Raw genomic sequence first — 121,947 nt, 5'->3', positions numbered from 1 at the left:
CCCTATTCCTATGTAGTACTACTGTTGACCAGGGCCATATTCCTATGTAGTGCACTAATGTTGACTAGGCCATATTCCCTATATAGTGCACTAATGTTGACCAGAGCCCTATTCCCATATAGTGGCACTACTATAGACCAGAGCCCTATTCCCTATATAGTGGTACTACTATAGGCACCAGGGCCCTATTCCCTATGTAGTGCACTACTGTTGACCAGGGCCATATTCCTATGTAGTGCACTAATGTTGACCAGGGCCCTATTCCCTATATAGTGGCACTACTATAGACCAGAGCCCTATTCCCTATATAGTGGTACTACTATAGACCAGGGCCCTATTCCTATATAGTGCACTACTATAGACCAGAGCCCTATTCCCTATATATGGTACTACTATAGACCAGAGCCCTATTCCCTATATAGTGGTACTACTATAGACCAGAACCCTATTCCCTATAGTGGTACTACTATAGACCAGGGCCATATTCCCTATATAGTGGCACTACTTTAGACCAGAGCCCTATGGGGGCTTCTGCCCTTCTGGTCTAAAGTAGTGCACTACAGGGCCCAGTGCAATAAATAGGGAGCCATTTGGTACACATAGACAGAATATAGACAGAGGACTTTACAGGTAGTTTACATATAGACAGGATATAGACAGAGGACTTTACAGGTAGTTTACATATAGACAGAATATAGACAGAGGACTTTACAGGTAGTTTACATATAGACAGAATATAGGACTTTACAGGTAGTCTACATATAGACAGATAGACTTTACAGGTAGTTTACATATAGACAGAGGACTTTACAGGTAGTTTACATATAGACAGAGGACTTTACATAGTTTACATATATAGACAGAATATAGACAGAGGACTTTACAGATAGTCTACATATAGACAGAGGACTTTACAGATAGTTTACATATAGACAGAGGACTTTACAGGTAGTCTACATATAGACAGGATATAGACAGAGGACTTTACAGGTAGTCTACATATAGACAGGATATAGACAGAGGACTTTACAGGTAGTTTACATATAGACAGAAGACTTTACAGATAGTTACATATAGACAGATATAGACAGAGGACTTTACAGGTAGTTTACATATAGACAGAATATAGACAGAGGACTTTACAGGTAGTTTACATATAGACAGAATATAGACAGAGGACTTTACAGATAGTAGAGGACTTTACAGATACATATAGACAGATATAGACAGAGGACTTTACAGGTAGTTTACATATAGACAGAATATAGACAGAGGACTTTACAGGTAGTTTACATATAGACAGGATATAGACAGAGGACTTTACAGGTAGTTTACATATAGACAGATATACAGAGGACTAGACATATAGACAGAGGACTTTACAGGTAGTTTACATATAGACAGAATATAGACAGAGGACTTTACAGGTAGTTTACATATAGACAGAATATAGACAGAGGACTTTACAGGTAGTTTACATATAGACAGAGGACTTTACAGGTAGTTTACATATAGACAGAATATAGACAGAGGACTTTACAGGTAGTTTACATATAGACAGAATATAGACAGAGGACTTTACAGGTAGTTTACATATAGACAGAGGACTTTACAGGTAGTCTACATATAGACAGAATATAGACAGAGGACTTTACAGGTAGTCTACATATAGACAGAATATAGACAGAGGACTTTACAGGTAGTTTACATATAGACAGAATATAGACAGAGGACTTTACAGGTAGTCTACATATAGACAGGATATAGACAGAGGACTTTACAGGTAGTTTACATATAGACAGAAGACTTTACAGGTAGTCTACATATAGACAGGATATAGACAGAGGACTTTACAGGTAGTTTACATATAGACAGCATATAGACAGAGGACTTTACAGGTAGTCTACATATAGACAGAATATAGACAGAGGACTTTACAGGTAGTTTACATATAGACAGAGGACTTTACAGGTAGTTACATATAGACAGAATATAGACAGAGGACTTTACAGGTAGTTTACATATAGACAGAATATAGACAGAGGACTTTACAGGTAGTTTACATATAGACAGAATATAGACAGAGGACTTTACAGATAGTCTACATATAGACAGAATATAGACAGAGGACTTTACAGGTAGTTTACATATAGACAGAATATAGACAGAGGACTTTACAGGTAGTTTACATATAGACAGAACTTTACAGATAGTCTACATATAGACAGAATATAGACAGAGGACTTTACAGGTAGTTTACATATAGACAGAAGACTTTATAGACATATAGACAGAATATAGACAGAGGACTTTACAGATAGTCTACATATAGACAGAATATAGACAGAGGACTTTACAGGTAGTTTACATATAGACAGAGGACTTTACAGGTAGTCTACATATAGACAGAATATAGACAGACTTTACAGATAGTTTACATATAGACAGAATATAGACAGAGGACTTTACAGGTAGTTTACATATAGACAGAATATAGACAGAGGACTTTACAGGTAGTTTACATATAGACAGAAGACTTTACAGGTAGTCTACATATAGACAGAATATAGACAGAGGACTTTACAGATAGTTTACATATAGACAGAATATAGACAGAGGACTTTACAGGTAGTCTACATATAGACAGAATATAGACAGAGGACTTTACAGGTAGTTTACATATAGACAGGATATAGACAGAGGACTTTACAGGTAGTTTACATATAGACAGAATATAGACAGAGGACTTTACAGGTAGTTTACATATAGACAGAGGACTTTACAGGTAGTCTACATATAGACAGAATATAGACAGAGGACTTTACAGGTAGTTTACATATAGACAGGATATAGACAGAGGACTTTACAGGTAGTTTACATATAGACAGAATATAGACAGAGGACTTTACAGGTAGTTTACATATAGACAGAGGATACAGGTAGTCTACAGAGACAGACTTTACAGGTAGTTTACATATAGACAGAGGACTTTACAGGTAGTTTACATATAGACAGAGGACTTTACAGGTAGTTTACATATAGACAGAATATAGACAGAGGACTTTACAGATAGTCTACATATAGACAGAGGACTTTACAGATAGACAGAATATAGACAGAGGACTTTACAGGTAGTCTACATATAGACAGGATATAGACAGAGGACTTTACAGGTAGTCTACATATAGACAGGATATAGACAGAGGACTTTACAGGTAGTTTACATATAGACAGAAGACTTTACAGATAGTTTACATATAGACAGGATATAGACAGAGGACTTTACAGGTAGTTTACATATATAGACAGAATATAGACAGAGGACTTTACAGGTAGTTTACATATAGACAGAATATAGACAGAGGACTTTATAGACATATAGACAGAGGACTTTACAGATAGTCTACATATAGACAGCATATAGACAGAGGACTTTACAGGTAGTTTACATATAGACAGAATATAGACAGAGGACTTTACAGGTAGTTTACATATAGACAGAATATAGACAGAGGACTTTACAGGTAGTTTACATATAGACAGAATATAGACAGAGGACTTTACAGGTAGTTTACATATAGACAGAGGACTTTACAGGTAGTTTACATATAGACAGAATATAGACAGAGGACTTTACAGGTAGTTTACATATAGACAGAATATAGACAGAGGACTTTACAGGTAGTTTACATATAGACAGAGGACTTTACAGGTAGTTTACATATAGACAGAATATAGACAGAGGACTTTACAGGTAGTTTACATATAGACAGAATATAGACAGAGGACTTTACAGGTAGTTTACATATAGACAGAGGACTTTACAGATAGTCTACATATAGACAGAATATAGACAGAGGACTTTACAGGTAGTCTACATATAGACAGAATATAGACAGAGGACTTTACAGGTAGTTTACATATAGACAGAATATAGACAGAGGACTTTACAGGTAGTTTACATATAGACAGGATATAGACAGAGGACTTTACAGGTAGTTTACATATAGACAGAGGACTTTACAGGTAGTTTACATATAGACAGAATATAGACAGAGGACTTTACAGGTAGTCTACATATAGACAGAATATAGACAGAGGACTTTACAGATAGTTTACATATAGACAGGATATAGACAGAGGACTTTACAGGTAGTTTACATATAGACAGAGGACTTTACAGGTAGTTTACATATAGACAGAATATAGACAGAGGACTTTACAGGTAGTTTACATATAGACAGAATATAGACAGAGGACTTTACAGGTAGTTTACATATAGACAGAATATAGACAGAGGACTTTACAGATAGTCTACATATAGACAGAATATAGACAGAGGACTTTACAGGTAGTTTACATATAGACAGAATATAGACAGAGGACTTTACAGGTAGTTTACATATAGACAGAGGACTTTACAGGTAGTTTACATATAGACAGAATATAGACAGAGGACTTTACAGGTAGTTTACATATAGACAGAATATAGAGACTTTACAGATAGTCTACATATAGACAGAATATAGACAGAGGACTTTACAGATAGTCTACATATAGACAGAATATAGACAGAGGACTTTACAGGTAGTTTACATATAGACAGAGGACTTTACAGGTAGTCTACATATAGACAGAATATAGACAGAGGACTTTACAGATAGTCTACATATAGACAGAATATAGACAGAGGACTTTACAGGTAGTTTACATATAGACAGAATATAGACAGAGGACTTTACAGGTAGTTTACATATAGACAGAATATTTACAGATAGTCTACATATAGACAGAATATAGACAGAGGACTTTACAGGTAGTTTACATATAGACAGAAGACTTTACAGGTAGTCTACATATAGACAGAATATAGACAGAGGACTTTACAGATAGTTTACATATAGACAGAATATAGACAGAGGACTTTACAGGTAGTCTACATATAGACAGAATATAGACAGAGGACTTTACAGGTAGTTTACATATAGACAGAATATAGACAGAGGACTTTACAGGTAGTCTACATATAGACAGAATATAGACAGAGGACTTTACAGGTAGTTTACATATAGACAGAATATAGACAGAGGACTTTACAGGTAGTCTACATATAGACAGAATATAGACAGAGGACTTTACAGGTAGTTTACATATAGACAGAATATAGACAGAGGACTTTACAGGTAGTTTACATATAGACAGAGGACTTTACAGGTAGTTTACATATAGACAGAATATAGACAGAGGACTTTACAGGTAGTTTACATATAGACAGAATATAGACAGAGGACTTTACAGATAGTTTACATATAGACAGAATATAGACAGAGGACTTTACAGGTAGTTTACATATAGACAGAGGACTTTACAGGTAGTCTACATATAGACAGAATATAGACAGAGGACTTTACAGGTAGTCTACATATAGACAGAATATAGACAGAGGACTTTACAGGTAGTTTACATATAGACAGAATATAGACAGAGGACTTTACAGGTAGTTTACATATAGACAGAATATAGACAGAGGACTTTACAGGTAGTTTACATATAGACAGAATATAGACAGAGGACTTTACAGGTAGTTTACATATAGACAGGATATAGACAGAGGACTTTACAGGTAGTTTACATATAGACAGAATATAGACAGAGGACTTTACAGATAGTTTACATATAGACAGAATATAGACAGAGGACTTTACAGGTAGTCTACATATAGACAGAATATAGACAGAGGACTTTACAGGTAGTTTACATATAGACAGAATATAGACAGAGGACTTTACAGGTAGTTTACATATAGACAGAATATAGACAGAGGACTTTACAGGTAGTTTACATATAGACAGAGGACTTTACAGATAGTTTACATATAGACAGAATATAGACAGAGGACTTTACAGGTAGTCTACATATAGACAGAATATAGACAGAGGACTTTACAGGTAGTTTACATATAGACAGAATATAGACAGAGGACTTTACAGGTAGTTTACATATAGACAGAATATAGACAGAGGACTTTACAGGTAGTTTACATATAGACAGAATATAGACAGAGGACTTTACAGGTAGTTTACATATAGACAGAATATAGACAGAGGACTTTACAGGTAGTTTACATATAGACAGGATATAGACAGAGGACTTTACAGGTAGTTTACATATAGACAGAATATAGACAGAGGACTTTACAGGTAGTTTACATATAGACAGGATATAGACAGAGGACTTTACAGGTAGTTTACATATAGACAGAATATAGACAGAGGACTTTACAGGTAGTTTACATATAGACAGAGGACTTTACAGGTAGTTTACATATAGACAGAATATAGACAGAGGACTTTACAGGTAGTTTACATATAGACAGAATATAGACAGAGGACTTTACAGGTAGTTTACATATAGACAGAATATAGACAGAGGACTTTACAGGTAGTTTACATATAGACAGAGGACTTTACAGGTAGTCTACATAGACAGAGGACTTTACAGGTAGTTTACATATAGACAGAGGACTATAGTTTACATATAGACAGAGGACTTTACAGGTAGTTTACATATAGACAGAATATAGACAGAGGACTTTACAGGTAGTTTACATATAGACAGAGGACTTTATTTACATATAGACAGAGGACTTTACAGGTAGTCTACATATAGACAGGATATAGACAGAGGACTTTACAGGTAGTCTACATATAGACAGGATATAGACAGAGGACTTTACAGGTAGTTTACATATAGACAGAAGACTTTACAGATAGTTTACATATAGACAGGATATAGACAGAGGACTTTACAGGTAGTTTACATATAGACAGAATATAGACAGAGGACTTTATAGTTTACATATAGACAGAATATAGACAGAGGACTTTACAGGTAGTCTACATATAGACAGAGGACTTTACAGATAGTTTACATATAGACAGAATATAGACAGAGGACTTTACAGGTAGTTTACATATAGACAGAATATAGACAGAGGACTTTACAGGTAGTTTACATATAGACAGAATATAGACAGAGGACTTTACAGGTAGTCTACATATAGACAGAATATAGACAGAGGACTTTACAGGTAGTTTACATATAGACAGAATATAGACAGAGGACTTTACAGGTAGTTTACATATAGACAGAGGACTTTACAGGTAGTTTACATATAGACAGAATATAGACAGAGGACTTTACAGGTAGTTTACATATAGACAGAATATAGACAGAGGACTTTACAGGTAGTTTACATATAGACAGAGGACTTTACAGGTAGTTTACATATAGACAGAATATAGACAGAGGACTTTACAGGTAGTCTACATATAGACAGAATATAGACAGAGGACTTTACAGGTAGTTTACATATAGACAGAGGACTTTACAGGTAGTTTACATATAGACAGAATATAGACAGAGGACTTTACAGGTAGTTTACATATAGACAGAATATAGACAGAGGACTTTACAGGTAGTTTACATATAGACAGAATATAGACAGAGGACTTTACAGGTAGTTTACATATAGACAGAATATAGACAGAGGACTTTACAGGTAGTTTACATATAGACAGAGGACTTTACAGGTAGTCTACATATAGACAGAATATAGACAGAGGACTTTACAGGTAGTTTACATATAGACAGAGGACTTTACAGGTAGTTTACATATAGACAGAATATAGACAGAGGACTTTACAGGTAGTCTACATATAGACAGAGGACTTTACAGATAGTTTACATATAGACAGAGACTTTACAGGTAGTTACATATAGACAGGATATAGACAGAGGACTTTACAGGTAGTCTACATATAGACAGGATATAGACAGAGGACTTTACAGGTAGTTTACATATAGACAGAGGACTTTACAGATAGTCTACATATAGACAGGATATAGACAGAGGACTTTACAGGTAGTTTACATATAGACAGAATATAGACAGAGGACTTTACAGATAGTTTACATATAGACAGAGGACTTTACAGGTAGTTTACAGAATATAGACAGAGGACTTTACAGACATATAGACAGGGACTTTACAGGTAGTTTACATATAGACAGAATATAGACAGAGGACTTTACAGATAGTTTACATATAGACAGAATTTATAGTTTACATATAGACAGAGGACTTTACAGGTAGTTTACATATAGACAGAATATAGACAGAGGACTTTACAGGTAGTTTACATATAGACAGAATATAGACAGAGGACTTTACAGGTAGTTTACATATAGACAGAATATAGACAGAGGACTTTACAGGTAGTTTACATATAGACAGAATATAGACAGAGGACTTTACAGGTAGTTTACATATAGACAGAAGACTTTACAGGTAGTCTACATATAGACAGGATATAGACAGAGGACTTTACAGGTAGTCTACATATAGACAGAATATAGACAGAGGACTTTACAGGTAGTTTACATATAGACAGAGGACTTTACAGGTAGTCTACATATAGACAGAATATAGACAGAGGACTTTACAGGTAGTTTACATATAGACAGAATATAGACAGAGGACTTTACAGATAGTCTACATATAGACAGAGGACTTTACAGGTAGTTTACATATAGACAGAATATAGACAGAGGACTTTACAGGTAGTTTACATATAGACAGAATATAGACAGAGGACTTTACAGGTAGTCTACATATAGACAGAATATAGACAGAGGACTTTACAGGTAGTTTACATATAGACAGAATATAGACAGAGGACTTTACAGGTAGTTTACATATAGACAGAAGACTTTACAGGTAGTCTACATATAGACAGGATATAGACAGAGGACTTTACAGGTAGTCTACATATAGACAGAATATAGACAGAGGACTTTACAGGTAGTTTACATATAGACAGAATATAGACAGAGGACTTTACAGGTAGTTTACATATAGACAGAAGACTTTACAGGTAGTCTACATATAGACAGGATATAGACAGAGGACTTTACAGGTAGTCTACATATAGACAGAATATAGACAGAGGACTTTACAGATAGTTTACATATAGACAGGATATAGACAGAGGACTTTACAGGTAGTCTACATATAGACAGAATATAGACAGAGGACTTTACAGGTAGTTTACATATAGACAGGATATAGACAGAGGACTTTACAGTAGTTTACATATAGACAGGATATAGACAGAGGACTTTACAGGTAGTTTACATATAGACAGAATATAGACAGAGGACTTTACAGGTAGTTTACATATAGACAGAGGACTTTACAGGTAGTCTACATATAGACAGGATATAGACAGAGGACTTTACAGGTAGTTTACATATAGACAGGATATAGACAGAGGACTTTACAGGTAGTTTACATATAGACAGGATATAGACAGAGGACTTTACAAGTAGTTTACATATAGACAGGATATAGACAGAGGACTTTACAGGTAGTTTACATATAGACAGAATATAGACAGAGGACTTTACAGGTAGTTTACATATAGACAGAGGACTTTACAGGTAGTCTACATATAGACAGAATATAGACAGAGGACTTTACAGGTAGTTTACATATAGACAGAATATAGACAGAGGACTTTACAGGTAGTTTACATATAGACAGGATATAGACAGAGGACTTTACATATAGTTTAATATAGACAGAGGACTTTACAGGTAGTTTACATATAGACAGGATATAGACAGAGGACTTTACAGGTAGTTTACATATAGACAGAGGACTTTACAGATAGTCTACATATAGACAGAGGACTTTACAGGTAGTTTACATATAGACAGAATATAGACAGAGGACTTTACAGATAGTTTACATATAGACAGAGGACTTTACAGGTAGTTTACATATAGACAGAATATAGACAGAGGACTTTACAGGTAGTTTACATATAGACAGAGGACTTTACAGGTAGTCTACATATAGACAGAGGACTTTACAGGTAGTTTACATATAGACAGAATATAGACAGAGGACTTTACAGGTAGTTTACATATAGACAGAGGACTTTACAGGTAGTCTACATATAGACAGAATATAGACAGAGGACTTTACAGGTAGTTTACATATAGACAGAATATAGACAGAGGACTTTACAGGTAGTTTACATATAGACAGAATATAGACAGAGGACTTTACAGGTAGTCTACATATAGACAGAATATAGACAGAGGACTTTACAGGTAGTTTACATATAGACAGAATATAGACAGAGGACTTTACAGGTAGTCTACATATAGACAGAGGACTTTACAGGTAGTTTACATATAGACAGCATATAGACAGAGGACTTTACAGGTAGTTTACATATAGACAGAGGACTTTACAGGTAGTCTACATATAGACAGAGGACTTTACAGGTAGTTTACATATAGACAGCATATAGACAGAGGACTTTACAGGTAGTTTACATATAGACAGCATATAGACAGAGGACTTTACAGGTAGTTTACATATAGACAGAATACAGACAGAGGACTTTACAGGTAGTTTACATATAGACAGAATATAGACAGATGACTTTACAGGTAGTTTACATATAGACAGAGGACTTTACAGGTAGTTTACATATAGACAGAATATAGACAGAGGACTTTACAGGTAGTTTACATATAGACAGAGGACTTTACAGGTAGTTTACATATAGACAGAGGACTTTACAGGTAGTTTACATATAGACAGAATATAGACAGAGGACTTTACAGGTAGTTTACATATAGACAGAATATAGACAGAGGACTTTACAGGTAGTTTACATATAGACAGAATATAGACAGAGGACTTTACAGGTAGTTTACATATAGACAGCATATAGACAGAGGACTTTACAGGTAGTTTACATATAGACAGAATATAGACAGAGGACTTTACAGGTAGTTTACATATAGACAGAATATAGACAGAGGACTTTACAGGTAGTTTACATATAGACAGGATATAGACAGAGGACTTTACAGGTAGTCTACATATAGACAGAATATAGACAGAGGACTTTACAGATAGTTTACATATAGACAGAATATAGACAGAGGACTTTACAGGTAGTTTACATATAGACAGAATATAGACAGAGGACTTTACAGGTAGTTTACATATAGACAGAGGACTTTACAGGTAGTTTACATATAGACAGAGGACTTTACAGGTAGTTTACATATAGACAGAATATAGACAGAGGACTTTACAGGTAGTTTACATATAGACAGAATATAGACAGAGGACTTTACAGGTAGTTTACATATAGACAGAGGACTTTACAGATAGTTTACATATAGACAGAGGACTTTACAGATAGTTTACATATAGACAGAATATAGACAGAGGACTTTACAGGTAGTTTACATATAGACAGAATATAGACAGAGGACTTTACAGGTAGTTTACATATAGACAGAATATAGACAGAGGACTTTACAGGTAGTTTACATATAGACAGAGGACTTTACAGGTAGTTTACATATAGACAGAATATAGACAGAATATAGACAGAGGACTTTACAGGTAGTCTACATATAGACAGAGGACTTTACAGGTAGTTTACATATAGACAGAATATAGACAGAATATAGACAGAGGACTTTACAGGTAGTCTACATATAGACAGAGGACTTTACAGGTAGTTTACATATAGACAGAATATAGACAGAGGACTTTACAGGTAGTTTACATATAGACAGGATATAGACAGAGGACTTTACAGGTAGTTTACATATAGACAGAATATAGACAGAGGACTTTACAGGTAGTTTACATATAGACAGAATATAGACAGAGGACTTTACAGGTAGTTTACATATAGACAGAATATAGACAGAGGACTTTACAGATAGTTTACATATAGACAGAATATAGACAGAGGACTTTACAGATAGTTTACATATAGACAGAATATAGACAGAGGACTTTACAGGTAGTTTACATATAGACAGAATATAGACAGAGGACTTTACAGGTAGTTTACATATAGACAGAGGACTTTACAGGTAGTTTACATATAGACAGAGGACTTTACAGGTAGTTTACATATAGACAGAATATAGACAGAGGACTTTACAGGTAGTTTACATATAGACAGAATATAGACAGAGGACTTCACAGGTAGTTTACATATAGACAGAGGACTTTACAGGTAGTTTACATATAGACAGAGGACTTTACAGGTAGTTTACATATAGACAGAATATAGACAGAGGACTTTACAGATAGTTTACATATAGACAGAATATAGACAGAGGACTTTACAGGTAGTCTACATATAGACAGAATATAGACAGAGGACTTTACAGGTAGTTTACATATAGACAGAATATAGACAGAGGACTTTACAGGTAGTTTACATATAGACAGAATATAGACAGAGGACTTTACAGGTAGTCTACATATAGACAGAATATAGACAGAGGACTTTACAGGTAGTCTACATATAGACAGAGGACTTTACAGGTAGTTTACATATAGACAGAATATAGACAGAGGACTTTACAGGTAGTTTACATATAGACAGAATATAGACAGAGGACTTTACAGGTAGTTTACATATAGACAGAATATAGACAGAGGACTTTACAGGTAGTCTACATATAGACAGAATATAGACAGAGGACTTTACAGGTAGTCTACATATAGACAGAGGACTTTACAGGTAGTTTACATATAGACAGAATATAGACAGAGGACTTTACAGGTAGTTTACATATAGACAGAATATAGACAGAGGACTTTACAGGTAGTTTACATATAGACAGAGGACTTTACAGGTAGTTTACATATAGACAGAATATAGACAGAGGACTTTACAGGTAGTCTACATATAGACAGGATATAGACAGAGGACTTTACAGATAGTCTACATATAGACAGAATATAGACAGAGGACTTTACAGGTAGTTTACATATAGACAGCATATAGACAGAGGACTTTACAGGTAGTCTACATATAGACAGGATATAGACAGAGGACTTTACAGGTAGTTTACATATAGACAGAGGACTTTACAGGTAGTCTACATATAGACAGAATATAGACAGAGGACTTTACAGGTAGTTTACATATAGACAGAGGACTTTACAGGTAGTTTACATATAGACAGGATATAGACAGAGGACTTTACAGGTAGTTTACATATAGACAGAATATAGACAGAGGACTTTACAGGTAGTTTACATATAGACAGAATATAGACAGAGGACTTTACAGATAGTCTACATATAGACAGAGGACTTTACAGGTAGTTTACATATAGACAGAATATAGACAGAGGACTTTACAGATAGTTTACATATAGACAGCATATAGACAGAGGACTTTACAGGTAGTTTACATATAGACAGAATATAGACAGAGGACTTTACAGATAGTCTACATATAGACAGAGGACTTTACAGGTAGTTTACATATAGACAGAATATAGACAGAATATAGACAGAGGACTTTACAGGTAGTCTACATATAGACAGAGGACTTTACAGGTAGTTTACATATAGACAGAGGACTTTACAGGTAGTTTACATATAGACAGCATATAGACAGGATATAGACAGAGGACTTTACAGGTAGTTTACATATAGACAGCATATAGACAGAGGACTTTACAGGTAGTTTACATATAGACAGGATATAGACAGAGGACTTTACAGGTAGTCTACATATAGACAGAATATAGACAGAGGACTTTACAGGTAGTTTACATATAGACAGAATATAGACAGAGGACTTTACAGGTAGTTTACATATAGACAGAATATAGACAGAGGACTTTACAGGTAGTCTACATATAGACAGAATATAGACAGAGGACTTTACAGGTAGTTTACATATAGACAGAATATAGACAGAGGACTTTACAGATAGTTTACATATAGACAGGATATAGACCGAGGACTTTACAGGTAGTTTACATATAGACAGAGGACTTTACAGATAGTTTACATATAGACAGAATATAGACAGAGGACTTTACAGGTAGTCTACATATAGACAGAATATAGACAGAAGACTTTACAGGTAGTCTACATATAGACAGGATATAGACAGAGGACTTTACAGGTAGTCTACATATAGACAGAATATAGACAGAGGACTTTACAGGTAGTTTACATATAGACAGAGGACTTTACAGGTAGTCTACATATAGACAGAGGACTTTACAGGTAGTTTACATATAGACAGAATATAGACAGAGGACTTTACAAGTAGTTTACATATAGACAGAATATAGACAGAGGACTTTACAGGTAGTTTACATATAGACAGAGGACTTTACAGATAGTTTACATATAGACAGAATATAGACAGAGGACTTTACAGATAGTTTACATATATACAGAATATAGACAGAGGACTTTACAGGTAGTCTACATATAGACAGAGGACTTTACAGATAGTCTACATATAGACAGAATATAGACAGAGGACTTTACAGGTAGTCTACATATAGACAGAATATAGACAGAGGACTTTACAGGTAGTTTACATATAGACAGAGGACTTTACAGGTAGTTTACATATAGACAGAATATAGACAGAGGACTTTACAGGTAGTTTACATATAGACAGAAGACTTTACAGGTAGTCTACATATAGACAGGATATAGACAGAGGACTTTACAGGTAGTCTACATATAGACAGAATATAGACAGAGGACTTTACAGGTAGTTTACATATAGACAGCATATAGACAGAGGACTTTACAGGTAGTCTACATATAGACAGGATATAGACAGAGGACTTTACAGGTAGTTTACATATAGACAGGATATAGACAGAGGACTTTACAAGTAGTTTACATATAGACAGAATATAGACAGAGGACTTTACAGGTAGTTTACATATAGACAGAAGACTTTACAGATAGTCTACATATAGACAGGATATAGACAGAGGACTTTACAGGTAGTTTACATATAGACAGGATATAGACAGAGGACTTTACAGGTAGTTTACATATAGACAGGATATAGACAGAGGACTTTACAGGTAGTTTACATATAGACAGAATATAGACAGAGGACTTTACAGGTAGTCTACATATAGACAGAATATAGACAGAGGTCTTTACAGGTAGTTTACATATAGACAGAATATAGACAGAGGACTTTACAGGTAGTTTACATATAGACAGAGGACTTTACAGGTAGTCTACATATAGACAGAATATAGACAGAGGACTTTACAGGTAGTTTACATATAGACAGAATATAGACAGAGGACTTTACAGGTAGTTTACATATAGACAGAATATAGACAGAGGACTTTACAGGTAGTCTACATATAGACAGAATATAGACAGAGGACTTTACAGGTAGTTTACATATAGACAGAATATAGACAGAGGACTTTACAGGTAGTTTACATATAGACAGAATATAGACAGAGGACTTTACAGGTAGTTTACATATAGACAGAATATAGACAGAGGACTTTACAGGTAGTCTACATATAGACAGAATATAGACAGAGGACTTTACAGATAGTTTACATATAGACAGAGGACTTTACAGATAGTCTACATATAGACAGAATATAGACAGAGGACTTTACAGATAGTCTACATATAGACAGAATATAGACAGAGGACTTTACAGATAGTCTACATATAGATAGCATATAGACAGAAGACTATGTTGTGTGGAAGAGGACTCACCTAGCCAGGTTAAAAGCATCATCCACAACCTGGGCTCTGTTGATCACTGGAATAGCCTGAATATAAACACAGGGACATTGAAATATGTCTGGGTCCCATATTGGGACAGTCAGCAGGCTTTGTGCTGGTCTTCCTGGGACATAGTAATTTAGCAGGTTAGAAAGCATCATTATCATATGGACTGTTACCTCATGGTCTGTGCTGAGCTGGGTGAGGAGGTCATTATCATATGGACTGATACCTCATGGTCTGTGCTGAGCTGGGTGAGGAGGTCATTATCATATGGACTGTTACCTCATGGTCTGTGCTGAGCTGGGTGAGGAGGTCATTATCATATGGACTGATACCTCATGGTCTGTGCTGAGCTGGGTGAAGAGGTCATTATCATATGGACTGTTACCTCATGGTCTGTGCTGAGCTGGGTGAGGAGGTCATTATCATATGGACTGTTACCTCATGGTCTGTGCTGAGCTGGGTGAGGAGTCATTATCATATGGACTGATACCTCATGGTCTGTGCTGAGCTGGGTGAAGAGGTCATTATCATATGGACTGTTACCTCATGGTCTGTGCTGAGCTGGGTGAGGAGGTCATTATCATATGGACTGTTACCTCTTGGTCTGTGCTGAGCTGGGTGAGGAGGTCATTATCATATGGACTGATACCTCATGGTCTGTGCTGAGCTGGGTGAGGAGGTCATTATCATATGGACTGTTACCTCATGGTCTGTGCTGAGCTGGGTGAGGAGGTCATTATCATATGGACTGATACCTCATGGTCTGTGCTGAGCTGGGTGAAGAGGTCATTATCATATGGACTGTTACCTCATGGTCTGTGCTGAGCTGGGTGAAGAGGTCATTATCATATGGACTGATACCTCATGGTCTGTGCTGAGCTGGGTGAGGAGGTCATTATCATATGGACTGTTACCTCATGGTCTGTGCTGAGCTGGGTGAGGAGGTCATTATCATATGGACTGATACCTCATGGTCTGTGCTGAGCTGGGTGAGGAGGTCATTATCATATGGACTGATACCTAATGGTCTGTGCTGAGCTGGGTGAAGAGGTCATTATCATATGGACTGATACCTCATGGTCTGTGCTGAGCTGCATGAGGAGTCGATCCCAGTTACTACTGTCATAGTTGACCCTGAAGAATCCAGAAACCTTGGTATTGGCCAACATCCAATCAGATCCCAAAGTTTTCATTGGTAGATGGGTGGCTGTATTTGAAAGAATCAGGAAATAAATGATTATCCTTCACATCATAGAGCCAACAGATTTCTTTAATGCGTCCCAATTGGACCCTATACCCTATATAGTGCACTACTATAGACCAGAGCCCTATTCCCTATATAGTGCACTAATGTTGACCAGGGCCATATTCCCTATATAGTGCACTAATGTTGACCAGAGCCCTATTCCCTATATAGTGGCACTACTATAGACCAGAGCCCTATTCCCTATATAGTGGTAGTACTATAGACCAGGGCCCTATTCCCTATGTAGTGCACTACTGTTGACCAGGGCCATATTCCCTATGTAGTGCACTAATGTTGACCAGGGCCCTATTCCCTATATAGTGGCACTACTATAGACCAGAGCCCTATTCCTATATAGTGGTACTACTATAGACCAGGGCCCTATTCCCTATATAGTGCACTACTATAGACCAGAGCCCTATTCCCTATATAGTGGTACTACTATAGACCAGAGCCCTATTCCCTATATAGTGGTACTACTATAGACCAGAACCCTATTCCCTATATAGTGGTACTACTATAGACCAGAACCCTATTCCCTATATAGTGGTACTACTATAGACCAGGGCCATATTCCTATATAGTGGCACTACTTTAGACCAGAGCCCTATGGGGGCTTCTGCCCTTCTGGTCTAAAGTAGTGCACTACAGGGCCCAGTGCAATAAATAGGGAGCCATTTGGTACACATCTTTGTTCTGATCTGATTTGTTAGTCTGTAACCAGTATGGAGTCTGATCTGATGTAATGTTTAAACCTGTTTTAGTCTGTAACCAGTATGGAGTCTGATCTGATGTAATGTTTAAACCTGTTTTAGTCTGTAACCAGTATGGAGTCTGATCTGATGTAATGTTTAAACCCATACCTGTTTTAGTCTGTAACCAGTATGGAGTCTGATCTTTCCCATTCTTCATCCACTTTATAGGAACAATCCATTCATACCTGCAAATAACGCACGCACACACACACACACACACGCACACGCACACGCGCACACACGCACGCACACGCGCACGCGCACACGCACACGCACACACACACACACACACACACACACACACACACACACACACACACACACACACAGGGAGAGAAAAAGGGAACAGACAGTATTATCAGACCATTCCTGTCATTACTGAGTTATCATACAACTGAGAACAGACAGGAAGTACAATCAGACCATTCCTGTCATTACTGAGATATCAGACTACTGAGAACAGACAGGAAGTACAATCAGACCATTCCTGTCATTACTGAGATATCATACTACTGAGAACAGACAGGAAGTACAATCAGACCATTCCTGTCATTACTGAGATATCATACTACTGAGAACAGACAGGAAGTACAATCAGACCATTCCTGTCATTACTGAGATATCATACTACTGAGAACAGACAGGAAGTACAATCAGACCATTCCTGTCATTACTGAGATATCAGACTACTGAGAACAGACAGGAAGTACAATCAGACCATTCCTGTCATTACTGAGATATCATACTACTGAGAACAGACAGGAAGTACAATCAGACCATTCCTGTCATTACTGAGATATCATACTACTGAGAACAGACAGGAAGTACAATCAGACCATTCCTGTCATTACTGAGATATCATACTACTGAGAACAGACAGGAAGTACAATCAGACCATTCCTGTCATTACTGAGATATCATACTACTGAGAACAGACAGGAAGTACAATCAGACCATTCCTGTCATTACTGAGATATCATACTACTGAGAACAGACAGGAAGTACAATCACATTCCTGTCATTACTGAGATATCATACTACTGAGAACAGACAGGAAGTACAATCAGACCATTCCTGTCATTACTGAGATATCATACGACTGAGAACAGACCACCACCACCACCACACACAGGTGGATTGTATTTATCATCATTAGTCATTTAGGTCAACATGGGATCATTCAGAGATCCTCACTGAACTTCTGGAGAGAGTTTGCTGCACTGAAAGTAAAGGGGCTGAATAATTTTGCACGCCCAATTTTTCAGTTTTTGATTTGTTAAAAAAGTTTGAAATATCCAATAAATGTCGTTCCACTTCATGATTGTGTCCCACTTGTTGTTGATTCTTCACAAAAAAATACAGTTTTATATCTTTATGTTTGAAGCCTGAAATGTGGCAAAAGGTGGCAAAGTTCAAGGGGGCCGAATACTTTCGCAAGGCAATGTACTACCACCACTACCACTTCTACTACCACCACTATTACCGCCACAACTACTACCACCACTTCTACCACCACCACTATTACCACCACTTCTACTACCACCACTATTACCGCCACAACTACTACCACCACTTCTACCACCACCACCACCACCACTACTACCACTTCTACCACCACCACTATTACCACACAACTACTACCACCACTACTACCACCACCACCACTACTACCACTTCCCACTTCTACCACCACCACTATTACCGCCACAACTACTACCACCACTACTACCACCACCACCACTACTACCACTTCTACCACTTCTACTACCACCACTATTACCGCCACAACTACTACCACCACTTCTACCACCACCACCACCACCACTACTACCACTTCTACCACCACCACTATTACCGCCACAACTACTACCACCACTACTACCACCACCACCACTACTACCACTTACCACTTCTACCACCACCACTATTACCGCCACAACTACTACCACCACTACTACCACCACCACCACCACCACTACTACCACTTCTACCACCACCACTACCACCACCACTATTACCGCCACAACTACTACCACCACTTCTACCACCACCACTATTACCACACAACTACTACCACAACTACTACCACCACTTCTACCACCACCACTATTACCGCCACCACTACTACCACCACTTCTACCACCACCACTATTACCGCCACAACTACTACCACAACTACTACCACCACTTCTACCACCACCACTATTACCGCCACCACTACTACCACCACTTCTACCACCACCACTATTACCGCCACAACTACTACCACCACTTCTACCACCACCACTATTACCGCCACAACTACTACCACCACTTCTACCACCACCACTATTACATACAACTACTACCACCACTTCTACCACCACCACTATTACCGCCACAACTACTACCACCACTTCTACCACCACCACTATTACCACCACAACTACTACCACCACTTCTACCACCACCACCACTACTACCACTTCTACCACCACCACTATTACCGCCACAACTACTACCACCACTACTACCACCACCACTACTACCACCACCACCACCACCACTACTACCACTTCTACCACCACCACTATTACCGCCACAACTACTACCACCACTACTACCACCACCACCACCACCACCACCACTACTACCACTTCTACCACCACCACTATTACCGCCACAACTATTACCACGACTTCTACCACCACCACTATTACCACGACTTCTACCACCACCACCACCACCACTACTACCACTTCTACCACCACCACTATTACCACCACAACTACTACCACCACTTCTACCACCACCACTATTACCGCCACCACTATTACCGCCACCACTACTACCACCACCACCACCACTACTACCACTATTACCACCACCACCACCACTACTACCACTTCTACCACCACCACTACTACCACTTCTACCACCACCACTATTACCGCCACAACTACTACCACCACTACTACCACCACCACCACCACCACTACTACCACTTCTACCACCACCACTATTACCGCCACAACTACTACCACCACTACTACCACCACCACCACTACTACCACTTCTACCACCACCACTATTACCGCCACCACTATTACCACTTCTACCACCACCACTATTACCGCCACCACTATTACCGCCACCACTATTACGTACAACTACTACCACCACTTCTACCACCACCACTATTACCGCCACCACTATTACCGCCACCACTATTACCGCCACCACTATTACCGCCACCACTACTACCACCACTTCTTCCAGTGCCATGAAGACTGCTAACGCAAGCCTGTTGGGAAAATTAATGCAGTAGTTAGATATGTTACATGAAAGGAGAGGGTCTGTCCACTACAGAGTCAGGGTCCAGCAGGAAGTGTCTCTGGTTGATGCTTCCTGTGGCCGTATCTATGGTAACCACTGGAAAGCCCATCTGGAGGATCCAACGGTTCATGATATCATCTACAGAGGCTGGGAGGTCTAACCCTGGCGTCGAGTCGGCGGCCTAAAAACAACAACAACAACAACAACATCAACAGTTCATCAGCCCACTGGGCTACAGAGTGAATATCAGGACCCATAACAACCACAACATCAACAGTTCATCAGCCCACTGGGCTTCAGAGTGAATATCAGGACCCATAACAACCACAACATCAACAGTTCATCAGCCCACTGGGCTACAGAGTGAATATCAGGACCCATAACAACCACAACATCAACAGTTCATCAGCCCACTGGGCTACAGAGTGAATATCAGGACCCATAACAACCACAACATCAACAGTTCATCAGCCCACTGGGCTACAGAGTGAATATCAGGACCCATGTTCATAAAACAACCACAACATCAACAGTTCATCAGCCCACTGGGCTTCAGAGTGAATATCAGGACCCATGTCCGGAAATGCTATTGTTATTTATGCTATTATTGCTATTTACATTTATAACTGTAGTGTTAGTCTCCTTACATTTATAAGTGTAGTGTTAGTTTCCTTACATTTATAACTGTAGTGTTAGTAGTGTTAGTTTCCTTACATTTATAACTGTAGTGTTAGTTTCACATTTATAACTGTAGTGTTAGTCTCCTTACATTTATAACTGTAGTGTTAGTTTCCTTACATTTATAACTGTAGTGTTAGTTTTACATTTAGAACTGTAGTGTTAGTCTCCTTACATTTATAACTGTAGTGTTAGTAGTGTCCTTACATTTATAACTGTAGTGTTAGTTTCCTTACATTTATAACTGTAGTGTTAGTTTCCTTACATTTATAACTGTAGTGTTAGTTTCCTTACATTTATAACTGTAGTGTTAGTTTCCTTACATTTATAACTGTAGTGTTAGTCTCCTTACATTTATAACTGTAGTGTTAGTTTCCTTACATTTATAACTGTAGTGTTAGTCTCCTTACATTTATAACTGTAGTGTTAGTTTCCTTACATTTATAACTGTAGTGTTAGTTTCCTTACATTTATAACTGTAGTGTTAGTTTCCTTACATTTATAACTGTAGTGTTAGTCTTTATAACTGTAGTGTTAGTCTCCTTACATTTATAACTGTAGTGTTAGTCTCCTTACATTTATAACTGTGTCTTTAGTCTCCTTACATTTATAACTGTAGTGTTAGTCTCCTTACATTTATAACTGTAGTGTTAGTCTCCTTACATTTATAACTGTGTCTTTAGTCTCCTTACATGTATAACTGTAGTGTTAGTCTCCTTACATTTATACCTGTAGTGTTAGTCTCCTTACATTTATAACTGTAGTGTTAGTTTCCTTACATTTATAACTGTAGTGTTAGTAGTGTTAGTTTCCTTACATTTATAACTGTAGTGTTAGTTTCCTTACATTTATAACTGTAGTGTTAGTTTCCTACATTTATAACTGTAGTGTTAGTTTCCTTACATTTATAACTGTAGTGTTAGTTTCCTTACATTTATAACTGTAGTGTTAGTCTCCTTACATTTATAACTGTAGTGTTAGTTTCCTTACATTTATAACTGTAGTGTTAGTCTCCTTACATTTATAACTGTAGTGTTAGTCTCCTTACATTTATAACTGTAGTGTTAGTAGTGTTAGTCTCCTTACATTTATAACTGTAGTGTTAGTCTCCTTACATTTATAACTGTAGTGTTAGTTTCCTTACATTTATAACTGTAGTGTTAGTTTCCTTACATTTATAACTGTAGTGTTAGTTTCCTTACATTTATAACTGTAGTGTTAGTAGTGTTAGTTTCCTTACATTTATAACTGTAGTGTTAGTTTCCTTACATTTATAACTGTAGTGTTAGTTTCCTTACATTTATAACTGTAGTGTTAGTTTCCTTACATTTATAACTGTAGTGTTAGTTTCCTTACATTTATAACTGTAGTGTTAGTCTCCTTACATTTATAACTGTAGTGTTAGTTTCCTTACATTTATAACTGTAGTGTTAGTTTCCTTACATTTATAACTGTAGTGTTAGTTTCCTTACATTTATAACTGTAGTGTTAGTTTCCTTACATTTATAACTGTAGTGTTAGTTTCCTTACATTTATAACTGTAGTGTTAGTTTCCTTACATTTATAACTGTAGTGTTAGTTTCCTTACATTTATAACTGTAGTGTTAGTTTCCTTACATTTATAACTGTAGTGTTAGTCTCCTTACATTTATAACTGTGTGTTAGTTTTCCTTACATTTATAACTGTAGTGTTAGTTTCCTTACATTTATAACTGTAGTGTTAGTCTCCTTACATTTATAACTGTAGTGTTAGTTTCCTTACATTTATAACTGTAGTGTTAGTTTCCTTACATTTATAACTGTAGTGTTAGTTTCCTTACATTTATAACTGTAGTGTTAGTTTCCTTACATTTATAACTGTAGTGTTAGTTTCCTTACATTTATAACTGTAGTGTTAGTCTCCTTACATTTATAACTGTAGTGTTAGTTTCCTTACATTTATAACTGTAGTGTTAGTCTCCTTACATTTATAACTGTAGTGTTAGTCTCCTTACATTTATAACTGTAGTGTTAGTTTCCTTACATTTATAACTGTAGTGTTAGTTTCCTTACATTTATAACTGTAGTGTTAGTCTCCTTACATTTATAACTGTAGTGTTAGTCTCCTTACATTTATAACTGTAGTGTTAGTTTCCTTACATTTATAACTGTAGTGTTAGTTTCCTTACATTTATAACTGTAGTGTTAGTTTCCTTACATTTATAACTGTAGTGTTAGTTTCCTTACATTTATAACTGTAGTGTTAGTTTCCTTACATTTATAACTGTAGTGTTAGTTTCCTTACATTTATAACTGTAGTGTTAGTAGTGTTAGTCTCCTTACATTTATAACTGTAGTGTTAGTTTCCTTACATTTATAACTGTAGTGTTAGTAGTGTTAGTCTCCTTACATTTATAACTGTAGTGTTAGTTTCCTTACATTTATAACTGTAGTGTTAGTTTCCTTACATTTATAACTGTAGTGTTAGTCTCCTTACATTTATAACTGTAGTGTTAGTTTCCTTACATTTATAACTGTAGTGTTAGTTTCCTTACATTTATAACTGTAGTGTTAGTTTCCTTACATTTATAACTGTAGTGTTAGTTTCCTTACATTTATAACTGTAGTGTTAGTCTCCTTACATTTATAACTGTAGTGTTAGTTTCCTTACATTTATAACTGTAGTGTTAGTCTCCTTACATTTATAACTGTAGTGTTAGTTTCCTTACATTTATAACTGTAGTGTTAGTTTCCTTACATTTATAACTGTAGTGTTAGTTTCCTTACATTTATAACTGTAGTGTTAGTCTCCTGTTTATAACTGTAGTGTTAGTCTCCTTACATTTATAACTGTAGTGTTAGTAGTGTTAGTCTCCTTACATTTATAACTGTAGTGTTAGTCTCCTTACATTTATAACTGTAGTGTTAGTTTCCTTACATTTATAACTGTAGTGTTAGTTTCCTTACATTTATAACTGTAGTGTTAGTTTCCTTACATTTATAACTGTAGTGTTAGTCTCCTTACATTTATAACTGTAGTGTTAGTTTCCTTACATTTATAACTGTAGTGTTAGTTTCCTTACATTTATAACTGTAGTGTTAGTTTCCTTACATTTATAACTGTAGTGTTAGTCTCCTTACATTTATAACTGTAGTGTTAGTTTCCTTACATTTATAACTGTAGTGTTAGTCTCCTTACATTTATAACTGTAGTGTTAGTCTCCTTACATTTATAACTGTAGTGTTAGTAGTGTTAGTCTCCTTACATTTATAACTGTAGTGTTAGTCTCCTTACATTTATAACTGTAGTGTTAGTCTCCTTACATTTATAACTGTAGTGTTAGTTTCCTTACATTTATAACTGTAGTGTTAGTTTCCTTACATTTATAACTGTAGTGTTAGTCTCCTTACATGTATAACTGTAGTGTTAGTCTCCTTACATTTATAACTGTGTCTTTAGTCTCCTTACATTTATAACTGTAGTGTTAGTCTCCTTACATTTATAACTGTAGTGTTAGTTTCCTTACATTTATAACTGTAGTGTTAGTTTCCTTACATTTATAACTGTAGTGTTAGTTTCCTTACATTTATAACTGTAGTGTTAGTCTCCTTACATTTATAACTGTAGTGTTAGTCTCCTTACATTTATAACTGTAGTGTTAGTTTCCTTACATTTATAACTGTAGTGTTAGTCTCCTTACATTTATAACTGTAGTGTTAGTCTCCTTACATTTATAACTGTAGTGTTAGTTTCCTTACATTTATAACTGTAGTGTTAGTTTCCTTACATTTATAACTGTAGTGTTAGTAGTGTTAGTCTCCTTACATTTATAACTGTAGTGTTAGTCTCCTTACATTTATAACTGTAGTGTTAGTTTCCTTACATTTATAACTGTAGTGTTAGTCTCCTTACATTTATAACTGTAGTGTTAGTTTCCTTACATTTATAACTGTAGTGTTAGTTTCCTTACATTTATAACTGTAGTGTTAGTTTCCTTACATTTATAACTGTAGTGTTAGTTTCCTTACATTTATAACTGTAGTGTTAGTAGTGTTAGTTTCCTTACATTTATAACTGTAGTGTTAGTTTCCTTACATTTATAACTGTAGTGTTAGTCTCCTTACATTTATAACTGTAGTGTTAGTTTCCTTACATTTATAACTGTAGTGTTAGTCTCCTTACATTTATAACTGTAGTGTTAGTTTCCTTACATTTATAACTGTAGTGTTAGTTTCCTTACATTTATAACTGTAGTGTTAGTCTCCTTACATTTATAACTGTAGTGTTAGTCTCCTTACATTTATAACTGTAGTGTTAGTCTCCTTACATTTATAACTGTAGTGTTAGTCTCCTTACATTTATAACTGTAGTGTTAGTTTCCTTACATTTATAACTGTAGTGTTAGTCTCCTTACATTTATAACTGTAGTGTTAGTCTCCTTACATTTATAACTGTAGTGTTAGTTTCCTTACATTTATAACTGTAGTGTTAGTTTCCTTACATTTATAACTGTAGTGTTAGTCTCCTTACATTTATAACTGTAGTGTTAGTTTCCTTACATTTATAACTGTAGTGTTAGTAGTGTTAGTCTCCTTACATTTATAACTGTAGTGTTAGTCTCCTTACATTTATAACTGTAGTGTTAGTAGTGTTAGTCTCCTTACATTTATAACTGTAGTGTTAGTCTCCTTACATTTATAACTGTAGTGTTAGTCTCCTTACATTTATAACTGTAGTGTTAGTTTCCTTACATTTATAACTGTAGTGTTAGTTTCCTTACATTTATAACTGTAGTGTTAGTTTCCTTACATTTATAACTGTAGTGTTAGTAGTGTTAGTTTCCTTACATTTATAACTGTAGTGTTAGTTTCCTTACATTTATAACTGTAGTGTTAGTTTCCTTACATTTATAACTGTAGTGTTAGTCTCCTTACATTTATAACTGTAGTGTTAGTCTCCTTACATTTATAACTGTAGTGTTAGTCTCCTTACATTTATAACTGTAGTGTTAGTTTCCTTACATTTATAACTGTAGTGTTAGTTTCCTTACATTTATAACTGTAGTGTTAGTCTCCTTACATTTATAACTGTAGTGTTAGTAGTGTTAGTTTCCTTACATTTATAACTGTAGTGTTAGTTTCCTTACATTTATAACTGTAGTGTTAGTAGTGTTAGTTTCCTTACATTTATAACTGTAGTGTTAGTCTCCTTACATTTATAACTGTAGTGTTAGTCTCCTTACATTTATAACCGTAGTGTTAGTTTCTTACATTTATACCTGTAGTGTTAGTCTCCTTACATTTATAACTGTAGTGTTAGTCTCCTTACATTTATAACTGTAGTGTTAGTCTCCTTACATTTATAACTGTAGTGTTAGTCTCCTTACATTTATAACTGTAGTGTTAGTTTCCTTACATTTATAACTGTAGTGTTAGTAGTGTTAGTTTCCTTACATTTATAACTGTAGTGTTAGTTTCCTTACATTTATAACTGTAGTGTTAGTTTCCTTACATTTATAACTGTAGTGTTAGTCTCCTTACATTTATAACTGTAGTGTTAGTTTCCTTACATTTATAACTGTAGTGTTAGTTTCCTTACATTTATAACTGTAGTGTTAGTCTCCTTACATTTATAACTGTAGTGTTAGTTTCCTTACATTTATAACTGTAGTGTTAGTTTCCTTACATTTATAACTGTAGTGTTAGTTTCCTTACATTTATAACTGTAGTGTTAGTTTCCTTACATTTATAACTGTAGTGTTAGTTTCCTTACATTTATAACTGTAGTGTTAGTTTCCTTACATTTATAACTGTAGTGTTAGTTTCCTTACATTTATAACTGTAGTGTTAGTTTCCTTACATTTATAACTGTAGTGTTAGTTTCCTTACATTTATAACTGTAGTGTTAGTCTCCTTACATTTATAACTGTAGTGTTAGTTTCCTTACATTTATAACTGTAGTGTTAGTCTCCTTACATTTATAACTGTAGTGTTAGTAGTGTTAGTCTCCTTACATTTATAACTGTAGTGTTAGTCTCCTTACATTTATAACTGTAGTGTTAGTAGTGTTAGTTTCCTTACATTTATAACTGTAGTGTTAGTCTCCTTACATTTATAACTGTAGTGTTAGTAGTGTTAGTCTCCTTACATTTATAACTGTAGTGTTAGTCTCCTTACATTTATAACTGTAGTGTTAGTTTCCTTACATTTATAACTGTAGTGTTAGTTTCCTTACATTTATAACTGTAGTGTTAGTTTCCTTACATTTATAACTGTAGTGTTAGTTTCCTTACATTTATAACTGTAGTGTTAGTTTCCTTACATTTATAACTGTAGTGTTAGTCTCCTTACATTTATAACTGTAGTGTTAGTTTCCTTACATTTATAACTGTAGTGTTAGTCTCCTTACATTTATAACTGTAGTGTTAGTCTCCTTACATTTATAACTGTAGTGTTAGTTTCCTTACATTTATAACTGTAGTGTTAGTAGTGTTAGTTTCCTTACATTTATAACTGTAGTGTTAGTTTCCTTACATTTATAACTGTAGTGTTAGTCTCCTTACATTTATAACTGTAGTGTTAGTCTCCTTACATTTATAACTGTAGTGTTAGTTTCCTTACATTTATAACTGTAGTGTTAGTAGTGTTAGTTTCCTTACATTTATAACTGTAGTGTTAGTCTCCTTACATTTATAACTGTAGTGTTAGTCTCCTTACATTTATAACTGTAGTGTTAGTTTCCTTACATTTATAACTGTAGTGTTAGTAGTGTTAGTTTCCTTACATTTATAACTGTAGTGTTAGTTTCCTTACATTTATAACTGTAGTGTTAGTAGTGTTAGTTTCCTTACATTTATAACTGTAGTGTTAGTTTCCTTACATTTATAACTGTAGTGTTAGTCTCCTTACATTTATAACTGTAGTGTTAGTTTCCTTACATTTATAACTGTAGTGTTAGTAGTGTTAGTTTCCTTACATTTATAACTGTAGTGTTAGTTTCCTTACATTTATAACTGTAGTGTTAGTTTCCTTACATTTATAACTGTAGTGTTAGTTTCCTTACATTTATAACTGTAGTGTTAGTTTCCTTACATTTATAACTATAGTGTTAGTCTCCTTACATTTATAACTGTAGTGTTAGTCTCCTTACATTTATAACTGTAGTGTTAGTTTCCTTACATTTATAACTGTAGTGTTAGTTTCCTTACATTTATAACTGTAGTGTTAGTCTCCCGTACATTTATAACTGTAGTGTTAGTCTCCTTACATTTATAACTGTAGTGTTAGTTTCCTTACATTTATAACTGTAGTGTTAGTCTCCTTACATTTATAACTGTAGTGTTAGTAGTGTTAGTTTCCTTACATTTATAACTGTAGTGTTAGTTTCCTTACATTTATAACTATAGTGTTAGTCTCCTTACATTTATAACTGTAGTGTTAGTTTCCTTACATTTATAACTGTAGTGTTAGTCTCCTTACATTTATAACTGTAGTGTTAGTCTCCGTACATTTATAACTATAGTGTTAGTTTCCTTACATTTATAACTGTAGTGTTAGTTTCCTTACATTTATAACTATAGTGTTAGTTTCTTACATTTATAACTGTAGTGTTAGTTTCCTTACATTTATAACTGTAGTGTTAGTCTCCTTACATTTATAACTGTAGTGTTAGTCTCCGTACATTTATAACTATAGTGTTAGTTTCCTTACATTTATAACTGTAGTGTTAGTTTCCTACATTTATAACTGTAGTGTTAGTCTCCTTACATTTATAACTGTAGTGTTAGTTTCCTTACATTTATAACTGTAGTGTTAGTTTCCTTACATTTATAACTGTAGTGTTAGTTTCCTTACATTTATAACTGTAGTGTTAGTCTCCTTACATTTATAACTGTAGTGTTAGTTTCCTTACATTTATAACTGTAGTGTTAGTCTCCTTACATTTATAACTGTAGTGTTAGTTTCCTTACATTTATAACTGTAGTGTTAGTCTCCTTACATTTATAACTGTAGTGTTAGTAGTGTTAGTTTCCTTACATTTATAACTGTAGTGTTAGTAGTGTTAGTCTCCTTACATTTATAACTGTAGTGTTAGTAGTGTTAGTTTCCTTACATTTATAACTGTAGTGTTAGTAGTGTTAGTTTCCTTACATTTATAACTGTAGTGTTAGTTTCCTTACATTTATAACTGTAGTGTTAGTCTCCTTACATTTATAACTGTAGTGTTAGTTTCCTTACATTTATAACTGTAGTGTTAGTTTCCTTACATTTATAACTGTAGTGTTAGTCTCCGTACATTTATAACTATAGTGTTAGTTTCCTTACATTTATAACTGTAGTGTTAGTTTCCTTACATTTATAACTATAGTGTTAGTTTCCTTTACATTTATAACTGTAGTGTTAGTTTCTTACATTTTATAACTGTAGTGTTAGTCTCCTTACATTTATAACTATAGTGTTAGTTTCCTTACATTTATAACTGTAGTGTTAGTTTCCTTACATTTATAACTGTAGTGTTAGTCTCCTTACATTTATAACTGTAGTGTTAGTTTCCTTACATTTATAACTGTAGTGTTAGTCTCCCTTACATTTATAACTGTAGTGTTAGTCTCCTTACATTTATAACTGTAGTGTTAGTTTCCTTACATTTATAACTGTAGTGTTAGTTTCCTTACATTTATAACTGTAGTGTTAGTTTCCTTACATTTATAACTGTAGTGTTAGTCTCCTTACATTTATAACTGTAGTGTTAGTCTCCTTACATTTATAACTGTAGTGTTAGTAGTGTTAGTCTCCTTACATTTATAACTGTAGTGTTAGTCTCCTTACATTTATAACTGTAGTGTTAGTTTCCTTACATTTATAACTGTAGTGTTAGTTTCCTTACATTTATAACTGTAGTGTTAGTTTCCTTACATTTATAACTGTAGTGTTAGTCTCCTTACATTTATAACTGTAGTGTTAGTAGTGTTAGTTTCCTTACATTTATAACTGTAGTGTTAGTTTCCTTACATTTATAACTGTAGTGTTAGTCTCCTTACATTTATAACTGTAGTGTTAGTTTCCTTACATTTATAACTGTAGTGTTAGTCTCCTTACATTTATAACTGTAGTGTTAGTCTCCTTACATTTATAACTGTAGTGTTAGTTTCCTTACATTTATAACTGTAGTGTTAGTTTCCTTACATTTATAACTGTAGTGTTAGTTTCCTTACATTTATAACTGTAGTGTTAGTCTCCTTACATTTATAACTGTAGTGTTAGTCTCCTTACATTTATAACTGTAGTGTTAGTTTCCTTACATTTATAACTGTAGTGTTAGTAGTGTTAGTTTCCTTACATTTATAACTGTAGTGTTAGTCTCCTTACATTTATAACTGTAGTGTTAGTTTCCTTACATTTATAACTGTAGTGTTAGTCTCCTTACATTTATAACTGTAGTGTTAGTCTCCTTACATTTATAACTGTAGTGTTAGTTTCCTTACATTTATAACTGTAGTGTTAGTTTCCTTACATTTATAACTGTAGTGTTAGTCTCCTTACATTTATAACTGTAGTGTTAGTCTCCTTACATTTATAACTGTAGTGTTAGTCTCCTTACATTTATAACTGTAGTGTTAGTTTCCTTACATTTATAACTGTAGTGTTAGTTTCCTTACATTTATAACTGTAGTGTTAGTTTCCTTACATTTATAACTGTAGTGTTAGTAGTGTTAGTTTCCTTACATTTATAACTGTAGTGTTAGTTTCCTTACATTTATAACTGTAGTGTTAGTTTCCTTACATTTATAACTGTAGTGTTAGTAGTGTTAGTCTCCTTACATTTATAACTGTAGTGTTAGTAGTGTTAGTCTCCTTACATTTATAACTGTAGTGTTAGTTTCCTTACATTTATAACTGTAGTGTTAGTCTCCTTACATTTATAACTGTAGTGTTAGTAGTGTTAGTCTCCTTACATTTATAACTGTAGTGTTAGTTTCCTTACATTTATAACTGTAGTGTTAGTTTCCTTACATTTATAACTGTAGTGTTAGTTTCCTTACATTTATAACTGTAGTGTTAGTCTCCTTACATTTATAACTGTAGTGTTAGTTTCCTTACATTTATAACTGTAGTGTTAGTTTCCTTACATTTATAACTGTAGTGTTAGTTTCCTTACATGTATAAACTCAATGTCTAATCATTTGGGACATGGATCCTATTTGAATCGTTATGGAAACTCAGACTACAGGTTCACAATGACTGGACCTGTTGAATCATTATGGAAACTCAGACTACAGGTTCACAATGACTGGACCTCTTGAATCATTATGGAAACTCAGACTACAGGTTCACAATGACTGGACCTATTGAATCATTATGGAAACTCAGACTACAGGTTCACAATGACTGGACCTCTTGAATCATTATGGAAACTCAGACTACAGGTTCACAATGACTGGACCTAATGAATCATTATGGAAACTCAGACTACAGGTTCACAATGACTGGACCTGTTGAATCATTATGGAAACTCAGACTACAGGTTCACAATGACTGGACCTCTTGAATCATTATGGAAACTCAGACTACAGGTTCACAATGACTGGACCTAATGAATCATTATGGAAACTCAGACTACAGGTTCACAATGACTGGACCTGTTGAATCATTATGGAAACTCAGACTACAGGTTCACAATGACTGGACCTATTGAGTCATTATGGAAACTCAGACTACAGGTTCACAATGACTGGAATAATGAATCATGGAGCCCAGCGTACGGTTTTGCATGGACCTGAATCATTATGGAAACTCAGATTAGTGAGGATTATTCAGGTTCACAATGACTGGACCTAATGAATCATTATGGAAACTCAGACTATGAGGTTTCAGGATGACTGGACCTAATGAATCAAATATGGAAACTCAGACTATTCTGTTCACAATGGGATGGACCTTGAATGAAATGTATTATGGAAACTCAGACTACAGGTGACAGTGTCATAAGGTATGTCTGAGCCCAGACTACGGTTCAGAATGACTGGACATGCATTTGTCACTGAATTCCTAATGAATAATGGGCCAGGTATATGAAGGTTGACATTATGCTAGTTTTATATGTTGCAGCCCTTCCAGAGGTTGTAAATGTTTTGCTGTACCTGTTAATGAATAATGGGCCAGGTAATTAAGGTTGACATTATGACCAGGATGATTCGTAAATCTTGCTTCCAACCCTAAATAATCAGTGTTGCTGTATTCTGTTAGCCAGAATAATGGGATGTTTTTGCAACAGTTGAATTAAATGTATTCAGCAGCGCTGAAGGGAACCACGCCTGCAATACCCGTTACGCACATTCATAAGGTATGTCTGAACACCAACTATTGAGAAGCGCGTAGGAAAGACATACATTTGCTAAGTCTGAATCGGGGGCCGCTAATGAATAATGGGCCAGGTATATGAAGGTTGACATTATGACCAGGATCATGTATTACCATCTGCAGGTGCTTCCAGAGGTCCTGGTAAACTGTGTTGCTGTACTTGAATGTTAATGAATAATGGGCCAGGTATATGAAGGTTGACATTATGACCAGGACCATGTATTACCATCTGCAGGTGCTTCCAGAGGTCCTGGTAAACTGTGTTGCTGTACTTGAATGTGTTCAGATACGTCTGTGGAGAGATCAGGTCACATTTCAGCTTCAAAATATCAAATCACTTCTCTTTCAGTCGGTCACTCTGTATCATCATTTATTTAACCTTTATTTAACTAGGCAAGTCAGTTATTTTCAATGACGGCCTACGCAGGCCAAACCCGGATGACGCCGGGCCAATTGTACTCCGCCCTATGGTACTCTCAATCACAGCCAGTTGTGATACAGCCTGGATTTGAACCTAGCACTGAGATGCAGTGCCATGGGGCTCCCGAGTGGCGCAGCGGTCTGAGATGACAGGAGTGAACGACCAATCACATTCACCTGAAGAAAACAAAGACAAGCCCAATTGGACAACGAATGCAAAGCCTGCCCTAGGAAGCACACCTTCCTGGCTATAACGTTCATTTCCTCAAGTCTTCGCTCTTCAGCTCGCCTGAAGGAGACCGTGTCACACAATTTACAAAGACTACTGGATTAGGCTCCGACTTATAGCTGTCTGTTAGTGGGGAGAGAGTACCCAGCGAGCAATGAGGAACCTGCCCAGAAGCTAAAAAAAAAAATAAAAAAAATATGCCATTTAGCAGACGCTTTTATCCAAAGCGACTTACAGTCATGTGTGCATACATTCTACGTATGGGTGGTCCCGGGGATCGAACCCACTACCCTGGCGTTACAAGCGCCATGCTCTACCAACTGAGCTACAGAAGGACCATACCATACCATACCAAATATGTGTATGGACCAATAAAATTTCATTTGGATTTGATTTGAAATGATTGCGAGCTCCGGTGTCATAGTCAGGAAGGTGTGGCTTCTGAGGGCGGGCTCTACATTCATTGGCCCATTGGGTGTGTTTTTAGTTTTCTTCAGGTGAATGTGATTGGTCGTTGACTCCCCATAGCATGTTATACCTCGTTCCCTCCTTCAGGGAGCAGTAGTTATATTCTTAACTGTAAGTTCTCACTTTTATATGTGTCACTCATATATATATATATATATATACACTGCTCAAAAAAATAAAGGGAACACTTAAACAACACAATGTAACTCCAAGTCAATCACACTTCTGTGAAATCAAACTGTCCACTTAGGAAGCAACACTGATTGACAAGACATTTCACATGCTGCAAATGGAATAGACAACAGGTGGAAATTATAGGCAATTAGCAAGACACCCCCAATAAAGGAGTGGATCTGCAGGTGGTAACCACAGACCACTTCTCAGTTCCTATGCTTCCTGGCTGATGTTTTGGTCGCTTTTGAATGCTGGCGGTGCTTTCACTCTAGTGGTAGCATGAGATGGAGTCTACAACCCACACAAGTGGCTCAGGTACTGCAGCTCATCCTGGATGGCACATCAATGCGAGCTGTGGCAAGAAGGTTTGCTGTGTCTGTCAGCGTAGTGTCCAGAGCATGGAGGCGCTACCAGGAGAGTACATCAGGAGACGTGGAGGAGGCCGTAGGAGAGCAACAACCCAGCAGCAGGACCGCTACCTCCACCTTTGAGCAAGGAGGAGCAAGAGAAGCACTGCAAGAGCTCTGAAAAATGACCTCCAGCAGGCCACAAATGTGCATGTTTCTGCTCAAAAGGTCAGAAACAGACTCCATGAGGGTGGTATCAGGGCCCGACGTCCACAGGTGGGGGTTGTGCTTACAGCCCAACACCGTGCAGGACGTTTGGCATTTGCCAGAGAACACCAAGATTGGCAAAATTCGCCACTGGCGCCCTGTGCTCTTCACGGATGAAAGCAGGTTCACACTGAGCACATGTGACAGACATGACACAGTCTGGAGACGTCGTGGAGAACGTTCTGCTGCTTGCAACATCCTCCAGCATGACCGGTTTGGCAGTGGGTCAGTCATGGTGTGGGGTGGCATTTCTCTGGGGGGCCGCACAGCCCTCCATGTGCTCGCCAGAGGTAGCTTGACTGCCATTAGGTACCGAGATGAGATCCTCAGACCCCTTGTGAGACCATATGCTGGTGCGGTTGGCCCTGGGTTCCTCCTAATGCAAGACAATGCTAGACCTCATGTGGCTGGAGTGTGTCAGCAGTTCCTGCAAGAGGAAGGCATTGATGCTATGGACTGGCCGGCCCGTTCCCCAGACCTGAATCCAATTGAGCACATCTGGGACATCATTTCTCGCTCCATCCAACAACGCCACGTTTCAGCACAGACTGTCCAGGAGTTGGTGGATGCTTTAGTCCAGGTCTGGGAGGAGATCCCTCAGGAGACCATCCGCCACCTCATCAGGAGCATGCCCGGGCATTGTAGGGAGGTCATACAGGCAGTTGCAGGCCACACACACTACTGAGCCTCGTTTTGACTTGTTTTAAAGACATTACATCAAAGTTGGATCAGCCTGTAGTGTGGTTTTCCATTTTGAGTGTGACTCCAAATCCAGATGATTTCCATTGACAATTTCTACGTGATTTTGTTGTCAGCACATTCAACTATGTAAAAAAAAAATATTTAATAAGAATATTTCATTCATTCAGATCTAGGATGTGTTATTTTAGTGTTCCCTTTATTTCTTTGAGCAGTGTATATAAATCTAAACAAAATGATGTGGAACAAAATATAGTAATTAGACATGTACATAATCATAAACATTACTCACACTAAGTCCTCGGGCAAAGACCGGCTCTGTCAAGAACTCAGACAGCATCCTCAGAACTGCAGCTCCCTAGGAGGAAGAGAACACAGGATATAAGAAATAAAACGTCTGTACTGTCATGGCCCAGTACAGCCTGCCGCTCTCGCCCGAATCAAAATCACTAAGAGAAATGCAGACAGAAAATTATTACATTTCCTTGAGGACATGTGACATTTGCTATTTCAAAGTAATTCCGATAATTTTATTTCAAGTTGACTAAAACCCAGATGATTTTGACCAAGGTGATTCTGACCCAGATGACTTTGACCCAGGTGATTTTGACCCAGATGATTTCGACCCAGATTATTTCCACCCAGATGATTTTGACCCAGGTGATTCTGACCCAGATGACTTTGACCCAGATGACTTTGACCCAGATGACTTTGACCCAGGTGATTCTGACCCAGATGACTTTGACCCAGGTGATTTTGACCCAGATGATTTTGACCCAGGTGATTCTGACCCAGATGACTTTGACCCAGGTGATTTTGACCCAGATGACTTTGACCCAGGTGATTCTGACCCAGATGACTTTGACCCAGGTGATTCTGACCCAGATGACTTTGACCCAGGTGATTTTGACCCAGATGACTTTGACCCAGGTGATTCTGACCCAGATGACTTTGACCCAGGTGATTTTGACCCAGATGACTTTGACCCAGGTGATTCTGACCCAGATGACTTTGACCCAGGTGATTCTGACCCAGATGATTTTGACCCAGGTGAATGTAGCATGCTGGGCTGTGTTGTGAAGCCAGTAGGTTGCCAGTAAGAGGTGTGATTAGAAGCATACCTTGCTGTAGGTGATGGTGTCAAACAGTTCACTGATCTGTGCAGGCCTCATGATGTCTTCCTCTTTGGCAGAGAGAGGGTGAGAGGAGGCCAGCGCATCTACAGACATCGCCCCATGCACCTCCTTCAGCACTATTAGGTCTGTCTGTGGAGACATCAGGCCTTCGCTTTTAACCTTTCACTTGTACCGGCAGATGGAATTTGGAGAGCAGATTTATTTGTGGATTAAATCCCTGAGAAGGGTATATTTGCAGAGCTGTGCAACAGTTCAAGTTGTAATGTACATGTTTTATCTCAAGTCAAGTTAGGCGTCACTCAGATATGATGAAAAGAAAGACTCACTACGTTCCACGTGGGTTCAGCAGAGTTGGCCCCAAGATACGAGACGTAGGAGGCAAAGCCCTCGTTGAGCCACAGGTCATTCCACCACTTCATGGTCACCAGGTTACCAAACCACTGTGGACATATAAACCTTATTCAGCCAGTGGCATAGAGGGACAGGACACGGGGTCAGCCACAGGGTGCAGAGAGGAGAGGGACAGGACACAGGGTGCAGAGAGGAGAGGGACAGGACACAGGGTGCAGAGAGGAGAGGGACAGGACACAGGGTGCAGAGAGGAGAGGGACAGGACGGGGTGCAGAGAGGAGAGGGACAGGACACAGGGTGCAGAGAGGAGAGGGACAGGACACAGGGTGCAGAGAGGAGAGGGACAGGACACAGGGTGCAGAGAGGAGAGGGACAGGACACAGGAGCAGAGAGGAGAGGGACAGGACACAGGGTGCAGAGAGGAGAGGGACAGGACACAGGGTGCAGAGAGGAGAGGGACAGGACGCAGGGTGCAGAGGGAGAGGGACAGGAGGGTGCAGAGAGGAGAGGGACAGGACACAGGGTGCAGAGAGGAGAGGGACAGGACACAGGGTGCAGAGAGGAGAGGGACAGGACACAGGGTGCAGAGGAGAGGGACAGGACACAGAGTGCAGAGAGGAGAGGGACAGGACACAGGGTGCAGAGAGGGAGAGGGACAGGACACAGGGTGCAGAGAGGAGAGGGACAGGACACAGGGTGCAGAGAGGAGAGGGACAGGACACAGGGTGCAGATTATATTATAGTATTGACTGTAATACAGACCAGGGGAGCCAGCTGCAGCCTCTCAGTATATTATAGTATTGACTGTAATACAGACCAGGCAGCCTCTCAGTATATTATAGTATTGACTGTAATACAGCCTCTGAGTATATTATAGTATTGACTGTAATACAGACCAGGCAGCCAGCTGCAGCCTCTCAGTATATTATAGTATTGACTGTAATACAGACCAGGGAGCCAGCTGCAGCCTCTCAGTATATTAGAGTATTGACTGTAATACAGCCTCTCAGTATATTATAGTATTGACTGTAATACAGACCAGGCAGCCAGCTGCAGCCTCTCAGTATATTATAGTATTGACTGTAATACAGACCAGGGGAGCCAGCTGCAGCCTCTCAGTATATTAGAGTATTGACTGTAATACAGACCAGGCAGTCAGCTGCAGCCTCTCAGTATATTATAGTATTGACTGTAATACAGACCAGGCAGCCAGCTGCAGCCTCTCAGTATATTATAGTATTGACTGTAATACAGCCTCTGAGTATATTATAGTATTGACTGTAATACAGACCAGGGGAGCCAGCTGCAGCCTCTCAGTATATTATAGTATTGACTGTAATACAGACTCTCAGTATATTATAGTATTGACTGTAATACAGCCTCTGAGTATATTATAGTATTGACTGTAATACAGACCAGGGGAGCCAGCTGCAGCCTCTCAGTATATTATAGTATTGACTGTAATACAGACCAGGGGAGCCAGCTGCAGCCTCTCAGTATATTATAGTATTGACTGTAATACAGACCAGGCAGCCAGCTGCAGCCTCTCAGTATATTAGAGTATTGACTGTAATACAGACTCTCAGTATATTAGAGTATTGACTGTAATACAGACCATGTGAGCCAGTTCATGAGAGATGACCGTAGCGATCCACTCTTTGTCTCCATTGGACGAGCTGGCAGGGTTGTAGAGCAGGGCTGTCTCTCTGTAGGTGATCAGACCCCAGTTCTCCATGGCTCCAGCACTGAAGTCAGGCAGAGCTATCTGGTCTACAGAGTAAAGGAGCTGAAATATCCATTACAGTCTCAAATGGTGTCCTATTCCCTATATAGTGCACTACTTTAGCCTAGAGGCCTATGGGCCCTGGTCAAAGGTAGGGTCACTACAAAGGGAATATGGTGCCATTTGGGAGCCATTCGGAATCTCTCTTAAACAACAGACGGGGATTCCGAGAGGAAGAGTATTACTCTTTAAGTATTACCTGATTTGGTCAGAGGATAGCTTGAGCTGTAGTAGTTTTCAAAGAACTCCAGGATCGGTCCAGTTTTTTCGAGGGCGTAATCTCCCTGGCCCTCAGCAATGGCCTGTTTACGAGCCCAAATCCTGATCTGGAAAATAGACATGTTTTCCGTCATGAGATCCTGTACCCTGGGCCCTCATTTATAAAACATCCTGTACCCTGGGGCCTCATTTATAAACACCCTGTACCCTGGGGCCTCATTTATAAACACCCTGTACCCTGGGGCCTCATTTATAAAACATCCTGTACCCTGGGGCCTCATTTATAAAACATCCTGTACCCTGGGGCCTCATTTATAAACACCCTGTACCCTGGGCCCTCATTTATAAAACATCCTGTACCCTGGGCCCTCATTTATAAAACATCATGTACCCTGGGGTCTCATTTATAAAACATCCTGTACCCTGGGCCCTCATTTATAAAACATCCTGTACCCTGGGGTCTCATTTATAAACACCCTGTACCCTGGGGCCTCATTTATAAACATCCTGTACCCTGGGACCTCATTTATAAACATCCTGTACCCTGGGGCCTCATTTATAAACATCCTGAACCCTGGGGCCTCATTTATAAAACATCCTGAACCCTGGGGCCTCATTTATAAAAAAATGTTCTTAGATTTATACTTGAACTTAGTCGTAAAATGATTTCCGACAGTGTGCTCACGTTGGATTCATAAAAGATATTGAAATAAAAACAATTGATGACGCAGGTTCTAAGAAGCCCATTTGTAACTTACGGTCTTGTGATCTATACATCTCTAATTAACTTCAAATCACCGATTTCCCCTTATAGAATGCTAGAACATATGAGGGTTTAGACAGGAATAGCCAAAAAGGACCAAAAGAGAAAAGCTAACTTTGTGGAAGACGAGATCACGGCGATGGTAGAGGAGATTGAAGACAGGCAACACGTATTATTCGGTGGACTAAATAGTGGGTTGACAAACAAAGCCAAACAGGGATCTTGGGAGTGTGTCACCACTGCAGTGAACGAGGTGGGGCAGCAAGACAGAACTGTGTCTGATGTGAATAAGGAATGGTCTGACTTTAAACTGTAGGGGAAAGAAATGGTCTGAAAGGGGAAAGAAATGGTCTGGCCTTAAACTGTAGGGGAAAGAAATGGTATGAAAGGGGAAAGAAATGGTCTGAAAGGGGAAAGAAATGGTCTGAAAGGGGAAAGAAATGGTCTGAAAGGGGAAAGAAATGGTCTGGCCTTAAACTGTAGGGGAAAGAAATGGTATGAAAGGGGAAAGACATGGTCTTTTTATTTTATCTTTATTTAACCAGGCAAGTCAGTTAAGAACACATTCTTATTTTCAATGGGTTAACTGCCTTCTGGTTACTAGTCCAACGCTCTAACCACTAGGCTACGCTGCCGCCCCAAACTGACCTTAAACTGCAAGGGGAAAGAATAGCCATGCACAACCAGCAGGACAATCACTGACCATTTCAACGTCAAGTCTCGACTCTGAGTAGAGATATGACCATTTCAACCTCAAAGTAAGGTTTTATAATAACTACTTATACGTGGTTTTCTGAGTCAGTCATACCTAGGATCAGAATTGATCCGGTCCGTTTTATAAATGAGGCCCCTGATCTTTACTATCTGTACTGACCTGTAGAGACCGACAGAGGGCATCACAGAGAAACAAACCAATAATGTCTCCCTCATCCTGAAGTCAGAAGTATGATCTGGGATCAGTTTGCAATGAGGCCCTTTATCTACTTTCCAAGGTCCCCCTGGATCTGACCTGGGATCAGTTTGGCAATGAGGCCCTTTATCTACTTTCCAAGGTCCCCCTGGAGATGCTGACCTGGGATCAGTTTGGCAATGAGGCCCTTTATCTACTTTCCAAGGTCCCCCTGGAGATGCTGACCTGGGATCAGTTTGACAATAAGGCCCTTTATCTACTTTCCAAGGTCCCCCCCCTGGAGATGCTGACCTGGGATCAGTTTGGCAATGAGGCCCTTTATCTACTTTCCAAGGTCCCCTGGAGATGCTGACCTGGGATCAGTTTGGCAATGAGGCCCTTTATCTACCCCCTTTGACCATCAGTTTGTCCCCCTGGGAGATGCTGACCTGGGATCAGTTTGGCAATGAGGCCCTTTATCTACTTTCCAAGGTCCCCCTGGAGATGCTGACCTGGGATCAGTTTGAGGCCCTTTATCTACTTTCCAAGGTCCCCTGGAGATGCAATCAGTTTGACAGGGCCCTTTATCTACTTTCCAGGAGGTCCCCTGGAGATGCTGACCTGGGATCAGTTTGGGTAATCTCTTTCGTGGCAGACCATAGACACCTGACCAAATTATGCAACATTTTAGTTTGGGTCTGGGATAACTGAAAATATGCAAAATTTGGGATAACTGAAGTAAGGTGAGGCCTCATAGATCTGTACCTAGGGGAAACTTCATCCCAGAGCAGCTAATGCAGACAAATAAGAACAAGAGCAGATTAATAAAATAAAAATATGTACCAAAACTTTTTCCCCTTCTGCTGACTGGATGAAACCGAACTCACTGACGACAAAGGCGAGTAGGTAGGTTGACATGAGGGGTGTGGGTTGGAAGCTGGTCCGAGTAACATCCTGGCCGTTGACAGTGACATTGACTGAGGCTACAGGTGCAGAGAGAGAAACAGGTTAGTGAGCGTAGCAGAGACAATACGTTGGTTTCCCCAGCAACAGGAGTTCAGATCCCTACCGTGACAACACGTTGGTTTCCCCAGCAACAGGAGTTCAGAACTTCCCCTTCTGCTGACTCACCTACCGTGACAAACATATTGGTTTCCCCAGCAACAGGAGTTCAGATCCCTACCGTGACAACATATTGGTTTCCCCAGCAACAGGAGTTCAGATCCCTACCATGACAACATATTGGTTTCCCCAGCAACAGGAGTTCAGATCCCTACCATGACAACATGTTGGTTTCCCCAGCAACAGGAGTTCAGATCCCTACCCTGACAACATGTTGGTTTCCCCAGCAACAGGAGTTCAGATCCCTACCGTGACAACATATTGGTTTCCCCAGCAACAGGAGTTCAGATCCCTACCGTGACAACATGTTAGTTTCCCCAGCAACAGGAGTTCAGATCCCTACCGTGACAACACGTTGGTTTCCCCAGCAACAGGAGTTCAGATCCCTACCGTGACAACACGTTGGTTTCCCCAGCAACAGGAGTTCAGATCCCTACCGTGACAACATATTGGTTTCCCCAGCAACAGGAGTTCAGATCCCTACCGTGACAACATATTGGTTTCCCCAGCAACAGGAGTTCAGATCCCTACCGTGACAACATATTGGTTTCCCCAGCAACAGGAGTTCAGATCCCTACCGTGACAACATATTGGTTTCCCCAGCAACAGGAGTTCAGATCCCTACCGTGACAACATGTTGGTTTCCCCAGCAACAGGAGTTCAGATCCCTACCGTGACAACACGTTGGTTTCCCCAGCAACAGGAGTTCAGATCCCTACCGTGACAACACGTTGGTTTCCCCAGCAACAGGAGTTCAGATCCCTACCGTGACAACACGTTGGTTTCCCCAGCAACAGGAGTTCAGATCCCTACCGTGACAACACGTTGGTTTCCCCAGCAACAGGTCAGATCCCTACCGTGACAACACGTTGGTTTCCCCAGCAACAGGTCAGATCCCTACCGTGACAACACGTTGGTTTCCCCAGCAACAGGTCAGATCCCTACCGTGACAACATCAACACTTGGTTTCCCCAGCAACAGGAGTTAGATCCCTAGGTTACAACATGTTGGTTTCCCCAGCAACAGGAGTTCAGATGGATACCGCTATACAACATTTATATGTTTATCTCAGCAACAGAGTGTAGATCCCTACTCTGAAAATGTCCCCCCAGCAACAGGAGTTAAGATCCCTACCTTGACAACACTTGAGTTTCCCAGCAACTTGTTCTCCCTGCGCGAGACAACATGCAGATTGGTTTAAACTCAGCAACATAATTTAGGAAACAGATCACAGATCCCATCACCCTTGGACTTAGAAGCAGCTGTAAACACACATACATAGATTCATACCATTGGCCAGAGATCAGGGTACCATGTTTACCTAGATGCATGCCATTGGCCAGAATCAGGATTCCATGCTTACCTAGATTCATGCCATTGGACAGAGCCAGAATCAGGTTCCATGCTTACCTAGATTCATGCCATTGGACAGAGATCAGGGTTCCATGCTTACCTAGATTCATGCCATTGGCCAGAGATCAGGGTTCCATGCTTACCTAGATTCATGCCATTGGCCAGAGATCAGGGTTCCATGCTTACCTAGATTCATGCCATTGGCCAGAGATCAGGGTTCCATGCTTACCTAGATTCATGCCATTGGCCAGAGATCAGGGATCCATGTTTACCTAGATTCATGCCATTGGCCAGAGCCACTGTTCCGTGTGCGTGGAGGAGGGTCATGTGGAACACGGCCTTCATGGCAGGTTCATCAAAGCAGGGGAAGGCTTTCCTGGCGTCCACAGGCTGCATCTGAGTGGTTGCTACAACTCTACCAACACACACAGCAACTGGTATTACTATAGTACTGAAGACTAAACTGTTACAGTTTAAACATGGTGACTGTAGGTGACACACAATCATACTGCATATTGTAGCTATTATCTATTGTCTTTTATCTATTATATATTATTGAAATATAAATTGTGTTTTTTACTTGTAGTTCTTGAGACTGTTACAGTTAGACATAGTTCTCTGGTGACTGTCTGCAGGAGTCAATACATTCATATTGTAGCTGCTGTCGGATAAGACTCTCGTCAAATCAGCTTTTATTGGTCACATGGTTCAACAGATGTTATTGCGAGTTTAGCGAAATGCTTGTGCAATTTTATTAGCAATTGAAGCGGTTTGAAGTTCACATTGAAAGGTACAGATACCGTGTGTCTTAGTTCAAGGACTATAAGTCTAAAGCTCTGATGGTAAACGGGTCAGAATGTTTAGAACACATTGTACATGGAACATATTGAACAGCTCCCGTTGTATACAACAGGAGGCTGCTGATTGGAGGACGGCTCATCATAATGTCCGGAACGGAGCAAATGGAATGGCATCAAACACCTTGCTTGATGTATTTGTTACCGTTCCACCTATTCCTTCCGGTCATTAGAACGAGCCTGTTCTCCCCAGTGAAGGTGCAACCAATGAATCAACACTCTGTATCACAGGGTCAACGTCAACAAATTACTTCAAGTGATTAAAAGTCAATGACTCAAGTCCCTGTAAAGGCCAAAGTTCAGTTGAGTATGAAATATTACTTCGTGTAAATGCACCTATTTCTTCCATCTTGTTCAGAGTTGAAGTGTAACATTGGGTTTTACCTGTCCATTGTGGTATAAGTAGTTCAATCAATTCCTCGACAAATTACACCGGTTCAATAACATTAAATAATCAGGGATCAATAACATGTTAATACCTAGGCCATTGGCCAGAGATCAAGTGTTCAATAACATTACCTAATTCACTGGTTCAATAACATTAAATAATACACTGGTTCAATAACATTAAATAATACACTGGTTCAATAACATGGAATAATCATGTTCAATACACTGGTTCAATAACATTAAGGCTTAATACACTGGTTCAATAACATTAAATAATACACTGGTTCAATAACATTACATAATACACTGGTTCAATAACATTACATAATACACTGGTTCAATAACATTACATAATACACTGGTTCAATAACATTACATAATACACTGGTTCAATAACATTACATAATACACTGGTTCAATAACATTAAATAATACACTGGTTCAATATTATTAATAATGGTTCAATAACATTACATAATACACTGGTTCAATAACATTACATAATACACTGGTTCAATAACATTACATAATACACTGGTTCAATAACATTAAATAATACACTGGTTCAATAACATTAAATAATACACTGGTTCAATAACATTACATAATACACTGGTTCAATAACATTAAATAATACACTGGTTCAATAACATTAAATAATACACTGGTTCAATAACATTAAATAATACACTGGTTCAATAACATTACATAATACACTGGTTCAATAACATTACATAATACACTGGTTCAATAACATTACATAATACACTGGTTCAATAACATTAAATAATACACTGGTTCAATAACATTACATAATACACTGGTTCAACAACATTAAATAATACACTGGTTCAACAACATTAAATAATACACTGGTTCAATAACATTACATAATACACTGGTTCAATAACATAAAATAATACACTGGTTCAATAACATTAAATAATACACTGGTTCAATAACATTACATAATACACTGGTTCAATAACATTACATAATACACTGGTTCAATAACATTAAATAATACACTGGTTCAATAACATTAAATAATACACTGGTTCAATAACATTAAATAATACACTGGTTCAATAACATTACATAATACACTGGTTCAATAACATTACATAATACACTGGTTCAATAACATTAAATAATACACTGGTTCAATAACATTAAATAATACACTGGTTCAATAACATTACATAATACACTGGTTCAATAACATTAAATAATACAATGGTTCAATAACATTAAATAATACACTGGTTCAATAACATTACATAATACACTGGTTCAATAACATTACATAATACACTGGTTCAATAACATTAATAATACACTGGTTCAATAACATTAAATAATACACTGGTTCAATAACATTACATAATACACTGGTTCAATAACATTACATAATACCTGGTTCAATAACATTACATAATACACTGGTTCAATAACATTAATAATACACTGGTTCAATAACATTACATAATACACTGGTTCAATAACATTAAAATACAATGGTTCAATAACATGGGTTCAAAAACATTACATAATACACTGGTTCAATAACATTAAATAATACACTGGTTCAATAACATTACATAATACACTGGTTCAATAACATTACATAATACACTGGTTCAATAACATTAAATAATACACTGGTTCAATAACATTACATAATACACTGGTTCAATAACATTAAATAATACACTGGTTCAATAACATTACATAATACACTGGTTCAATAACATTACATAATACACTGGTTCAATAACATTACATAATACACTGGTTCAATAACATTAAATAATACACTGGTTCAATAACATTACATAATACACTGGTTCAATAACATTACATAATACACTGGTTCAATAACATTACATAATACACTGGTTCAATAACATTACATAATACACTGGTTCAATAACATTACATAATACACTGGTTCAATAACATTACATAATACACTGGTTCAATAACATTACATAATACACTGGTTCAATAACATTACATAATACACTGGTTCAATAACATTACATAATACACTGGTTCAATAACATTACATAATACACTGGTTCAATAACATTACATAATACACTGGTTCAATAACATTACATAATACACTGGTTCAATAACATTAAATAATACACTGGTTCAATAACATTACATAATACACTGGTTCAATAACATTAAATAATACACTGGTTCAATAACATTACATAATACACTGGTTCAATAACATTAAATAATACACTGGTTCAATAACATTAAATAATACACTGGTTCAATAACATTACATAATACACTGGTTCAATAACATTAAATAATACACTGGTTCAATAACATTAAATAATACACTGGTTCAATAACATTACATAATACACTGGTTCAATAACATTAAATAATACAATGGTTCAATAACATTAAATAATACACTGGTTCAATAACATTACATAATACACTGGTTCAATAACATTACATAACACCCATGTGTTTGTTGTTTTATATGCCATTAGTTTTATATATTAAACTGCTCCGGCTATTCACCAAGTTCTGCTCTCCTGCGTTTGACTTCCCTGCCACCAGTTACGCACCCCTTACACACAATGATCTCCCAAATTCATTGTTTGACTTCAGACAAATAGAACAGGTTGTTCAAACAACCCAAACTTTACCAATCAATAACAGCAGTTCAGATGAACAACAGAAAACATATCAGTCAAGTTTTCACAGTGTATTTTATGTATCATTACAGATTATGGCTGTGTCGGAGATTATGTCAATTGATCAGATTCATTGGAATGACATTCATTCTGATGGGTGTGAAAAAATACCAACCTGAAAGCCATGGCCCCAATCAGCCTCCAACTCTTCTAATAACAACCTGAAAGCCACGTCCCCAATCAGCCTCCAACTCTTCTAATAACAACCTGAAAGCCACGGCCCCAATCAGCCTCCAACTCTTCTAATAACAACCTGAAAGCCACGGCCCCAATCAGCCTCCAACTCTTCTAATAACAACCTGAAAGCCACGGCCCCAATCAGCCTCCAACTCTTCTAATAACAACCTGAAAATAACAACCTGACGCCACGCCCCAATCAGCCTCCAACTCTTCTAATAACAACCTGAAAGCCACGGCCCCAATCAGCCTCCAACTCTTCTAATAACAACCTGAAAGCCACGGCCCCAATCAGCCTCCAACTCTTCTCTAATAACAACCTGAAAGCCACGGCCCCAATCAGCCTCCAACTCTTCTAATAACAACCTGAAAGCCACGGCCCCAATCAGCCTCCAACTCTTCTAATAACAACCTGAAAGCCACGGCCCCAATCAGCCTCCAACTCTTCTAATAACAACCTGAAAGCCACGGCCCCAATCAGCCTCCAACTCTTCTAATAACAACCTGAAAGCCACGGCCCCAATCAGCCTCCAACTCTTCTAATAACAACCTGAAAGCCACGGCCCCAATCAGCCTCCAACTCTTCTAATAACAACCTGAAAGCCACGGCCCCAATCAGCCTCCAACTCTTCTAATAACAACCTGAAAGCCACGTCCCCAATCAGCCTCCAACTCTTCTAATAACAACCTGAAAGCCACGGCCCCAATCAGCCTCCAACTCTTCTAATAACAACCTGAAAGCCACGGCCCCAATCAGCCTCCAACTCTTCTCTAATAACAACCTGAAAGCCACGGCCCCAATCAGCCTCCAACTCTTCTCTAATAACAACCTGAAAGCCACGGCCCCAATCAGCCTCCAACTCTTCTCTAATAACAACCTGAAAGCCACGGCCCCAATCAGCCTCCAACTCTTCTAATAACAACCTGAAAGCCACGGCCCCAATCAGCCTCCAACTCTTCTCTAATAACAACCTGAAAGCCACGGCCCCAATCAGCCTCCAACTCTTCTCTAATAACAACCTGAAAGCCACGGCCCCAATCAGCCTCCAACTCTTCTCTAATAACAACCTGAAAGCCACGGCCCCAATCAGCCTCCAACTCTTCTAATAACAACCTGAAAGCCACGGCCCCAATCAGCCTCCAACTCTTCTAATAACAACCTGAAAGCCACGGCCCCAATCAGCCTCCAACTCTTCTAAGAAGCTGCCGCCACTGCACTACCCTGACACTATTCAATGTGGATACGCATGAGGTGATTAACGCAATTTAGAAGCTTCATTCAGTTAAACAAATGACATTGATCTGTCAAAGATGTTATTTGATTTCAGTCAAATTTAATAGAATATGTTTATTTATTTTACCTTTATTTAACTTAAGTCAGATTTTTACCTCGGAGATTCGATCTTGCAACCAACTGTACAGTGTTAGGCAACATCTGACACTGTTTTTAAACGTGGAAATGATGATTAATGTTTTGCTTACTTTCTCACCGGGGGACTGGTCCCCTCTGTATATTCACTCCTGTAGAAGCCTCCCAGGTCATCAGCCAGTTCTCCTATAAACTCCGTGTACAGCTCATACTGTCTCCCTGCCATCAGATTACTATTCAGCTGGATCACTAAGAACTGAGTAGGAACCTCCAGCCAGTTTTTCTTTATGGTGGGAGCAGTAGCTCCATCCCGGCTAATCAGGCTGAGCAGAGTCAGGTTCAGCTTGTTAGAGTGGATGAGGATCAGATCTGTGTCCTTCTTACACTGGAACACCACAGCTGACTGTCCTGTGAAGATGTAGAGGCCAGTAGAGGCGTTGACAACCAGTCGAGGCCAGAGGGTGATGTTGTAGGAGACAGGAGACAGGGAGTCAGGCAGTCTGTAGTGTTCCCAGGGAGTGGAGGGAGTAGTGGGGGGATTCACTGCCTCATGGATCTTGGCCTTCTCCTGGCTATAGACCACTGACAGGGCGATGATGGTGGCCACCACTCCAGTCCCCACGATCACACCAACTATCCCCAAAGTCTTGCTGATGAAGAACCCTTTCCCCATGTCTGTAACAGACTGATATCTGTCTATCTGAGGGTAGTGTAATGACTGACTGACAGATAGACAGAAAGGCAGAAGGAGAGAGGGGGACCTAGATGGACCCAGAGGGGAATGTGCTTCTTATTTATGCCCTCTGAGGAACTCCCACAATACGCCTGGTTAATAGTTGATCCCCCAGCCCGGGACAACCTGAGAGTTCCAATCAGCTGGGTTAATTAATAGTTGATCCCCCAGCCAACCTGAGAGTTCTAATCAATAGTCATAAAGATGTGTGATTAACAGATTGCTGACAAGCTGTTGTACTTTATCCTTCCTTCCTGTTTCTGGATGGAAGATCTTTCTCTGTATAAAGTGGAAGGGGAACCGCCTCACCCTCCCTGGTGTTTCCTACAGGGCTGAAAGGGGAACCACCCCTCCCTCCCTGGTGTTTCCTACAGGGCTGAAAGGGGAACCACCCCTCCCTCCCTGGTGTTTCCTACAGGGCTGAAAGGGGAACCACCCCTCCCTCCCTGGTGTTTCCTACAGGGCTGAAAGGGGAACCACCCCTCCCTCCCTGGTGTTTCCTACAGGGCTGAAAGGGGAACCACCCCCTGGTGTTTCCTACAGGGCTCCCTCCCTCCCTGGTGTTTCCTACAGGGCTGAAAGGGGAACCACCCCTCCCTCCCAGGGCTGAAAGGGGAACCACCCCTCCCTCCCTGGTGTTTCCTACAGGGCTGAAAGGGGGGCTGAACCACCCCTCCCTCCCTGGTGTTTCCTACAGGGCTGAAAGGGGAACCACCCCACCCCTCCCTGGTGTTTCCTACAGGGCTGAAAGGGGAACCCCTCCCCTCCCTGGTGTTTCCTACAGGGCTGAAGGGGAACCACCCCTCCCTCCCTGGTGTTTCCTACAGGGCTGAAAGGGGAACCGCCCCTCCCTCCCTGGTGTTTCCTACAGGGCTGAAAGGGGAACCGCCCCTCCCTCCCTGGTGTTTCCTACAGGGCTGAAAGGGGAACCGCCTCACCCTCCCTGGTGTTTCCTACGGGGCTGAAAGGGGAACCGCCCCTCCCTCCCTGGTGTTTCCTACAGGGCTGAAAGGGGAACCACCCCTCCCTCCCTGGTGTTTCCTACAGGGCTGAAAGGGGAACCACCCCTCCCTCCCTGGTGTTTCCTACAGGGCTGAAAGGGGAACCGCCCCTCCCTCCCTGGTGTTTCCTACAGGGCTGAAAGGGGAACCCTCCCTGGTGTTTCCCACTGAAAGGGGAACCTCCCTGGTGTTTCCTACAGGGCTGAAAGGGGAACCCCTCCCTCCCTGGTGTTTCCTACAGGGCTGAAAGGGGAACCGCCCCACCCTCCCTGGTGTTTCCTACAGGGCTGAAAGGGGAACCGCCCCTCCCTCCCTGGTGTTTCCTACGGGGCTGAAAGGGGAACCGCCTCACCCCTCCCTGGTGTTTCCTACAGGGCTGAAAGGGGAACCACCCCTCCCTCCCTGGTGTTTCCTGACAGGGCTGAAAGGGGAACCACCCCTCCCTCCCTGGTGTTTCCTCCTGAAAGGGGAACCGCCTGGTGTTTCCTACGGGGCTGAAAGGGGAACCGCCCCTCCCTCCCTGGTGTTTCCTACAGGGCTGAAAGGGGAACCGCCCCTCCCTCCCTGGTGTTTCCTACGGGGCTGAAAGGGGAACCACCCCTCCCTCCCTGGTGTTTCCTACAGGGCTGAAAGGGGAACCACCCCTCCCTCCCTGGTGTTTCCTACGGGGCTGAAAGGGGAACCGCCCCTCCCTCCCTGGTGTTTCCTACAGGGCTGAAAGGGGAACCACCCCTCCCTCCCTGGTGTTTCCTACAGGGCTGAAAGGGGAACCGCCCCTCCCTCCCTGGTGTTTCCTACGGGGCTGAAAGGGGAACCACCCCTCCCTCCCTGGTGTTTCCTACAGGGCTGAAAGGGGAACCACCTTACCCTCCCTGGTGTTTCCTACGGGGCTGAAAGGGGAACCGCCCCTCCCTCCCTGGTGTTTCCTACGGGGCTGAAAGGGGAACCACCCCTCCCTGGTGTTTCCTACAGGGCTGAAAGGGGAACCGCCCCTCCCTCCCTGGTGTTTCCTACAGGGCTGAAAGGGGAACCGCCCCTCCCTCCCTGGTGTTTCCTACGGGGCTGAAAGGGGAACCACCCCTCCCTCCCTGGTGTTTCCTACGGGGCTGAAAGGGGAACCACCCCTCCCTCCCTGGTGTTTCCTACAGGGCTGAAAGGGGAACCGCCTCACCCTCCCTGGTGTTTCCTACAGGGCTGAAAGGGGAACCACCCCTCCCTCCCTGGTGTTTCCTACAGGGCTGAAAGGGGAACCGCCCCTCCCTCCCTGGTGTTTCCTACGGGGCTGAAAGGGGAACCGCCCCTCCCTCCCCGGTGTTTCCTACAGGGCTGAAAGGGGAACCACCCCTCCCTCCCTGGTGTTTCCTACAGGGCTGAAAGGGGAACCGCCTCACCCTCCCTGGTGTTTCCTACGGGGCTGAAAGGGGAACCACCTCACCCTCCCTGGTGTTTCCTACGGGGCTGAAAGGGGAACCACCCCTCCCTGGTGTTTCCTACAGGGCTGAAAGGGGAACCGCCCCTCCCTCCCTGGTGTTTCCTACAGGGCTGAAAGGGGAACCACCCCTCCCTCCCTGGTGTTTCCTACAGGGCTGAAAGGGGAACCACCCCTCCCTCCCTGGTGTTTCCTACGGGGCTGAAAGGGGAACCACCCCTCCCTCCCTGGTGTTTCCTACGGGGCTGAAAGGGGAACCACCCCTCCCTCCCTGGTGTTTCCTACGGGGCTGAAAGGGGAACCACCCCTCCCTCCCTGGTGTTTCCTACGGGGCTGAAAGGGGAACCACCTCACCCTCCCTGGTGTTTCCTACAGGGCTGAAAGGGGAACCGCCCCTCCCTCCCTGGTGTTTCCTACAGGGCTGAAAGGGGAACCACCTCACCCTCCCTGGTGTTTCCTACAGGGCTGAAAGGTGAACCACCTTACCCTCCCTGGTGTTTCCTACGGGGCTGAAAGGGGAACCGCCCCTCCCTCCCTGGTGTTTCCTACAGGGCTGAAAGGGGAACCGCCCCTCCCTCCCTGGTGTTTCCTACAGGGCTGAAAGGGGAACCACCCCTCCCTCCCTGGTGTTTCCTACGGGGCTGAAAGGGGAACCGCCCCTCCCTCCCTGGTGTTTCCTACAGGGCTGAAAGGGGAACCACCCCTCCCTCCCTGGTGTTTCCTACAGGGCTGAAAGGGGAACCGCCCCTCCCTCCCTGGTGTTTCCTACAGGGCTGAAAGGGGAACCACCCCTCCCTCCCTGGTGTTTCCTACAGGGCTGAAAGGGGAACCACCCCTCCCTCCCTGGTGTTTCCTACAGGGCTGAAAGGGGAACCACCCCTCCCTCCCTGGTGTTTCCTACGGGGCTGAAAGGGGAACCACCTCACCCTCCCTGGTGTTTCCTACAGGGCTGAAAGGGGAACCACCCCTCCCTGGTGTTTCCTACAGGGCTGAAAGGGGAACCACCTCACCCTCCCTGGTGTTTCCTACAGGGCTGAAAGGGGAACCGCCCCTCCCTCCCTGGTGTTTCCTACAGGGCTGAGGGGAACCACCCCTCCCTGGTGTTTCCTACAGGGCTGAAAGGGGAACCGCCCCTCCCTCCCTGGTGTTTCCTACGGGGCTGAAAGGGGAACCACCCCTCCCTCCCTGGTGTTTCCTACAGGGCTGAAAGGGGAACCACCTCTCCCTCCCTGGTGTTTCCTACAGGGCTGAAAGGGGAACCACCCCTCCCTCCCTGGTGTTTCCTACAGGGCTGAAAGGGGAACCGCCCCTCCCTCCCTGGTGTTTCCTACAGGGCTGAAAGGGGAACCGCCCCTCCCTCCCTGGTGTTTCCTACAGGGCTGAAAGGGGAACCGCCCCTCCCTCCCTGGTGTTTCCTACAGGGCTGAAAGGGGAACCGCCCCTCCCTCCCTGGTGTTTCCTACAGGGCTGAAAGGGGAACCGCCCCTCCCTCCCTGGTGTTTCCTACAGGGCTGAAAGGGGAACCACCCCTCCCTCCCTGGTGTTTCCTACAGGGCTGAAAGGGGAACCACCCCTCCCTCCCTGGTGTTTCCTACAGGGCTGAAAGGGGAACCGCCCCTCCCTCCCTGGTGTTTCCTACAGGGCTGAAAGGGGAACCACCCTCCCTCCCTGGTGTTTCCTACAGGGCTGAAAGGGGAACCGCCCCTCCCCCTCCCTGGTGTTTCCTGTTTCCTACAGGGCTGAAAGGGGAACCACCCCTCCCTCCCTGGTGTTTCCTGCAAGGGCTGAAAGGGGAACCACCCCTCCCTCCCTGGTGTTTCCTACAGGGCTGAAAGGGGAACCACCTCACCCTCCCTGGTGTTTCCTACAGGGCTGAAAGGGGAACCACCCCTCCCTCCCTGGTGTTTCCTACAGGGCTGAAAGGGGAACCACCCCTCCCTCCCTGGTGTTTCCTACAGGGCTGAAAGGGGAACCGCCTCACCCTCCCTGGTGTTTCCTACAGGGCTGAAAGGGGAACCACCTCCCTCCCTGGTGTTTCCTACAGGGCTGAAAGGGGAACCACCCCTCCCTCCCTGGTGTTTCCTACAGGGCTGAAAGGGGAACCGCCCCTCCCTCCCTGCCCCAGGGCTGAAAGGGGAACCGCCCCTCCCTCCCTGGTGTTTCCTACAGGGCTGAAAGGGGAACCACCCCTCCCTCCCTGGTGTTTCCTACAGGGCTGAAAGGGGAACCGCCCCTCCCTCCCTGGTGTTTCCTACAGGGCTGAAAGGGGAACCGCCCCTCCCTCCCTGGTGTTTCCTACAGGGCTGAAAGGGGAACCACCCCTCCCTCCCTGGTGTTTCCTACGGGGCTGAAAGGGGAACCACCCCTCCCTCCCTGGTGTTTCCTACAGGGCTGAAAGGGGAACCGCCCCACCCTCCCTGGTGTTTCCTACAGGGCTGAAAGGGGAACCACCCCTCCCTCCCTGGTGTTTCCTACAGGGCTGAAAGGGGAACCGCCCCTCCCTCCCTGGTGTTTCCTACGGGGCTGAAAGGGGAACCGCCCCTCCCTCCCTGGTGTTTCCTACAGGGCTGAAAGGGGAACCACCCCTCCCTCCCTGGTGTTTCCTACAGGGCTGAAAGGGGAACCACCCTCACCCTCCCTGGTGTTTCCTACGGGGCTGAAAGGGGAACCGCCCCTCCCTCCCTGGTGTTTCCTACGGGGCTGAAAGGGGAACCACCCCTCCCTGGTGTTTCCTACAGGGCTGAAAGGGGAACCGCCCCTCCCTCCCTGGTGTTTCCTACAGGGCTGAAAGGGGAACCACCTTACCCTCCCTGGTGTTTCCTACAGGGCTGAAAGGGGAACCGCCCCTCCCTCCCTGGTGTTTCCTACAGGGCTGAAAGGGGAACCACCTCACCCTCCCTGGTGTTTCCTACAGGGCTGAAAGGGGAACCACCCTCCCTCCCTGGTGTTTCCTACGGGGCTGAAAGGGGAACCGCCCCTCCCTCCCTGGTGTTTCCTACAGGGCTGAAAGGGGAACCACCCCTCCCTCCCTGGTGTTTCCTACAGGGCTGAAAGGGGAACCGCCCCTCCCTCCCTGGTGTTTCCTACGGGGCTGAAAGGGGAACCACCTCACCCTCCCTGGTGTTTCCTACAGGGCTGAAAGGGGAACCGCCCCTCCCTCCCTGGTGTTTCCTACAGGGCTGAAAGGGGAACCGCCCCTCCCTCCCTGGTGTTTCCTACGGGGCTGAAAGGGGAACCACCCCTCCCTCCCTGGTGTTTCCTACAGGGCTGAAAGGGGAACCGCCCCTCCCTCCCTGGTGTTTCCTACAGGGCTGAAAGGGGAACCGCCCCTCCCTCCCTGGTGTTTCCTACAGGGCTGAAAGGGGAACCACCCCTCCCTCCCTGGTGTTTCCTACAGGGCTGAAAGGGGAACCACCCCTCCCTCCCTGGTGTTTCCTACAGGGCTGAAAGGGGAACCACCCCCCCTCCCTGGTGTTTCCTACAGGGCTGAAAGGGGAACCACCCCTCCCTCCCTGGTGTTTCCTACAGGGCTGAAAGGGGAACCGCCCCTCCCTCCCTGGTGTTTCCTACAGGGCTGAAAGGGGAACCGCCCCTCCCTCCCTGGTGTTTCCTACAGGGCTGAAAGGGGAACCACCCCTCCCTCCCTGGTGTTTCCTACAGGGCTGAAAGGGGAACCGCCCCTCCCTCCCTGGTGTTTCCTACAGGGCTGAAAGGGGAACCACCCCTCCCTCCCTGGTGTTTCCTACAGGGCTGAAAGGGGAACCACCCCTCCCTCCCTGGTGTTTCCTACAGGGCTGAAAGGGGAACCACCCCTCCCTCCCTGGTGTTTCCTACAGGGCTGAAAGGGGAACCACCCCTCCCTCCCTGGTGTTTCCTACAGGGCTGAAAGGGGAACCACCCTCCCCTCCCTGGTGTTTCCTACAGGGCTGAAAGGGGAACCGCCCCTCCCTCCCTGGTGTTTCCTACAGGGCTGAAAGGGGAACCACCTCACCCTCCCTGGTGTTTCCTACAGGGCTGAAAGGGGAACCACCTCACCCTCCCTGGTGTTTCCTACAGGGCTGAAAGGGGAACCGCCCCTCCCTCCCTGGTGTTTCCTACAGGGCTGAAAGGGGAACCACCCCTCCCTCCCTGGTGTTTCCTACAGGGCTGAAAGGGGAACCACCCCTCCCTCCCTGGTGTTTCCTACGGGGCTGAAAGGGGAACCACCCCTCCCTCCCTGGTGTTTCCTACAGGGCTGAAAGGGGAACCACCCCTCCCTCCCTGGTGTTTCCTACAGGGCTGAAAGGGGAACCGCCCCTCCCTCCCTGGTGTTTCCTACAGGGCTGAAAGGGGAACCACCCCTCCCTCCCTGGTGTTTCCTACAGGGCTGAAAGGGGAACCACCCCTCCCTCCCTGGTGTTTCCTACAGGGCTGAAAGGGGAACCACCTCTCCCTCCCTGGTGTTTCCTACAGGGCTGAAAGGGGAACCACCCCTCCCTCCCTGGTGTTTCCTACAGGGCTGAAAGGGGAACCACCTCCCTGGTGTTTCCTACAGGGGCTGAAAGGGGAACCTCCCTCCCTGTGTGTTTCCTACAGGGCTGAAAGGGGAACCGCCCCTCCCTCCCTGGTGTTTCCTACAGGGGCTGAAAGGGGAACCGCCCCTCCCTCCCTGGTGTTTCCTACAGGGCTGAAAGGGGAACCACCCCTCCCTCCCTGGTGTTTCCTACCCTGAAAGGGGAACCACCCCTCCCTCCCTGGTGTTTCCTACAGGGCTGAAAGGGGAACCACCTTACCCTCCCTGGTGTTTCCTACGGGGCTGAAAGGGGAACCGCCCCTCCCTCCCTGGTGTTTCCTACAGGGCTGAAAGGGGAACCACCCCTCCCTGGTGTTTCCTACAGGGCTGAAAGGGAACCGCCCCCCTCCCTGGTGTTTCCCTGGTGTCCCTTCCTACAGGGCTGAAAGGGGAAAGGGGAACCACCTCACCCTCCCTGGTGTTTCCTACAGGGCTGAAAGGTGAACCGCCCCTCCCTCCCTGGTGTTTCCTACAGGGCTGACAAGGGAACCACCTGTACCCTCCCTGGTGTTTCCTACAGGGCTGAAAGGGGAACCACCCCTCCCTCCCTGGTGTTTCCTACAGGGCTGACTCTGGAACCGCCCCTCCCTCCCTGGTGTTTCCTCCACATTGAAAGGGTACCGCCCCTCCCTCCCTGGTGCCTCCACATTGACTCTGTACAGGGCTCTGTACCGGTAAGGTATATAGCCTCCACATTGACTCTGTACCACCCCTGTATATAGCCTCCCATTGACTCTGGTGTGTTAGCCTCCACATTGACTCTGGCTGAAAGGGGAACCGCCCCTCCCTCCCTGGTGTTTCCTCCACCCTGATTGAACCACATTGACTCTGTACTGGTAGCTCTGTACCGTAACCCCTGTATATAGCCTCCATTTGACTCTGTACCGGGCTGAATATAACCTCCACATTGACTCTGTACCCTACCCCTGTATATAGCCTCCATATTGACTCTGTACCGGGAACACCCTGTATATAGCCCCATATTGACTCTGTACCAGTAACACCCTGTATATAGCCTCCATATTGACTCTGTACCGGTACCCCCTGTATATAGCCTCCACATTGACTCTGTACCGGTAGTCCCTGTATATAGCCTCCACATTGACTCTGTACCGGTAGCCCCTGTATATAGCCTCCACATTGACTCTGACTCTGTACCGACTCTGTATCCCCTGTATATAGCCTCCACATTGACTCTGTACCTCCACACTGTACCCCCTGTATATAGCCTCCACATTGACTCTGTACCGGTACCCCCTGTATATAGCCTCCACATTGACTCTGTACCATATAGCCTCCACATTGACTCTGTACCAGTACCCCCTGTATATAACCTCCACATTGACTCTGTATCGGTACCCCCTGTATATAACCTCCACATTGACTCTGTACCAGTACCCCCTGTATATAGCCTCGCTACTGTTATTTTACTGCTGCTCTTTAATTATTATTAATATCAAAATGTGTATCTATTTTTGACTTAACACTTATTTTCCTTAACTGCATTTTTAAGGGCTTGTAAGTCAGCATTTCACTGTAAGGCTGTTGTATTCCGCGCATTTAACAAATAACATTTGATTTAATTTTGATTTAACTAACAACCGTAAGCTGTTTTCTGTAATTGGCTCGCCATTAACTTGTAAATAATGATCGTTGTGAGTTTATTTTACTGTAATAATGAAGACAAATAAGCTAAAATGAAGACGTTTTCAGATATATGGTCATTATTTGAACTGGCTAGCCAGCTAACTTACCATTAGTTATCTAGCCAACTAACTAGAAACCAAAGTTGCCTTTAGTTGCCTGGTTTGCTAGATTGACATCTACAAATTCACGTTTAAACGGGTGGGTTTATGGGTGTTAAAATACACTAGTTATGCTATGTTGGGCCACCAGGCTGCTGATGTCATGGAGCCTGGGGCTATTGGTGTTAAAATACACTAGTTATGCTATGTTGGGCCACCAGGCTGCTTATGTCATGGAGCCTGGGGCTATTGGTGTTAAAATACACTAGTTATGCTGTGTTGGGCCACCAGGCTGCTGATGTCATGGAGCCTGGGGCTACACTAGTTATGCTGTGTTGGGCCACCAGGCTGCTGATGTCATGGAGCCTGGGGCTATTGGTGTTAAAATACACTAGTTATGCTATGTTGGGCCACCAGGCTGCTGATGTCATGGAGCCTGGGGCTATTGGTGTTAAAATACACTAGTTATGCTATGTTGGGCCACCAGGCTGCTTATGTCATGGAGCCTGGGGCTATTGGTGTTAAAATACACTAGTTATGCTGTGTTGGGCCACCAGGCTGCTGATGTCATGGAGCCTGGGGCTATTGGTGTTAAAATACACTAGTTATGCTGTGTTGGGCCACCAGGCTGCTTATGTCATGGAGCCTGGGGCTATTGGTGTTAAAATACACTAGTTATGCTGTGTTGGGCCACCAGGCTGCTGATGTCATGGAGCCTGGGGCTATTGGTGTTAAAATACACTAGTTATGCTGTGTTGGGCCACCAGGCTGCTGATGTCATGGAGCCTGGGGCTATTGGTGTTAAAATACACTAGTTATGCTGTGTTGGGCCACCAGGCTGCTGATGTCATGGAGCCTGGGGCTATTTAAAAATACACTAGTTATGCTGTGTTGGGCCACCAGGCTGCTGATGTCATGGAGCCTGGGGCTATTGTGTTAAAATACACTAGTTATGCTGTGTTGGGCCACCAGGCTGCTGATGTCATGGAGCCTGGGGCTATTGGTGTTAAAATACACTAGTTATGCTATGTTGGGCCACCAGGCTGCTTATGTCATGGAGCCTGGGGCTATTGGTGTTAAAATACACTAGTTATGCTGTGTTGGGCCACCAGGCTGCTGATGTCATGGAGCCTGGGGCTATTGGTGTTAAAATACACTAGTTATGCTGTGTTGGGCCACCAGGCTGCTGATGTCATGGAGCCTGGGGCTATTGGTGTTAAAATACACTAGTTATGCTGTGTTGGGCCACCAGGCTGCTTATGTCATGGAGCCTGGGGCTATTGGTGTTAAAATACACTAGTTATGCTGTGTTGGGCCACCAGGCTGCTTATGTCATGGAGCCTGGGGCTATTGGTGTTAAAATACACTAGTTATGCTGTGTTGGGCCACCAGGCTGCTGATGTCATGGAGCCTGTAGTTTTTTCCTTTAAACTTTTTCATAACGACAACGTGAAGTTTGATGTCTGACGACCATAGAATATTCAGGATTTCATTGGACAACTGTCGATAGACGTAGTACAAACCAACCTTTAGTCTTGAAATCTTTGGTTGTTTATTACACGACATGTGAATCCTTAAAGAGGTGGGTGGGGCTTAAGAGGGTGGGAATGACGCTGAATGGGTGTAGACCAAGAAGAGCTTTCCAGTAGGTGTACCAAAAATCATTCAAGGGCCATTTCCTCAAAAGTGGGTTTTCAAGTTTATCAACTTTCAAAGCAGAATTACTTTCTCATTGTTCCTCTGTAGTGTATGATATACCAGTAGTTCTGAATCTCTACTTTTATCGGATGTAAAAAACACTATTTGCTTGCTACATCAGTCCAAATCGAGCTGGTCAGTCACAATAACAACTGCAACACGTTCTAAAATATATATATATAATTGAATGAAAAGGAGTCATTTTCTATTTTGACCGTAGTTACTGAGATATTGTCCTTTTTTATAGAAATCCAGTGCATCCTTCTGTAAAAAGGAAACTGTGTCAGATTTCCAATAACCAACTGAAGGCAAAGAGCAGGAACATATTGTGGAGAAACTGAAGGTAAAGAGCAGGAACATATTGGGGAGAAACTGAAGGTAAAGAGCAGGAACATATTGTGGAAATTGGAAACTGAAGGCAAAGAGCAGGAACATATTGGGGAGATTGGAAACTGAAGGCAAAGAGCAGGAACATATTGTGGAGATTGGAAACTGAAGGTAAAGACCAGGAACATATTGTGGAGATTGGAAACTGAAGGTAAAGAGCAGGAACATATTGTGGAAATTGGAAACTGAAGGCAAAGAGCAGGAACATATTGGGGAGATTGGAAACTGAAGGTAAAGAGCAGGAACATATTGTGGAGATTGGAAACTGAAGGTAAAGAGCAGGAATATATTGTGGAGATTGGAAACTGAAGATAAAGAGCAGGAACATATTGGGGAGATTGGAAACTGAAGGTAAAGAGCAGGAACATATTGTGGAGAAACTGAAGGTAAAGAGCAGGAACATATTGTGGAGATTGGAAACTGAAGGTAAAGAGCAGGAACATATTGTGGAGAAACTGAAGGTAAAGAGCAGGAACATATTGAGGAGATTGGAAACTGAAGATAAAGAGCAGGAACATATTGTGGAGATTGGAAACTGAAGGTAAAGAGCAGGAACATATTGGGGAGATTGGAAACTGAAGGTAAAGAGCAGGAACATATTGTGGAGATTGGAAACTGAAGGTAAAGAGCAGGAACATATTGAGGAGATTGGAAACTGAAGGTAAAGAGCAGGAACATATTGTGGAGATTGGAAACTGAAGGTAAAGAGCAGGAACATATTGGGGAGATTGGAAACTGAAGGTAAAGAGCAGGAACATATTGGGGAGAAACTGAAGGTAAAGAGCAGGAACATATTGTGGAGATTGGAAACTGAAGGCAAAGAGCAGGAACATATTGGGGAGAAACTGAAGGTAAAGAGCAGGAACATATTGTGGAGATTGGAAACTGACGATATTAACTGAGCGTTTATTGGCAGACATTTATTAACATGAGAACATGAAAAACTGATAATTCAAAATGGATGCACATGATTCAAGTAACAACATGATTTTGGTCCATTCATCATTATACAGCACATCTCTGTCCCAAATGGCTTCCTTTTCCCTATGGAGTGCACTCTTTTTAAACCAGAGCCCTATGTATAGCACGCTATACAGGGAATAGGGTGCCATTTGGGACACACAGCCCCATGTCCGTGGTCTGTTTAATACAGTCTGTATATCCCTGATGGTTCAGTAAGCAGTAACACCATTGGCCTGGTCGCACGGTGCTGTAGTGGGGGGTATTTCACGTGCATTCATTGGCCAACCACTTCACAACATGCTCCTGGTTCTCCGCCACCCATTTGATGTTGGCCGTAGTCCTCTCAATAGCCTGCTCCAGAGCCAGCGTCCCCGAGCCAAACCCCACACGGGCATTGTCCTCTTTAAACTGCTTCAGCTGCAATTATAGCAACATGGTAGAAATCACAATACTGACTCAACAATGTTGTAGTTTCTAACTCATTTGAGATGGAGGAAAACAAGCTCTGGTCCCCCCCTCCCCCCCAACAAACAGACCATCCATCCATACATACATATATACCTTACCTCTAGTCTAATTGATACCTTATTAAACTGTATCTGTAACCCCCCCGCCCACCCCCCCCTCAACAAACAGACCATCCATCTATCCATCCATTCATCCCTGATGACTTACTCTGCATAGATGTAGTTCACCCTAGACTTACTCTGCATAGATGTAGTTCCACCTAGACTTACTCTGTATAGATGTAGTTCCACCTAGACTTACTCTGCGTAGATGTAGTTCCACCTAGACTTACTCTGCGTAGATGTAGTTCCACCTAGACTTACTCTGTATAGATGTAGTTCCACCTAGCCCTGATGACTTACTCTGCATAGATGTAGTTCCACCTAGACTTACTCTGTATAGATGTAGTTCCACCTAGCCCTGATGACTTACTCTGTGTAGATGTAGTTCCACCTAGACTTACTCGGTATAGATGTAGTTCCACCTAGACTTACTCTGCATAGATGTAGTTCCACCTAGACTTACTCTGCATAGATGTAGTTCCACCTAGACTTACACTGTATAGATGTAGTTCCACCTAGACTTACTCTGTATAGATGTAGTTTCACCTAGCCCTGATGACTTACTCTGTATAGATGTAGTTCCACCTAGTCTTACTCTGCATAGATGTAGTTCCATCTAGACTTACTCTGCATAGATGTAGTTCCACCTAGACTTACTCTGTATAGATGTAGTTCCACCTAGACTTACTCTGCGTAGATGTAGTTCCACCTAGACTTACTCTGTATAGATGTAGTTCCACCTAGACTTACTCTGCATAGATGTAGTTCCACCTAGACTTACTCTGTATAGATGTAGTTCCACCTAGACTTACTCTGTATAGATGTAGTTCCACCTAGACTTACTCTGTATAGATGTAGTTCCACCTAGACTTACTCTGTATAGATGTAGTTCCACCTAGCCCTGATGACTTACTCTGTGTAGATGTAGTTCCACCTAGACTTACTCTGTATAGATGTAGTTCCACCTAGACTTACTCTGCATAGATGTAGTTCCACCTAGACTTACTCTGTATAGATGTAGTTCCACCTAGACTTACTCTGTATAGATGTAGTTCCACCTAGACTTACTCTGTATAGATGTAGTTCCACCTAGACTTACTCTGCATAGATGTAGTTCCACCTAGACTTACTCTGTATAGATGTAGTTCCACCTAGACTTACTCTGTATAGATGTAGTTCCACCTAGACTTACTCTGTATAGATGTAGTTCCACCTAGCCCTGATGACTTACTCTGTATAGATATAGTTCCACCTAGACTTACTCTGTATAGATGTAGTTCCACCTAGACTTACTCTGTATAGATGTAGTTCCACCTAGACTTACTCTGCATAGATGTAGTTCCACCTAGCCCTGATGACTTACTCTGTATAGATATAGTTCCACCTAGACTTACTCTGTATAGATGTAGTTCCACCTAGACTTACTCTGTATAGATGTAGTTCCACCTATCCCTGATGACTTACTCTGTATAGATATAGTTCCACCTAGACTTACTCTGTATAGATGTAGTTCCACCTAGACTTACTCTGCATAGATGTAGTTCCACCTATCCCTGATGACTTACTCTGTATAGATATAGTTCCACCTAGACTTACTCTGTATAGATGTAGTTCCACCTAGACTTACTCTGTATAGATGTAGTTCCACCTAGACTTACTCTGTATAGATGTAGTTCCACCTATCCCTGATGACTTACTCTGTATAGATATAGTTCCACCTAGACTTACTCTGTATAGATGTAGTTCCACCTAGACTTACTCTGCATAGATGTAGTTCCACCTAGACTTACTCTGTATAGATGTAGTTCCACCTAGACTTACTCTGTATAGATGTAGTTCCACCTAGACTTACTCTGCGTAGATGTAGTTCCACACAGCCAAGGGCTGCTCAACCCTGTTCCTGGAGAGATACTGTCCTGTAGGTTTTAACTCCAAACCTTGTTCCTGGAGAGATACCATCCTGTAGGTTTTAACTCCAACCCTGTTCCTGGAGAGCTACCGTAATGTAGGTTTCACCACAAGTTTTCACTAACCTTTGAAAACCTTACAGGAGGGTAAGTTCTCCAGGAACAGGGTTAGGGTGAAAACCTTACAGGAGGGTAGCTCTCCAGGAACAGGCTTAGGGTGAAAACATACAGGAGGGTAACTCCCCAGGAACAGGGTTAGGGTGAAAACCTTACAGGAGGGTAGCTCTCAAGGAACAGGGTTAGGGTGAAAACATACAGGAGGGTAGCTCTCCAGGAACAGGGTTAGGGTGAAAACCTTATAGGAGGGTAGCTCTCCAGGAACAGGATTAGGGTGAAAACCTTATAGGAGGGTAGCTCTCCAGGAACAGGATTAGGGTGAAAACCTTATAGGAGGGTAGCTCTCCAGGAACAGGATTAGGGTGAAAACCTTATAGGAGGGTAGCTATCCAGGAACAGGATTAGGGTGAAAACCTTATAGGAGGGTAGCTCTCCAGGAACAGGATTAGGGTGAAAACCTTATAGGAGGGTAGCTCTCCAGGAACAGGATTAGGGTGAAAACCTTATAGGAGGGTAGCTCTCCAGGAACAGGATTAGGGTGAAAATCTTATAGGAGGGTAGCTCTCCAGGAACAGGATTAGGGTGAAAACCTTATAGGAGGGTAGCTCTCCAGGAACAGGATTAGGGTGAAAACCTTATAGGAGGGTAGCTCTCCAGGAACAGGGTTAGGGTAAAAACGTTATAGGAGGGTAGCTCTCCAGGAACAGGATTAGGGTGAAAACCTTATAGGAGGGTAGCTCTCCAGGAACAGGCTTAGAGTAAAACCTACAGGAGGGTAGCTCTCCAGGAACAGGGTTAGGATGGAAACCTACAGGAGGGTAGCTCTCCAGGAACAGGGTTAGGATGAAAACCTTACAGGAGGGTAGCTCTCCAGGAACAGGCTTAGGGTAAAACCTACAGGAGGGTAGCTCTCCAGGAACAGGGTTAGGATGAAAACCTACAGGAGGGTAGCTCTCCAGGAACAGGGTTAGGATGAAAGCCTTACAGGAGGGTAGCTCTCCAGGAACAGGCTTAGGGTAAAACCTACAGGAGGGTAGCTCTCCAGGAACAGGGTTAGGATGAAAACCTACAGGAGGGTAGCTCTCCAGGGACAGGGTTAGGGTGAAAACCTTATAGGAGGGTAGCTCTCCAGGAACAGGATTAGGGTGAAAACCTTATAGGAGGGTAGCTCTCCAGGAACAGGATTAGGGTGAAAATCTTATAGGAGGGTAGCTCTCCAGGAACAGGATTAGGGTGAAAACCTTATAGGAGGGTAGCTCTCCAGGAACAGGATTAGGGTGAAAACCTTATAGGAGGGTAGCTCTCCAGGAACAGGGTTAGGGTAAAAACCTTATAGGAGGGTAGCTCTCCAGGAACAGGATTAGGGTGAAAACCTTATAGGAGGGTAGCTCTCCAGGAACAGGCTTAGAGTAAAACCTACAGGAGGGTAGCTCTCCAGGAACAGGGTTAGGATGAAAACCTACAGGAGGGTAGCTCTCCAGGAACAGGGTTAGGATGAAAACCTACAGGAGGGTAGCTCTCCAGGAACAGGGTTAGCATGAAAACCTACAGGAGGGTAGCTCTCCAGGGACAGGGTTAGGATGAAAACCTACAGGAGGGTAGCTCTCCAGGAACAGGGTTAGGGTGAAAACCTTATAGGAGGGTAGCTCTCCAGGAACAGGATTAGGGTGAAAATCTTATAGGAGGGTAGCTCTCCAGGAACAGGATTAGGGTGAAAACCTTATAGGAGGGTAGCTCTCCAGGAACAGGGTTAGGGTGAAAACCTTATAGGAGGGTAGCTCTCCAGGAACAGGGTTAGGGTAAAAACCTTATAGGAGGGTAGCTCTCCAGGAACAGGCTTAGAGTAAAACCTACAGGAGGGTAGCTCTCCAGGAACAGGGTTAGGATGAAAACCTACAGGAGGGTAGCTCTCCAGGAACAGGGTTAGGATGAAAACCTTACAGGAGGGTAGCTCTCCAGGAACAGGCTTAGGGTAAAACCTACAGGAGGGTAGCTCTCCAGGAACAGGGTTAGGATGAAAACCTACAGGAGGGTAGCTCTCCAGGAACAGGCTTAGGGTAAAACCTTCAGGAGGGTAGCTCTCCAGGAACAGGGTTAGGGTGAAAACCTTATAGGAGGGTAGCTCTCCAGGAACAGGATTAGGGTGAAAACCTTATAGGAGGGTAGCTCTCCAGGAACAGGATTAGGGTGAAAACCTTATAGGAGGGTAGCTCTCCAGGAACAGGATTAGGGTGAAAACCTTATAGGAGGGTAGCTCTCCAGGAACAGGATTAGGGTGAAAACCTTATAGGAGGGTAGCTCTCCAGGAACAGGATTAGGGTGAAAACCTTATAGGAGGGTAGCTCTCCAGGAACAGGATTAGGGTGAAAACCTTATAGGAGGGTAGCTCTCCAGGAACAGGATTAGGGTGAAAATCTTATAGGAGGGTAGCTCTCCAGGAACAGGATTAGGGTGAAAACCTTATAGGAGGGTAGCTCTCCAGGAACAGGATTAGGGTGAAAACCTTATAGGAGGGTAGCTCTCCAGGAACAGGGTTAGGGTAAAAACGTTATAGGAGGGTAGCTCTCCAGGAACAGGATTAGGGTGAAAACCTTATAGGAGGGTAGCTCTCCAGGAACAGGCTTAGAGTAAAACCTACAGGAGGGTAGCTCTCCAGGAACAGGGTTAGGATGGAAACCTACAGGAGGGTAGCTCTCCAGGAACAGGGTTAGGATGAAAACCTTACAGGAGGGTAGCTCTCCAGGAACAGGCTTAGGGTAAAACCTACAGGAGGGTAGCTCTCCAGGAACAGGGTTAGGATGAAAACCTACAGGAGGGTAGCTCTCCAGGAACAGGGTTAGGATGAAAACCTTACAGGAGGGTAGCTCTCCAGGAACAGGCTTAGGGTAAAACCTACAGGAGGGTAGCTCTCCAGGAACAGGGTTAGGATGAAAACCTACAGGAGGGTAGCTCTCCAGGGACAGGGTTAGGGTGAAAACCTTATAGGAGGGTAGCTCTCCAGGAACAGGATTAGGGTGAAAACCTTATAGGAGGGTAGCTCTCCAGGAACAGGATTAGGGTGAAAATCTTATAGGAGGGTAGCTCTCCAGGAACAGGATTAGGGTGAAAACCTTATAGGAGGGTAGCTCTCCAGGAACAGGATTAGGGTGAAAACCTTATAGGAGGGTAGCTCTCCAGGAACAGGATTAGGGTGAAAACCTTATAGGAGGGTAGCTCTCCAGGAACAGGGTTAGGGTAAAAACCTTATAGGAGGGTAGCTCTCCAGGAACAGGATTAGGGTGAAAACCTTATAGGAGGGTAGCTCTCCAGGAACAGGCTTAGAGTAAAACCTACAGGAGGGTAGCTCTCCATGAACAGGGTTAGGATGAAAACCTACAGGAGGGTAGCTCTCCAGGAACAGGGTTAGGATGAAAACCTACAGGAGGGTAGCTCTCCAGGAACAGGGTTAGGATGAAAACCTTACAGGAGGGTAGCTCTCCAGGAACAGGCTTAGGGTAAAACCTACAGGAGGGTAGCTCTCCAGGAACAGGGTTAGGATGAAAACCTACAGGAGGGTAGCTCTCCAGGGACAGGGTTAGGATGAAAACCTACAGGAGGGTAGCTCTCCAGGAACAGGGTTAGGGTGAAAACCTTATAGGAGGGTAGCTCTCCAGGAACAGGATTAGGGTGAAAACCTTATAGGAGGGTAGCTCTCCAGGAACAGGATTAGGGTGAAAATCTTATAGGAGGGTAGCTCTCCAGGAACAGGATTAGGGTGAAAACCTTATAGGAGGGTAGCTCTCCAGGAACAGGGTTAGGGTAAAAACCTTATAGGAGGGTAGCTCTCCAGGAACAGGCTTAGGGTAAAACCTACAGGAGGGTAGCTCTCCAGGAACAGGGTTAGGATGAAAACCTACAGGAGGGTAGCTCTCCAGGGACAGGGTTAGGATGAAAACCTACAGGAGGGTAGCTCTCCAGGAACAGGCTTAGGGTAAAACCTACAGGAGGGTAGCTCTCCAGGAACAGGGTTAGGATGAAAACCTACAGGAGGGTAGCTCTCCAGGAACAGGCTTAGGGTAAAACCTTCAGGAGGGTAGCTCTCCAGGAACAGGGTTAGGATGAAAACCTACAGGAGGGTAGCTCTCCAGGGACAGGGTTAGGATGAAAACCTTACAGGAGGGTAGCTCTCCAGGAACAGGGTTAGGATGAAAACCTTACAGGAGGGTAGCTCTCCAGGAACAGGGTTAGGATGAAAACCTACAGGAGGGTAGCTCTCCAGGGACAGGGTTAGGATGAAAACCGTACAGGAGGGTAGCTCTCCAGGAACAGGGTTAGGATGAAAACCTTACAGGAGGGTAGCTCTCCAGGAACAGGGTTAGGATGAAAACCTTACAGGAGGGTAGCTCTCCAGGAACAGGGTTGGACAGCCCTGATTCAGCTCAAGGCCACAGTACCAACCTGCTTCAGCTCAAAGTCAGTAGAGAATCTCCTGGTCACTCCGTTGATGAGGTTAGAGAATGAGAAGGATCCAGCACCATATCTGCCAGGTACAGAGATGTGTTATTATTATCTTTACTTAGTGAACAAACATCAGTTTTTCTGATACATGTTCACAGTTACATGATGTCCAATAGCCCCACCTAGACTTACTCTGTATAGATGTAGTTCCACCTAGACTTACTCTGTATAGATGTAGTTCCACCTAGACTTACTCTGTATAGATGTAGTTCCACCTAGACTTACTCTGTATAGATGTAGTTCCACCTAGACTTACTCTGTATAGATGTAGTTCCACCTAGACTTACTCTGTATAGATGTAGTTCCACCTAGACTTACTCTGTATAGATGTAGTTCCACCTAGCCCTGATGACTTACTCTGTATAGATGTAGTTCCACCTAGACTTACTCTGTATAGATGTAGTTCCACCTAGACTTACTCTGTATAGATGTAGTTCCACCTAGACTTACTCTGTATAGATGTAGTTCCACCTAGACTTACTCTGCATAGATGTAGTTCCACCTAGACTTACTCTGTATAGATGTAGTTCCACCTAGCCCTGATGACTTACTCTGTATAGATGTAGTTCCACCTAGACTTACTCTGTATAGATGTAGTTCCACCTAGACTTACTCTGTATAGATGTAGTTCCACCTAGACTTACTCTGTATAGATGTAGTTCCACCTAGACTTACTCTGTATAGATGTAGTTCCACCTAGACTTACTCTGTATAGATGTAGTTCCACCTAGCCCTGATGACTTACTCTGTATAGATGTAGTTCCACCTAGACTTACTCTGTATAGATGTAGTTCCACCTAGACTTACTCTGTATAGATGTAGTTCCACCTAGACTTACTCTGTATAGATGTAGTTCCACCTAGACTTACTCTGCATAGATGTAGTTCCACCTAGACTTACTCTGTATAGATGTAGTTCCACCTAGACTTACTCTGCATAGATGTAGTTCCACCTAGACTTACTCTGTATAGATGTAGTTCCACCTAGACTTACTCTGTATAGATGTAGTTCCACCTAGACTTACTCTGTATAGATGTAGTTCCACCTAGACTTACTCTGTACAGATGTAGTTCCACCTATCCCTAATGACTTACTCTGTATAGATGTAGTTCCACCTAGACTTACTCTGTATAGATGTAGTTCCACCTAGACTTACTCTGTATAGATGTAGTTCCACCTGGCCCTGATGACTTACTCTGTATAGATGTAGTTCCACCTAGACTTACTCTGTACAGATGTAGTTCCACCTAGACTTACTCTGTATAGATGTAGTTCCACCTAGACTTACTCTGTATAGATGTAGTTCCACCTAGACTTACTCTGTATAGATGTAGTTCCACCTAGACTTACTCTGTATAGATGTAGTTCCACCTAGCCCTGATGACTTACTCTGTATAGATGTAGTTCCACCTAGACTTACTCTGTATAGATGTAGTTCCACCTAGACTTACTCTGTATAGATGTAGTTCCACCTAGACTTACTCTGTATAGATGTAGTTCCACCTAGACTTACTCTGTATAGATGTAGTTCCACCTAGACTTACTCTGTATAGATGTAGTTCCACCTAGACTTACCTGATGATGTTTCCTGTCTGTATAGATGTAGTTCCACCTAGACTTACTCTGTATAGATGTAGTTCCACCTAGACTTACTCTGTATAGATGTAGTTCCACCTAGACTTACTCTGTATAGATGTAGTTCCACCTAGACTTACTCTGTACAGATGTAGTTCCACCTATCCCTAATGACTTACTCTGTATAGATGTAGTTCCACCTAGACTTACTCTGTATAGATGTAGTTCCACCTAGACTTACTCTGTATAGATGTAGTTCCACCTGGCCCTGATGACTTACTCTGTATAGATGTAGTTCCACCTAGACTTACTCTGTACAGATGTAGTTCCACCTAGCCCTGATGACTTACTCTGTATAGATGTAGTTCCACCTAGCCCTGATGACTTACTCTGTATAGATGTAGTTCCACCTAGACTTACTCTGTATAGATGTAGTTCCACCTATCCCTGATGACTTACTCTGTATAGATGTAGTTCCACCTAGACTTACTCTGTATAGATGTAGTTCCACCTAGACTTACTCTGTACAGATGTAGTTCCACCTATCCCTAATGACTTACTCTGTATAGATGTAGTTCCACCTAGACTTACTCTGTATAGATGTAGTTCCACCTAGCCCTGATGACTTACTCTGTATAGATGCAGTTCCACCTATCCCTGATGACTTACTCTGCATAGATGTAGTTCCACCTAGACTTACTCTGTATAGATGTAGTTCCACCTAGCCCTGATGACTTACTCTGTATAGATGTAGTTCCACCTAGCCCTGATGAAGTCCCAGGCCAGGGGCATCCCCACCACGTTACCAGCGATGTAGTTGATGGTGGAGGTGCAGTCCTGCTTTCGGATCTTAGCTGGATCCAGGGAATAATCCAGATACCTGTTTCAACACAAAACAGGAATTTGTGAATCCTCTCGAGTGGGATTCTGATGAATCGATAAGTCTGATTTTTTTACCTAATGGTGTTGCTCTAAACATGCACAAACACAGCGTTTTAAAAGCGCAGGGCTTGTGATTTTATTTTTACTTTTACAGGAATAATTGTTCTCATGCAGGAATGATATACAGTACCTTCAGAAAGTATTCACACTCCTTGACTTTTTACAAATGTTGTTGTGTTACAGGCTGAATATAAAGTTAATTACATTTAGATTTTTTTGCCACCCACACACAATATCCCATAATATCAAAGAGGAATTATGTTTTTCAAACCAGGTGTGGAAAGCTCTACACACAGCTGTAATGGCTCTTAGAGATTTACCCATAAAGACTCACAGCAGTAATCGCTCTTAGAGACCCATAAAGACTCACAGCAGTAATCGCTCTTAGATACAGTGCCTTGCGAAAGTATTCGGCCCCCTTGAACTTTGCGACCTTTTGCAGGTGGATTGTATTTATCATCATTAGTCATTTAGGTCAACATTGGATCATTCAGAGATCCTCACTGAACTTCTGGAGAGAGTTTGCTGCACTGAAAGTAAAGGGGCTGAATAATTTTGCACGCCCAATTTTTCAGTTTTTGATTTGTTAAAAAAGTTTGAAATATCCAATAAATGTCGTTCCACTTCATGATTGTGTCCCACTTGTTGTTGATTCTTCACAAAAAAATACAGTTTTATATCTTTATGTTTGAAGCCTGAAATGTGGCAAAAGGTGGCAAAGTTCAAGGGGGCCAAATATACTTTCGCAAGGCACTGTATTTACCCATAAAGACACACAGCTGTAATCACTCTTAGAGATTTACCCATAAAGACTCACAGCTGTAATCGCTCTTAGAGATTTACCCATAAAGACACACAGCTGTAATCGCTCTTAGATATTTACCCGTAAAGACACACAGCTGTAATCGCTCTTAGATATTTACCCGTAAAGACACACAGCTGTAATCGCTCTTAGACATTTACCCATAAAGACACACAGCTGTAATCGCTCTTAGAGATTTACCCATAAAGACACACAGCTGTAATCGCTCTTAGAGATTTACCCATAAAGACACACAGCTGTAATCGCTCTTAGAGATTTACCCGTAAAGACACCCAGCTGTAATCGCTCTTAGACATTTACCCATAAAGACACACAGCTGTAATCGCTCTTAGAGATTTACCCATAAAGACACACAGCTGTAATCGCTCTTAGACATTTACCCATAAAGACACACAGCTGTAATCACTCTTAGAGATTTACCCATAAAGACACACAGCTGTAATCGCTCTTAGAGATTTACCCATAAAGACACACAGCTGTAATCGCTCTTAGATATGTACCCGTAAAGACACACAGCTGTAATCGCTGCCAAAGATGATTCTAACATGCATTGACTCAGGGGTGCGAATTCTTATGTAAATGTCATTGTGGGGTATTGTGTGTAGATGGGTGAGAAACAAATAAATCTTTAATCCATTTTGAATTCTGTCTGTAACAACAACATGTGGACGAAGGGGTATCTTTCTGAAGGCACATGAGGAGAAAGAGGGAATGTCTCCCTATCTATTGATGTAAATATATCCCCTGTCTCATTCCCAATCTGTCCACTAGATAGCAGTAGGAGATCAAATGACATGTCTTAGCCACTTGAAACCAGTTGCATGGGTTTGGGTAGTGAGTGAGTCACAAATGACTGCCATCTTAAAATGATGTGGACGGAGAAGGGAATGCATTGCTTTACAGTGACCATTAGGGTATGAATACACGATGATGTGGACGGAGAAGGGAAAGCATTGCTTTACAGTGACCATTAGGGTATGAATACACGATGATGTGGACGGAGAAGGGAAAGCATTGCTTTACAGTGACCATTAGGGTATGAATACACTATGATGTGGACGGAGAAGGGAAAGCATTGCTTTACAGTGACCATTAGGGTATGAATACACGATGATGTGGACGGAGAAGGGAAAGCATTGCTTTACAGTGACCATTAGGGTATGAATACACGATGATGTGGACGGAGAAGGGAAAGCATTGCTTTACAGTGACCATTAGGGTATGAATACATGCTGATGTGGACGGAGAAGGGAAAGCATTGCTTTACAGTGACCATTAGGGTATGAATACACGATGATGTGGACGGAGAAGGGAAAGCATTGCTTTACAGTGACCATTAGGGTATGAATACACGATGATGTGGACGGAGAAGGGAAAGCATTGCTTTACAGTGACCATTAGGGTATGAATACACGATGATGTGGACGGAGAAGGGAAAGCATTGCTTTACAGTGACCATTAGGGTATGAATACACGATGATGTGGACGGAGAAGGGAAAGCATTGCTTTACAGTGACCATTAGGGTATGAATACACGATGATGTGGACGGAGAAGGGAAAGCATTGCTTTACAGTGACCATTAGGGTATGAATACACTATGATGTGGACGGAGAAGGGAAAGCATTGCTTTTACAGTGACCATTAGGGTATGAATACATGCTGATGTGGACGGAGAAGGGAAAGCATTGCTTTACAGTGACCATTAGGGTATGAATACACGATGATGTGGACGGAGAAGGGAAAGCATTGCTTTACAGTGACCATTAGGGTATGAATACATGATGATGTGGACGGAGAAGGGAAAGCATTGCTTTACAGTGACCATTAGGGTATGAATACACGATGATGTGGACGGAGAAGGGAAAGCATTGCTTTACAGTGACCCTTAGGGTATGAATACATGCTGATGTGGACGGAGAAGGGAAAGCATTGCTTTACAGTGACCATTAGGGTATGAATACACGATGATGTGGACGGAGAAGGGAAAGCATTGCTTTACAGTGACCATTAGTCTTTTCCTGTTGTAAACCAGGGAGACGGATCAACACGTGGAGGATGAATACGCAATGATGTGGACGGAGAAGGGAAAGCATTGCTTTACAGTGACCATTAGGGTATGAATACATGCTGATGTGGACGGAGAAGGGAAAGCATTGCTTTACAGTGACCCTTAGGGTATGAATACATGCTGATGTGGACGGAGAAGGGAAAGCATTGCTTTACAGTGACCATGAGGGTATGAATACACAATGATGTGGACGGAGAAGTGAAAGCATTGCTTTACAGTGACCCTTAGGGTGGACCCTTTCCATGCAGACTAAACCTTGGCACTTTTTTATGACATTGCCAGCAGTAAGATTTGAGTTTCCAAAAAGACAGCTTTCACTTTCTATGTTCAGACAACAACTAAACTCATTTGGGGGACCCGTTACCGGGTCCAAAACAACGGCTCAGAGTTGAACAGGGTAAAGGTCTAGCGTCACTCCAACTTTAGTGTTGTGTGGTTTGGTTCACGAAACCAGACCTTTTCTTCAACAAAACACAAGATGAAGTGGTTCTGAGTGTTAGCTCCTGCTGAGGATTCTGTACCTACCTGTTCAGCAGCCATGGGACCTTAGTACAGACCAGGGAGGACCTCAGCTTGGCAGCCTCTGTACCTACCTGTTCAGCAGCCATGGGACCTTAGTACAGGCCAGGGAGGACCTCAGCTTGGCAGCCTCTGTACCTACCTGTTCAGCAGCCATGGGACCTTAGTACAGGCCAGGGAGGACCTCAGCTTGGCAGCCTCTGTGGCTACTGTGGCGTTCTTGAACATCTGCCAGGCGAAGTCCCATTCCGCCACCCCTCCTGCTGCGATAGCGTTACAGTACACTGTTGTCTTCAGGTTGGGGTGAATCCTGTCCATAAAGAGTTGCATAAACACACAACATCAGCATCATTGAAGAGAAGGAAACCAATCACGTTAACTCTAAACATCCTTAGGGTTTCTACTTTTCCCATCATTACCAGTTGGAGGAGCCACAGGTTTCTCTACTTATTCCTTCCTGATTCCAGGAATCCTTCAGCTGGGATTTCTGGTAAACCTGGGAATTTTGGGAAAGACCCAGGATATGGAAACCCGGATAATTGTGCTTCGTACTCACTGGTTGTGGTCTGGGTTCAGCATCCACTCTCTGAACCAATCGCTGGTGAGAACCCTGCAGCGCTCCACTCCCATTCGACACGCAAAGGATATGGCGTTGATCTGGTTGTATCTGAGAGGTAGGAGAGACAGGAGGGACAGGGCTGTAGAACGGCCCACAACACATTATGGTAATATTGATCTGGTTGTATCTGAGAGGTAGGAGAGACAGGAGGGACAGGGCTGTAGAACGGACCACAACACATTATGGTAATATTGATCTGGTTGTATCTGAGAGGTAGGAGAGACAGGAGGGACAGGGCTGTAGAACGGACCACAACACATTATGGTAATATTGATCTGGTTGTATCTGAGAGATAGGAGAGACAGGAGGGACAGGGCTGTAGAACGGCCCACAACACATTATGGTAATATTGATCTGGTTGTATCTGAGAGATAGGAGAGACAGGAGGGACAGGGCTGTAGAACGGCCCACAACACATTATGGTAATATTGATCTGGTTGTATCTGAGAGGTTGGAGAGACAGGAGGACAGGGCTGTAGAGACGGACCACAACACATTATGGTAATATTGATCTGGTTGTATCTGAGAGATAGGAGAGACAGGAGGGACAGGGCTGTAGAGGGACCACAACACATTATGGTACGGCCCACAACACATTATGGTAATATTGATCTGGTTGTATCTGAGAGATAGGAGAGACAGGAGGGACAGGGCTGTAGAACGGACCACAACACATTATGGTAATATTGATCTGGTTGTATCTGAGAGGTAGGAGAGACAGGAGGGACAGGGCTGTAGAACGGCCCACAACACATTATGGTAATATTGATCTGAGAGGTAGGAGAGACAGGAGGGACAGGGCTGTAGAACGGCCCACAACACATTATGGTAATATTGATCTGGTTGTATCTGAGAGGTAGGAGAGACAAGAGGGACAGGGCTGTAGAACGGACCACAACACATTATGGTAATATTGATCTGGTTGTATCTGAGAGATAGGAGAGACAGGAGGGACAGGGCTGTAGAACGGCCCACAACACATTATGGTAATATTGATCTGGTTGTATCTGAGAGATAGGAGAGACAGGAGGGACAGGGCTGTAGAACGGACCACAACACATTATGGTAATATTGATCTGGTTGTATCTGAGAGGTAGGAGAGACAGGAGGGACAGGGCTGTAGAACGGCCCACAACACATTATGGTAATATTGATCTGGTTGTATCTGAGAGGTAGGAGAGACAGGAGGGACAGGGCTGTAGAACGGCCCACAACACATTATGGTAATATTGATCTGGTTGTATCTGAGAGGTAGGAGAGACAGGAGGGACAGGGCTGTAGAACGGCCCACAACACATTATGGTAATATTGATCTGGTTGTATCTGAGAGGTAGGAGAGACAGGAGGGACAGGGCTGTAGAACGGACCACAACACATTATGGTAATATTGATCTGGTTGTATCTGAGAGGTAGGAGAGACAGGAGGGACAGGGCTGTAGAACGGCCCACAACACATTATGGTAATATTGATCTGGTTGTATCTGAGAGGTAGGAGAGACAGGAGGGACAGGGCTGTAGAACGGCCCACAACACATTATGGTAATATTGATCTGGTTGTATCTGAGAGATAGGAGAGACAGGAGGGACAGGGCTGTAGAACGGCCCACAACACATTATGGTAATATTGATCTGGTTGTATCTGAGAGATAGGAGAGACAGGAGGGACAGGGCTGTAGAACGGCCCACAACACATTATGGTAATATTGATCTGGTTGTATCTGAGAGATAGGAGAGACAGGAGGGACAGGGCTGTAGAACGGCCCACAACACATTATGGTAATATTGATCTGGTTGTATCTGAGAGGTAGGAGAGACAGGAGGGACAGGGCTGTAGAACGGCCCACAACACATTATGGTAATATTGATCTGGTTGTATCTGAGAGGTAGGAGAGACAGGAGGGACAGGGCTGTAGAACGGCCCACAACACATTATGGTAATATTGATCTGGTTGTATCTGAGAGATAGGAGAGACAGGAGGGACAGGGCTGTAGAACGGCCCACAACACATTATGGTAATATTGATCTGGTTGTATCTGAGAGATAGGAGAGACAGGAGGGACAGGGCTGTAGAACGGCCCACAACACATTATGGTAATATTGATCTGGTTGTATCTGAGAGGTAGGAGAGACAGGAGGGACAGGGCTGTAGAACGGCCCACAACACATTATGGTAATATTGATCTGGTTGTATCTGAGAGATAGGAGAGACAGGAGGGACAGGGCTGTAGAACGGCCCACAACGGTAATATTGCGTTGATCTGGTTGTATCTGAGAGATAGGAGAGACAGAAGGGACAGGGCTGTAGAACGGACCACAACACATTATGGTAATATTGATCTGGTTGTATCTGAGAGGTAGGAGAGACAGGAGGGACAGGGCTGTAGAACGGCCCACAACACATTATGGTAATATTGATCTGGTTGTATCTGAGAGATAGGAGAGACAGGAGGGACAGGGCAGTAGAACGGACCACAACACATTATGGTAATATTGATCTGGTTGTATCTGAGAGGTAGGAGAGACAGGAGGGACAGGGCTGTAGAACGGACCACAACACATTATGGTAATATTGATCTGGTTGTATCTGAGAGGTAGGAGAGACAGGAGGGACAGGGCTGTAGAACGGCCCACAACACATTATGGTAATATTGATCTGGTTGTATCTGAGAGGTAGGAGAGACAGGAGGGACAGGGCTGTAGAACGGCCCACAACACATTATGGTAATATTGATCTGGTTGTATCTGAGAGGTAGGAGAGACAAGAGGGACAGGGCTGTAGAACGGCCCACAACACATTATGGTAATATTGATCTGGTTGTATCTGAGAGGTAGGAGAGACAGGAGGGACAGGGCTGTAGAACGGACCACAACACATTATGGTAATATTGATCTGGTTGTATCTGAGAGATAGGAGAGACAGGAGGGACAGGGCTGTAGAACGGACCACAACACATTATGGTAATATTGATCTGGTTGTATCTGAGAGATAGGAGAGACAGGAGGGACAGGGCTGTAGAACGGCCCACAACACATTATGGTAATATTGATCTGGTTGTATCTGAGAGGTAGGAGAGACAGGAGGGACAGGGCTGTAGAACGGCCCACAACACATTATGGTAATATTGATCTGGTTGTATCTGAGAGATAGGAGAGACAGGAGGGACAGGGCTGTAGAACGGCCCACAACACATTATGGTAATATTGATCTGGTTGTATCTGAGAGATAGGAGAGACAGGAGGGACAGGGCTGTAGAACGGCCCACAACACATTATGGTAATATTGATCTGGTTGTATCTGAGAGATAGGAGAGACAGGAGGGACAGGGCTGTAGAACGGCCCACAACACATTATGGTAATATTGATCTGGTTGTATCTGAGAGATAGGAGAGACAAGAGGGACAGGGCTGTAGAACGGCCCACAACACATTATGGTAATATTGATCTGGTTGTATCTGAGAGGTAGGAGAGACAAGAGGGACAGGGCTGTAGAACGGCCCACAACACATTATGGTAATATTGATCTGGTTGTATCTGAGAGATAGGAGAGACAGGAGGGACAGGGCTGTAGAACGGCCCACAACACATTATGGTAATATTGATCTGGTTGTATCTGAGAGATAGGAGAGACAGGAGGGACAGGGCTGTAGAACGGCCCACAACACATTATGGTAATATTGATCTGGTTGTATCTGAGAGGTAGGAGAGACAGGAGGGACAGGGCTGTAGAACGGCCCACAACACATTATGGTAATATTGATCTGGTTGTATCTGAGAGATAGGAGAGACAGGAGGGACAGGGCTGTAGAACGGCCCACAACACATTATGGTAATATTGATCTGGTTGTATCTGAGAGGAGGAGAGACAGGAGGGACAGGGCTGTAGAACGGACCACAACACATTATGGTAATATTGATCTGGTTGTATCTGAGAGATAGGAGAGACAGGAGGGACAGGGCTGTAGAACGGCCCACAACACATTATGGTAATATTGATCTGGTTGTATCTGAGAGGTAGGAGAGACAGGAGGGACAGGGCTGTAGAACGGCCCACAACACATTATGGTAATATTGATCTGGTTGTATCTGAGAGGTAGGAGAGACAAGAGGGACAGGGCTGTAGAACGGCCCACAACACATTATGGTAATATTGATCTGGTTGTATCTGAGAGGTAGGAGAGACAGGAGGGACAGGGCTGTAGAACGGCCCACAACACATTATGGTAATATCTAAGGGTTCATCCCAAATAGCACCCTATTCCCTATGTAGTGCACTCCTTTTGAAAACAGACCGATAATGTGTATTTACTGTTGTAAGAGAAGCGACAGAAAGATATATTTACAAATACAATTATGTATCTTAAAATAACATTTAATTTGAAAAGCAGAGTTGTTACTGGTCGTTGTGTCCAGTGGGGACTCTGGTCCAATCAACTGTTTTGGTCCTGAAGTACTCGAACAGGGGGGTGATCTGCATCTTCAGGTAACCCTGGGAGACAAACAGTATGAACCAATCAGACCTGTTGTTTCAGGTAACCCTGGGAGACAAACAGTATGAACCAATCAGACCTGTTGTTTCAGGTAACCCTGGGAGACAAACAGTATGAACCAATCAGACCTGTTGTTTCAGGTAACCCTGGGAGACAAACAGTATGAACCAATCAGACCTGTTGTTTCAGGTAACCCTGGGAGACAAACAGTATGAACCAATCAGACCTGTTGTTTCAGGTAACCCTGGGAGACAAACAGTATGAACCATAAGCCTTTAGTTAGTTACTTCTTTATGTCCTCTATGTTGATCTCTGTTATGTCCTCTATGTCCTCTATGTTGATCTCTGTTATGTCCTCTATGTTGATCTCTGTTATGTCCTCTATGTTGATCTCTGTTATGTCCTCTATGTAGATCTCTGTTATGTCCTCTATGTAGATCTCTGTTATGTCCTCTATGTAGATCTCTGTTATGTCCTCTATGTAGATCTTTGTTATGTCCTCTATGTCCTCTATGTTGATCTCTGTTATGTCCTCTATGTTGATCTCTGTTATGTCCTCTCTATGTCCTCTATGTTGATCTCTGCTCTGTATGTCCTCTATGTAGATCTCTGTTATGTCCTCTATGTCCTCTATGTAGATCTCTGTTATGTCCTCTATGTAGATCTCTATGTTATGTCCTCTATGTCCTCTATGTAGATCTCTGTTATGTCCTCTATGTAGATCTCTGTTATGTCTCTATGTAGATCTCTGTTATGTCCTCTATGTCCTCTATGATCTCTGTTATGTCCTCTATGTCCTCTATGTTGATCTCTGTTATGTCCTCTATGTAGATCTCTGTTATGTCCTCTATGTTGATCTCTGTTATGTCCTCTATGTCCTCTATGTAGATCTCTGTTATGTCCTCTATGTAGATCTCTGTTATGTCCTCTATGTAGATCTCTGTTATGTCCTCTATGTAGATCTCTGTTATGTCCTCTATGTAGATCTCTGTTATGTCCTCTATGTAGATCTCTGTTATGTCCTCTATGTCCTCTATGTAGATCTCTGTTATGTCCTCTATGTAGATCTCTGTTATGTCCTCTATGTCCTCTATGTTGATCTTTGTTATGTCCTCTATGTCCTCTATGTAGATCTCTGTTATGTCCTCTATGTTGATCTTTGTTATGTCCTCTATGTAGATCTTTGTTATGTCCTCTATGTAGATCTTTGTTATGTCCTCTATGTAGATCTTTGTTATGTCCTCTATGTAGATCTCTGTTATGTCCTCTATGTAGATCTCTGTTATGTCCTCTATGTAGATCTCTGTTATGTCCTCTATGTAGATCTCTGTTATGTCCTCTATGTAGATCTCTGTTATGTCCTCTATGTAGATCTCTGTTATGTCCTCTATGTAGATCTTTGTTATGTCCTCTATGTAGATCTCTGTTATGTCCTCTATGTTGATCTCTGTTATGTCCTCTATGTAGATCTCTGTTATGTCCTCTATGTTGATCTCTGTTATGTCCTCTATGTCCTCTATGTTATGTCTCTATGTTATGTCCTCTGTTATGTCCTCTATGTAGATCTCTGTTATGTCCTCTATGTAGATCTCTGTTATGTCCTGTAGATCTATGTCCTCTATGTTCTTTGTTATGTCCTCTATGTAGATCTTTGTTATGTCCTCTATGTAGATCTCTGTTATGTCCTCTATGACCTCTATGTAGATCTCTGTTATGTTGATCTCTGTTATGTCCTCTATGTAGATCTCTGTTATGTCCTCTATGTCCTCTATGTAGATCTCTGTTATGTCCCCTATGTAGATCTCTGTTATGTCCTCTATGTCCTCTATGTTGATCTCTGTTATGTCCTCTATGTTGATCTCTGTTATGTCCTCTATGTTGATCTCTGTTATGTCCTCTATGTATGTATCTCTGTTATGTCCTCTATGTAGATCTCTGTTATGTCCTCTATGTAGATCTCTGTTATGTCCTCTATGTATGTTGATCTCTGTTATGTCCTCTATGTATCTCTGTTATGTCTCTGTTATCTCTGTTATGTCCTCTATGTCTCTGTTATGTCCTATGTTGATCTCTGTTATGTCCTCTATGTTGATCTCTGTTATGTCCTCTATGTCCTCTATGTCCTGATCTTTGTTATGTCCTCTATGTCCTCTATGTTGATCTCCTGTTATGTCCTCTATGTCCTCTATGTTGATCTCTGTTATGTCCTCTATGTAGATCTCTGTTATGTCCTCTATGTTGATCTCTGTTGATCTCTGTTATGTCCTCTATGTCCTCTATGTTGATCTCTGTTATGTCCTCTATGTAGATCTCTGTTATGTCCTCTATGTCCTCTATGTTGATCTCTGTTATGTCCTCTATGTTGATCTCTGTTATGTCCTCTATGTAGATCTCTGTTATGTCCTCTATGTAGATCTCTGTTATGTCCTCTATGTCCTCTAGTAGATCTTTGTTATGTCCTCTATGTTGATCTTTGTTATGTCCTCTATGTAGATCTCTGTTATGTCCTCTATGTAGATCTTTGTTATGTCCTCTATGTAGATCTCTGTTATGTCCTCTATGTCCTCTATGTAGATCTCTGTTATGTCCTCTATGTAGATCTCTGTTATGTCCTCTATGTAGATCTCTGTTATGTCCTCTATGTAGATCTTTGTTATGTCCTCTATGTTGATCTCTGTTATGTCCTCTATGTAGATCTTTGTTATGTCCTCTATGTCGATCTCTGTTATGTCCTCTATGTAGATCTCTGTTATGTCCTCTATGTAGATCTTTGTTATGTCCTCTATGTCCTCTATGTAGATCTCTGTTATGTCCTCTATGTAGATCTTTGTTATATCCTCTATGTTGATCTCTGTTATGTCCTCTATGTTGATCTCTGTTATGTCCTCTATGTAGATCTCTGTTATGTCCTCTATGTAGATCTCTGTTATGTCCTCTATGTCCTCTATGTAGATCTTTGTTATGTCCTCTATGTCCTCTATGTAGATCTTTGTTATGTCCTCTATGTCCTCTATGTAGATCTCTGTTATGTCCTCTATGTCCTCTATGTAGATCTTTGTTATGTCCTCTATGTCCTCTATGTAGATCTCTGTTATGTCCTCTATGTAGATCTCTGTTATGTCCTCTATGTAGATCTTTGTTATGTCCTCTATGTAGATCTCTGTTATGTCCTCTATGTTGATCTCTGTTATGTCCTCTATGTTGATCTCTGTTATGTCCTCTATGTAGATCTTTGTTATGTCCTCTATGTAGATCTTTGTTATGTCCTCTATGTTGATCTTTGTTATGTCCTCTATGTAGATCTTTGTTATGTCCTCTATGTAGATCTCTGTTATGTCCTCTATGTCCTCTATGTAGATCTTTGTTATGTCCTCTATGTCCTCTATGTAGATCTCTGTTATGTCCTCTATGTCCTCTATGTAGATCTTTGTTATGTCCTCTATGTCCTCTATGTAGATCTCTGTTATGTCCTCTATGTAGATCTCTGTTATGTCCTCTATGTCCTCTATGTAGATCTCTGTCCTCTATGTAGATCTCTGTTATGTCCTCTATGTCCTCTATGTAGATATTTGTTATGTCCTCTATGTCCTCTATGTAGATCTCTGTTATGTCCTCTATGTAGATCTCTGTTATGTCCTCTATGTCCTCTATGTCCTCTATGTAGATCTCTGTTATGTCCTCTATGTCCTCTATGTAGATCTCTGTTATGTCCTCTATGTCCTCTATGTCCTCTATGTAGATCTCTGTTATGTCCTCTGTGTGTTGTTGTCATTTTCTCATGCACTACAACCATAGTCAATAATAGCAGTGTTTCACAATTGTCATCAGCCTCCAGTATTCCAGAGAACATACTGATCTGATTATATTGTGGTTGTATTCGCCTGTGAGACAAATAATGTCATGATGTAAGCTGTTCTGTCCTTTTCTTACGTACGAAAACTATGTTCAGTTCAACATGATACTAGAGCTTCATGTCTGACACTAGAGGCCAATATTTCAGACTAAATCATATTATTACTCTAGTATATTGTATATTTAGGGTAGCAGAAGCTTCATGTCTGTCACTAGAGGCCAATATTTCAGACTATAACATATTATTACTATAGTATATTGTATATTTAGGGTAGCAGAATTACAGTAAACTTTTAAAACATTCCCGGGTTTTGCAGGGAATCTGTAATCCTTCTAACTTGATTTCTGGAAAACCAGGAGAATTTAGGGGGACGACAGATCTTTTGCAACTGTAAATGAATGATATTTCATATTATAGTGAGAACCCACCTGTAGCATCCCGTATGCCTGTCCACGGTCGAACATGAGGATATAGTAGTTGAGATTCCTGAGAGCTGACTCCCAGGGGATGTAGTCTCTCTCCTGAGACAGGTACCTGGTAATATATAATATAAGAACTGACTCCCAGGGGATGTAGTCTCTCTCCTGAGACAGGTACCTGGTAATATATAATATAAGAACTGACTCCCAGGGGATGTAGTCTCTCTCCTGAGACAGGTACCTGGTAATATATAATATAAGAACTGACTCCCAGGGGATGTAGTCTCTCTCCTGAGACAGGTACCTGGTAATATATAATATAAGAACTGACTCCCAGGGGATGTAGTCTCTCTCCTGAGACAGGTACCTGGTAATATATAATATAAGAACTGACTCCCAGGGGATGTAGTCTCTCTCCTGAGACAGGTACCTGGTAATATATAATATAAGAACTGACTCCCAGGGGATGTAGTCTCTCTCCTGAGACAGGTACCTGGTAATATATATATAAGAACTGACTCCCAGGGGATGTAGTCTCTCTCCTGAGACAGGTACCTGGTAATATATAATATAAGAACTGACTCCCAGGGGATGTAGTCTCTCTCCTGAGACAGGTACCTGGTAATATATAATATAAGAACTGACTCCCAGGGGATGTAGTCTCTCTCCTGAGACAGGTACCTGGTAATATATAATATAAGAACTGACTCCCAGGGGATGTAGTCTCTCTCCTGAGACAGGTACCTGGTAATATATAATATAAGAACTGACTCCCAGGGGATGTAGTCTCTCTCCTGAGACAGGTACCTGGTAATATATAATATAAGAACTGACTCCCAGGGGACGGAGTCTCTCTCCTGAGACAGGTACCTGGTAATATATAATATAAGAACTGACTCCCAGGGGACGGAGTCTCTCTCCTGAGACAGGTACCTGGTAATATATAATATAAGAACTGACTCCCAGGGGATGTAGTCTCTCTCCTGAGACAGGTACCTGGTAATATATAATATAAGAACTGACTCCCAGGGGACGGAGTCTCTCTCCTGAGACAGGTACCTGGTAATATATAATATAAGAACTGACTCCCAGGGGATGTAGTCTCTCCTGAGACAGGTACCTGGTAATATATAATATAAGAACTGACTCCCAGGGGATGTAGTCTCTCTCCTGAGACAGGTACCTGGTAATATATAATATAAGAACTGACTCCCAGGGGATGTAGTCTCTCTCCTGAGACAGGTACCTGGTAATATATAATATAAGAACTGACTCCCAGGGGATGTAGTCTCTCTCCTGAGACAGGTACCTGGTAATATATAATATAAGAGCTGACTCCCAGGGGATGTAGTCTCTCTCCTGAGACAGGTACCTGGTAATATATAATATAAGAACTGACTCCCAGGGGATGTAGTCTCTCTCCTGAGACAGGTACCTGGTAATATATAATATAAGAACTGACTCCCAGGGGATGTAGTCTCTCTCCTGAGACAGGTACCTGGTAATATATAATATAAGAACTGACTCCCAGGGGATGTAGTCTCTCTCCTGAGACAGGTACCTGGTAATATATAATATAAGAACTGACTCCCAGGGGATGTAGTCTCTCTCCTGAGACAGGTACCTGGTAATATATAATATAAGAACTGACTCCCAGGGGATGTAGTCTCTCTCCTGAGACAGGTACCTGGTAATATATAATATAAGAACTGACTCCCAGGGGATGTAGTCTCTCTCCTGAGACAGGTACCTGGTAATATATAATATAAGAACTGACTCCCAGGGGATGTAGTCTCTCTCCTGAGACAGGTACCTGGTAATATATAATATAAGAACTGACTCCCAGGGGATGTAGTCTCTCTCCTGAGACAGGTACCTGGTAATATATAATATAAGAACTGACTCCCAGGGGATGTAGTCTCTCTCCTGAGACAGGTACCTGGTAATATATAATATAAGAACTGACTCCCAGGGGATGTAGTCTCTCTCCTGAGACAGGTACCTGGTAATATATAATATAAGAACTGACTCCCAGGGGATGTAGTCTCTCTCCTGAGACAGGTACCTGGTAATATATAATATAAGAACTGACTCCCAGGGGATGTAGTCTCTCTCCTGAGACAGGTACCTGGTAATATATAATATAAGAACTGACTCCCAGGGGACGGAGTCTCTCTCCTGAGACAGGTACCTGGTAATATATAATATAAGAACTGACTCCCAGGGGACGGAGTCTCTCTCCTGAGACAGGTACCTGGTAATATATAATATAAGAACTGACTCCCAGGGGACGGAGTCTCTCTCCTGACACAGGTACCTGGTAAAATATCATCTGTATAGTAGAATATATTACTCTTAGTTACCTGGTGGTCCTCAGAGCTAATGTCGTGTTGATCACCTTGGCCCTGGAAACACACAACAATATGACAGCACAACCGCATCAGCTTCCAGCTTCCACACAGTTCACCGGGTAATACAGTAGGTGGTGGAGGGGGGGGGTAAGATAGAGCTTTACCTGGCCAGATTGAAGGCATCATCCACTATTTGAGCTCTGTTAATTAAAGGAATGACCTGCACACAGAAGTTCTGATGTTACATTGCGTCATATGGAATCGTACTCTGATAGGTAATACCCACATAAGATTGGATTAATAACGTATACTGACCGTGTGGTCTGTGGTGAGCTGGTTGAGGAGTCGTTCCCAGTTGTCCATGTCGTAGTTAACCCTGTAATAGCCAGACACATTGAGGTTGGCCAGAACCCACTCAGATCCTGCTGTTGTCATGGGGGGGTGTCTGTCTGTTGGAGGAAAGCAACACACTGGTCACAGAAAGGAAACATTCTGACAGATTTGACAAAATTCACTGGTTTTCCAGAATATCCTGGTTAGAGGATTCCATGACTTCCCGCTAATTCCCAAGTAATTCCATGAAAACTCCACGATTTATGGAAAACAGGGACTTTTTGGGGAAGTTACCATAACAACAAGTTAGGATTCAACACAGAACTTCCTGTTACGATGAACAATAACATGACCGGGCCATGTTCATTAGTCCAGGGACATCTCCACTGATACCCATGGACCTGTCCATTAGTCATTAGTCCAGGGACATCTCCACTGATACCCATGGACCTGTTCATTAGTCCAGGGACATCTCCACTTATACCCATGGGCCTGTCCATTAGTCATTAGTCCAGGGACATCTCCACTGATACCCATGGACCTGTTCATTAGTCCAGGGACATCTCCACTGATACCCATGGACCTGTTCATTAGTCATTAGTCCAGGGACATCTCCACTGATACCCATGGACCTGTTCATTAGTCATTAGTCCAGGGACATCTCCACTGATACCCATGGGCCTGTTCATTAGTCATTAGTCCAGGGACATCTCCACTGATACCCATGGGCCTGTTCATTAGTCATTAGTCCAGGGACATCTCCACTGATACCCATGGGCCTGTTCATTAGTCATTAGTCCAGGGACATCTCCACTGATACCCATGGACCTGTTCCTCTCCACTGATACCCATGGGCCTGCATTAGTCATTAGTCCAGGGACATCTCCACTTAGTCATTAGTCCAGGGACATCTCCACTGATACCCATGGACCTGTTCATTAGTCCAGGGACATCTCCACTGATACCCATGGACCTGTTCATTAGTCCAGGGACATCTCCACTGATACCCATGGGCCTGTCCATTAGTCATTAGTCCAGGGACATCTCCACTGATACCCATGGACCTGTTCATTAGTCATTAGTCCAGGGACATCTCCACTGATACCCATGGACCTGTTCATTAGTCCAGGGACATCTCCACTGATACCCATGGGCCTGTTCATTAGTCATTAGTCCAGGGACATCTCCACTGATACCCATGGACCTGTTCATTAGTCATTAGTCCAGGGACATCTCCACTGATACCCATGGACCTGTTCATTAGTCATTAGTCCAGGGACATCTCCACTGATACCCATGGACCTGTTCATTAGTCATTAGTCCAGGGACATCTCCACTGATACCCATGGACCTGTTCATTAGTCATTAGTCCAGGGACATCTCCACTGATACCCATGGACCTGTACATTAGTCATTAGTCCAGGGACATCTCCACTGATACCCATGGACCTGTTCATTAGTCATTAGTCCAGGGACATCTCCACTGATACCCATGGACCTGTTCATTAGTCATTAGTCCAGGGACATCTCCACTGATACCCATGGGCCTGTTCATTAGTCCAGGGACATCTCCACTGATACCCATGGACCTGTTCATTAGTCCAGGGACATCTCCACTGATACCCATGGGCCTGTTCATTAGTCATTAGTCCAGGGACATCTCCACTGATACCCATGGGCCTGTCCATTAGTCATTAGTCCAGGGACATCTCCACTGATACCCATGGACCTGTTCATTAGTCATTAGTCCAGGGACATCTCCACTGATACCCATGGACCTGTTCATTAGTCATTAGTCCAGGGACATCTCCACTGATACCCATGGGCCTGTACATTAGTCATTAGTCCAGGGACATCTCCACTGATACCCATGGGCCTGTACATTAGTCATTAGTCCAGGGACATCTCCACTGATACCCATGGACCTGTTCATTAGTCATTAGTCCAGGGACATCTCCACTGATACCCATGGACCTGTACATTAGTCATTAGTCCAGGGACATCTCCACTGATACCCATGGACCTGTTCATTAGTCCAGGGACATCTCCACTGATACCCATGGGCCTGTTCATTAGTCATTAGTCCAGGGACATCTCCACTGATACCCATGGACCTGTTCATTAGTCCAGGGACATCTCCACTGATACCCATGGACCTGTTCATTAGTCATTAGTCCAGGGACATCTCCACTGATACCCATGGACCTGTTCATTAGTCATTAGTCCAGGGACATCTCCACTGATACCCATGGACCTGTTCATTAGTCATTAGTCCAGGGACATCTCCACTGATACCCATGGACCTGTTCATTAGTCCAGGGACATCTCCACTGATACCCATGGACCTGTTCATTAGTCCAGGGACATCTCCACTGATACCCATGGACCTGTTCATTAGTCCAGGGACATCTCCACTGATACCCATGGACCTGTTCATTAGTCATTAGTCCAGGGACATCTCCACTGATACCCATGGACCTGTTCATTAGTCATTAGTCCAGGGACATCTCCACTGATACCCATGGACCTGTCCATTAGTCATTAGTCCAGGGACATCTCCACTGATACCCATGGACCTGTTCATTAGTCCAGGGACATCTCCACTGATACCCATGGACCTGTTCATTAGTCCAGGGACATCTCCACTTATACCCATGGGCCAGTTCATTAGTCCAGGGACATCTCCACTTATACCCATGGACCTGTTCATTAGTCATTAGTCCAGGGACATCTCCACTTATACCCATGGACCTGTTCATTAGTCATTAGTCCAGGGACATCTCCACTAATACCCATGGACCTGTCCATTAGTCCAGGGACATCTCCACTAATACCCATGGACCTGTTCATTAGTCATTAGTCCAGGGACATCTCCACTGATACCCATGGACCTGTTCATTAGTCATTAGTCCAGGGACATCTCCACTGATACCCATGGACCTGTTCATTAGTCATTAGTCCAGGGACATCTCCACTGATACCCATGGACCTGTTCATTAGTCATTAGTCCAGGGACATCTCCACTGATACCCATGGACCTGTTCATTAGTCATTAGTCCAGGGACATCTCCACTGATACCCATGGACCTGTTCATTAGTCCAGGGACATCTCCACTGATACCCATGGACCTGTTCATTAGTCATTAGTCCAGGGACATCTCCACTGATACCCATGGACCTGTTCATTAGTCATTAGTCCAGGGACATCTCCACTGATACCCATGGACCTGTTCATTAGTCCAGGGACATCTCCACTGATACCCATGGACCTGTTCATTAGTCCAGGGACATCTCCACTGATACCCATGGACCTGTTCATTAGTCATTAGTCCAGGGACATCTCCACTGATACCCATGGACCTGTCCATTAGTCATTAGTCCAGGGACATCTCCACTGATACCCATGGGCCTGTTCATTAGTCATTAGTCCAGGGACATCTCCACTGATACCCATGGACCTGTTCATTAGTCATTAGTCCAGGGACATCTCCACTGATACCCATGGACCTGTTCATTAGTCATTAGTCCAGGGACATCTCCACTGATACCCATGGACCTGTCCATTAGTCATTAGTCCAGGGACATCTCCACTGATACCCATGGACCTGTTCATTAGTCATTAGTCCAGGGACATCTCCACTGATACCCATGGACCTGTACATTAGTCATTAGTCCAGGGACATCTCCACTGATACCCATGGACCTGTTCATTAGTCCAGGGACATCTCCACTGATACCCATGGACCTGTCCATTAGTCATTAGTCCAGGGACATCTCCACTGATACCCATGGGCCTGTCCATTAGTCATTAGTCCAGGGACATCTCCACTGATACCCATGGACCTGTTCATTAGTCATTAGTCCAGGGACATCTCCACTGATACCCATGGGCCTGTCCATTAGTCATTAGTCCAGGGACATCTCTACTGATACCCATGGGCCTGTTCATTAGTCATTAGTCCAGGGACATCTCCACTGATACCCATGGACCTGTTCATTAGTCCAGGGACATCTCCACTGATACCCATGGACCTGTTCATTAGTCCAGGGACATCTCCACTGATACCCATGGACCTGTTCATTAGTCATTAGTCCAGGGACATCTCCACTGATACCCATGGACCTGTTCATTAGTCATTAGTCCAGGGACATCTCCACTGATACCCATGGACCTGTTCATTAGTCATTAGTCCAGGGACATCTCCACTGATACCCATGGACCTGTCCATTAGTCATTAGTCCAGGGACATCTCCACTGATACCCATGGACCTGTTCATTAGTCCAGGGACATCTCCACTGATACCATGGACCTGTTCATTAGTCCAGGGACATCTCCACTGATACCCATGGACCTGTTCATTAGTCAGGGACATCTCCACTGATACCCATGGGCCTGTTCATTAGTCCAGGGACATCTCCACTGATACCCATGGACCTGTTCATTAGTCCAGGGACATCTCCACTGATACCCATGGACCTGTTCATTAGTCCAGGGACATCTCCACTGATACCCATGGACCTGTTCATTAGTCCAGGGACATCTCCACTGATACCCATGGACCTGTTCATTAGTCCAGGGACATCTCCACTGATACCCATGGACCTGTTCATTAGTCCAGGGACATCTCCACTGATACCCATGGGCCTGTCCATTAGTCATTAGTCCAGGGACATCTCCACTGATACCCATGGACCTGTACATTAGTCATTAGTCCAGGGACATCTCCACTGATACCCATGGACCTGTTCATTAGTCATTAGTCCAGGGACATCTCCACTGATACCCATGGACCTGTACATTAGTCATTAGTCCAGGGACATCTCCACTGATACCCATGGACCTGTTCATTAGTCATTAGTCCAGGGACATCTCCACTGATACCCATGGACCTGTTCATTAGTCATTAGTCCAGGGACATCTCCACTGATACCCATGGACCTGTTCATTAGTCATTAGTCCAGGGACATCTCCACTGATACCCATGGACCTGTTCATTAGTCATTAGTCCAGGGACATCTCCACTAATACCCATGGACCTGTTCATTAGTCCAGGGACATCTCCACTGATACCCATGGACCTGTCCATTAGTCATTAGTCCAGGGACATCTCCACTGATACCCATGGACCTGTTCATTAGTCCAGGGACATCTCCACTGATAGTCATGGACCTGTACATTAGTCCAGGGACATCTCCACTGATACCCATGGACCTGTTCATTAGTCCAGGGACATCTCCACTGATACCCATGGACCTGTTCATTAGTCATTAGTCCAGGGACATCTCCACTGATACCCATGGACCTGTCCATTAGTCATTAGTCCAGGGACATCTCCACTGATACCCATGGACCTGTCCATTAGTCATTAGTCCAGGGACATCTCCACTGATACCCATGGACCTGTTCATTAGTCCAGGGACATCTCCACTGATACCCATGGACCTGTTCATTAGTCATTAGTCCAGGGACATCTCCACTGATACCCATGGACCTGTTCATTAGTCCAGGGACATCTCCACTGATACCCATGGACCTGTTCATTAGTCCAGGGACATCTCCACTGATACCCATGGACCTGTTCATTAGTCATTAGTCCAGGGACATCTCCACTGATACCCATGGACCTGTTCATTAGTCATTAGTCCAGGGACATCTCCACTGATACCCATGGACCTGTTCATTAGTCATTAGTCCAGGGACATCTCCACTGATACCCATGGACCTGTTCATTAGTCCAGGGACATCTCCACTGATACCCATGGGCCTGTTCATTAGTCATTAGTCCAGGGACATCTCCACTGATACCCATGGACCTGTTCATTAGTCCAGGGACATCTCCACTGATACCCATGGGCCTGTTCATTAGTCATTAGTCCAGGGACATCTCCACTGATACCCATGGGCCTGTTCATTAGTCCAGGGACATCTCCACTGATACCCATGGACCTGTTCATTAGTCATTAGTCCAGGGACATCTCCACTGATACCCATGGGCCTGTTCATTAGTCATTAGTCCAGGGACATCTCCACTGATACCCATGGACCTGTTCATTAGTCCAGGGACATCTCCACTGATACCCATGGACCTGTTCATTAGTCCAGGGACATCTCCACTGATACCCATGGACCTGTTCATTAGTCATTAGTCCAGGGACATCTCCACTGATACCCATGGACCTGTTCATTAGTCATTAGTCCAGGGACATCTCCACTGATACCCATGGACCTGTTATTAGTCATTAGTCCAGGGACATCTCCACTGATACCCATGGACCTGTTCATTAGTCATTAGTCCAGGGACATCTCCACTGATACCCATGGACCTGTTCATTAGTCCAGGGACATCTCCACTGATACCCATGGACCTGTTCATTAGTCATTAGTCCAGGGACATCTCCACTGATACCCATGGACCTGTTCATTAGTCCAGGGACATCTCCACTTATACCCATGGGCCTGTCCATTAGTCATTAGTCCAGGGACATCTCCACTTATACCCATGGACCTGTTCATTAGTCATTAGTCCAGGGACATCTCCACTTATACCCATGGACCTGTACATTAGTCATTAGTCCAGGGACATCTCCACTGATACCCATGGACCTGTTCATTAGTCCAGGGACATCTCCACTGATACCCATGGGCCTGTTCATTAGTCATTAGTCGAGTGACATCTCCACTGATACCCATGGACCTGTACATTAGTCCAGGGACATCTCCACTTATAGCCATGCAGGACTTCATTTGACACAAACACTGGCATTAGAAATACCTGTTTCCTGAAGAAGCCAGTGTTGCTCTCTCTCAACTCCTCCCTTCATCCATTTGATGGGGACCAACCAGGTGTAACTAAAAAGACATGGGAACAGGATGGTCAGGTGACTAAATTAAAGATGATTTGGGGGTTTATCATCATGACCTTATAGTTGAATGATCATGACCCAACGAACCCCCCTCCTTAACACCAGGCTGTACCAACCCCTCCTTAACACCAGGCTGTACTAACCCCTCCTTAACCCCAGGCTGTACTAACCCCTCCTTAACACCAGGCTGTACTAACCCCTCCTTAACCCCAGGCTGTACTAACCCCTCCTTAACACCAGGCTGTACACCAGGCTAACCCCTCCTTAACACCAGGCTGTACTAACCCCTCCTTAACACCAGGCTGTACTAACCCCCTCCTGACACCAGGCTGTACTAACACCAGGCTGTACTAACCCCTCCTTAACCCCAGGCTGAACGAACCCCTCCTTAACACCAGGCTGAACCCCTCCTTAACACCAGGCTGTACTAACCCCCTCCTTAACACCAGGCTGAACTAACCCCTCCTTAACACCAGGCTGTACTAACCCCTCCTTAACACCAGGCTGAACTAACCCCCTCCTTAACCCCAGGCTGTACTAACCCCTCCTTAACCCCAGGCTGAACGAACCCCTCCTCAACCCCAGGCTGTACTAACCCCTCCTTAACACCAGGCTGTACTAACCCCTCCTTAACACCAGGCTGTACTAACCCCTCCTTAACCCCAGGCTGAACGAACCCCCTCCTTAACACCAGGCTGTACTAACCCTCCTTAACACCAGGCTGTACTAACCCCTCCTTAACACCAGGCTGTACTAACCCCCTCCTTAACACCAGGCTGTACTAACCCCTCCTTAACCCCAGGCTGTACTAACCCCAGGCTGTACTAACCCCTCCTTAACACCAGGCTGTACTAACCCCTCCTTAACACCAGGCTGTACTAACCCCTCCTTAACACCAGGCTGTACTAACCCCTCCTTAACCCCAGGCTGTACTAACCCCCCTCCTAACACCAGGCTGTACTAACCCCTCCTTAACCCCAGGCTGTACTAACCCCAGGCTGTACTAACCCCTCCTTAACACCAGGCTGTACTAACCCCTCCTTAACACCAGGCTGTACTAACCCCTCCTTAACACCAGGCTGAACGAACCCCTCCTTAACACCAGGCTGAACGAACCCCCTCCTTAACACCAGGCTGTACTAACCCCTCCTTAACACCAGGCTGTACTAACCCCTCCTTAACCCCAGGCTGAACGAACCCCCTCCTTACACCAGGCTGTACTAACCCCTCCAGGCTGTAACCCCAGGCTGAACGAACCCCTCCTTAACACCAGGCTGTACTAACCCCTCCTTAACACCAGGCTGAACGGACCCCCTCCTTAACACCAGGCTGTACTAACCCCTCCTTAACACCAGGCTGTACTAACCCCTCCTTAACACCAGGCTGTACTAACCCCTCCTTAACACCAGGCTGTACTAACCCTCCTTAACACCAGGCTGTACTAACCCCTCCTTAACACCAGGCTGTACTAACCCCTCCTTAACACCAGGCTGTACTAACCCCTCCTTAACACCAGGCTGTACTAACCCTCCTAACCCCAGGCTGTACTAACCCCTCCTTAACCCCAGGCTGTACTAACCCCTCCTTAACACCAGGCTGTACTAACCCCTCCTTAACCCCAGGCTGTACTAACCCCTCCTTAACCCCAGACTATACTAACCCCTCCTTAACCCCAGGCTGTACTAACCCCTCCTTAACCCCAGGCTGTACTAACCCCTCCTTAACCCCAGGCTGTACTAACCCCTCCTTAACCCCAGGCTGTACTAACCCCTCCTTAACCCCAGGCTGTACTAACCCCTCCTTAACCCCAGGCTGTACTAACCCCTCCTTAACACCAGGCTGTACTAACCCTCCTTAACCCCAGGCTGTACTAACCCCTCCTTAACCCCAGACTATACTAACCCCTCCTTAACCCCAGGCTGTACTAACCCCTTCTTAACCCCAGGCTGTACTAACCCCTCCTGACACCAGGCTGTACTAACCCCTCCTTAACACCAGGTGTACTAACCCCTCCTTAACACCAGGCTGTACTAACCCCTCCTTAACACCAGGCTGTACTAACCCCTCCTTAACCCCAGGCTGTACTAACCCCTCCTTAACCCCAGACTATACTAACCCCTCCTTAACCCCAGACTATACTAACCCCTCCTTAACCCCAGGCTGTACTAACCCCTCCTTAACCCCAGGCTGAAGAGTAGTATTTATGTGATTATGCCTTGTTGTTGGGGGTTAACTAACTGCCTTGTTGTTGGGGTTAACTAACTGCCTTGCTGTTGGGGTTAACTAACTGCCTTGCTGTTGGGGTTAACTAAATGCCTTGTTGTTGGGGTTAACTAACTGCCTTGTTGTTGGGGGTTAACTAACTGCCTTGTTGTTGGGGGTTAACTAACTGCCTTGTTGTTGGGGGTTAACTAACTGCCTTGCTGTTGGGGTTAACTAACTGCCTTGCTGTTGGGGTTAACTAACTGCCTTGCTGTTGGGGGTTAACTAACTGCCTTGTTGTTGGGGTTAACTAACTGCATTGCTGTTGGGGGTTAACTAACTGCCTTGCTGTTGGGGTTAACTAAATGCCTTGTTGTTGGGGGTTAACTAACTGCCTTGTTGTTGGGGTTAACTAACTGCCTTGTTGTTGGGGTTAACTAACTGCCTTGTTGTTGGGGGTTAACTAACTGCCTTGTTGTTGGGGTTAACTAACTGCCTTGCTGTTGGGGGTTAACTAACTGCCTTGCTGTTGGGGGTTAACTAACTGCCTTGCTGTTGGGGGTTAACTAACTGCCTTGCTGTTGGTGGTTAACTAACTGCCTTGTTGTTGGGGTTAACTAACTGCCTTGTTGTTGGGGTTAACTAACTGCCTTGTTGTTGGGGTTAACTAGCTGCCTTGCTGTTGGGGGTTAACTAACTGCCTTGCTGTTGGGGGTTAACTAACTGCCTTGCTGTTGGTGGTTAACTAACTGCCTTGTTGTTGGGGTTAACTAGCTGCCTTGTTGTGCTTTGGCAAAGTGGGTGGGGTTATATCCTTCCTGTTTGGCCCTGTCCGGGGTGTCATCGGATGGGGCCACAGTGTCTCCTGACCCCTCCTGTCTCAGCCTCCAGTATTTATGCTGCAGTAGTTTATGTGTCGGGGGGGGCTAGGGTCAGTTTGTTATATCTGGAGTACTTCTCCTGTCCTGTGTGAATTTAAGTATGCTCTCTCTAATTCTCTCTTTCTTTCTCTCTCTCTCGGAGGACCTGAGCCCTAGGACCATGCCTCAGGACTACCTGGCATTATGACTCCTTGCTGTCCCCAGTCCACCTGGCCGTGCTGCTGCTCTAGTTTCAACTGTTCTGCCTGTGATTATTATTATTTGACCATGCTGGTCATTTATGAACATTTGAACATCTTGGCCATGTTCTGTTATAATCTCCACCCGGCACAGCCAGATGAGGACTTGCCACGCCACATAGCCTGGTTCCTCTATAGGTTTCTTCCTTGGTTTTGGCCTTTCTAGGGAGTTTTTCCTAGCCACCGTGCTTCTACACCTGCATTGCTTGCTGTTTGGGGTTTTAGGCTGGGTTTCTGTACAGCACTTTGAGATATCAGCTGATAAAGGGCTATATAAATACATTTGATTTGATTTGATTTGCTTCAGGGGTTAACTAACTGCCTTGCTGCAGGGGGTGAACTAACTGCCTTGCTGCAGGGGGTAAACTAACTGCCTTGCTGCAGGGGGTTAACTAACTGCCTTGCTGCAGGGGTTAACTAACTGGCTTGCTGCAGGGGTTAACTAACTGGCTTGCTGCAGGGGGTTGGTTAACTGCCTTGCTGCAGGGGGTTAACTAACTGCCTTGCTGCAGGGGGTTAACTAACTGCCTTGCTGCAGGGGTGAACTAACTGCCTTGCTGCAGGGGGTTAACTAACTGCCTTGCTGCAGGGGGTGAACAAACTGCCTTGCTACAGGGGGTGAACTAACTGCCTTGCTGCAGGGGTTGGTTAACTGCCTTGCTGCAGGGGGTTAACTAACTGCCTTGCTGCAGGGGGTTAACTAACTGCCTTGCTGCAGGGGTGAACTAACTGCCTTGCTGCAGGGGGTGAACTAACTGCCTTGCTGCAGGGGTTGGTTAACTGCCTTGCTGCAGGGGTTAACTAACTGCCTTGCTGCAGGGGGTTAATTAACTGCCTTTCTGCAGGGGTTAACTAACTGCCTTGCTGCAGGGGGTTAACTGCCTTGCTGCAGGGGTTAACTAACTGCCTTGCTGCAGGGGTTTTGTTAACTGCCTTGCTGCAGGGGTTGGTTAACTGCCTTGCTGCAGGGGTTAACTAACTGCCTTGCTGCAGGGGGTTAACTAACTGCCTTGCTGCAGGGGTGAACTAACTGCCTTGCTGCAGGGGGTGAACTAACTGCCTTGCTGCAGGGGTTGGTTAACTGCCTTGCTGCAGGGGGTTAACTAACTGCCTTGCTGCAGGGGTTAATTAACTGCCTTTCTGCAGGGGTTAACTAACTGCCTTGCTGCAGGGGGTTAACTGCCTTGCTGCAGGGGTTAACTAACTGCCTTGCTGCAGGGGTTTTGTTAACTGCCTTGCTGCAGGGGGTTGGTTAACTGCCTTGCTGCAGGGGGTTAACTAACTGCCTTGCTGCAGGGGGTTAACTAACTGCCTTGCTGCAGGGGTTAACTAACTGCCTTGCTGCAGGGGTTAACTAACTGCCTTGCTGCAGGGGTGAACAAACTGCCTTGCTACAGGGGGGGGGTGAACTAACTGCCTTGCTGCAGGGGTTGGTTAACTGCCTTGCTGCAGGGGGGTTAACTAACTGCCTTGCTGCAGGGGTTAAGTAACTGCCTTGCTACAGGGGTTAACTAACTGCCTTGGTGCAGGGGTTAACTAACTGCCTTGGTGCAGGGGGTTAACTAACTGCCTTGCTGCAGGGGTGAACTAACTGCCTTGCTGCAGGGGTTAATTAACTGCCTTCCTGCAGGGGTTAACTAACTGCCTTCCTGCAGGGGGTTAACTAACTGCCTTGCTGCAGGGGTTAACTAACTGCCTTGCTGCAGGGGGTGAACTAACTGCCTTGCTGCAGGGGTGAACTAACTGCCTTGCTGCAGGGGTTAAGTAACTGCCTTGCTACAGGGGTTAACTAACTGCCTTGCTGCAGGGGGTTAACTGCCTTGCTGCAGGGGGTTAACTAACTGCCTTGCTGCAGGGGTTAACTAACTGCCTTGCTGCAGGGGGTGAACTAACTGCCTTGCTGCAGGGGTGAACTAACTGCCTTGCTGCAGGGGTTGGTTAACTGCCTTGCTGCAGGGGTTAATTAACTGCCTTCCTGCAGGGGTTAACTAACTGCCTTGCTGCAGGGGGTTAACTAACTGCCTTGCTGCAGGGGGTGAACTAACTGCCTTGCTGCAGGGGTGAACTAACTGCCTTGCTGCAGGGGTTAAGTAACTTGCCTTTGCTGTTGGGGGTTAACTAACTGCCTTGCTGCAGGGGTTAACTGCCTTGCTGCAGGGGTTAACTAACTGCCTTGCTGCAGGGGTGAACTAACTGCCTTGCTGCAGGGGGTTGGTTAACTGCCTTGCTGCAGGGGGTTAATTAACTGCCTTGCTGCAGGGGTTAACTAACTGCCTTGCTGCAGGGGTTAACTGCCTTGCTGCAGGGGTTAACTAACTGCCTTGCTGCAGGGGTTAACTAACTGCCTTGCTGCAGGGGCTGGTTAACTGCCTTGCTGCAGGGGGTGAACTAACTGCCTTGCTGCAGGGGTGAACTAACTGCCTTGCTGCAGGGTTAACTGCCTTGCTGCAGGGGGTTAACTAACTGCCTTGCTGCAGGGGGTTAACTAACTGCCTTGCTGCAGGGGTTAACTAACTGCCTTGCTGCAGGGGTTGGTTAACTGCCTTGCTGTTGGGGTTAAGCTGGCTTGGTGTTTGAGGGTTAACTGCCTTGCTGTTGGGGTTTAACTACACTGTTGTTGGGGTTAGCTGCCTTGCTGTTGGGGTTTAACTACCCTGTTGTTGGGGGTTAGCTGCCTTGATGTTGGGGGTTAGCTGCCTTGATGTTGGGGTTTAACTACCCTGTTGTTGGGGTTAGCTGCCTTGCTGTTGGGGTGTAACTACCCTGTTGTTGGGGGTTAGCTGCCTTGATGTTGGGGGTTAACTGCCTTGCTGTTGGGGTTTAACTACCCTGTTGTTGGGGGTTAGCTGCCTTGATGTTGGGGTTTAACTACCCTGTTGTTGGGGGTTAGTTGCCTTGCTGTTGGGGTGTAACTACCCTGTTGTTGGGGTTAGCTGCCTTGATGTTGGGTGTTAACTGCCTTGCTGTTGGGGTGTAACTACCCTGTTGTTGGGGGTTAGCTGCCTTGATGTTGGGGGTTAACTGCCTTGCTGTTGGGGTTTAACTACCCTGTTGTTGGGGGTTAGCTGCCTTGATGTTGGGGTTTAACTACCCTGTTGTTGGGGGTTAGCTGCCTTGCTGTTGGGGTGTAACTACCCTGTTGTTGGGGTTAGCTGCCTTGATGTTGGGTGTTAACTGCCTTGCTGTTGGGGTTTAACTACCCTGTTGTTGGGGGTTAGCTGCCTTGATGTTGGGGGTTAACTGCCTTGCTGTTGGGGGTTTAACTACCCTGTTGTTGGGGGTTAGCTGCCTTGATGTTGGGGGTTAACTGCCTTAACTGAACTTCCGGCGCCGACAGAGATGGCCGCCTCGCGGCGTTCCGAGGAAACTATGCAGTTTTTTTTTTTACGTGTTATTTCTTACATTAGTACCCCAGGTCATCTTAGGTTTCATTACATACAGTCGAGAAGAACTACTGAATATAAGAGCAGCGTCAACTCACCATCAGTACGACCAAGAATATGACTATCGCGAAGCGGGATCCTGTGTTCCCGTAGCAACGATTAAAACATTCCCAAACCAGAAACTGTGGATTGATGGCAGCATTCGCGTGAAACTGAAAGCGCGAACCATTGCTTTTAATCAGGGTAAGGTGACCGTAACATGACTGAATACAAACAGTGTAGCTATTCCTCCGCAAGGCAATCAAACAAGCTAAGCGTCAGTATAGAGACAAAGTAGAATCTCAATTCAACGGCTCAGACACAAGAGGTATGTGGCAGGGTCTACAGTCAATCACGGACTACAAGAAGAAATCCAGCCCAGTCACGGACCAGGATGTCTTGCTCCCAGGCAGACTAAATAACTTTTTGCCCGCTTTGAGGACAATACAGTGCCACTGACACGGCCTGCAACGAAAACATGCGGCCTCTCCTTCACTACCTGCCCTCCAGGACACCTACACCACCCGATGTTACAGGAAGGCCATAAAGATCATCAAGGACATCAACCACCCGAGCCACTGCCTGTTCACCCCGCTATCATCCAGAAGGCGAGGTCAGTACAGGTGCATCAAAGCTGGGACCGAGAGACTGAAAAACAGCTTCTATCTCAAGGCCATCAGACTGTTAAACAGCCACCACTAACATTGAGTGGCTTCTGCCAAAACACTGACTCAACTCCAGCCACTTTAATAATGGGAATTGATGGGAAATGATGTAAAATATATCACTAGCCACTTTAAACAATGCTTTAATGTTTACATACCCTGCATTATTCATCTCATATGTATACGTATATACTGTACTCTATATCATCTACTGCATCTTTATGAAAAATGTATCACAAGCCACTTTAACTATGCCACTTTGTTTACATACTCATCTCATATGTATATACTGTACTCGATACCATCTACTGTATCTTGCCTATGCTGCTCTGTACCATCACTCATTCATATATCTTTATGTACATATTCTTTATCCCCTTACACCACATATGTCAGAGTCAAGGCCCGCGGGCCACATCCGCCCGAAAGGTTTTTACGGCCCCTGGGATGATCTTGATTTATTATTAGAACCGCCCGCAGACCGCAGCAAGCCGGCAGCCCGCAGATCTTTTACACGCACCAATACTACATTTCCCACAATGCAACGGTGACGCACCGAGCAGTAGGCTGCTTCATTTCAATATTTATTGGCACAGCAGTTGTCAGCATCACAGTAAAATTAACTTTCAGATACCCATCAAAAATGGCAAAACGGAAGGTGGACACTGAGAACCGGGGTTTCAAACAAGGTGGGAGTCGGAGTATTTGTTCACGGAGGTAGCTGGAAAACCTGTGTGTCTTCTGTGTGGAGAAAGTGTGGCGGTACTGAAAGAGTATAATCTGAGACGACATTATGAAACGAAACACGCGGACAAAAACAAGAATATGGACATGGAACAAAGGCTACAAAAGGCAGAGGAATTAAAACGAGGCCTCAAATCTCGACAGGCTCTGTTCAAAAAAAGCCAAATCACAAGGCCAGGCTGCTGTCAAGGCCAGTTTTATTTTGGCAGAAGAGATCGCTAAATCAGCCCGGCCATTTACGGAGGGGGATTTCATCAAAAACTGCATGATTAAAGTTTGTGACGAAGTTTGCCCAGAAAAAGGCAACTCTTTTAAATGTGAGTCTGAGCAGAAACACCATTGCCGAGAGAGTAGACCAGTTGTCCATCAATCTAAAAGAGCAGCTTGTGAAAAAGGGAAAAGATTTCATTGCATATTCCTTGGCTGTGGATGAGAGCACCGACATTTCTGACATTGCCCAGTTGTCAATTTTCATCCGCGGAGTGGACTCCAGCCTAAGCGTGACAGAGGAGTTTTTGGCTTTACGTCCTATGCATGGCACAACTACGGGGCATGATTTGTATGAAGAGGTGTCAAGATGTGTAAATGAGATGGAGCTGCCTTGGGAAAAACTCGTGGGTTTGACAACCGACGGAGCACCTGCGATGTGTGGACACAGGAGCGGACTGGTGGCGAAGATACGGGAAAAGATGCAAGAGGAAAACGCGACAGGTGAGCTGACAGCTTATCATTGTATCATACACCAGGAAGCGTTGTGCGGTAAAGCCTTGAAAATGGAGCATGTAATGAGCATCATCACGCGCACAGTTAACTTTATCAGAGCCAAAGGTTTGAATCACCGCCAGTTCAAGGCATTTCTGACGGAGTTAGAAACGGAGCATGGTGATTTGCCTTATCACACAGAGGTGCGATGGCTAAGCCAGGGAAAGGTGCTTCAAAGATGTTTCGAGCTTCGTGAGGAGATTTGTCTGTTCTTGGACAGCAAAGGGAAAGACACAACACAACTCCGAGACGAAATGTTTCTGTGTGAAATGGCTTTTCTGTGTGACATTACGAGTCATCTGAATGCAATGAACTTGCAGCTGCAGGGTCGGGATCGTGTCATCTCTGATATGTACAGTACAGTGAAGGCATTTAAAACCAAACTGACTCTGTGGGAGACGAGATGCGGAAAGAAAATTTGAGCCACTTTCCCAGCTGCCAGACCATGAAAGAGAAGCTCTCTACCAGTGCGTTCCCGAGCGCACAGTTGGCTGATAAAATAGGTATGCTTGCCGCTGACTTTCGACGCCGATTTGCTGACTTTGAAGCACAAAAAGCAGGTTGGAACTGCTCGGTAACCCATTTGCTGTTGACGTGGAAAGCTCACCACCAAACCTCCAAATGGAGTTGATTGACCTCCAATGCAATGATGCACTGAGGGCAAAATATGCGGCAGTGGGTGCTGCGGAGTTCGCCCGTTTCCTCCCGACACAATGCCCCAGCTGCGCATCCAGGCTGCTCAAACGTTGTCTATGTTTGGCAGCACATACCTGTGTGAACAACTGTTTTCTTTGATGAACTTGAACAAAACATCACACAGAAGTCGACTTACTGCTGAACACCTCCACTCAATTCTGAGGATTTCCTCAGCTCAGAGCCTTACCTCGAACATTGATGAACTTGTGGAAAAGATGGGACACCACCAAGTATCACCCTCAACCTCAAACAAGTGAACATTACTGTGCAATCACATATTTAGAGTTTTTACTCAGTTCAAGTTTAAAAGTTAAAGTTTAATATTTGTTTTCACTGCATGTTACTTCTCCTTAAACAAAGTGTTGTTTTGCACTTTATTTTATTGTATTTCAATCCAATTATATTTTAAAAATATTTCAGTTGAGTGGATGATAGAAAATTGCTATTATTGTTTTTTTCTTTGAAGTAAATTTAGCCCACTTTTGCTAAAATAGAAAATATAGGCTACTGATGGTGCCTTGAATACCGGTTTCTTTCATTTAATGTTCATGTTATGGGGATTTTTATATAAAGGAAATTTGTCTTTTGTGTCTGTTGAAAATTAAAGATTACTGACAGAGCCATAAGAAAATATTGCTTTATTTATCTGATCATATTGGAATATATTTGTTAGGTTTTCAGTAGGTTCAATTAGGTTCACTAGACTATATGCGTCATTTAAACATTTTTCAATGAACATTCGAACAGTCCGGCCCTCGGCTTGTAGCTAAATTTTTATTTGGCCCTCCGTCCATTTGACTTTGACACCCCTGCCTTACACTGTGTATAAGACAGTAGTTTTGGAATTGTTAGTTAGATTACTTGTTGGTTATTACTGCATTGTCGGAACTAGAAGCACAAGCATTTCGCTACACTCGCATTAACATCTGCTAACCATGTGTATGTGACTTGATTTTGTTGGGGTTAACTGCCTTGTTGGGGGTTAACTAATTGCCTTGTTGTTGGGGGTTAACCAATTGCCTTGTTGTTGGGGGTTCAAATCAAATCAAATCAAATTTTATTTGTCACATACATGGTTAGCAGATGTTAAATGCGAGTGTAACGAAATGCTTGTGCTTCTAGTTCCGACAATGCAGTGATAACCAACAAGTAATCTAACTAACAATTCCAAAACTACTGTCTTATACACAGTGTAGGGGATAAGGAATATGTACATAAGGATATATGAATGAGTGATGGTACAGAGCAGCATACAGTAGATGGTATCGAGTACAGTATATACATATGAGATGAGTGTGTAGACAAAGTAAACAAAGTGGCATAGTTAAAGTGGCTAGTGATACATGTGTTACATAAGGATGCAGTCGATGATGTAGAGTACAGTATATACATATGCATATGAGATGAATAATGTAGGGTAAGTAACATTATATAAGGTAGCATTGTTTAAAGTGGCTAGTGATATATTTACATAATTCCCATCAATTCCCATTATTAAAATGGCTGGAGTTGGGTCAGTGTCAATGACAGTGTGTTGGCAGCAGCCACTCACACTGTTAGTGGTGGCTGTTTAACAGTCTGATGGCCTTGAGATAGAAGCTGTTTTTCAGTCTCTCGGTCCCAGCTTTGATGCACCTGTACTGACCTCGCCTTCTGGATGATAGCGGGGTGAACAGGCAGTGGTTGGTGGTTGATGTCCTTGATGATCTTTATGGCCTTCCTGTAACAACGGGTGGTGTAGGTGTCCTGGAGGGCAGGTAGTTTGCCCCGGTGATGCGTTGTGCAGTCCTCACTACCCTCTGAGAGCCTACGGTTGAGGGCGGAGCAGTTGCCGTACCAGGCGGTGATACAGCCCGCCAGGATGCTCTCGATTGTGCATCTGTAGAAGTTTGTGAGTGCTTTTGGTGACAAGCCGAATTTCTTCAGCCTCTGAGGTTGAATAGGCGCTGCTGCGCCTTCACGACGCTGTCAGTGTGAGTGGACCAATTCAGTTTGTCTGTGATGTGTATGCCGAGGAACTTAAAACTAGCTACCCTCTCCACTACTGTTCCATCGATGTGGATAGGGGGTGTTCCCTCTGCTGTTTCCTGAAGTCCACAATCATCTCCTTAGTTTTGTTGACGTTGAGTGTGAGGTTATTTTCCTGACACCACACTTTTTTAACCAATTGCCTTGTTGTTGGGGTTAACCAATTGCCTTGCTGCTGGGGGTTAACTGCCTTGTCGTTAGGGTTAACTGCCTTGTCGTTGGGGTTAACTGCCTTGTCGTTGGGGTTAACTGCCTTGTCGTTGGGGGTTAACTGCCTTGTCGTTGGGGTTAACTGCCTTGTCGTTGGGGTTAACTGCCTTGTCGTTGGGGTTAACTGCCTTGTCGTTAGGGGTTAACTGCCTTGTCGTTGGGGTTAACTGCCTTGTTGTTAGGGGTTAACTGGGCAGAACGGCTCGGGGATTACAAACAGCAACCTTTCAGTCATAGGCCCAACGCCCCTAACCTCTACGCTACCTGCCACCCCTTGTCTATGGTAAAACAGCATCACAGAAATGAGCTCAAGAAGAATATTTACTTGTATGGAGAGGGTCTGTCCATACAGAGTCAGGGTCCAGGAGGAAGTGCTTCTGGGTAATGTGCCCCGTGGCACCATCTATGGTAACCACTGGGAAGCCCATCTGAAGGATCCAGCGGTTCATGATGTCATGCACCGTGTGAGGTAGACTCATGCCTGGAGTGGTGAGGACTGCCTGTCAGAGGATGGAACACATAACAACACCTTAATGATAGAGAGTACAACGGCACCATCTCTAGGGTCGTTCAGAACAGATTTAATGATAGAGAGTACAACGGCACCATCTCTAGGGTCGTTCAGAACAGATTTAATGATAGAGAGTACAACGGCACCATCTCTAGGGTCGTTCAGAACAGATTTAATGATAGAGAGTACAACGGCACCATCTCTAGGGTCGTTCAGAACAGATTTAATGATAGAGAGTACAACGGCACCATCTCTAGGGTCGTTCAGAACAGATTTAATGATAGAGAGTACAACGGCACCATCTCTAGGGTCGTTCAGAACAGATTTAATGATAGAGAGTACAACGGCACCATCTCTAGGGTCGTTCCAGAACAGATTTAATGATAGAGAGTACAACGACACCATCTCTAGGGTCGTTCAGAACAGATTTAATGATAGAGAGTACAACGGCACCATCTCTAGGGTCGTTCAGAACAGATTTAATGATAGAGAGTACAACGGCACCATCTCTAGGGTCGTTCAGAACAGATTTAATGATAGAGAGTACAATGGCACCATCTCTAGGGTCGTTCAGAACAGATTTAATGATAGAGAGTACAACGGCACCATCTCTAGGGTCGCTCAAGACAGATTTAATGATAGAGAGTACAACGGCACCATCTCTAGGGTCGTTCAGAACAGATTTCAACCACAGGGGTTTTCCACACAATACCCAATTATATTTAACACTCATTTTAGTAGAAAGCTACTAAAGCTAGATTGAAAATGAGATAATAGAGAGACAGATCATAGAGAGAGTATACAGATCATAGAGATAGTAGACAGATCATAGAGAGAGTATACAGATCATAGAGATAGTAGACAGATCATAGAGATAGTAGACAGATAATAATAATAATAATAATATATAATATATGCCATATAGCAGACGCTTTTATCCAAAGCGACTTACAGTCATGTGTGCATACATTCTACGTCATAGAGATAGTATACAGATCATAGAGATAGTATACAGATCATAGAGATAGTATACAGATCATAGAGATAGTATACAGATCATAGAGATAGTATACAGATCATAGAGATAGTAGACAGATCATAGAGAGAGTATACAGATCATAGAGAGAGTATACAGATCATAGAGATAGTAGACAGATCATAGAGATAGTATACAGATCATAGAGAGAGTATACAGATCATAGAGATAGTAGACAGATCATAGAGATAGTAGACAGATCATAGAGATAATAGACAGATCATAGAGATAGTAGACAGATCATAGAGATAGTAGACAGATCATAGAGATAGTAGACAGATCATAGAGATAGTATACAGATCATAGAGATAGTATACAGATCATAGAGATAGTAGACAGATCATAGAGATAGTAGACAGATCATAGAGATAGTATACAGATCATAGAGATAGTATACAGATCATAGAGATAGTAGACAGATCACAGAGAGAGTATACAGATCATAGAGATAGTATACATATCATAGAGATAGTACAGAGGTCTATTTATCATACTGTATCTATGGTGAAGATGATCCCATAGAGGAGAGAGGGAGATCATAGAGATAGTATACAGAGATCATAGAGATAGTATACAGATCATAGAGATAGTATACAGATCATAGAGATAGTATACAGATCATAGAGATAGTAAACAGATCATAGAGATATTATACAGATCATAGAGATAGTATACAGATCATAGAGATAGTATACAGATCATAGAGATAGTATACAGATCATAGAGATAGTAGACAGATCATAGAGATAGTATACAGATCATAGAGAGAGTATACAGATCATTGAGATAGTAGACAGATCATAGAGATAGTATACAGATCATAGAGATAGTATACATATCATAGAGATAGTAGACAGATCATAGAGATAGTATACAGATCATAGAGATAGTAGACAGATCATAGAGATAGTATACAGATCATAGAGATAGTATACAGATCATAGAGATAGTAAACAGATCATAGAGATAGTAAACAGATCATAGAGATATTATACAGATCATAGAGATAGTATACAGATCATAGAGATAGTATACAGATCATAGAGATAGTAGACAGATCATAGAGATAGTATACAGATCATAGAGATAGTATACAGATCATAGAGAGAGTATACAGATCATTGAGATAGTAGACAGATCATAGAGATAGTATACAGATCATAGAGATAGTATACATATCATAGAGATAGTAGACAGATCATAGAGATAGTATACAGATCATAGAGATAGTAGACAGATCATAGAGATAGTAGACAGATCATAGAGATAGTATACAGATCATAGAGATAGTATACAGATCATAGAGAGAGTATACAGATCATAGAGAGAGTATACAGATCATAGAGATAGTAGACAGATCATAGAGATATTATACAGATCATAGAGATAGTATACAGATCATAGAGATAGTAGACAGATCATAGAGATAGTATACAGATCATAGAGAGAGTAGACAGATCATAGAGATAGTAGACAGATCATAGAGATAGTATACAGATCATAGAGATAGTATACAGATCATAGAGAGAGTATACAGATCATAGAGATAGTAGACAGATCATAGAGATAGTATACAGATCACTTATAGAGAGTAGACAGATCATAGAGATAGTATACAGATCATAGAGATAGTATACAGATCATAGAGATAGTAGACAGATCATAGAGATAGTAGACAGATCATAGAGAGAGTATACAGATCATAGAGATAGTATACAGATCATAGAGATAGTAGACAGATCATAGAGAGAGTATACAGATCATAGAGATAGTAGACAGATCATAGAGATAGTATACAGATCATAGAGAGAGTAGACAGATCATAGAGATAGTATACAGATCATAGAGATAGTATACAGATCATAGAGATAGTATACAGATCATAGAGATAGTAGACAGATCATAGAGATAGTAGACAGATCATAGAGATAGTAGACAGATCATAGAGATAGTATACAGATCATAGAGAGAGTATACAGATCATAGAGAGTATACAGATCATAGAGATAGTAGACAGATCATAGAGAGAGTATACAGATCATAGAGATAGTATACATATCATAGAGATAGTACAGAGGTCTATTTATCATACTGTATGTATGGTGAAGATGATCCCATAGAGGAGAGAGGGAGATCATAGAGATAGTATACAGATCATAGAGATAGTATACAGATCATAGAGATAGTATACAGATCATAGAGATAGTATACAGATCATAGAGATATTATACAGATCATAGAGATAGTATACAGATCATAGAGATAGTATACAGATCATAGAGATAGTAGACAGATCATAGAGATAGTATACAGATCATAGAGATAGTAGACAGATCATAGAGATAGTAGACAGATCATAGAGAGAGTATACAGATCATAGAGATAGTATACATATCATAGAGATAGTACAGAGGTCTATTTATCATACTGTATCTATGGTGAAGATGATCCCATAGAGGAGAGAGGGAGATCATAGAGATAGTATACAGATCATAGAGATAGTATACAGATCATAGAGATAGTATACAGATCATAGAGATAGTATACAGATCATAGAGATAGTATACAGATCATAGAGATTTAGATGCAAGTGGCTGTTCCACTGGTTGTCATAAGGTGTATGCACCAATTTGTAAGTCGCTCTGGATAAGAGCGTCTGCTAAATGACTTAAATGTAAATGTAAATGTATACAGATCATAGAGATAGTATACATATCATAGAGATAGTAGACAGATCATAGAGATAGTAGACAGATCATAGAGATAGTATACAGATCATAGAGATAGTAGACAGATCATAGAGATAGTAGACAGATCATAGAGATAGTATACAGATCATAGAGATAGTATACAGATCATAGAGAGTATACAGATCATAGAGATAGTAGACAGATCATAGAGATATTATACAGATCATAGAGATAGTATACAGATCATAGAGATAGTAGACAGATCATAGAGATAGTATACAGATCATAGAGAGAGTAGACAGATCATAGAGATAGTAGACAGATCATAGAGATAGTATACAGATCATAGATAGTATACAGATCATAGAGAGAGTATACAGATCATAGAGATAGTAGACAGATCATAGAGATAGTATACAGATCATAGAGAGAGTAGACAGATCATAGAGATAGTATACAGATCATAGAGATAGTATACAGATCATAGAGATAGTAGACAGATCATAGAGATAGTAGACAGATCATAGAGAGAGTATACAGATCATAGAGATAGTATACAGATCATAGAGATAGTAGACAGATCATAGAGAGAGTATACAGATCATAGAGATAGTAGACAGATCATAGAGATAGTATACAGATCATAGAGAGTAGACAGATCATAGAGATAGTATACAGATCATAGAGATAGTATACAGATCATAGAGATAGTATACAGATCATAGAGATAGTAGACAGATCATAGAGATAGTAGACAGATCATAGAGATAGTAGACAGATCATAGAGATAGTATACAGATCATAGAGAGAGTATACAGATCATAGAGAGAGTATACAGATCATAGAGATAGTAGACAGATCATAGAGAGAGTATACAGATCATAGAGATAGTATACATATCATAGAGATAGTACAGAGGTCTATTTATCATACTGTATGTATGGTGAAGATGATCCCCATAGAGAGAGAGAGGAGATCATAGAGATAGTATACAGATCATAGAGATAGTATACAGATCATAGAGATAGTATACAGATCATAGAGATAGTATACAGATCATAGAGATAGTAGACAGATCATAGAGATATTATACAGATCATAGAGATAGTATACAGATCATAGAGATAGTATACAGATCATAGAGATAGTATACAGATCATAGAGATAGTAGACAGATCATAGAGATAGTATACAGATCATAGAGATAGTAGACAGATCATAGAGATAGTAGACAGATCATAGAGAGAGTATACAGATCATAGAGATAGTATACATATCATAGAGATAGTACAGAGGTCTATTTATCATACTGTATCTATGGTGAAGATGATCCCATAGAGGAGAGAGGGAGATCATAGAGATAGTATACAGATCATAGAGATAGTATACAGATCATAGAGATAGTATACAGATCATAGAGATAGTAGACAGATCATAGAGATATTATACAGATCATAGAGATAGTATACAGATCATAGAGATAGTATACAGATCATAGAGATAGTATACAGATCATATAGAGAGTAGACAGATCATAGAGATAGTATACAGATCATAGAGAGAGTAGACAGATCATAGAGATAGTAGACAGATCATAGAGATAGTATACAGATCATAGAGATAGTATACAGATCATAGAGATAGTAGACAGATCATAGAGATAGTAGACAGATCATAGAGATAGTATACAGATCATAGAGAGAGTAGACAGATCATAGAGATAGTATACAGATCATAGAGATAGTATACAGATCATAGAGAGAGTATACAGATCATAGAGATAGTATACAGATCATAGAGAGTATACAGATCATAGAGATAGTATACAGATCATAGAGAGTATAGAGGTCTACTTATCATACTGTATAAATGGTAGAATAGGACTTACTTTCTGAAGATGATCCCAGAGATCTGAATACACTGTGTTGTTGAAGGCAAACTCATTCAGGTATGACTGAGAGAGAGAGGAGAGAGAGAGGGGTGAGAGGGGTAAAGAGGCAGAGGGAGGGAAAGAGAGAGAGGTGGGAGAGAGATAGGCAGGGGGAGAGAGAGAGGGAGAGAGGAGAGAGAGAGGGGTGAGAGGGGTAAAGAGGAAGAGGGGGAAAGAGAGAGGTGGGAGAGAGATAGGCAGGGGGAGAGAGAGAGAGGAGAGAGAGAGGGGTGAGAGGGTGGGGGAAGAGGCAGAGGAGGGAAAGAGAGAGGTGGGAGAGAGATAGGCAGGGGGAGAGAGAGAGAGAGGAGAGAGAGAGGAGAGAGAGAGAGAGGTGGGAGAGAGAGCAGGCAGAGAGAGAGAGGCAGGGGAGAGAGAGGGAGAGGGGGAGAGAGAGAGGCAGGGAGAGAGAGAGAGAGAGGAGAGAGAGAGAGAGAGAGGCAGGGGAGAGAGAGAGAGAGGGATAGAGAGAGGAGAGAGAGAGAGAGGTGGGAGAGAGAGGAGCAGGGAGAGAGAGGAGGCAGGGGAGAGAGAGAGAGAGGGGGGGAGGGGGAGGGAGAGAGAGAGGGAGGAGAGAGGAGAGAGAGAGAGAGGTGGGAGAGAGAGGCAGGGAGAGAGAGAGAGGGGGGGGAGAGAGAGAGAGGGGAGAGAGAGGGGGGAGAGAGGGGGAAAGAGGCAGCGGGAGGGGACAGGAGAGGTGGGAGAGAGAGAGGCAGGGGAGAGAGAGAGAGAGAGAGAGGGGGAGAGAGGCAGGGAGAGAGAGAGGCAGGGGGAGAGAGAGGAGAGAGAGAGAGGCAGGGAGAGAGAGAGGGTGGGAGCGAGAGAGAGGCAGGGAGAGAGAGGCAGGGGGTTAGAGAGGGCAGGGAGAGAGAGCCAGGGAGAGAGAGGCAGGAGTCCTCTGGAGAGAGAGAGGAGAGAGAGAGGCAGGAGAGAGAGAGAGAGTGAGAGAGGGGGAGAGGCAGGGAGAGAGAGGGCAGGGAGAGAGAGAGAGGAGAGAGAGAAAGAGGCAGGAGAGAGATCAACAAATATTCTGAGGTGGGAGAGAGAGGCAGGGAGAGAGAGAGGCAGGGGAGAGAGAGGCAGGGCTCCCTACTACACAGAGAGAGAGCCAGGGAGAGAGAGGCAGGGAAGAGAGAGGCAGGGAGAGAGAGGCAGGGAGAGAGATGAGAGTGAGAGAGGGGGAGAGAGGCAGGGGAGAGAGAGAGGCAGGGAGAGAGAGGCAGGGGGAGAGAGAGGCAGGGGAGAGAGAGGCAGGGAGAGAGAGGCAGGAGAGAGAGGCAGGAGAGAGAGGCAGGGAGAGAGTGAGATGAGCGAGAGAGAGAAGGTGGTGGAAGTGTCATGATGTCGGTTGATATTAACCAGTCCTCTATACTTACAGTTAGTCCTCTGGTTAATATACTCACAGTGAGTCCTCTGGTTAATATACTGTAACTATACTCACAATGAGTCCTCTGGGGTTAATATACTGTAACTATACTCACAGTGAGTCCTCTGGTTAATATACTCCCATGGAACTCTCCTACAGTGAGTCCTCTGGTTAATATACCATGTAACTACACTCACAGTGAGTCCTCTGGTTAATATACTGTAACTATACTCACAGTGAGTCCTCTGGTTAATATACTGTAACTATACACCACAGTGAGTCCTGTAACCATGTATACTCACAGTGAGTCCTCTGGTTAATATACTAACTAGAGAAGGTGTAACCATGGATCTCTCTACAGTGTAACCCATGGATCTATACTCACAGTGAGTCCTCTGGTTAATATACTGTAACCATGGATGCTCTATACACCAGAGTCCTCTGGTTAATATACTGTAACTATACTCACAGTGAGTCCTCTGGTTAATATACTGTAACTATACTCACAGTGAGTCCTCTGGTTAATATACTGTAACTATACTCACAGTGAGTCCTCTGGTTAATATACTGTAACTATACTCACAGTGAGTCCTCTGGTTAATATACTGTAACTATACTCACAGTGAGTCCTCTGGTTAATATACTGTAACCATGGTTATACTCACAGTGAGTCCTCTGGTTAATATACTGCAACTAACTCACACTAAGTCCCTCTGAGAGAAGACCATGGAGCTCTGTCAGAACTCAGAAAGCATCCTCAGAACTGCAGCTACTACCTGGGTGGAAGAGATCATAGGATAGAAAGAGAAAACAGTCACATTGGAGTTTAACGAAAGGTTTTTCCAGTCAGATCAACAAATATTCTGGGACCTCTTACTTGAGAGAAGATGTAACCATGGAGCTGAGAGAGAAGGTGTAACCATGGATCTCCCTACTACACTAGAGAGAAGATGTAACCATGGAGCCCCTACTACACCAGAGAGAAGATGTAACCATGGAGCTCCCTACTACACCAGAGAGAGAAGATGTAACCATGGAGCTCCCTACTACACCAGAGAGAAGATGTAACCAACTCCCTACTACACCAGAGAGAAGATGAACCATGGAGCTCCCTACTGGTGTAATATGGAGCTCTCTACTACACCAGAGAGAGAAGATGTAACCATGGGATCTCTACACTAGAGAGAGAAGATGTAACCATGGGAGCACTACACCAGAGAGAGAAGATGTAACCATGGATCTCCTACTACACCAGAGAAGAAGATAACCATGGAGCTCCCTACTACACCAGAGAGAAGGTGTAACCATGGAGCTCCCTACTACACCAGAGAGAAGGTGTAACCATGGATCTCCTACTACACCAGAGAGAGAAGGTGTAACCATGGATCTCCCTACTACACTAGAGAAACCATGGATCTCTCTACTACACTAGAGACAGTAACCATGTATCTCTCTACACACCAGAGAGAGGTGTAACCATGGATCTCTCTAGCACCATGGATCTCCCTACTACACCAGAGAGAGAAGGTGGAAGATGGATCTCTACTAGAGAGAGGTGTAACCATGGATCTCCCTACTACACCAGAAGGTGGGATTTGAGAAGGGTGTAACCATGGATCTCTCTACTACACCAGAGAGAAGGTGTAAACATGTCACACCAGAGAGAAGGTAACCATGGATCTTACTACACCAGTTTTTTCTACTACAGAGAGAAAGGTGTAACCATGGATCTCCCTACTACACCAGAGAGAAGGTGTAACCATGGATCTCCCTACTACACCAGGGACCATGGAGCTTACTACACCAGAGAGAAGGTGAGGATCTCTACTACACCAGAGAGAGAGAAGGTAGGATGTAACCATGGAGCTCCCTACTACACCAGAGAGAGAAGGTGTAACCATGGATCTCCCTGTAACTACACTAGAGAGAGAAGGTGTAACCATGGATCTCCCTACTACACCAGAGAGAAGATGTAACCATGGAGAGAGAAGGTGTAAATCATGGATCCCTACTACACCAGAGAGAAGATGTAACCATGGAGCTCCTACTACACCAGAGAGAGAAGGTGTACTACCATGGATCTCCCTACGCTCCATGGATCTACTACACCAGAGAGAGAGATGTAACCATGGATCTCCCTACTACACCAGAGAGAAAGGTGTAACCATGGATCTCTCTACTGGATCTCCCTACCAGAGAGAGAAGATGTAACCATGGATCTCCTACTACACCAGAGAGAGAAGGTGTAACCATGGAGCTCCCTACTACACCAGAGAGAGAAGATGTAACCATGGAGCTCCTACACCAGAGAGGAGAAGGTAAACCATGGATCTCCTACTACACTAGAGAAAGGTGTAACCATGGATCTCCCTACACCAGAGAGAGAAGGTGTAACCATGTATCCCTACTACACCAGAGAGAAGGTGTAACTATGGATCTCTACTACACCAGAGAGAAGGTGTAACCATGGATCTCTACTACACCAGAGAGAAGGTGTACCATAGCACCAGAGAGAGAAGGTGTAACCATGGATCTCCCTACACTACAGAGAGAAGGTAACCATGAGCTCCCTACTACACCAGAGAGAGAAGGTGTAACCATGGAGCTCTCTACTACACCAGAGAGAAGGTGTAACCATGGATCTCCCTACTACACCAGAGAGAAGGTGTAACCATGGATCTCCTACTACACCAGAGAAGAAGGTATAACCATGGATCTCTACTACAGAGAGAGAAGGTGTAACCATGTATCTCTCTACTACACTCTACTACACCAGAGAGAGAAGGTGTAACCATGGATCTCCCTACTACACCAGAGAGAAGGTGTAACCATGGATCTCCCTACTACACCAGAGAGAGAAGTGTAACCATGGATCTCCCTACTACACTAGAGAGAAGGTGTAACCATGTATCTCCCTACTACACCAGAGAGAGAAGGTGTAACCATGGATCTCCCTACTACACCAGAGAGAGAAGGTGTAACCATGGACCAGAGAGAGAAGGTGTAACCATGGATCTCCTACTACACCAGAGAGAGAAGGTGTAACCATGGAGCTCCCTACTACACCAGAGAGAAGGTGTAAACCATGGAGCTCCCTACTACACCAGAGAAGAAGATAACCATGGATCTCCCTACTACACCAGAGAGAGAAGGTGTACCATGGATCTCCTACTACACTAGAGAGAGAAGGTGTAACCATGGAGCTCCCTACTACACCAGAGAGAAGGTGTAACCCATGGATCTCCCTACCACCAGAGAGAAAGGTGTAACCATGGATCTCCTACTACACTAGAGAGAAGGTGTAACCATGGATCTCCCTACTACACTATATAAGGTGTAACCATGGATCTCTACTACACCAGAGAGAGAAGGTGCATGGGATCTCCCTACACCAGAGAGAAGGTGTAACCATCTCTACTACACTAGAGAGAAGGTGTAACCATGGATCTCCTACTACACCAGAGAACCATGGATCTCTACTACACTAGAAGGTAACCATGGATCTCCCTACTACACCAGAGGAGAAGGTGTAACCATGGAGCCCCTACTACACCAGAGAGAAGGTGTAACCATGGATCTCCCTACTACACCAGAGAGAAGGTGTAACCATGGATCTCCCTACTACACCAGAGAGAGAAGGTGTAACCATGGATCTCCCTACACTACCAGAGAGAGAGAGGTGTAACCATGGATCTCCCTACTACACCAGAGAGAGAAGGTGTACCCATGGATCTCCTACTACACCAGAGAGAGAAGGTGTAACCATGGATCTCCCTACTACACTAGAGAGAAGGTGTAACCATGGATCTCCCTACTACACCAGAGAGAAGGTGTAACCATGTATCTCTACTACACCAGAGAGAAGGTGTAACTACATGGATCTCCCTACTACACTAGAGAGAAGGTGTAACCATGGATCTCCCTACTACACCAGAGAGAAGGTGTGGATCTCCCTACTACAGAGAGAGAGAAGGTGAAAACATCCCTACTACACCAGAGAGAGAGAAGGTGTAACCATGGAGCTCCCTACTACACCAGAGAGAGAAGGTGTAACCATGGATCTCAACTACACCAGAGAGAAGGTGTATCCATGGATCTCTACTAACTAGAGAGAAGGTGTAACCATGGATCTCCCTACTACACCAGAGAGAGAAGGTGTAACCATGGATCTCTCTACTACACCAGAGAGAGAAGGTGTAACCATGGATCTCCCCTACTACACCAGAGAGAGAAGGTCCCTACTACCATGGAGCTGTATCCCTACTACACCAGAGAGAAGGTGTAAATCTGGAGCTCCCTACTACACTAGAGAGAAGGTGTAACCATGTATCTCTACTACACCAGAGAGAGAAGGTGTAACCATGTGGATCTCTACTACACCAGAGAGAGAAGGTGTAACCATGGAGCTCCCTACTACACCAGAGAGAAGGTGTAACCATGGATCTCTTACTACAGAGAGAATGCCACCATGGAGCTCCCACTACACCAGAGAGAGAAGGTGTAACCATGGATCTCCCTACTACACCAGAGAGAGAAGGTGTAACCATGGATCTCCTACTACACCAGAGAGAGAAGGTGTAACCATGTATCTCTCTACTACACCAGAGAGAGAAGGTAACCATGGAGCTCCCTACTACACCAGAGAGAAGGTGTAACCATGGATCTCTACTACTACACCAGAGAAGGTGTAACCATGGATCTCCCTACTACACCAGAGAGAAGGTGTAACCATGGATCTCCTACTACACCAGAGAGAAAGGTGTAACCATGTATCTCCCTACTACACCAGAGAGAGAAGGTGTAACCATGGATCTCTCTACTACACTAGGAGAGAAGGTGTAACCATGGATCTCCCTACTACACCAGAGAGAAGGTGTAACCATGGAGCTCTCTACTACACCAGAGAGAAGGTGTAACCATGGATCTCCCTACTACACCAGGAGAGAAGGTAAGGTGTAACTACACCAGAGAGAGAAGGTCTAACCATGTATCTACTACACCAGAGAGAAGGTGTAACCATGGATCTCCCTACTACACCAGAGAGAGAAGAGAAGGTGTAACCATGGACTCCCTACCACACCAGAGAGAGAAGATGTAACCATGGGCTCCCTACTACCAGAGAGAAGGTGTAACCATGGATCTCTACTACACCAGAGAGAGAAGGTGTAACCATGGATCTCTACTACACCAGAGAAGGTGAACCATGGATACCATGGATCTCCTACTACACCAGAGAGAGAAGGTGCAACCATGGAGCCCCTACTACACCAGAGAGAAGGTAACCATGGAGCTCCCTACTACACCAGAGAGAAGGTGTAACCATGTACCTACTACACTAGAGAGAAGGTAAACCATGGATCTCCTACTACACCAGAGAGAAGGTGTAACCATGTATCTCTACTACACCAGAGAGAAGGTGTAACCATGCATCTCCTACTACACCAGAGAGAAGGTGTAACCATGGAGCTCTCTACTACACCAGAGAGAAGGTGTAACCATGGAGCTCCCTACTACACCACAGAGAGAGAAGGTGTAACCATGGATCTCTACTACTGTAACCTGGATCTCTACTACACCAGAAGGTGTAAACTATGAGAGAAGGTGTAACCATGGAGCTCCCTACTACACCAGAGAGAGAAGGTGTGGTGTAACTACACTGGATCTCCCTACTACACTAGAGAGAAGGTGTAACCATGGATCTCTCTACTACACCAGAGAGAGAAGGTAACCATGGATCTCCCTACTACACCAGAGAGAGAAGGTGTAACCATGGATCTCCTACTACACCAGAGAGAAGAAGTGTAACCCCAGCCCCTACTACACCACAGAGAGAAGAAGGTAACCATGGAGCTCCCTACACCAGAGAAAGGTAACCATGTATCTCTCTACTACACCAGAGAGAAGGTGTAACCATGGATCTCCCTACTACACCAGAGAGAGAAGGTGTAACCATGGATCTCTACTACACCAGAGAGAGAAGGTGTAACCATGGATCTCCCTACTACACCAGAGAGAGAAAGGTGTAACCATGGAGCTCCCTACTACACCAGAGAGAGAAGGTGTAACCATGGAGCCTCCCTACTACACCAGAGAGAAGGTGTAACCATGGATCTCCCTACTACACTAGAGAGAGAAGGTGTAACCATGGATCTCTACTACACCAGAGAGAAGGTGTAACCATGGAGCTCCCCCTACTACACTAGAGAGAAGGTGTAACCATGTATCTCCCTACTACACTAGAGAGAAAGGTGTAACCATGCACTACACCAGAGAGAGAAGGTAACCATGGATCTCTACTACACCAGAGAGAAGGTGTAATCCATGGATCTCTACTACACTAGAGAGAAGGTGTAACCATGGAGCTCCCCTACTACACCAGAGAAGAAGGTGTAACCATGGATCTCTCTACTACACTAGAAAGAAGGTGTAACCATGGATCTCCTACTACACCAGAGAGAGAAGGTAACCATGGAGCTCCCTACTACACCAGAGAAGATGTAGGATTCCCTACTACTGGGGCTCCTACTACAGAGAGAGAAGGTGTAACCATGGGCTCCTACCATGGAGCCCCTACTACACCAGAGAGAGAAGGTGTAACTCTATGGAGCTCTCCTACTACACTAGAGAGAAGATGTAACCATGGATCTCCCTACTACACCAGAGAGAAGGTGTAACCATGGATCTCTAGAGAGAGAAGGTAACCATGGAGCTCCCTACCAGAGAGAGAAGGTGTAACCATGGATCTCTACTACACCAGAGAGAAGGTACCCATGGATCTCCCTACTACACCAGAGAGAGAAGGTGTAACCATGGAGCCCCTACCACACTAGAGAGAAGGTGTAAAGAGAAGGTGGCCATGTATCTCTCTACTACACCAGAGAGAGAAGGTGTAACCATGTAAGCTCCCCTACTACACCAGAGAGAGAAGGTAACCATGGATCTCCCTACTACACTAGAGAAAAGGTGTCTACTACACAGAAGGTGTAACCATGGATCTCCCTACTACACCAGAGAGAGAAGGTGTAACCATGGATCTCCCTACTACACCAGAGAGAAGGTGTAACCATGGACTACACCAGAGACTACCAGAGAAGGTGTAACCATGTATCTCCCTACTGGATCTCTACTACACCAGAGAGAAGGTGTAACCATGGATGTACTACCCAGAGAGAGAAGGTAAACCATCTCTACTACACTAGAGAAGGTGTAACCATGTATCTCCCTACTACACCAGAGAGAGAAGGTGTAACCATGGATCTCCTACACCAGAGAAGGTGTAACCATGGATCTCCCTACTACACCAGAGAGAAGGTGTAACCATGGAGCTCCCTACTACACCAGAGAGAGAACCATGGATCTCTCTACTACACAGAGAGAGAAGGTGGAACCATGGATCACACCAGAGGTCCCTACTACACCAGAGAGAGAAGGTGTAACCATGGATCTCCTACTACACCAGAGAGAGAAGGTGTAACCTCCCTACTACACCAGAGAGAGAAGGTGTAACCATGGATCTCCCTACTACACTAGAGAGAAGGTGTAACCATGGGATCTCTACTACACCAGAGAGAAGGTGTAACCATGGATCTCCTACTACACCAGAGAGAGAAGGTGTAACCATGGATCTCCTACTACACAGAGAGAAGGTGTAACCATGTCTCTCTACTACACCAGAGAGAGGTGTAGGAGCTCCTAAGAGAAGGTGTAACCCTGGAGCTCCTACTACACCAGAGAGAAGGTGTAACCATGGGATCTCTACTACACTAGAGAGAGGTGTAACCATGGAGCTCCTACTACACCAGAGAGAGAAGGTGTACCATGGATCTCCCTACTACACCAGAGAGAACCATGGTCTCTACACCAGAGAGAAGGTGTAACCATGGAGCCCTACTACACCAGAGAAGGTAACCATGGATCTCTCACCAGAGAGAGAAGGTGTAACCATGGATCTCCCTACTACACTAGAGAGAAGAGTGTAACCATGGAGCTCCTACTACACCCAGAGAGAGGTGTAAACTGGGATCTCCCTACTACACCAGAGAGAGAAGGTGTACCATGGATCTCCTACTACACCAGAGAGAGAAGGTGTAACCATGGATCTCCCTACTACAGAGAGAGAAGGTGTAACCATGGATCTCCCTACTACACCAGAGAGAGAAGGTGTAACCATGTATCTCTACTACACCAGAGAGAAGGTGTAACCATGGAGCTCCCTACTACACCAGAGAGAAGGTGTAACCATGGATCTCTCTACTACACCAGAGAGAGAAGGTGTAACCATGGATCTCCCTACTACACCAGAGAGAGAAGGTGTAACCATGGATCTCCCTACTACACCAGAGAGAGAAGGTGTAACCATGGATCTCCTACTACACCAGAGAGAGGTGTAACCATGGAGCTCCCTACTACACCAGAGAGAGAAGGTGTAACCATGTATCTCTACTACACCAGAGAGAAGGTGTAACCATGGAGCCCTACTACACCATGGATGGATCTACTACACTAGAGAGAAGGTGTACCATGGATCTCCCTACACCAGAGAGAAGGTGTAACCATGGATCTCTCTACTACACCAGAGAGAGAAGGTGTAACCATGGATCTCCCTACACCAGAGAGAGAGGTGTAACCATGGAGCCCCTACTACACCAGAGAGAAAGGTGTAACCATGGAGCTCCCTACTACACTAGAGAGAAGGTGTAACCATGGATCTCCTACTACACCAGAGAGAAGGTGTAACCATGGATCTCCCTGCTACACCAGAGAGAAGGTAACCATGGGCTCCCTACTACACCAGAGAGAAGGTGTAACCATGGAGCTCCCTACTACACCAGGAGAGAGAAGGTGTAACCATGGAGCTCCCTACTACACCAGAGAGAAGGTGTAACCATGGATCTCTCTACTACACCAGAGAGAGAAGGTGTAAACCATGGATCTCCCTACTACACCAGAGAGAAGGTGTAACCATGGAGCTCCCTACTACACTAGAGAAGGTGTAAACCATGGATCTCTCTACTACACTAGAGAGAAGGTAACCATGGATCTCCTACTACACCAGAGAGAAGGTGTAACCCTGGAGCTCCCTACTGCACCAGAGAGAGAAGGTAGTAACCATGGATCTCCCTACTACACCAGAGAGAAGGTGTAACCATGGATCTCCCTACTACACCAGAGAGAAGGTGTAACCATTGGGACTCCCCTACTACCATGAGAGCCATGGATCTCTCTACTACACCAGAGAGAGAAGGTGTAACCATGTATCTCTACTACACCAGAGAGAGAAGGTGTAACCATGGAGCTCCCTACACAGAGAGAGAGAAGGTAACCATGGAGCTCCCTACTACACCAGAGAGAAAGGTGTAACCATGGATCTCCCTACTAC

The 121,947-nt window shown here is 43.2% G+C and overlaps 1 protein-coding gene, 5 long non-coding RNA genes and 1 pseudogene across 108 annotated transcripts; 2 read left to right on the top strand and 5 right to left on the bottom strand.

The window, feature by feature from the left end:
* The first annotated feature begins 601 nt into the window (after nucleotides 1–601).
* Nucleotides 602–15,574, top strand: LOC127923830 (uncharacterized). 50 transcript variants are annotated; one of them, XR_008115647.1, is made up of 16 exons: nucleotides 864–1,032; nucleotides 1,243–1,326; nucleotides 1,585–1,657; nucleotides 1,815–1,898; nucleotides 3,567–4,466; nucleotides 5,142–5,707; nucleotides 6,075–6,399; nucleotides 7,133–7,634; nucleotides 8,979–9,104; nucleotides 9,303–9,386; nucleotides 10,525–11,444; nucleotides 11,613–11,696; nucleotides 11,823–12,125; nucleotides 12,199–12,753; nucleotides 12,995–13,224; nucleotides 14,848–15,474. It is a non-coding gene; the product is annotated as an uncharacterized LOC127923830 (long non-coding RNA). The 50 variants fall into 50 exon arrangements; XR_008115671.1 differs by lacking the exon at nucleotides 1,815–1,898 and adding an exon at nucleotides 1,742–1,783 and having other exon boundaries at nucleotides 3,912–4,466; XR_008115648.1 differs by having other exon boundaries at nucleotides 1,585–1,783; nucleotides 1,857–1,898.
* A 16-nt stretch (nucleotides 15,575–15,590) lies between these two features.
* Nucleotides 15,591–49,512, bottom strand: LOC127923829 (aminopeptidase Ey-like). The gene is made up of 13 exons (XM_052507861.1): nucleotides 48,845–49,512; nucleotides 43,482–43,624; nucleotides 41,578–41,717; nucleotides 39,063–39,189; nucleotides 38,696–38,850; nucleotides 37,056–37,169; nucleotides 36,715–36,858; nucleotides 35,886–35,951; nucleotides 33,216–33,281; nucleotides 20,977–21,152; nucleotides 17,765–17,841; nucleotides 16,729–16,862; nucleotides 15,591–15,696 (listed from the first exon to the last, which is right to left on the bottom strand). Exons 1-13 carry the CDS (start codon nucleotides 49,402–49,404, stop codon nucleotides 15,637–15,639), a joined length of 1,962 nt encoding a protein of 653 aa, XP_052363821.1. The 5' UTR covers nucleotides 49,405–49,512; the 3' UTR covers nucleotides 15,591–15,636.
* LOC127923831 (uncharacterized) lies at nucleotides 47,231–48,807 on the bottom strand. Of its 11 annotated transcripts, none has more exons than XR_008115677.1 (4): nucleotides 48,193–48,807; nucleotides 47,683–48,004; nucleotides 47,589–47,634; nucleotides 47,231–47,530 (listed from the first exon to the last, which is right to left on the bottom strand). It is a non-coding gene; the product is annotated as an uncharacterized LOC127923831 (long non-coding RNA). The 11 variants fall into 11 exon arrangements; XR_008115679.1 differs by having other exon boundaries at nucleotides 47,589–48,004; nucleotides 48,193–48,240; nucleotides 48,287–48,807; XR_008115682.1 differs by having other exon boundaries at nucleotides 47,589–47,958; nucleotides 48,193–48,240; nucleotides 48,287–48,807.
* Nucleotides 49,513–61,166: 11,654 nt separating the features above from the next.
* LOC127923835 (aminopeptidase N-like) lies at nucleotides 61,167–111,226 on the bottom strand (annotated as a pseudogene).
* LOC127923833 (uncharacterized) lies at nucleotides 61,879–67,635 on the bottom strand. Its single transcript, XR_008115728.1, has 8 exons — nucleotides 67,205–67,635; nucleotides 67,031–67,161; nucleotides 66,596–66,942; nucleotides 65,726–66,466; nucleotides 63,558–64,769; nucleotides 62,774–63,021; nucleotides 62,518–62,610; nucleotides 61,879–62,292 (listed from the first exon to the last, which is right to left on the bottom strand). It is a non-coding gene; the product is annotated as an uncharacterized LOC127923833 (long non-coding RNA).
* On the top strand, nucleotides 74,957–79,262 carry LOC127923832 (uncharacterized). Of its 44 annotated transcripts, none has more exons than XR_008115703.1 (10): nucleotides 74,962–75,089; nucleotides 75,506–75,584; nucleotides 75,891–75,969; nucleotides 76,207–76,285; nucleotides 76,444–76,759; nucleotides 76,918–76,996; nucleotides 77,390–77,942; nucleotides 78,417–78,574; nucleotides 78,811–78,968; nucleotides 79,048–79,262. It is a non-coding gene; the product is annotated as an uncharacterized LOC127923832 (long non-coding RNA). The 44 variants fall into 44 exon arrangements; XR_008115696.1 differs by having other exon boundaries at nucleotides 75,891–76,048; nucleotides 76,602–76,759; XR_008115693.1 differs by having other exon boundaries at nucleotides 75,891–76,048; nucleotides 76,523–76,759.
* Nucleotides 83,991–85,931, bottom strand: LOC127923834 (uncharacterized). Its single transcript, XR_008115729.1, has 3 exons — nucleotides 85,892–85,931; nucleotides 84,821–84,946; nucleotides 83,991–84,130 (listed from the first exon to the last, which is right to left on the bottom strand). It is a non-coding gene; the product is annotated as an uncharacterized LOC127923834 (long non-coding RNA).
* Nucleotides 111,227–121,947: the final 10,721 nt, after the last annotated feature.

Source organism: Oncorhynchus keta, unplaced genomic scaffold, assembly GCF_023373465.1.
Source record: "Oncorhynchus keta strain PuntledgeMale-10-30-2019 unplaced genomic scaffold, Oket_V2 Un_contig_3294_pilon_pilon, whole genome shotgun sequence".
Taxonomy (NCBI): Eukaryota; Metazoa; Chordata; class Actinopteri; order Salmoniformes; family Salmonidae; genus Oncorhynchus; species Oncorhynchus keta.
The sequence above is the reverse complement of the archived record's forward strand: the minus strand, read 5'-3'. Positions and strand labels throughout refer to the sequence as shown.

Coding starts and splice junctions, on each gene's coding strand:
- LOC127923829 (XM_052507861.1), bottom strand. CDS start 49,404: ATGGGGAAAGGGTTCTTCATCAGCAAGACTTTGGGGATAGTTGGTGTG. Junction 33,282..35,885: donor TCTTTGCCCGAGGACTTAGT/GTGAGTAATGTT, acceptor ATCTCTCCACAG/ACGTATCTGAACACATTCAA. Junction 17,842..20,976: donor GACAGACCCTCTCCTTTCAT/GTAACATATCTA, acceptor CGTTATTTGCAG/GTATGAATGGATTGTTCCTA.